Here is a 144179-nt window from a genome sequence, read left to right on the forward strand (position 1 = left end):
GGTTTAGAACTATCAATGCCATAATCTGCAACTTGCCTCTTCATCCAAATCACTTGAGTGTAACAAGCTGCCGCTACAATATACTTTGCCTCTGCCGTAGACAATGAAATAGACTCTTGCTTCTTAAACGGACCTAGGTTCCACCTGTGACAATAGAGAATATGTAATGGCCTTCATCTTTCTTGTCTGCATGCCCGCTTTAGGATCTTCGATGACTTGATTTAGGGGATGCATTTTTTGTCACTTTTCAAAACTAGGTCTTCCATCTCTCTCTGTCACTGTGTCAGTCTCATGGGCATTTATGTCTGCATCCTCATGCTTTTGAACTTCCACAACTTCATCATTTACAATCGCATCATCTTCAACCTCTTCAAAAGTTTGTTCTTCTAACACTACTGATTTAGAGTGGGGTAATGTTTCATCAATCTTCACATCTGAACTCTCTACAACTTTCCCCAACCTCTTATTGAAGCACTTGTAAGCCTTGCTCTTTGAGGAATACCCTAAGAAAATCTCTTCATTTGCTCTATCATCAAATTTTCTAAGGTTGTCTTCCTTTTTTTTGATGAAGCAACGACTACCAAACACCCTAAAGTGTTTCATTGTGGCTCTTCTATTAAACCATAATTCATATGAAGTCTTGGATTCTTGTGGTGTCAACAAGCACCTGTTGCCAATGCAGACAGCTGTATAGATGGCTTCTCTCCAAAAATATTTTGCAATATTATTATCTGTAAGCATTGCCGTAGCCATTCCTTGAACTGTCCCATTCTTCCTTTCAACTACCCCATTTTGTTGAGGGGTTCTTAGTGCCGAATGCTGAATTCGTATGCCATGTTCATTACAAAATTCTGTGAAAGCACTCCATGTGAACTCCTTTCCTTGGTCAAATCTGATGCACTTGATTGTTTTGTCAGTCTCATTCTCAACCCTTTTCTTGAATACCTTGAGGCAGTGTTAGGCTTCAGTTTTGTCCTTGAGAAAAAAGACCCATGTCATCCTTGAGTACTCAGCAATAAGTAACCTAAAATATCTCTCTCCTCCAATTGCTTGAGTCCTCATTGGTCCACATAAATCTGTATGAATTAAGTCTAAAGGCTTACTAAGATAGTGTTCCTTTGACTTGTATATAGCCCTTATTTTCTTATCCTTCTAACATGGTCCACAAACATGATTTGTGAGGTTCTTGATTTTTGGAAGATCCCTAACACCCTTGTTCTTACTCAACTTGGTTAAGTTCTTGAAATTTATATGCCCAAGTCTTCTGTGCCAAAGTGTAGTTTCATTCTCCTGACTAATCATGCAACTGTCATCATTGCTCTCTGTAAGAACATACAAATTCCCATCTGTCATGGAACCATGAGCTACTTTCTTTCCATTTTTCGTCTTCCTTATCTCAAAACCTTCTTTCGTAAATAAGACCTCATTTCCTTGGTCACATATCTGACTCACACTCAGAAGGTTATGTTTCAACCTGCACACATACAACACTCTGCCAGATTTTATTCTTCCGTGATCCAAGTTGACTGTCCCCTTGCCTTCAATCTTGGCCCCATCATTGTTCCCAAATCTAATTGAGCCACTTTCAACTTTATCAAGATTTAAAAATCTATCTCTTTCACTTGTCATATGAATAGAACACCCACTGTTAAGAATCCATGGAGATGATCTTCTTTGACCTTTAAAAGCCGTCTGAAAAATCAATGATTTGTTGTTTTCTCCTGTCTTCTTCTTCTCAACCCAAACTGCTTTTTCAGATACAGTGATGGATTTTCTGGCTTCCTTCTTTGTAAACACCTTCTTGTTCTTTGTATGATACTTCTTCTTTAAGCTTGGCACATTCATCAACTTTCAAAGATAAGTTAATGCTAATATCTTCAGTCATCTTCTGTTTTTCTTCAATGGTGAGCTTTAGTTGATTGATTTTCTCTCCTTCTTCTGCAAGCTGCTTCTCTAACATCTTGCTTCTCTTTCTTTCTATCTTGAGCTCATTTAAGGTAGTACAAAAAATAGTTTTCAGATCTTCAGTTTCTGATTCTTCATCCTCATCAGATTTTTCTTCCTCCTCTTGATGGTCATTACTTGCTAAGACCATGAACATTAGTTCATCATCAGAGTATTCAACTTCTGTTAATTCTTCTGAAGATGAGTCATTTTCTTTTGTTATCAAACTCTTTTTCTTGAAGGTGTCATTCTTCTTTGAAATGAACTTTTTCTTTTTAAAGCTGTTCTTGGAGGCTTGGGTGTCATTATCATCTGACTCAACTGTTTTGCCCTTCTTTGGACACTTAGAGGCAAAATGTCCTATACCTCCACAATTAAAGTACTTCAAGGGCAATTTTCCTTTGTATATACCTTTACCATTCTTGAACTTCCTGGCAAGGTAGGCAATAAGCTCATCATCAGAATTTTCATTATCATTTTCTTGCTTAATTTTCAACTTCTTCATGGCTTTAAATGCAGCCTCCTTCTCTGGATTTAGGCTTTACCATTCTCATTTCATATGCAGTCAATATACCATGCAATTCATCTAAACTCAACTCATTCAAGTTCTTTGACTCTTCTATAGCAGACACCTTTGGGTTATAGAGATCCGGCAAGGACCTGAGAATCTTCTTTACTACCACTGCATCCTTGATTTCCTCACCAAGACTTCTGATGGCATTTATAATTTCATTCACTTTACTCATGAAGCTTTCCACTGTATCTTCATCAGACATCTTCAAATTATCAAACAGTGGCCTATAGTATTGTAGTTTTGCCTCTTTGATCTTCTCATCACTTTCATGGACATTCTGTAACTTGTCCCACACTTCTTTAGCAGTCTCACATCCAACAACCCTGGCAAACTTAGTGTTGACCAATGCACTCAGAAGTGCATTCTTAGCCTTAGAGTCATTTTTATACTTCTTGAGTTCAACTGTATCAATTATATCACCTGTGAAAATTTTGTATCCATTCTTCACAGACATCCAAACACCGTAGCCCAATGATTTCAGATATGTCTCCATCCTGATGCGTAAAAAATCATAACTTGTTCCATCAAACTGTGGTACCTTGCTGTGACTGTAACTACTGTTGCTATCCATCCTTCTTTCTCTCAGCTCACTGTCCCAAGCTGTTAACCTTCAATTCACTAGGTAACTTAGCTCTGATGCCACTTGATAATCCCAGGTGCACTGAGAGGGGGGGTGAATCAATGCCTTAAAAAATTCTTCCAAACTCAATCTCGTAGCTATAGCAATCACACACAAAGATTGGCTGGGGTAGTCCCGTAATTACCAATCACACATGCACTTCCACCTCGCAACCATTGTGTGGCCAGGTCTACCAGGCAGTGCACCACCACTCTGCAGCAAACACACTCCAAGAATATGCAAAAAAAAATAACAAACACACAGTACAGAAAGTATACTTGGTTCGGCCAAGCTGCCTACATCCATGGAGGAATACCCGTAAGGGTTTCGTATTTCCTCAAATAGTCAACTCAAATTCGACTACTACAATAGCCCAGGTGCTACAACACCTGCTTCTGACTCCGCACCAACAAAATCTAGGGCTACAATCCCAATCCAATCAAGCCCCAACTTGAATGGAATTACAATATGAATGTAAAAATTCAATTACAAGTCCCTCCCAATAATATGAACAAAATTAGGATTCTTTCAACATGAATCAAACCCTAGATATCAAATAGGACTTGTGAAACTAACGATTACCTCTCCCTGAGTAATCCCGTGACTAACCCATTGCTTGAAGCCTTCCTGATGTTGTGCACGTTTTCCAACGTTCAAAACAGCATCTTCGATTGTTCAATCAAGGTTTTTCACAGTTTTTGATATTTCTGATATTTTTTACTGTTTCTCACATTTCCACTATGTTCTCCTTGAAAAAATATGCAATTTCAAAAAAAACGATGACTGATTTGGACTCCGAATGAGAGAGATATTGCCTTCCAAAGTTAGATGATCCGAAAATGGCAAGTGAAGAGTGAAATTATAATATTCAAAAAATATTTGTGACAATTGGCAAGGCACGATAAGATTGGCCGAGAGATCACATTCCAAAAGTGGTGACAGCTGTACAGTACTTACCCAATTTGAAATTTGAAATTTCAAAAGCCGTGTACAAAGCTCTCAAGGGACTATGTTATGGTGTATGGCGTAGCACCGTGCACCATCAAGGGCAAGCCAATCACAGAGCGACGTGATGAACAAAATCCAACAGCCACCATGATTATGTAACTTTATAAAACAATGGGAAACGTCTGTCGATAGTAGCACTTTAAAGAAAAAGCCAAAAATTTTGGCTAAGTATGAAAACTTTTGCCTATTTCAGATTTGCTTCGTTTTTGCGCATCGACACGGAAAAATATGTAATTTTCTCATCAAACACTAAAATGATACGAAATCAGTTGTGTTGGAACCGCGACTCGACAAAATTCATTTCTCATGAAGATCACTTTACCCAAAAATGCCATTAAACCTTTCAAAAATGACCTTAAAGTCACTGCCATTGCATGAACCTGTGAAATCACAACTTTAACAGTATGAAACCTTCACCTGCTGCTTCGCCCCTTTGCCAAATACTATATAAGGACTTAATATACTGTTAAATGGTGTTCTTCAAGTGCGGGTACCCTTGTAACCCTACCAAATGACCAAAATACCCTTAGAGCTGTGTAGGTGACTGTTTGACCATTTCAGCTCTTCCAACTCATCAAATACCACTGCCGCATCACCAATATTGATAATAAGGTTGCCAACAATGACAATACCACTCCAGAAAACCTCAATTGACCCAGTTGACCAACACACTCACCTAATCAAACCCTCTCCACTCCTTTTCTCTCCTTTCTCCCTTTCCTTTTTCACCATTCCAAAATCCCTTTTCACCATATCCGAGACCTTAGCTCATCCTCCATTACTCATCATACCATAACTGAACTTATTTTCCCTTCCCATTTTATTTTTCAAACTGTCACCACCATCGCCCAAATCTCAGTCCCCATTACCCATAACTGAAACTCAATTTTTGTTTTTATTTTGCCTATTTTCCCTATTAGTTTGATTTCAGTAATTTGCCTTTTTTTTTTTTTTTTTTTCATATATTGAAAGTTCCATGCGCTGAATAGTGCAGTTTGATTTCAGTATTTTCTATGTTATTCTTAATATTAGAGAATGATTTGTTTGCAGCTTCCCCATCTACGTGGAGGCATCTCTCTCTTCGTTGCTTTCTTCAACCGTACTGCTTTAGATATCGCCCCTATTGCAAACCCAGCAGGTAATTAAATCCTCCACTCAGTCGTTATCCTTCTCTTAGAATCTGTAACCAGTCCTTGTATTTTTACTTATCTTATTCTTCCTTCCCTGCAACCTGATCTCAAGTACGTAACTTGAGATCTAAATTTCTGTTGATTTCTGCTATTTCCTTTAGTAAAATATTGTAGTTACAATCTGATTCCATTTGGAGATATTTAGCTCTTAGATGCTAATTGATATTGTCCATTAAACCGATCAATTATTTTTCTGTTGCTACCTGAAATCAAAATTTGTTTCTATTGCTCTGTTTCTTAGATTTCCTACAGCAATAGGAAACTTCTTAATCTCACCAATTGACACAGTCAAATAAGAGAAAAAGGTTAGTAAGTCTGTCACTTTCTCTCCTTCTCTATTGGTTTAAATAAGTTGTGGCTCTATCTCACCTATCACGTGACAAAACTAAGACCATCTAAAGAACCCTCTTCAGGTTAGCGCGCATAAAAGTTTTCCTCCCATGCAATGTAATGTACATCTTTATATATCTTCTTGTTGGAATCAGCTAAGACCATTTGTTTGTAAAATCTGCTTTCTTTTTCACGTGTACTCACAGGCATGGTTTTGCCATTTTTATGAAGTATTAATCCTCCAATATGATATTCATATTGAATATTTATATTAAATAATTTTATGGGATCCCTAAAGCTAACCACAAACATTTTGCATTACTTTATATGTCCCCTTTCCCTGGTTCTAACATATTTGGATTCATAAAATGTTGCATGCATTTGGGGGATTATATATGTGATCCATCATATACGGTGAGTTTTATAGGTTTAGTTTATTAGCTTTCATTCCATATGAGTTCTGGGTTCCCATATTCTCACACCATTTGTATATATGTTTCTGTTGCCTAGGGAACTCAATTTGGGTTCATGCCATGGAATGCTCTGGTCAAAAAGAAATTGTCTCTGCTCCAACTCTCTTTCGTGGTTGATGGTGGAGAAGTAGGACTAATGAGAAACCATGTGCTTCTCACTTCCCTCAAGGTCACTCTCTTAGCTTGTTATCTCACATTGCTACTGAAATTTCCCTCCATAAATGGATTAGTTATATCAATTATTTTTCTTTACTGCTCAAGAGTCGGTCATTGATGACTATAACCTGTCCATGATGTTGATTACATGGTCCCAATGGACTAGTCCACGGCTGCCTTGGAGATGCTGAAGAGATGGATTCAAGGGCAGCTTGCAGAACAAGGTTAGGTGGCTGACATTTGATAGCTCAACTATGGTATCCATTTTCAGTGGTTACCATTTACAGTCCTCACACCCCCTCCTCCCCCGCTTTATTGCTTTCTAGAGGTGCTTGTGAATATTTTCCCAAACTCTGGGTCTCTTGCAAATGTACCTTGGGGTAGAGGACAAGATGAGCATCACAATTTGAATTTGCAACATTCTTTTCCCGAACACTGGGTCCATTTTCACGTGTGGACATTTGTCAGGTGGCAGAGAGAGAAACAGGTATAGCTACAGTTCTATGGTTATGATTCTTCCCCTCTCAAAGTTGGACTATAGGCTCTCTCTCTCTCTTCACATGAGGACTTCAGTGACCTCCTATGTACAAAACCATTCTGTCACATCTCATTGGTGTACTCCTCTATGCTGCTTGCTCAGAGAACCCTCTCCCTTATCATTTAGCCTTGTCAAGAAAATCATTTTTCAAGAACGGATGCGACAGTGGATAAGAATGTAGGACCGCACGTACATGGGATTTCAAGCCAAGGTCTTTCAAGCTAAGGTCTTTCAAGTTTGTCTTCTCTTTTATCTTCTTGTTTGTTTTTTTTACCCCTGTAATTTTCTTTCCCCCTTGGGGAAATTAATTTGGTTTGCATGCCCTGCAAAACCAACATAAACATTGATATGAGTAATCTATTTATTTTTCCAGGGAATAATCATTTGACGAGGCTGGTATGTTGGTGGATACCTGGAAGAGACATTGGTGCCATTTGCTAGCCCCGCATCTTTGGATATATTCTCCACTGACCCCGTGAGTTTACACATCCATTATTAAACTCAAACATGCGGCTTATGCTGGTAAGGATTCTTCATTGTGCATAATCTTATCTGGTTATTCTGGTAATAGACTGAGTATTTGAATGTCTACTAAGGAGATAATGAATCAAAGTGACCATTTAGGTGGGATTTATGGAATGGAGGGGCCCAAACCTTTTTGCATGTTAGCTGGAAACCTAAAAGAATGGCCAAACTTCAGCTAGCTCCTTTGAGAGGTTTTGATAGATTTATTTATAAAAGTGAAAGATGTCAAGAATTTTGAATTATCAAGTTTTTTTTTTCTTTGTTTAGTATTTATTATGTTCTTTGATGAAGTTAAACATTAGCGAAATGCATGGAAATATGAATTTTGTCAATTTCATGAGCGCTTATCTCCACAGAAACTCATTTAAGATAATACCAGACGCTCGTTAATGAGTATTGCATCTTCAAAATTGTAACCTTCCCATGACATATAGGCTACTAATACGTTTTTTTTCAAAGCGAGTTCGCCATCAACTGTAGCGGCACCGTCCGCTAAAATTTGTCCCTTTGTAATGCATTTACTCGGGTGAACCTAGGGGTTTTGGTGCATACAAGTATTTTTGTTGGAACGTTGGTACATAATCAATGGAATGCTTAGAATGCTTAGAGTGTTTTCATTGCCTAATAAAATGATCTTGTCAGTATTGGTATGAATGATCTTTCCTTCACGTTCTACTACAACAGAAACCCCCGAATCTAAAGCCGCTTGGCGTTCCAATCCAGTTCTAACAATGCACTTCTCGGATCGAGAAAGTGGAACTGCTTGACGTTGCATATTCGAACTCATTATAGCCCGATTCGCATCATTATGCTCGATAAAATGAATGAGGGAAGCCCCAATAAAAAAATATTGGAAGGGAATTCATTTCACTGTGACAATAGTGCAGTTTTAGTTCATGAGTGCTATAATTTACATTTTTGTACCCTTTTCCCTTCACAGGAGAGACTCCTCTTCTTCATGCTACTCAGAAAGGACACACTGACACTACCTAGTATCTTCTTGAATGTGGTGCAAATCCCTCTATTTCCAGTGACAGGAGCCACAACTTTGCATCACGCGGCTGGAACAGGTCTGTTGCCTTTTTTGTTTGGTTAAAGTTCTATTGCATAGCTTAACGATATTGAAACAGTCCATTTTCCATAAATGTTTATTAAATTTTCAATATATATCTCAGATTTTTTAACTTTAGTGAGGGAAGTGGATAGAAACTTTGTTTCTTGAAGTTTTAAGCCGATGATTCATCAAATAATTGGAGGGTGGGTTTAGGGCCCCTATGCGGTGGCATGTGCTTCTGGGTGTTGTAAGTTTTGTGGTTTCTCTGAGGGGTTTCTTGCTGCTGGATGAGTGTAGGTTGATGTTAAGGTTTATTACTTTTATTTTGTTTCCCCCCATCCCCACTCATTTTTGTTGTTCTTGCTCTGTTCCATGATTTAGGGTATAGGGATGTGATGTAAAGGATATCTTGTTGAAGCCTTTGCTTAGTAGGCCTATTGGCTTTTTGTTTTGGGGGGCAATTAAAATTTTGGGTTCTACTCTGTTTCAATCTAACCTTAAATTCTTTGACTTCTTTCATTTCATTGTTTTCTATCTGCTGTTTGATTGGCTCCATCCATGATTTTCAATGAAAAAATCTTGTAGGAAACATCGATCTGCTGAGGTTCCTACTGTCCAAATGGGTTGTTGTGGATTCACAAAGTGATGCTGGTACCCAATTGATTTGGGCTGCTGGTCAGGGTCAACAAGAGGCTGTGAAGGTTTTGTTGGAAAACTATGCGTAAGCTAACAATCATCTGTTTTTTGTTCGATACAGAATTTAGGTTCCTGAGAATTTTGTAATTCGTAGGACTCTATAGGTAGGAATTAGTTAACTCTGCACATTTTGTGTATTTGTCAAATGCGTGCGAAAAATGAGGTTCTTATTGCTTAACATATAGGTTTTGGATTGTGTGTTAGTCAGGCAGGTAGGTTCCATCATGGAAACATCAGAAATATTGAGGGTAATTTGGAAATTTTGATGGAAATCGTTAACTGCCTTTTGAAGTTTGTGGAACAAAGCTACTTCAAATGTGTGGTGTCTGAACATGGTTTTGTTATTTATGTTTTTTATAATTTCTTCATTATTATTTTAGAGTAGTGAGCATTGTCTATCCATAAATGCATAATAATAAATATTAATAATAAGTTAAATGCATATATTTTGTGCTGGGTTGAAGGCATAGAAAGGTTCTACAAAATATAGTTAAAAAAATCTTGTATTAGGAACGAAATATTTGAATCGAGTATTGATCATTAAAAATTGTGATTGTGGGTATTTAACAACCATATTAAATTCCTCATCCCATTCAGGGTTCAAATTTCTATGCTGCAGTCTGTTTTTTTTATTAAAGCTTGTCTTGAGTGAGTTTCTGTCTGAGATATGGATCTAATGCTCCAAGAAGATCAATCTTTTTCAGATTCATAGCCCGCAGAACCTTCATATGGAGAATTCCAACAGGCCTCTTCAAAGCTCTGTAAATTTCATTAGGACAATGAATGTCAAGGGCTACAGAATATTTGTCTAAATCGAGAGCAGTTTAATTATTTATAGATTATAGATAAGATCATATTTTCTAAGAACATAATAAACCAAATGTATGTTTTTTGATTTTTTCAAACTTCCAAAAACTTGGTTCTTCAGTTCTGCTTTCTTTTTGCTGTATGTTTATTTTTGATGACTTTATGTGGTTTAATATTGATTTTTGATGACTTTATGTGACATAATGTTGATTTTTGATGACTTAAATGAATGAGATTGAAAAGAGGGTGCTGTAATAGTCTCAAACATTGTTTCTCCACAACTGCCTTGCTTATATCTTCATTTACCTTTAAACTTTACCTCATTGTTGGTTGTAGAAGTGAATTTAATTTAGCGACCTGCAAGGGCCATCAATTGTATGAAAATAATTTTTTTATATTGTTTTCTCAACCTCACCCACACAAAATTGATTGTGTAGATATTGTTTTCTCTGCATGATCAGTGTGTTATCGTTGCCATTAACTGAACTATCATTTAGACAGTTATTGGTATCACACTTTTTTGCCTAATCTTTATTCAGTTCACTTATCCCATTTTTCCTTTGTACAATTCCTTAATGTAGTTGCTATTGTCGACTATCTAATTCTGCCTGTTGTAGGGATTTCCCACCTTTAACACTGCTAACTATAAACTGATTTTGAGAAGCCTGAGTCCATGATTTTGTATTCCTTACCTTACCAGCATCCATGGGACTGGATAATGCATCTAACATTCTAATCAGTTCCATTTCCAATTTGGTTGTAATTCTTTTGCTGAAATGAACGTTTCCCCTACTCATATTTGTATTCTAAAGATCATTTTTAGGACAATTTTGGGATTTTAGTAGATTTGATTATCAAAACCAAGTTGAACTCAAATAACAAAGATCACACTCAAGTTACTTTGCACTATTCAGGGAACTGTTCCTGGTGCTGTAGGTATTATCCATTAGTGAAGGGCTAATTGCTATTATTGTCTCTTGGCATGTAATACGGCAGGTATTACTGGTCTCACATTTTAGCTGCTAGTTCCTTCCATATACACACTATAGACTTTCAGCCATTGCCCATCAGGTCCTTAACAACTGTACTTAACACAGCCTTCTTTGATACAAAATTGGAGTGATTTTTATTTCGTAAATTGTTTGATTTGATTTTTGCACCTTATTTAAGTGAAATGGAAATTCTGAAATAATTGAGGAGTTGTTTCAGAATTTCTATTTTATTTGATTTGACTCTTGCTCTATAATGAGCACATGGTTAATTTGATGGGCAAAGTAATAATTTCATGTTAAAAATAAAAAAAACCATCCTTTTCTTAATGATCTCACCGCCACCACCCTACCGTTGCCACCACCACGTACTCTGCACTACCACCACCATTGTCGCCACCACCACCATCACCCTTCCCAAAGAAATAGAGAACCTATTCTTAGAAACTGAACTACCAAATGGATTTTTTAATTCTTGAAATATTTCATATTGATACAAACAAAACAATTTCAAATTTTTGATCAAAATCTATTTGTTGAATAATTCATGATATCAATCCGAAATTGAATAAAAATCATACCAAATCTCTCTCTCTCCACCCACGGTATTTCTCTCCCCAATCTCCTTTTTCTCTCAAACTCTACCTCTCTTTTAAATTGTGTCACTCAGGCCACACGTGCACATATATATATATATATATATATATATATATATATATATATATTCAAATAAGGATAACCACAAAGGGTGAAGATCGATTACATTAAATGAGGAGATAGAATAGATAGATATAATAATAGACAAAAACATAACACATAGTGTGTATCATATATTTAATAAGTGGCGAACAATTCTACCCCACCCCAATCACTCAATAATAACTTTTATTTAAATTTTTTTCTTAATTACAATTTAAAACCATGGACCTGGTTCAAGAGTCAAGACTATCAACTTATTTAATTTTTAATTCACTTTTCAATTTACACATGTAGTTATCACGTGGTTGTGTCCTTTTATTGACAATTGAATCTTCACTGGTTTTTTGTTTTTTTGTCCTTATGTAAGACTTCAACATTAATTCTACCAAGAGATAGTTTCTCCACCCCAATGGCCCAATCCTCTCCGCCGCGAGAACTTCTCCAACCTCTCTGCGTGATTTTCTCTACTCATAAGTTTCTTTTCTTCATAGAGATGTATTTATATATAAGTTTTAAAGGTAAGCCCTTTTCTTGAACCAATTCTAAGCAAACCAAACTCATTCAAAACTCAAGCACTCGTCTGCGTCAGTGTTGTGTGCAACGTAGGTGGTGGGTCAGCCAGCACTCGTGTCAATGTCGTCATAGCCGCCTCAAATGTGGGTGTCACACTGCACCCTTCTTTGATTTCCTATTTGAATTAATTCCACCATCGTCCAATGCACAGGACAAATGGGAGAGAGAGTGAGACACTGAGATTTGTCATCTCATTCTTCAAACGTTCGTTTTTTTCTATTAATGTTGCCGATAACATTAATAGTCGACATCACAAAATCCACTTTCGCAATTAAAGGGATTATTTTCTTCACGAGTGTTGTCTTGGTGTACATAAATGCGCAAGCCATGGTTGAGTTGGGCATGTTAAAATATGAAGGAGAGAAAAGGAGAAAAGATGTTAGGAGATATTTCGAGAGCAAAGTGAAGAGCTTCTAGGATCGGAGGTCTATAAAAGATAAAGCAAAGGAAGGAGAATGGCTTTACGCCATTAACTGAGATTAGCTTACCCTACTCGTACGCCATTCTCCTGCCATTCTCCGATCCATCTCTCAGACGATGATAGCTATAAATTGATTCACCCTACTCTTACGTTTCTTTTAAATCCTTACATATTAAACTATTCTTTGAAACCAGATATATTGATCTCTTCTGTGAAATCCATATACATTAATTTATTCGTTTGTATCCATATATATTATTAATCTATTATTTTCAATAAAAGGCATATCAAGGGCACGAGGCTCCCACCACTACAGGGTTTGAGGATGGTCATAATATATACAATCTTACCTATGTTTTCACATAGAGGCTGTTTCCAGACTCAAACCCATGACCTCTTGTCACAATGGAGTAACCTTTACCGTTGCACCAAAGAATCCATTATTTTCAATCAATATGTAATAATCTTTTCTTTTGAATCCATACCCTGCTACAGTCCCATGCAACCCTAAGAAATTATTCAAACCAACTCCAACATCCATGACCTCTTACCTTCATCATATTCATTTTTCTATGGATAACAGTTAAGATTTAAAAGGGTTGTTTTGACCGTAAAAAAAAAAAGGCTATTCGGGTAAATTACCCTCACAAGCACTACCGAGGAAATTTTAGAATTGACATATATATTGAAAGGAATTGTTGAAAGAATTTATTTCCGATAACTATGTACATGCATACTGACCCAGGAGAGACCATTTTCGACGAATCTGATAGTTATTATGATATTCCGGATTTTGGGATTAGTATACTAGATGAGTAGATTTCAACCTACATGTGAAAGTTATATATTATATGATGAGATTGTTTTGATATGCATGATAGATGTCTCACATGATGTTGATATGGAATCCTTAATTACATGAATCCAGTATTCATTTCTTTGATTATGTTTATGCCTTTGATTGAACATGTGGAAGTAAATGGTAACATTGCATAGTTTGAACAAATGATTTAGTATTTAGTGAGTGAGAAGTGAACCCGTATATGTATAACTAGTATGGGACGGCGTATGTGTATACGGTAACCCAAATATGATTGTGATCCTTTCTAGTACGGGTTTAGGTACTGGATGAGGACACGTCCTACACCTTACTCAAAGTTCATAATATGGGTTCCCTCGAAGTTCGGGAACACGAAGACCGGTGATGCAAACCAAAACCTCGCCCAAAGTTCACAAGGTAGTTCCCCAAAGTTTGGAATTGTCCCCCATGTTCGGGACCGCAACAGTTCGATCAACGGTGTGTTTTTGCCTCACTCTTTCACATGCTATAGTCACATGACCTTGACCTACTTAGGATCTAAAATACTCGAGATTTCCTTTTTTTTTTTTTTTTGTAATGAATCATTAGTATGTTCTATTGTATTATATCGCACTCCTAATGTTTGTATCATAATATTTTTAGGGAAAGGTTTTCATACACGGCTGTGTAAGCCGTGTATGTGAGAGGGTCTCTCACAAAGAGTTAGAAAAGTCATAAATCCCCATCCATTAATTAATGCCTTGAAACTCCCACCCTCTCACATACACGGTTTACACGATCATGTATGAAAACTTTCCCCATAATTTTATCATACTTGTTATATTTTCCTCGATATGTTGTTATCTATCTTTCTAGGCTCGAGTGAGCTCACCCCTTTATGTGGAACCATTTTTCAGAAGAAAAAGATGCAAGGACTGATGCTTATCTGTGCGATGATTGTGCTCATTTTTTCAAGGAGCTAGAGTTTGCCCTTGTTGCATAGTGACTTTTCATTTACTAGTCGAACACATGCTTGAGAACTAATTTTGAATAATTTTACTTTAATTATGGGTTGTAGTAATAATAGACATCTTCTATATTTTTAGATAGACTTTATCATAACACTAGATTAAAATAATCTAAATTTGGTTCAGACCTTATTTTTCGATGACTAATTATTTATGCCCGTTCATGCAATGATCAGAATATATGATTTTTGTGGAATAAAATAGTTAGATAATTCGATAAATGGTTTTACCACCATAAATTCCGGTCCAGCCACAGAGGACAGTGGCGAACTCTGATAATAAACCCTAAGACCACACCGTTATCACATGGTCGGCCCATGAGGGCTACCCCATACTTTTTATTTGGGTTTGGGGCGTGACAGGTAGTGTGCGGTAGTTTAGCTTATGATCTTGGAAGGGCATCTCCACCCTGAAGCTTGGGCTTTTGGGATGGACACCATTACTAAGCATACCAATAAATCCAAAATTCTAAAATCCACATCAACATCAAATATAGGATTATATGCAAGTTTTAAACGGGTCCTGGTGGTTCTGGTTCCAAAATGATCTTTAGTATCTGAAATCATTGGGAGACCCGTCCCGTTTACAAATCAGTTTCAAAATTCAGATCCAAAACTGGACCAATTAACTTAATGGGTTGATCAAATCCAGTTTTCAGTTCTAGTCCTAAATTGACACCCTTGCCCGACCTAGAGGTTTCCAAGGATAAGAGGAAAAAATTTCTCTGAGCCAACCATGGAGGATACACTAGCACACACACTCTCTCTCATGAAATGACATCTTTGTCCTTCATGGACAAACTGTTTCGGCATTCCTCACTGGTGCACTCCCCTATGCCACTTGCTTACAGAACTCCTCCCCCCCCCCCCCACACACCTTTTCTGGATTTGTGTTGTTGGGCCAACCCAATCTAAAATATACTGTTATGCATGACTTAAACATGTGAGAAAATTTCACCCAATTAATTATCCATATGTGTAATTGATTCCAAATCAGGGTTTGTAAACACATAGCTATACTAAGAGGATATAAAGGGCTAGGGTTGCTATACGCTCTTTTTTAATTTTAATTTTTTATTTTTGGGATGAAACTTCAGGCTCATTGTAGTAACCTTTGTCTGAATGCCTCTATTTATTGTCACATGAAAATATATGAATTATTTAGATTTTCACACAAATTAAAAGATGAATTATTTGTCATAATGTTTGAAAAAATGGACTGTTCAATAGATAAGAGAAAGCCCGGGTGAGATTAAATTAAATCATGGTGATTTTAAATTCAAATAAGCCTTATCCCAATTAAATGTAGTAGGATTCTGTTTTGCCATTCAACTCTAGAGAGAAGGTGGGTAATATATGGAATACCCAATTTACATTGACTAGTCCAAACTCATTTACTTGTTAATTGTTAGGCTTCTTTGACTGAAGACTACCCAAATGAGCCAATCCTAAAAGGGCTGCATCAACTATATCCAGGATAGCTTCTTTGATCCATAAGCAAGATGAGCCAAAATCTATATCTTCAGGCTTCTAATCCCTGTGAGGGAAATGCATTTTGGTGTTGGGACCCCACTGCATGAAGGCTTTCTGTATTTAAGTAGCAGTGGATCTTCTTGAAGGTGTTTCCACAAGAAGTGGAATGAGGACCTTAGTACAAGAAAAAGTTATATCATCCTCATGCCATTGCGATGGTACTCTCTGAATGACCAGTGTTTATTAATTTTACACAGCAATGCGCAAACAACCTGTGCAGCATGATTCTTCTTGGGTCAATGTGTGTAGACATACAAGTGCCTGACAGGCTTTGTGAACCTTAACTCAAACTTAGTTAAGGCTCTGACAATGATGATATATACATAGGTGACTTTCTACGTCTGTGTATGGGAGTGTAGGGAGTTCTATCTCAAGTGTAGAACGAGCAGCTCAGGTTTTTCAACTAAATGCTTCCACTCATTGCAAAATCTTGCAACAGTTGCTCCATCCACAACTCTGTGATCTGCTCCAATATTTACCTATTAAAGGGAAAACTCAAAGTTAGAGATGCTAAACATCAACACCAAAGATAACTCATCACAGTCTGGCACGAAGCTCCTCAATTTCATCAGACACGCTGAAACTCCTCCATTTATTATTAAAACTTGAAATTATTATCATCTCAATACTGCAGTTTCTCCCATATTTTTTTCCAACTCAATGCCAAACCGAAAAAAAAAAATTCTAAAATATATAAACTTCCAAATAAATAGATAAGTAGGCATAAGACTCAATCAAGATCAGCAGGGCAGTCCCCAATAACCTGCAACCATTCGCCTGGTCTTTCATTAAATAAAGACTAGACATGGATATTACCCCAAATTTCAGGAATCATTGCAAGCATACAAATGTGGATCCTGATGCATGTATGCATGGGGTTATGTAGGCGCTAAGCAATGCCATGGTTTTCAAAGGAGAAAAACATAGTTGAGGCGGTTGGGCATTGATAGTAAGGTACAAGCCTCGAGGAAGTATGAAACCTATGCTTTTAAACCTATGAATACGGGGACAGTTGGGGAAAAAAAAGGATTATGAAAATTTTCTTAACAAAGAATAGAGAAATAGATGATAGGAAACAGAAGCAGATGACATAGCAAGTACAGTTTCTGTGCAAGTATATGACCCAAAAAGAAAAGTATTTTATGAGGTAATTAAATAGCAAGACAACTAATCATAAATACCAATACCATATTCAAATACCAAGCAGAAAATATTTTGAAGACTCCACCAAAGATGGTGTCAAATCCTAAATGCAGACGGAAGCTGGTGCCTAAATATTGCAATCTGTCATCCTCCATCTACTACTACTCAAGGGAGAAGCCTCGGGATGAGAGGGGAGAGAGGGGAGAGAGGGTTTAAAGGGAACCATCTTCCAAGGGAAATAGCAGGTTTTCACGAAGACCAATTTACACTTTAAAGGGTCATGGAGGGTTAAAATTGACTTTTCCCCCTTGAAAGAAGAAGCAAAAGATCTTTCCATGACCTCTTGAGGATCTCCTGTGACATCAAAGTGAGTAAAGCATAACATGAAAATTTTCATTCCTCCCTTGCTAAACACACAAAGAAGTATGTACATTAGGCAATGTTAGAATTCACCACCATTAGTGTGTCAAGTATTCTTCAAATGATTGTTTCTACCTATTTTTTGAAAGAAATATATCTTCACATGCAGATGTGGTTTAGTCATTCCCATGTGTTCTAAGAAATATATCTTGGCATGAAGAGGCAGTTTAATCATTCAAAAATCGTTGGAGGGCATGGAGAGTATATGAGAAAATCTAGGTCCACTCCCTTGTTAGATGTTACATCCATTTTCTACACTTAAATGTGAAATGACAATGATTTCCTCTCGTGTGGGGGTGGAGAACTCCATTCCCACACATTATGAGAGAACACCCCACTACCCAACTTCCCCCCCCACCCCCCCCCCCCCCCACACACACACACAAAACGACACATCCTCCCAACCCACAGAGAGAGAGATAGTACTGCTTACATTGGCAATGGATGCAGGATACACATTTCCATCGTCAGCAAAACGTGGAAGTTTCTGGATTCGACCAATTGCAATGATAGCAACTTCAGGCAAGTTGAGGAGGGGAGAGCCAAACTTCCCACCGATTGCTCCAATGTTGCTTAAAGTTATTGTTCCACCAGAGATATCCTCGGAGCTAAGCTTGTTATTTAATGCCAAATGCTGTAACCGTGACAGCTCCTTTGTAATCTAATCAGAGACAAGCAAGCATTAATACAGTATTCAGCATTTTTTTAAACCTAAAAAAATAGAGGACAAGGAAAGAAAGGCTTCTATGTTTGAGATACATAAAGGGGACAAAATGCAGTCTCATCTTCCTCAGTGCCAAACAGCAACTAAACTCCTAAAAGGGCATAGCACATACACAAGGACAATTGTCATTTCTTTTTCCTTCACACGTTCTAAAATATTAAAAATACCAGTTTTAGTTTCAAGTTTTAGTTTGCCACGTCCAATTATGATAACAAGATATTCTTCTTCAATTTGATAATTCAACTTAAGTATAATTCAGGAAAACCAATAATATTATAAGCTAAGTTCTGAAATTTCAGCAACAAGACTTGGAATTTATGAGAATTATATTCCACAGATAAGGAAATGTTCCAATCAGTCAGGCCTTGCAGAAAGGTATTGATTTCTGAGTGAACCCCACCAGTGCACCAGTATGTGCAGTGAAAGCCCACCTTGTTTCGTAGACCACCCATATCTGAGAGTTTTCATAATCCCCAACTTGAGCCGTCCAGGAGAATCTTTATATTTTTCTGTTATCAGTATTGATGTTGCTGTTCTTGTTGTCATTATTAATATCAATACTTTGTCATCGTTATTATTATTGCTAACTTTCGGTCTGGTTTGATTTTAAATTCTTATTTGACATCAGTTTAAATTAGTTGGATTTGTTTTATCCAAGTTCCAAATTGCGTTTCATCCACCTTCTTAACCGAGTTAATTAATTCTTATTCTCTTCAGTACTCTTCAGGCCCTTTCTTTTTGTTGTTGTTGTTCTTGGTTTTTCCCTTGGCGGAGTGGGGGTGTTGTCTGAATTCTTGAGATCTTGGACTTATTGAATTGCTAACTGAAAAAACTTCATCTAGCCTCCTCTCCCCTCTTTCACACACATTTGGGGGGGGGGGGGGAATGGGTTAAAGCTAGCCAATTCCACTTGATTTTGATGAGAAGCTAATGAAGTGAATTTTAAAGCATGAAAAAACAATAAATTCAACCCATAACTTGGAAAAGAAGAAAAAGCTTGGTTGATTTACAGTTAAGAAACTGGATTGAGCTAACCTCCAGGATGGACAATGACTGAACCTTCTTTATGTTTGGTACCACTAAACCGTACGGAGTAGCCATAGCAATTCCAATATTGTGGGATCCTAACCATAAATAAATAAGATAAGGATAAGAGGCCAATTCCAGGAAAAGAATAACAAAATGTTAACATTAGTATTCAAACAGCAGCTGGAAGCAGCTTGATATAGATAAGCAAGAAACTTTCCAGTAGGAAACTTTAATGTTTCAAATTAAAGAATACAGTTACAAACTCTTCGGCAATTTGCATTAAGCTCTTGCTAGTCATATAATAATTATCCTAACAGAAAAATAGAACTCAAAAAAACTAAATAAAATGAATAATCTTCATGCATCCATGCATGGTGACAATGAGCTGTCACCAATGACCATCTTACGTGGCATAGAAAAGACAAAAGAATCCTGCATATAGGACAAAATATCATTATGAGCTTGAACTTTTCATTACCAAAAATACCCCATCCCCTTATTGTACGAATCGATGATGACTAGTTTGGTCTGTATATATGCAGGCAGAACCGTATCGTGACAGGCTTGGTGTAACCACTAGGGATTACTGTTAGAGTTATGTGTGTAAGAGTAGTTCTGTCATTGTCTTATTATAAGACATGACTTAGTTGTTATTTACCCTTTCTTTTTATTTCTTCTTTCCTCCCTAGGGAGGCTTATGCAATTTCCAGAAGTTTATTAATGAAGTTATTATGTGTGTTGAGAATCACTCAACACACATAATCGATTCTCTCCCAATCTCTCTTCTCTTCTTCTCTTCTCTCCTTCTTCCCTTTCTCTTAGCTGTTAACCCTTTGATATCTCATTAGATTCGATCCATTGAAGATTTAACTTGGTATCAGAGCTAGCATCTCTGGTTTGAGAGTCGGCTGAGCTCAGTGGTTGTCTTCTCCTCTCTTTGGAACCCTAGAAATGTAAAGGGTTCCATTAGAGGCTGTACTATGTGAGATAACTATACTTCTAACAGTCTTTGGAGTGCTATTCTTCAAACCAAGTCCATATGGAGAGAGTTTAGGAGCTGCTGAAGTGGTTTGAAGATTTAGAAGGTGTCTGCCTAGCTACCACCAGCTTGTGGAGTGATTGTCTCAATTCTCCTTCATCTCTCCATCTCTTTGAATGAGACCTAGTGCATTTGAATTGCCTAGAGGTGCTCTCTCAGACCCCTGACCTCTCGGTTGTTGAGAGGACTGTTGCTTGGCTGGAAGCTGCTGTGAAGCCTTTGAAGATAACCCAGAATTTCCGCCAGTCTTGGGATGTGTGAGTTTCGATTCTGCCTTTGGCAGACTGTTTTGCCTTGAAACTAGGCTTATTTGAGTCGTATAGGAGTGCTGTTTTGAAGCCCTAAGAGCCTGATTCTTAAAGGGGAAGATTTAGAGACTATTGCTCCCTTTTATGCTGCTGTACAGGAATCGGCAGCTCTGTTTCTGCTTCTTGTTTGACCTTTTTTTGAAGATTGCTGCATTGGATGGTTGTTTGTTGCTGAGAATGGAATGTTTGCACCTTGTTCCACTTGTTGGGTGTTATGAACTGAAGTTCTTTGGGTGTTAGAAGAATTTGGTTTGAGTTATGCAAGTTTTTTGCTCTCTGTATGCCTGCTGTTTTTTAGGCCTTGCCCTAGCCTAGTTGATTTGGTTGATTTAGAATCATTTGTGTATGGTTTACCTCCTTTATTTGGGTTGAGTGTACTCCCTAGTTGAGCAGCACACTAGTTTGACTATTGAAGTGTCTACTATGTTTGGGTAAGATTCTGAGGTCAGTGGACCAACTACAGCTAGCAGCCTGAGTAGTGGTTCCCAAATGATGGCTTCCTTTGATAACCCCAACACCCAATTCTCTGTTGTGAAATTGGACAATGCCAACTACTTGGATTGGTCCTGTTTTGTGAAGTTCCCTCTGCAAAGTAAGGGAAAGTTGGGGTATATTACTGGCTCTATTAAGGAGCCTGCCATTACTGATCCAGGCTATCTCAAGTGGGAGACTGAGAACTCCATTGTTATAACTTGGCTGATATTCTCCATGAAACCTGAGATAGGTAGGAGGTTTATGAGTAAGGAGACTGCGAAAGATATCTGGGACAATGTCTCCAAGGTTTTTGATTGGTGATGCAGCCAAAATGTATCAAATCCCTAAAAAATCTTCCATATGAAACAGGGTGATAGGAGTATATCTAACTACTACAACATTGTTATTAGCTCGTGGGAGGAATATGATCATTATAGCAAGCTCCAGCTGTCCAATTTTAATGATGAGGCAAAGGTCTACAGGAGCCACAAAATGGAAAGGATCCTTATTTTGCTTGGTGGTCTTAACCCAGAATATGAGCCTCTTCGCTTGCAAATCTTAGGGAGATCTCCCTTTCCATCTCTGGATGAAATGCGTAGCTACTTGTAAAGTGAGGAAATAAGGAGAAAAACTATGGATATGACACCATCAACAGAGAGATCTGCTCTTGTTTCTAGTTCCCACAGAGACTGGAAAAGTGGGGAGAAAAGCCAAGGGCCAACTTGTGGAGATCACCGTGAGAGATTTAAATGTGATCACTGTAGAAAGCTGGGACACACCAAGGACAGGTGTTGGGATCTTCATGGGCAGCCCCCTGGTATGCGTGGTGGTTCATCTAGTGCCCGTGGAGGCAAGCGAGGGGGAGCTAGGGCTCACTCTGTGACATCTGAGTCTGAGACATCTGGACCCCAGCCTGCTCCTAACTCCATTTCACAAGATGATATTGCAGCTCTCTGCCGGTTGATGTCTCACCTTGGAGGGTTAGCTACTGGTTCTACCTCTGGAGAGTCAGCTCCTTCTGCCACAACTTTGCAGGTCTCGTCTGCTCCTTCTACTGCACCCACCTGGATTATTGACTCTGGACCCTCTGATCACATGACTGGTATATCACATTATTATGATTCCTGCTCCATTTGCTCTGGCCGGGACAAGGTAAGGATTGCTGATGGTTCCCTTTCTTCTGTCTCTAGTAAGGGTAATGTGAGAGTTACTCCTTCTATTTCCTTTGAGTCTGTCCTTCATGTTCCTGATTTTGCTATTAATCTATTATTAGTGAGTCACCTAACCAATACCTTAAATTGTTGTGTCACTTTCTTTCCTTCCTATTGTCTTTTTCAGGAATTGGAGACAAAGAGGATTATTGGCAGTGGGACTGACAAAGGAGGACTCTACCTTCTTGAACCACAGTTACCTGATCAATCTACTGTTGCAGCTTATGTTTGTGGTCAGAGACCGTAGAACTTTGGAGTCTGTAATGCTTTGGCATCAACGTTTGGGTCATCCCTCTTTTGTTGTTATGAGGAGACAGTTACCCCACTTGTTTACTTCTTTTCCTTCTTCTTATGTTTTTCAATGTGAATCTTGTATTTTTGCTAAGCATTGTCGCACATCTTATCCTTATCATGGTAATAGATCTACTGCACCTTTTTCTTTTGCTCATACTGATGTTTGGGGGCCTTCTCCTACTACTTCCTTGTCTGGATTTCATTACTTTGTTTCATTTGTGGATGATTATTCTAGGTCTACTTGGACTGTTTTGTTGAAACAAAAGAGTGATGTTTGTGATGCTTTTAAGGATTTTTATCAACTTATCAGTACTCAGTTTGGTACTCGGATCAAAATTGTTAGGTCTGATAAGGGGGGTGAGTACATGTATGGGGGGCTCCAACAGTTCTTTACTAATAATGGCATCATCCATCAACTGGCATGTGTTGACATCCCTTAACAAAATGGGGTGGCTGAGAGAAAAAACCGCCACTTGTTGGAAATCACCAGCGGTCTTCTCTTTGGAATGCATGTGCCTAAGACTTTCTGGTCTGATGCACTTCTTACCGCTGCCTTTCTTCTTAACCGGAGGCCAACTCCACTCCTTAGCTCCAAATCTCCTCTGGCTCTTCTTTCTCCTCAATCCTCAGTCTTCTCCTTGCCTCCAAAAGTCTTTGGTTGTGTTTGCTATGTTCATGTCAACAAATCAGCCCACACCAAGCTTGATCCCAAAGCTCTCAAGTGCATCTTCTTGGACTACTCTGATTTAACCAAAGGGTATAAGTGCTACCATCCTCCTTCCCGAAGGCGACTTCTCTCCAAAGATGTCACCTTCTTTGAGTCTATTCCTTATTTTTCCTCTCCTCAGCATCCTCTTCAGGGGGAGAGTACTAGAAGTGAACAGGTTGCTGATGTCGTTCCTTTTCTATCTCCTTTGCCTCCACTTCCCCATTCCTATTTGATATTGGAAAATACAAAGATGCGGATGTTGTTGATGCTGATGGTGTTGTTGATATCGATGCTAGTAGTGGTGGTGATACTAGCAGAAAAAAAGAATACAAGGGAATAATATTCAAAGATGTTGTATTCACAAGAGGTGAATGCTTGTTGAAGGGAAAAGGAATGCAACCCCGGTATGCGTTGAAGGGAAAACAACCCTGCCAAAACCCCTCTTTGGATCCACATCCTTAGTCTCATCCTCCTCAGTCAGGTAATACTTCTTGCTATGAGAAAGGGGAAGAGAGCTTATATTAACCCCATAGCCCAGTTTGTTTCCTATGACTCTATTTCTCCTATAGGTATTGCCTCTTCCATTGCCCTTGAGTCTTCTTCCATTCCAAAAAATGTCACAGAGGCCTTATCCGATCCAAAATGGATGCAAGCAATGTCTGAGGAAATGGTTGCTCTGGAAAAGAATAATACTTGGACTCTAGTTGATCTTCCCAGGGGGAGAACTCTAGTTGGATGCAGATGGATTTATACCATCAAGTATAGATCCGATGATACAGTAGAAAGATACAAAGCTAGGCTGATTGCAAAAGGGTATAGTCAAATGTATGGCATTGACTACCAGGAGTCTTTTGCCCCTGTAGCCAAGCATAACTCAATCAGGGTTCTTCTTTCAGTGGCGGCCAATAAAGATTGGCCAATGTACCAATTAGATGTGAAGAATGCATTTCTTCATGGAGATTTAGCAGAAGAAGTGTACATGCAGCCTCCACCTGGTTATAAGTGTCCCTCAGCTGAAGGGAAAGTGTGTCTCTTGAAGAAAGCTCTCTATGGCCTCAAGCAGTCTCCTAAGGCCTGGTTTGAGAGATTTAGACAAGCCATCCTGAAGAATGGGTATTATTAGAGTCAAGCTGACCACACCTTGTTTATCAGAAGAGGTAATGGTACAGTTACAGCTCTCATTGTCTATGTTGATGACATTGTTGTAACTGGGAATGATGTTATTGAGATAAACAGATTGAAGTCTTATCTGGCTAAACAGTTTGAGATCAAAGACCTTGGACTCTTGAAATACTTCTTGGGTATTGAAGTATCTAGATCAAGGAAAGGAATCAACATCTGCTAAAGGAAATTTGTCTTGGATCTTCTAAAAGAGACAGGCATGATGGAGTGCAAACCAGTAACATCCCCCATTGGTTCGAATCATAAGCTTGGTGATGAATGTGGTTCTTCTCTTATAGACATGGTACTAAATCTCGTTTCGTTTCGGTGTTTCGGTTTGACCGAAATTTCCGAGATACCGAAATTTCGTCGAAATATGGTATTTTTCTGTGGGTGTAAAATGCCAAAATGACCGAGATTTCCGAAATTTTCGAAACGAGATTACCGAAATTACCGAGATTTCCGAAATTTCCGAAACGAGATGACCGAAATTTCCGAAATATTCGAAATATTGCACGTGACTTTTTCAATATCTCGCGATATATCGTGAGTCCACGATATTTCGTCGATATCTCACGAGATATCGTCGAAATATGGTATTTTTCCATTTCGGATTGGTATCGTATCTCGGACAGCTCGAGATATACGAAATTTGGCGAAATATCGCCCAAATTTCGCGAGATTTTGAACTATGCTTATAGATGCAAGCAAGTACCGAAGGTTGGTTGGAAAACTAATCTCTCTCTCCTTGACTCGACCAGACATCTCTTATGCAGTTGGTGTGGGAAGTCAGTTCATGCATGCTCCCAGGAGTAGACATCTGGATGCGGTATATCGCATCATTAGATATTTGAAATCTTGTCCAAGAAAAGGTCTTCTATTTGCCAGGCATGATCATTTGTAGATTGAAGGCTACACAGATGCTGATTGGGCTGGTTCAATCTTTGCTAGGAGATCTAATTCTGGGCACTGTACCTTTGTGGGTGGAAATCTAGTTACCTGGAGGAGCAAGAAACAACCAGTTGTAGCTAGATCCAGTGCAGAGGCTGAGTTTAGGGCCATGGCTCATGGAGTGTGTGAGCTTATATGGCTAAAGAGACTACTTCAAGACTTGAGTTCTGAAACTGAAGGGCCAATGAGACTTTATTGTGACAACAAAGTTGCTATAAGCATTGCCCATAATCTGGTTCAGCATGATCAAAACAAACATATTGAGGTTGATCAACACTTCATCAAAGAGAAGCTGGACTCTAGGTGCATTTGTACTCCCTTTGTGAAGACAGGTGATTAAGTAGCAGATATCTTCACCAAGGGTCTCAGTCCTAGTCTATTTAGTACCTTATTGTGCAAGCTGGGAATGTATGATATGTATTCTCCAGCTTGAGGGGGAGTGTTAGAGTTATGTGTGTAAGGGTAGTTCTGTCATCGTCTTATTATAAGACATGACTTAGTTGTTATTTATTCTTTCTTTTTATTTCTTCTTTCCTCCCTAGGGAGGCTTATGTAATTTCCAGAAGTTTATTAATGAAGTTATTATGTGTGTTGAGAATCACTCAAAACACACAATCGATTCTCTCCCAACCTCTCTTCTCTCCTTCGTCCCTTTCTCTTAGTTGTTAACCCTTTGATATCTCATTAGAATCGATCCATTGAAGATTTAACTATTACACCAAGCAAAACCCTATATAAAATGATGCTCCTATTTTTTCCTCGTGCTACAGTAAAACTTCAAGACAAGCCAAGGAGGGCTATTAAAAGAAGAAATAAAAGAAGAAAATGCAGTATGTTGATTGTTGATCATTAAGTAAAGTTTGTTCTTACTTAGAGTTTGAACTTTTCTAAGAGCCCTATTAACATAAAAAAAGAATGATCTTTCACTATGCAAGACATCATGTCTGGTCAAAAATCTTGTCATGGAGGAAGTTCCCTCCAGGTCTTCTATTTTGGCTGTGATACCTCTTATTTCCAAGTCGGTTCACCAATAACATGGAAAATTAGGACCTCAAGGATTTTAGCTTCTCACTTTTAAAGAATTTGGCAAGTCTATAGCCTTTTCAGATCATCATTTCATATGCCCTCCACCAACCTTATGTTCCATTTTAAAGATGAACATAGTTGCTCATTAACTGATGCAAAAAGTGATCATATTCAAGACTTATCATACAGAATAAGCTGTGTGTGTTAAATTAATGGTAATCCAGAACACCTGGACTCAATCAGCATGGGCCATAGTATAATGGAACAATAATTTCCTTGAAGGTGAAGCAAACATCTCTAATCATCTATTTACTGCCTGCAATACTTTCACTTATGTCTTATTTTAGAGCTCCAGTTGACAAAAATAAACAGTTATCTCAAAAAGGAAATTTTAATAGAAATGAAACCACCTATGGGAGATCAATGTGTCTACGTACCTTTATATATAACCTCATATGATTCCTCGCTGAAGGTACTATTTAAAATGGGATATTTAGTCAATGCCATCGAAAGTGACTTTATTAAGAGCGGCAGGTAAGTGTGTTTGATATTTGGATCAGAATTTGCATCTTGGAAAGATGCTTTAAGCTCCACAAGAGCATCACAATTCATCTCTTCTAGATAATGAAAATGAGGGACAGTGGCAACCATGGTCATAGATTTAACCATTGAACGCTGAAAACCCCTGAATAAGCATTATTGAATCAGTCATGAATCAAAATCTTTCTACAAATTCTAAAAATGTTTGGTTCAAATAGATATTGTAACATATCATCATAGTGTTGATTCACTTACTACACAGAGAAAAAGAACCACCTAAAGCAGAACAAAGACAAAGAGTATAAGAAATTGACCAGTTCAAAACACTCATTGCATAATTTCATTCCTGTTCAACACATAAAAGATAGAAAAGAGTTCTAGTTCCTTATATACAGCTTTTTTAATAACAAGTTAACAACAACAATTACAATGATAATGGGAACAATTTATGCAAAGAAAATAGCAATAAGAAATCTATCAAAAAACTCATTTCTTAATCTTTTACCGGTCTTGACACGTTTTATAATACAATTCTTAATCCCTTCTTTAGATCTTTAAATTATCGAAGTGGCAAAATGAGAAAATCAAATGCATATTTGAGGAGTATTTTTCTAATTTACATAATCTCACAGCTAGAGATCTGTAAGAAGGATCAAGGACAATACATTTATAAGGGTGCTTTGGCACTTGAAATATGAATGCTCAGAGATATTTTACCATTTGGCATATTCCAGCCAAGTAAACGCTGTAAAGTGGTAAGAGAAAGGGTGTTTTGGATATGATTATTTCGATGAGGTTGTTTAGAATTATCAATCAATTAAAAGGTCATCGAGAGTGGCCAGTCTAGAGATGTATATCTAGAACGGCCCCTTTAAGTTTTTTTTTCTGCCACATGACAGCTCAGTTAGCCGTCAAATTTTACAGCTCTACATCACTTTCAACTTTTACAGCTCCATATATCCCAAAAGCATTTTACCATGTGACACAACCAACAAGTCAATTTTGGTCAACATTTAGACAAATAGAGATAAGGTTCAATGTATGGTAGGCCATATGACTTAATTTGGCTTCAAAATTTGATAGACTACCAATCCACATATCCTTTCTCTATCTAGCAGTTAGAATTGACACATCATCTCTCCATCGTTTTGATGACTAAATATACTATAGAAAATCAAAATTAACAAGATGATGGGCCTATGTTTTTGATAGGCCATGGAACTTGACATATGGATAGTTCAAAGGGTACTCAACCTATCCTACAGTTGGATTGGCCACATCAGTCCACTACATACAGAACAAAGACAATAGCCTAGAGATACCTTTCTAGACCAGCCAGACTAGCTACCTTTTCACCTAATAATATACATTTTTATCATCACATAATGCATAGAATCTTTGACCAGTAGAAAATGATTTGTATCATCTCACTACTATGAATCACAGAACATGCACGTACATCTAAGGTTCATGGTTTGGAAGTCTTTCACAGTTTCATATGCACAAAGAGTATTACCTCTTTGTGCATATGAAACACAGAACATGCATCTACATCCAAGGTTCATGGTTTGGAAGTCTTTCACAGTTTCATATGCACAAAGAGTATTACCTCAGGGGAATTGTCTTATCTTCATACTGAGATCCATCTGCAGCTAACTGATATGACGATTTCTCCTCTTTTACCACCACATGTTCTAATGAACTTGCATGTAAAGTTGCAAATGATTCTGTATTCATAGTTCCTTTGCTGTCAACATATTTTTGGATATCTTCTTTTAAAACTCTCCCATCTTTACCAGTTCCATGAATGTCCTTTATATTTACACCATACTGCTTTGCCAGATTCCGAACAGCAGGAGTTGCAAGAACTCCTCCAATGTTTTCTTTACACAACTCAGAATTCAAATGTGTTGTATTTTCCAAACCATCAGAACTCACAGATGGGACCTGAGATTCTTCCACAGCCATCTTGAGAAGAGTTTCTCCAACCTGCAATTTTTGTTCAACCCATAATCATCTTTTCAAGATACCAAAATAATTATGCATAGAAAAAATTGATCCACCAAATCTAGTGGGTGCAAGTTCTCCGTGTCTAGGTTTGGAAATCGATATATTTTGAACCTAGGCTATGATTGGATGCCAAGAAAAGAAAAGAAAAAACATAATGAGACAAAATCATGATAGTTGGTTTTCCTTCATAGGATCTCAATCAATATTATCTTTTTCATTCTGCCCGACTGGAAAGACTTCTTTTACCAATTATTAGAAAGAGCCTTTCTCTGCGGCAAGCATATCAAACAGGATCGATTGGATAAAATAGGTGATGATGCAATGATTGGTTTATGTCTCTATCTCTCTTCTCAAATTCAGAATTTTTTGAATTTTTTCTTTTCTTTTTTTGACAACCAAACATAGACCTAGTTGAGCTTGAGCCGTCTCAGTAGCAGCCGTCTCATTTAGGTTCAACATTGAGCCCGGCCCAATTTGCACGTAACCAAATCTTTTTCTTTTTCTTAGAGGGTGACAATCTTCCAGCCCCTTTTATAAAAACATGAAAAGTCAAAAACAGCAAGATAAAATACCAACCCTTGCCAGTCATGAATATAATTTCTTAATTAGTTGTGAGTGATTAATGATTAATGCAAGTAATCTATCCAAAAAAAAAAAAAAGATTAATGTGAGTATACTTGTAAGAAGGATAAAAGTGTAAATCATCTTCAGTTTCATGTAGAAATTGTGGAGTGTCTGTTTTGTTCTTTCTGGAGTGCAACATTTAACATAATTTCCATGATCAATCCACTTAGCGGTTGGAGATTGAAATATTTGGTGAAAAAAAAAATCTTTTCTTGGGGATTCTACTTCTTACTATTTGTTGTTGTGGTCAGATGGAAAGGATCCCCAATGCTATCTCTTCATTATTTGGGGGTGATTAAGTACTAACTTTAGTTTTTTGTAAGGAGGATAAAGGAGCAAGTCATCTTACTTTCATGTGAATATTGTGTAGTGGAAATTTGCCTTTTTTCTGGATCCCAAGGTGGAACCCTAACTTTGATGATTGGTCTGCAGTGGATAAATAGGAATCCAAATCTGCCAAATCACTCATGTTATGATCTTCTACATCCTAGGTCTCCCCGTTCTGTCATCTGGTTTATGTTCTTCATGTAGCATTTAGACCGAATGACAAAGAAGTTGGAGGTTGAAACCTTTTGGAAAAAAGTGCAGTCTTTTTCCACAAAACTTGAAAGAAATGAGTTCTTGTAGACAAATGTAACACAGCCTAGGCAAACTGGAGGAGTTGTTTTCGATCGGTTTTATAAATTGATTTCTGAATCCCTATGGTTTACAACTCACATTGTAGTTCTTTATTTCTTTTTTCCTTGAGATAACCTAATTTTCTGTACATTGTTTTCTGAAAAATCAGGTCCCAAATGGCTGGATATACTGATGCAGATTCAACACCAAATAGGGCTTGTTTCATTGAGAATAAGTCTAGGGTTGGGTTACATGCATGTTGGGCATTTGATCCCATGGGTTTCTAATGTAATAGGCCACTTTTATGAGCCTAAAATATGGGTAAATAGGTTGCATACGGGATTAGCTCCCATACTTAGTTTTATTTCCATACTTAGCTTTTTATTTGGTGTTTTAAATTGAACCGGTTCAACCAATGGTTCAATTTAAGTGATTTTATTAGTTTTTCTTTTAGTTGTTTAGTTGGGCTGGATTAGAACTCTATTTTGAGTCTATTTCAGTTTCCTAGTCAATTTAAGCTAGCTAATTGGTTAGGGATAGGATTAGGACTTTCCTTTTTAGTGTCTAAGTCTATTTTTGAGTCTTCTATATGAGTTTGTAAGGGAGGCCAGCATTGAATACGAATTTTGATTAATAAAAACTCAGCTTTATGCTTGCTGTCATTGCTCCATCGTGAGTGTGCCTTGTGAGTAATATCAAGGTGAAGGAATCCTCCAAATTCCTCCACCCGATCAGCTGGAAATCCATCTACCGTCCCAAATTTGAAGGTGGTCTTGGCATTCGCCGCATCCGCGATTCCAACACTGCCGGAATCTTAAAGCTTATCTGGAAAATCTCCTCCAAGCATGACTCCATTTGGGTTCAGTGGGTCTACTCCCACCTTCTCAGAAACGATTCCATCTAGACAGTCTCCATCCCTAGAGATTGCTCCTGGATCTGGTGGAAAATCATCCTCCTCCGCCCTCTGGCTCTCTCAGCCATTTCCTCCTCCATTTTTTATGGGTCCTCCACCTCCTTATGGCTCGACCCTTGGCATCCTTTTGGAGTTCTCTATAACTTCTTTGGTCCTAGGGAAATTTACTCTTCCAGGATTCCAAAATCTGTCCCCCTCTCTTCCATCATCTCTAATGGCAATTGGTCCCCCCCCCTCTCCATGATCTGGGCCTCCCTCCCTCCCCTCCCCCCTTCCCCCCCCCCCCCCGGTCTTGCGGACAAGGTCTGTTGGCTTCCCTTCAACAATGGCCTTTTTAGCTTCAAATCTGCTTGGAACCTAGTTAGACCTCAAGCTCCCTCGGTCCATTGGCACAAGCTAGTCTGGTTTAAAGGTCACATCCCCCACCACAGCTTCCTTGTCTGAAGAACCCTAAGCCACTGCCTCCCAACCCAAGCCTTCCTCGCCCACCGAAGAGTCCCTGTCCCTACCCCTTGCATTCTCTGCAGGAATGGCTCCGAAGACATTGACCATCTTTTTTTCGCCTACCCTTTTTCTTCCACCATCTGGAAAAAAGCCCTGTCGTTCATCTGGCCTCGCAGCAGGAGCATTCTACCATTCGCTCGAGAGTGGCCTTGGATGACCTTGACCTTTCCTAGATGCACCACTTGTGACACCGTTGGTAAGCTAGTGCTCGGCGCTACTGTCTATCACATTTGGATGGAGAGGAACCTAAGGAGATGGACTTCCAAATCTCGTTCCTTTAGCTCGATTTGGAAAGCCATCTCCTGGGATGTTTCCTCTAAGCTTAGTCTTTTGCCTCACAAGGCCTTTAGGGATACCCCAAGGAACAGGCACATTGTTGTATCCTGGGGTCTAGATAGAGCTTTGTTACTCCCTAGCCCTTCCCCCTAGCGGGGCTCGGGGCTCCCCCCCTCTCTCTCCTTCTCCCCCTCTTTTGTATATTCCCCCCCCCCCTCTTTCTCCCCCTCGCCCTTCTCGGGCTTTGGTAATATATTTATTTAATCACCAAAAAAAAATATCAAGGTGAGGGATTGGTGGATCTCCAATCGACTCCTTGCATCATGAAGATCGGGAGGGCTGATACTTATCTCCTTGCATCTTGTAGATCGGGAGACCCCATTGTTCATCTTCAAAGCTGCTGCCATTGAAGATCTTTTCAAATCCAGTAAGTTTGAATCTGAACTTTGTTTAAACCACCTTCTTCTCACTCCTACCCTAAGTAGGATTCCTCCATAACTTCAAATCTGTCCATTAGTTTCAAACCAAACTTTCAGCATACATCCCTTACATCATTATTGACACTCGATCCAAGTTTCATCAAACCCCCACCACCCTAAACCCTAGAATCCCCTACTCCTACCTCCATTAGGAATTGTCTCCAATAACCTTATCTTGCTGTTCAACTCAGCTAACCTACTTCCATTCACTCAAACATCATAAAACCTATACCATTAGACTTCCCTACACTTGCCTATCATTACCATATAAGGCAACCCTAACCTAAACCTAACTTAACCCTAATTTTGACCTAAATTTCAATTCTACCCAAAATTGCAGAATTTCAAAACTCATCCAAACCCTAACCTTTTTATACCATAATAGCCCTCTAGACCTGCCCATTAATACCCTATAAATCCCTTTCCCAATATCCAACCCTAATCCTAGTTTTACCCTAAACAGCCCACATCTGTAAACAGTTACAGAATTCTGATCTTACCTGGCTCCTATTAGGGCCTATATAGGACTACATTATATAACCCCCCCCACTGTACACCATGTGTACAGGAACTCTTTTCTGCATTATAGATAAAAAATTTCTCGTGTATCAGAAGAGATGTTAAAGTACGGCAAAATCTTCCTACAAAAGGGTATGGTACCAGGCAATGTGAAAAGTTGATTTAGCCCTAAATTGGCATGGTTTGATAAACTAATGCACTTTGGTCTCATCTTTATGATCCTAAAGGGCAAAGATTATAGCTCACGACAAAACTATAGAGTCTACTAAAATTAAACAAGGGTGTAAGTCCCAGCTAGGCCTAGCATTCACCAAATTTTCAATAGGAACAGGTCAAATGGTACAAATTCAGGCCTAAACTACATCATACAACAGCCTATGTGCAACCCTAGTTTTGAAAATAAGGTTAGTTATATAAATAGGGTTGGAAAATAGGTGAGAATTAAAAAATAATTTGAATGGAGGCCAAAAGAGTAACTGGTTGGGTTGGAATGGATGTCTCTATGGCTCTCGATTGTATAGAGTTTCTTGGTCGTTCTCTTGATATTGTCTAAAGAGTAGGCATGTTCTCTGAGTGGATAAGGATGGAGAATAGTAGAGAATATGCTAGTATTTAGATGATTAGATTGAGGATTTGAGAGCCTTGTAAAATCTTTCACAATGGCACATCTTTCTCTACTCAACTGGCAGCAAATGCATCAGATATTGTTTTTTACATCCTTGATTACATATAGGTTATCTTATCAAAGCTAAATAAAACACGAATGGATAAATTAACATACATCGTCCATAATTTTGTTTGTAATTTTTTTTGTTTTACCAAATGAAATGAAAGAAACCTAAGATATGTGGATGGGTTCCTTCCAAATTTAGGTGGAATATATAATTTTTAACCACTGCTTCAAATTTCATTCAATAAGTTGGGTTCCACAAAAGATTAGCAGAAGAAGATTGCCCATTATCACCAAAATCATAAAAGAAAGAATAGTCCAATGCCCCCACACAAGGGGGACAAGGAGAATTGGATTCCTGATAGAAACTACATTTTCACCTTGCAGGCAGATGCTTCTATCATTTTACCTTCACTATGTCACCAGGACTATAAAGAATCTGTGAAACTTTTCCCTTGTAACGACTTGTTATTTCAATAGTTGCTTTATCACTCTGAACTTCACATAGGGGCTGAAATTCTTCAATTTGGTCTCCCTGCCATAAGAGAATTAACAATGTATCTAGTTTGCTGTAACTTAAAGAACAGGCCATAGAACATGCTAGCAAACAAATTATGAGAGTGAAACAGATCCTTAGTTGAACAAGATAATATCAATAGCAGAGCTGAAGTTTATCCTATATATTAGGATCATATAATGCTACCATTTTAGAGTTTCCTATTCTAACACCTCTTGTGATTGGAATTATGATATCAAAAAAATAATTTATCCAAGGAATGGCTTGCCATAGAAGATCAGTAGTATTTACCATCTGGCTTATTGAGGTTAGGAATTATTTACACATAGAGCTGTTGTTTATGCTACCAAACATTAAAAGAACTTTCAGGCCCTACAAAGGAGTAAAATCTTGAATAATTTCAGTAAAATGGTGAACATCAGGTAAATGTTACGTCCACAAGATGAGGGAACCAATGACGTACCTACAGTAAATACCAATTTTAAACCTGGTAAAGCACATCGAATTTTACACAGTCAATTACCCCACCACCACCAAAAAATTTTAATTACATCTCGGAGAGCACATGAACAGGTAAGAAGCATGACAGATACACCATAAACTCCCATTTACAACACACAGATGATATTGTTTTCATAAAGGTGTTCAAACAGCAAGTCAGGCATATTGGGTCTTCACATGAACTTGAAGAAAAATGATTGGTGTTCGGGGTTGTGATTCTGATAATTGAAGGGGTTTTTTTTTTTTTTTTTTTTTTGGGGGGGGGGGGGGGGGGGGCGTTGTTGAAGCTGTTGGAGTATGATGCTGATATTGCAGAAGATGGTCAAGGAGACTAGGTTGCTCAAATTGGCCAAATCCTGTTTTAACTAAAAAATTTCCAACTGATGCCATCTCTAGATTTATTATGAAACAAACATATAACATCAAGAAATGGCCACAACAATGGAAGCTTTTGCTGCGTGTATAAGATGTTGCAACAGCCGTTCTAGAAACAATTCTAAACTGTTATTTTCTTTTTAGTAATAAGTTAATAACATGAAAGAAGCCAAAAGAATAATATCCCTCTCCCCAACCCCAAGAAAAAGAGAGAAAAGAGCATCATGGGAAGAAAAAGGAAAAAGACCGAAGGATACCAATAAAATAAGTTTTGTTTACTCACCTCCCTTACGAACCATTTGAGAAGTTCGCATTCAGCAATACCTTCACCAGTTTGCGCTAAGGGCACCTCAACTATCCCACCAACTGGAAGATCAACCAAAGCTTGACTTGAAAAGAAACATTTCTTGCCGGCGTATGAATTCTTCAACCACAACAGAAATTAAAAGAATGAGAGAGAAAGATACCAATGAAATGTGATAAATGAAATACCAAAAAAAAATTAATTAAGCAATTCGAATTAGTAAAGTAAATAAAATAAAATTAGCTTCTCACTCTAAATAAGCATACGGGCATGGAATACACAGACTAGATTGTACGAGAGGATTACGTCATGTCAACTTGGGATACAAGCAATTAGATCATGGGGAAAAACGTGTTGCAGGGTGGGGTGAGAAAGTTGAACTCGATCAGGTTCAAGATTGAGAGGGACAAAGGAAGAATAGAAAAAGGACAACGAGAAATAATAGAAAATCCAAAATTGGTTGTTCACATAACGAATCAGTCTAACGTTTACAGAATAGCAAAGAAAAGGAACCAAAAGTATGCAACTGCATGTTCATCTCAGATACAAAAAGCCCTAAACTGCAAGCCAGAAACCATAGCAATTCAAAATAAAAATTAACGAACTACGATAAGTTATGGATTGAACGAAGAAGAGGACACTTACAATAACTTTCTCCACAGATGGAACAGATGCGGATGCATTGCGAAAGAGAATTCGAGAAGAGAAGAGAGGAGGTATGGTGAGCTGCTCCCAGTCACAAGCACAGGAGTGCACGCGTCTAACGCTGCACGATCGTCGCAGCCCTCGTACGCCGGAAATAGCAGCGGATCTCGGCCAAACGTGCCTCCACATCGTTGCTATGCTGATGATCCAATTACTCAGCAGTTAACCGAATGAGGATATGCAGATCAGTCCAGCTCTTATAAGGAATGCCAATCTAACGATCACAGTTGAAACCGAAAAAATAATATTTTCGAGTAGATAAGAGGTACAACGTAGGGATGAGTAGATGACAAGGTAAGCCGTAAGCGCGTGTTGGCATGCATGGATCATGATGGGGCTCAGTTATCCGTCTACTGCTGGTCAGTGTCAACAAGTCAAAGTCAAAGTAGGTCTATGAAAAATTATTGAGCGGGTGGTAGCGCGACGGTGATTTTCTTTAAACGCAACAATTTAATCTGAACCGTTTATATTTTATTTTTTGATCGTAGCCGTTGAATAAAAAAAAGCCATCAACCTGCTCACCGAGAGAGCAGGTTTCTGCTTTTTCCTGTTCTTCTCCGTTGCAGGGCACTGCTTCAGGTGATTTGGGGGAGAAACCACCGTCGTCATCTTTGGTTTGGTATCTCCGATTGAACCAGAAGCTTCAGTAGAGAAACCCGAAAAAGTTCTCTTAGATTTGATTCCAGGACAACCAACACAGGTGGAAGATATTTGTGAAACTCAGCCCTTTTGTTCGAGTTTTCCCCAACCGCCTCCCGTTTGTTCGATCTCACACTTCTTCGTCAGAGATCTCTTTGGGAGCGTCTCTTTTAGATTTTTTTTTTTATTTTTTTTTATTGTAAATTGGTTCTCTCTGGGTTTGCAGAGAATGGGTTTACTGGGGAGTGCTTTAGGTGGGGCTCATGGAGATGTGTTTTGGGTTGCAGGAGGTTTTCGTTAAAAGTAATAATATAGTTAAAAGAATCGTTCTGGATTTGGGCCGTACCTTACAATAGTTAAATGAATCGTTCACCCCCTACATGAATGAGAAGAAGAAGAAGAAGAGCAGGAATGAAGATTTGTTCAATAAGTTCTTCAGTGAAAGAAGAGCAATGGGTTTTAACAAAACTCAAAATGTTTTTGAAGAAAGCAAGAGAAAAGTTTCCAGTTGCCCAGATCCTCTCCATAACTAGCAGGACAGGTTCCTTAATTCCTCTATTTTAATTTTGTTTAGTTCTTCATTTTTGGGTTCATTTCACTCAAATTTTCTTTTGCATCTGGAATTCTGGATACATTAATTCCATCCAAAATGAAAAATGCATTTGGCTGAATAGGGTTGAGATTTTAAACTTCTATGCAAGTCGAAAATGCATTTGGCTGAATAGGGCTTCACTCAGTTTTTCATCCTTCTGGTATTAACGGGACCATTGGCACGAGACAAGTTCTCTAATAGAATTGAAAATTTGGGATTTGAGGTTGAACGTCTCTATTGTTGTTGTTGATTCTGCTATTGCTCGATAAAGGGGTTTTTAATTGCTTCACATGGAAGAACCCTGAGAGATTTGGAAGAATAATTGGAATTGGAGTTTCTGGGAGGATTTCGGCACTGGGTGTTGGAAGAGTGGAGATGGTAATTTTAGTAACAGTTGATGATAAACTCGGATTTGAGGAATTAAAGAAATGGGGCGTGTGGGAAGCAGAGAGAAAAATGGCAGTGGACATTGAAGCTTTGAAGATTTTGCAGAACAGAGAGAGAGCTGCTCAATCTATTGACACTTCTCTGTTCTTCTTGCTTAGGTTTTCTTTCAAAATCTAAACTTTCACAGTGTGGGGTATTGAGAGGAAGATGTGAGGTTGAACACAAACCAAACGAAGGGGTGGTTTCATATTTGTTTTCAAGTTCGCCGGAGATGGGACATGTTCAACGATCTTTTGCAGGTCGGAAGTTGAAGAAGAAGACATGGGAGAACCGGTTGCAGGTTAAAAAATGAACAGTTAAGATAGATCGATGAAATCTCAACGGCTGAGATTCATTCGTTGCGTTTAGTGGTGCGCTTAAGGTACTTTACCAGTCGCACCGCGGCTTTTTCCTCAAAGATATTACTTTATACGGATCGGAGTTCTCTGTCGCTCCTCTCCACGGAGTCCATCGCCTAGGGATGCATCCAACGGGGAATCGTTATCCCCTCCAATTCGGATTTTTATCTCCTCTAATTCTGACACAATTCTTTCAATTCCACTTCCGATGGTCGACACGTGGCCAAAATAAATCCAACGGCCCATTTCAAATTACAATTGCTTTTTCATCTTTCCTTCTCATTTACGTCTCTGCCTCTTTCCTGCTATTCTCTCTCCTCTCTGCAACCTGGGTGGCCGGAATTCTTCTCGGACTTGCGTGTCGGAGTTATTCTCTCTCTCCTTTCTACCTCTGGAACCGGTGCGGACGGAGTTCTTCTTGGACCTGCTCTGTCCGAGTTCTTCTCGGACCCCTCTCCTCTCTACCTCTGCAACCTGCACGGACGGAGTTTTTCTCGGGAGGTGAAGAAGGTCGGTTCTCTCGCACGTGAACCCTTACCCTCGCTCCTTATCGGTTTGTCAGAGCAACCTCGCCTTGCCGGAAGACCCAGCGGAAGTCAAATCTCCACCCCCTGTTCCTCCCACTCAGGTTCGAGCCACTCTCTCACTCCTGTTTCTCTCTGTCTGTTGGTTTATTTGAGGATTTTGTTTTATTTTTTTGGACAGATCTTTACTCTATATATTTCCGGTTCTTATAGCTGATAATGGAAAAGCTGGAACTCTTTAATATTTACTCAACTTATTGTGTCTTCTTCTGAAGTATGATTCCCGCAGTCAAATTTTAACATTTGGAGCTTTAATGGATGAAATTGTCTCTGTTTGGCTTTTTCTAGCATTAAAGTAAATGCTTTGATTTGATGAACTAACAGAAGAAGGGGAACCCAAGAATGATTAACTTTCAATTTCATCCATAGCTTCGAGACTGATTTAACAATTGAATCCAGTTTGAAATAAAACTAGTGCCTTCACTGTGCAACACCATAGCTCAATTTATATGTTGAAATCTGTAATTTGAATGATACAATCTGTAATTCTTTTCTTGTATTTTTGGCTCAACCGACTTGATCCCCACTTAAATATTTGTTTCTTCCTCCCTTCTTCAATATAGTTCAACATTATTGCAGTGATTGATCCTTGACAATGAAATCCCATCAATAGACAATACAACCCTTATCAACGACATAGTTTCCCTGCTCCCCTGGTGATCCATTGGTTGTTGTTCTATGGATTATATATAATCTTGATGACCTGTTACAGACCCCTGCTAATATAGTGACCTGACAACCTTTTTCACCCATAATATCATCAATTCACCATCATCAATCCATTATAGTATTAGGCTTCTCCTTTAATTCCCACTCAAACAACTGCCTGTAAACTATAATCTGTATCTGGTTGGCTCGGTAAAGTCAAGAAATTGACCACCCATAGCTACACCACTCCTAAGAAAGTGTAATTAAGAAAAAACCAGTCATTCTCCCACCCGTTAACCCAAATGCCCCAAAATCACACTTCTTCAATTTCTTTGAATTTTGACAATCATTGGGTTATTCTCTTGAAACAGTACTCAGAAATGTATCCAATAAAACTAGAACCAACAGTAAAGCTAGAAAGTGAAATGTTGGAATCAAGTAGCATATATCGAACTGTAGCTGAGATGAAATTCTGGCCATATAAGCCTTTTCCTCACTATTTGAGGATCTTTCTCAGGTTCTCCTAAACCAAATGATGGTTTTTGGGGCACTGGCTCTGAATAGTTCTTGAGGGCTTGATGGATTTACAGGTGGAAAAGGATAGGGACAGATTGATTGTTGTTATTTCTCCCTTCATTCATCTATTCTTGAAGTTGATCTGTTATTTTTGTGTAGCCCTTAGTCTGGTCTCTGTTGTGAAATCCATCATGTTTCCCTATAACTGCAGCTACTTTTGATCAACATCAAACACATTCATTATGCTCTTAACATTCTTGTTCACAAAGGGTGTGGTTTAATTGTATCTTGGTTAACTTTGCCCCTACCTACACTATTCTTGCCTTTTGACCTTTTCCAATGAGTTACTCCATAATATTGCAAAGAAAAACAGTAAAAAATTATATGCTTTCTGTGATTTATATTTCCCCATTTGCCAGCAATTGGAAACAGTTGGCCTGATCAACTTAGGTCAGACCTAAAAAAAGTTGATATGCTTTCTGTCCTTATTCCTAGGGCAGGTTCTCGAATGGCCCTGCTGTGATTCTTTTTTTTTTTTTTTTTTTTCCAGTTTTTCTGGGTTTTTTGCTCTGTATGATATATTGAAGTGATGTTTTGTTGTTGTAGTAGTGTTTCTGGGCAGATGTTTTGGTATATTTAGTGTTTAGGGTAAGATGAAACAATGCCTAATCCCTGTTGTGATTTCTTAACCCTGTGCTACTGGTTCCTTGCTGTTATATGTTTTTCTTTTGTTTCTGTTTTTGTTTTTTTTTTTTTCCAGTTTTTCTGGGTTTTTTGCTCTATATGATATATTGAAGTGATGTTCTGTTGTTGTACTAGTGTTTTTGGGTAGATGTTTAGGCTTATATGATACTCTAACAAGAGATTCAAACACATGATCGATTACACTACTATTTAAAATCATCGTCTTTTTTTATATTGGATTAAACTTACATGGTTTATGGAGGTAGGTGAGTCTTTAGCTCAAAAAAGAAGAGCACCTGGGTTTGTTCCCAGATGTTGACTAATTTAATGAATTTTCTTTCAAATTTTGCCTTTGGAATTGTTGTTTTTCTTGGTGGTGTCCATCTATTTGATGAAACATAATTCTACCCAAAACCAGGTACTTGTGATGTTAGAATATTTTATTTATATTCTTACCTATTAGGTGGGTTCTATTAATTGTGGCAGTTACTATTTCTTAGTGGTTGGTCTAATAAGGTAGATATGCAATATCTTGGGGATCTAATATGGACTGGCTAGTGTGGGCTCACAGATAATCGTTAGATCTGTAATGAGAAGATCTATAGAGATCTGTATAAAAGGGAAGCTAGGTCCCTCCTCGAACCCTAATGATCAATCACAATATTGAAACACCATTATGGAGAAACGGTGTCCCTAAGGTTCTACCATTGAGTCAGTGCTAAAGGGAGTTTAGAGGAGAAGATCTTTGCTTCAAGGGAGATTAAAGATCTATTCCGCTGTGTTCTTCATCGTCTCCATGGATCCTAAAGAAGGTACGCTCCCATGAACGATTCTGTCACATACTTTGTTGTGTTCTTGATCTGTCTATATGCGATCCTGTTTGGATTTAATCTTACATGTGGTATCAGAGCGGTTATAGACTTGATTAAGAACCTATATGGATTGATTTGTGACTTCTGTTCGCTGTGGTTTTGAATCGATCTACCAAAAAAAAAATTTTTATGGGTTTTCTGTTGAACCCGTACGATTTCCAACCTCTATCAAGTTTTTCAGCCAGTGAAAATCGAAACAAATTTTACAGGGTTAAAGGTCTCGGCGTCGCGAGCATTTTGATATGTGGATCGCTGCCGGAGGTCACCGGACGCGCCCTCACACGCCGGCTGACTCCGGCGGGTGATCTCACTAGCTCGCTGGGTTTTTTAAAAAAAAAAAAAAAAAAGAATTTTGACCTGACCCGCGGGTCAACCTGATAAGAGTGACTGTGACCCATTTGGGTCAACTCGTAGCCCGAACCCGCAATCCATTCGGGTCGAACCCGAGACCTTGACCCATGAACCCAGTTTGATGACCCATCGGGTCAACCCGTTGGTCCTGGTGTTGATGTTAACCAGTCCGGTTCACGTGGGTGGACCGTTCTAGGCCGAACCGAACCAAACCGATCTGCGGTTGGGCCGGACCTGAAACTGGTTTGATTCTGTTTTGATTCTTGGAATCTTTGATCGCACGTGGTTTGTACGTACAAACTTTGACCGACATGTGAGGGAGTGTGGGAGCTCCATTTGGGGCGTTTCAGGTATTGTTGGATTCGTCTCAGAATTCCCTACATTTTGATAGGTAATTTGGATATATTTGATGTCTCGGAATTTGTAAAAATTGCAAAATAGTGGTTTTTTTTTTACTTTTCCACCATTTTGCATGATTTCTGGAACTATTTTGATAATTCTGGAATTTTCTGCTATGATTCTACAATTTCTGCATATCCTATGTTGTTGGAATGTTTGTTTTATGTAATCTAGCAATTTTGGTTAATTAAGTTCGATTGCCTTTTGCAATCCCAAATCTTTTCAAACGATGTAATTGGCATGTGTTGTAATTTTTGGACAATTAAGCCCCTTATCATCCAATCTAGAATTACATACATTATGGTTTGTGAGTAACATAAAGTATATTCCTATATGAGAGAGTTTTGTGGATCTAATTAAGTGGTGACCGTCAAAGTGGCACTCTTGGTTGGGTTCATGGAATATTGGTCTTATATGGTAAAGGGATTTCTCTGGTTCTAATGCATAATTATACACCCAAAGGTAGTGATTGTGTAATAGTTCTTAAAGGGTCACACATGCAGCATATAGTTGAGGATTGACTGACCCAAGAAGTCTATACACCAAAGGTGGTAGATTATCGAGGATTAGAATATATTCGTATGGCCGCTGATGTGTGAGGGGGTATTACAACTACATATCATGAATTCTGTCCAAAGGTGTTTACATGGTGATGCTTGTGAACTCTCTAAAAGGTGTACTTATATGATTTCCAAAGTTACACATTACTCACATTGTGCTAATAATATACATTGTTTGATTTTTGTCACTTTTTTCTGTCAACAATAATATGGTTACCAGTGAGATTCTTACTGAGTTAAATTTTAAGAAATGGCAAGAGGACATTATGTTTGCCATGGAAATGGTAGATGTGCATATGTCCCTTGTAATGTATAGGCCAGTAAACCTAATAACTGATAGTACTGAAGATGAAAAAATCTGTGCATGCTGCATGGGAAAAGAGTAATCACTTAGCTATACTATCTATAAAGAATATCATAAAGTGGTCTGCCTGATAAATGTACTGCCATGGAATTGCTAGGTGCAATTTCCATCAGATACAAAGTTTCATCGAATGCTAAGAGTGGGAGCACAGTTGTCAAGGCCTCGCCTAGGCGACGCTTAGGCGTCCTGACGGTATTTTATGGGCTAGGCAGTGTTACGCTTTCCATGAATCAAGGATGGCGGTCGCTCTGACCATATAGGCGTCGCCAAGGTGGTCAAAGTGACGCCTTGGTGCACCATATGGGCTAAACAACCGCCATCCATGACTCTGGTTATTTTATTTTTATTTTTTCATGTTCTGTTTTTTTATTCTTTTTGCTTGCTTTTTATTGGTTTGTGTATAAAGAGTCTAATGTACGCTGCTACATGGGCTTATTTAGTTTTAAAATGTTAAATACTTAAAAGTTAAAAATCTATCTAAAAGTATAAACGAAAAAGTGAAAACCTAAATTTACTCTAAAACCTTCGTCTCCTGCAACTCTTTGAGTCTTCATCTCCAGTTCCGGCAAGCGGAAACTAAGACTCGACTCATCATCTCTTCTAGTTCCGATTAGTCTCTAGTCTCTACTCCCCTAATCTTCTTCTTCTTCTACTTCTCTAATCTCTGTAACTCTGTTTTCCCTTTTTTGTTTTTTTTTATTTTTATTTTAACGACCGCTGGCTGCTACTGCTTTCCCCAACACAACATCTCTACTCGTCCGGCTCCACTTCCGCCAACTGAAACGTGACTCTTCTGGCAAGGTAAGCCCCTAGTTCCCTACTCTTCTTCTCTGTTTGAGTGTTTTGCCTGCTGCTCTTTTTTTTTAAAACGCCCCTTCTTTTCTTTTTTTTTTTTTACTTTTTATGTTAACGCATGTTACAGCCCCGCTTCTCTGTTTTTTTTTATTTTATTTTGATGCTCGCTATGCACTACCGCTTTCTTCTCTCTCTTTTTTTTTTTTTTAATGTTAACTCCATTGTTATGACCTTCTTCTCTCGTTATTTTTTTCTTCTATTTTAACGCCCGCTAGTCTCTGATCTGCTTGCTTCTCTCTCTTTGATGCTTCAATTAATCAATTTCGCTTCTTAGTTCTTACCTTCTTCTTCTTCTCTGTACTCTGTAGTTTGCAGTGGCTTAAATTTTATTTTTATTGATATAAGATATGATATTTATTGAGTGTTTGGGGGGGTGTTTGGGGGGGGAGGGGGAAAACTAACACTAGATTGACTAGACCGCCTTTACCGCTTAAGCTCTGCTTAGACGGCTGCTTTATCGCCTAAGCACTTAGACAGGCTTCAACCGCCTTGGACCGCCATGCCGCTGTGACAACTATGAGTGGGAGACTTTTGCTAGGGCTATTTAATAAGGGATATGATGGTTCTGGGGGTGTTAGGGATTACATTACTAGAATGGTTGATTACCGAACTAAACTCAAGGCCTTGAACATTCCTCTTCCTGATACCTTACCTTCTGAATTTAACATCAATCAAACCTTCTATATTTCCCTAGATGGAGTCTGGAGTATTAATGACCTTATTTCTAGGGTTGGAGAAGAGAAACTAAAGAAAGATAAAGCCATCACTGCCCCTCTTACTTTCAAGTCCCATAAGAGTAAAAAGTCTAAAAACCATACTCAAAAGTCTGCCAATAAAAAATCTGATCGGATTAACAATTTGGGACCCAAGAAAGAGTGTGATCGCTGCTTCTTTTGCAAGAAGAAGGGTCACATAAAGAAGGACTGCAATAAATAGAAGATTTGGTTATCAAAATCCAAGCCATCAGGTAATGATTCTTTGGCTTTACCATACAAGGGGTTCATAAACCGAAGGAGGCCAAATCAGGATGAATCAAGGCTTGTCATAGGGAACGATGGATATGTTGACGTAGAGTTCTTAGGAGATATCATTTTATTACTAGTTTCTAGTTTTAATTTGACTTTAAAAAACACCTTTTATGTACCGTCCTTCAGGCGAAATTTAATTTCGGTTTCAGTGTTGGACATTGGTGGTTACCATTTTGAAATAAAGAACAGTATGGTTCTTGCATTATGTCCAATGGATTGTACAGATTGTGTTTGTCTCCCAATAAAATCTACGTCTCCTACAATGTTGAAAACGTTGTTTCCAAAAGACCTTTACCTAAATAACGGTCTTTCACAGTGTGGCACAAGAGGTTAGGTCATTTTTCTAAGACTATAGTGGAAAGGCTCATAAAGTCTGACATCCTATCTACTCTCGAAAGTGATCTATAAACTTGTGTAGACTGTTGTAAGGAAAAGATGACCAAAAATAAAGAAGAAAACTGCAGCCCGTAGTTTTGACCTGTTGGAGGTCAATCATACTGGCATCAGTGGTCCCTATTCAGCTACACTGTGTTAAAATTTTTATCACTTTTACAGATGACTATTCTCGATATGACTATCTGTTTTTAATTAAAGATAAGTCTGAATCACTTGACTATTTTAAGTTTTTTTTTTAGGACTTAGGTTGAGAAACAGCTGGGAAAGTTATTAAAATTGTTAGATCCGATCGTGGGAGTGAGTATTATGGCAGACATGGCGATGCTAGACAGCTTAAGGGTCCGCTTGCCAAATACCTAGAGGACTCTGGAAGAGTTAGTTAGTTTACTATGCCACGAAGTCCTGAGCAAAATGGTGTCACCGAAAGGCATAACCGCACCCTTATGAAACTGGTGAGGAGTATGGTTTGTAGGACAGATTTACCTAAGTTCTTATGGGAGAGGCTTTGAAAACTATCCTTTATTTCCTTAACCATGTAGCCACTAAACCCAGTTTAAACCATCTTAGAGTTTGGGGATGCCCTACAGAAGTAAAACTATATTATCCGACTTTGAACAAGTTAGATCACATGACTACTCGTTGCTATTATGTTAGCTACCCAGATCATTCGAAGGGATATAATTTTTTATAATCCCTGTGGAGGCACTAGGATTATAGAGCCACCAACAATGAAGTTTCTGAAATTTGATATGGCCGGAAAGAATGATTGTTCTCGGATTGTTCAAGATAGTGATATGATTAGTACATCAATACCTGTTCCTCTACCTATTCAGACGGATGTGGGGCATACTACGCCATTGGTTATACCTGTTGGAGTTCAGGAGTCTGATATTGATACGATCCCTGGCATTCATGTAGCACCTGATGAGATTTTTCTCCATCAAGATGCAGCTGAGGATCATATCATTGATGCAGTTCCAGCTGAGATTCCTCAGATTCAGGATGAGACAGTGGTAGCACCATTACGAAAATCCATCAGGGAGAGAAATTCAGCTATACAATCTATCTATGAGGTTTATCTGGGAGAACATGACTACGGCATAGGTTATGTGGTTGATCCAGTTACTTATTCAGGCGTTGTTTTTTAGTCCTCAATTAGATTTGTGGTTAGATGTGATGAGAGATGAGGTGCAATCGATGAAATATAATGGTGTTTGGGAGCTTGTTGATTTACTTAAAGGTTGTAAGCTCATTGGGTGTACAAGATCAAAAAGGATTCCGAAGGTAAGATTGAGAGGTTTAGAGCCAGACTAGTAGCTAAGGGATTTACTCAGAAGAGAGAGTTGACTATAATGAGACTTTCTCACCAGTTTCTTCAAAGGACTTTTTCTGGGTAATTATGGCATTAATAGCTCATTTCGACATGAAGTTACACCAGATAGACGTGAAGACTGTCTTTCTGAATGGAAACCTTGATGATGAGGTCTATATGGTTCAGCCTGAGGGCTTTTGTGGTGGATGGTTCAGACCATCTTGCGTAGACTCAAGAAGTCTATTTACGGTCTCAAACAAGTTTCTAGGTAGAGGTATTTGAAGTTCGACAGTGTCGTGACTTCATTTGGTTTGGTGAAAAACAAAGTGGATCAGTGTATATATTACAAGGTCAATTGGAGCAAATTCTGTTTTCTCATATTTTATGTGGATGACATCCTGCTTGCTAGCAGTGACCTAGGGATGTTGCATAATACAAAGCAACTATTATCTATGGAATTTGACATGAAGGACCTTGGTGAGGTTTCTCTTATCCTTGGCATTGAGATCCATAGGGATCATTCTCGCTGTTTACTAAGTTTTTCTCAGAGGGCTTATGTTGATCTTATTCATGAGAGGTTCAGTATGCTAGATTGCAAACCTGGGAATGTTCATGTTCTTGTGGGTGACAAACTGAGCTCGACACAGTGCCCGAAAAAAAAATGAAACTGAGAAGGATGAAATAATAAGGTGCCTTATGCTAGCGTACTAGGTAGTATCACGCATGCTCAGGTCTGTACCAGACCAGATATTACCTTGTGACGGGTCTTCTTGGCAGATATCAGTAAGATTTTGGTCTCAGCCACTGGGTTGCTGCCAAGGAAGTATTGAGGTACTTGAAGTGGATAAAAGATTATATATATATATATATATGCTAACTTATAGACACGTTCCTAAACTCAGGCTAGTGGGTCATACAGTTTTCAACCTTGCTGGCTGTGAGGATGATAGGAGGTCCACATTTGGTTATGTTTTCTTGATGGCAGAAGGGGCAGTATCATGGAATAGTACAAAATAAACATTAGTGACCACTTCGACTATATAGTTAAAGTTTGTAGCATGCTATGGGGCTGCTACTCAGGTTATTTGACTCAGGAATCTCATAAAGTAGTTGATCATTTTAGATTTTGTGATTAGACCCATTCAGATATACTGTAATGACAGCTCTACTGTGTTGTTTATAAAACAATAATAAAGGACTTAGAGGGTTTAAGCACATGAAAGTCAAGTATTTGACCATAAAGGAGACAGTAAAGGAAGGTGACAATGAAGTGGAGCATATTGGTACAGATGATATGGTTATAGATTCCCTAACCAAAGGTCTTTGCCCTTGTGTTTTGAAAGACATGTCATAAACATGGGCTCCGGTGCATCATGAGATGCGCTTGGTTAATGGGAGTTATTTCTTTGCTCCATTGTAAAATGAAATTTCTTTTCATCTGTGAATTTTTTACCATGTGATAAACTTTGGCTTATATATATCAGTTGTCATTGCATACAGTTTCTTTTGAACACATGGGTGTTTTAATTATTGACATGATATATATATTTAAGTTTTAAAGTCTTAAGGTATGTGATAACCTTAAGCAAAGGCCGGGACACTTAGTTATTGGCCTCAAGGTATGTCTTATATCACATAAAATAAAACTCAAGTTACTAAATGTAAGACATACAGGTTCGTTGGAGCCATAAAGATTTCTCTGATGTGTCCTTGCGTCACTTAAAGAAAGAAAATTGGACGGACAAAGAGATAACACATAAAGATTATCTACAAAGTGTTATTCAGTTGCTACACTACCATATTGCATCCATTTCGGTAGAGTTAAGGGCATTCGTGACTATGGATGATCCTGTGTCGCTTAAAAGATGCAGTTATCATCATGATTCGGTGTTTAAAACTCTATATGAAGGGATTGATCCTTGAGAATTATCTCTAGACTAACATAAAGGCGCGCACATGTTTTCAGAAATATTTTTGAACTGTTTTGAACAAAAACAAAAATTTTGATTTTCTAACTTTAGTTACAATTAATATAGCCCAAGTGGGAGAATGTTAGAGTATTTTATTTATATTCTTACCTATTAGGTGGGCTCTATTAATTGTGGCAGTTACAATTTCTTATTGGTTGGTCTAATAAGGTAGATATGCAATATCTTGGGGATCTAATATGGATTGGCTAGTGTGGGCTCACAGATCACCGTTAGATCTGTAATCGGAAGATCTATGGAGATCTGTATAAAAGGGAAGCTAGGTCCCTCCTCTAACCCTAATGATCAATCACAATATTGAAACACCATTATGGAGAAACGGTGGTTCTAAGGTTCTACCATTGAGCCAGTGCTAAAGGGGAGTTTAGAGGAGAAGATCCTTGCTTCAAGGGAGACTAAAGATCTATTCCGTTGTGTTCTTCATCGTCTCCATGAATCCTAAAGAAGGTACGCTCCCATGAACGATTTTGTCACATACTTTGTTGTGTTCTTGATCTGTCCATATGCGATCCTGTTTGGATTTAATCTTACATGTGATTGATGGAGTGGATGATGTAGTGGAACTTAGAGGCACCTTAAGACTTAAGGAGATAATATTTTCTCATGTAGTTGAGGTAACAAACTTGATGCTTTCATATTCCATTGCTCTACAAGCCTTGATCCATTTAAATGGTGAAAATAACATAATTTATCTAGAGACAAGAACCCTGATGCATATCATTGATGCTTATGAGTATCTACGGCATTTCTCTTCGCTGAAAAGCAACTTAACATCAGCTAACCACACACACAGACACACACACACACACACACATAGATCAGTGAACTCCTTGCCAGGATTGAGAATGAAAAGTATTCAATCTAGAACATAATGAGGTTGATCGAACATTGTACAGCCAAAGCTTCAAGCAACATACAAGACAAGAAGTAGAACAATGTATGAATATGAAAAAACATTTTTGTTGATAAAAAAATCTCTTGAAGTGAAGCTACTACAACATAGAACAATGTATGAATCCTGATGGAGTCGAACCATCATACCCTAGATCATTCCCAGGTGTTCTTCCATTTTGAGCTAAGGACTCACCTTTAGAACCACAAAATAACATGTACATATGTTGATAAACTGAAAGAGGATAAACATTAAAAGTAAAAATCTTGTTGCAACTAAGACTGGTGAAAAACAATATTCAATAAACAAACCAAGGACCAAAGTCCACAAAGAGTCTAAAATCATTGGATTCATAAATTACTGTGATAAAGTCGGTGTAAAGAAAGGGCCTTGGACTCTTGAAGAAGATATCATCTTGGTTTCTTATATCCAAGAACATGGCCCTGGGAATTGGAGGTCTGTTCCTTCCAATATAAGTACAAATTTCTATTTTGATGGCAAAAACAAAAATGGGTTTTCAAGTTTACAGCAAATCTCCAAAGGTTAGTGGGAGAGAAGACTTCAAACTGACATCCACATGGATAGTCAGGCTCTATGTGAGGCTTTGTCCTTGGAATAGAATCCAAGCAAATTTGTGACTTGAAGGCCTCCAATGGCTATTATTCTTGCATGAAACCTACCCAGACATCAACATATGCATCAAGCACAGAGAACATATCAAGATTGCTCAAGGATGGATGAAAAATTCACCAAAATTTTCTTCCCTTATGCTTTCCATATTTTATTTCTCTACTATAAAAGCATATTTTCCCAAATAACCAGATTTTTCACCATCATATTCCCATAAACCTCAAGCAGAAAGTTGGAATAGATGTTTTCAAACCAGGGCTCCAAAACAATAGCAGAAACTGGAAGTGCCAGCCAAAACCATAAATTAGACTACTAGGGCTAGGAATTGGAAATCATTTTCAACAAGTTAGTCACTTCTTAGTGAGAAACTGAGAATCATATGAAAAAATGAAAAAAAAAACACAGCCCAGTTCCACCCTAAGAAACTATGGCCAATCATCGATTTTTATGTGTATGGTTGATAGTAAGAAATGGAAAACTAATACAATCAGAAGATCTCTAACAAGAATAAATCAGCCAATCTCTAACAAGAATTTTGAAAGAGATAATGAAATGCAAAGTAAGAATAGGAAAAATAATCAAAATAGATAAAGCAAAAAAAAACTCACTGATTTCGCGAATCTCACCGTAGGGCGAGAGAGGTTTCCAGCAGGGTCTCGCTGGTAGACCGAGATAGGTTCGCAGCAAATGGTTCTGGTTCGCAAAATAGACCAGTATGGCGAGAGACGTTGGAGCAGGGTCTCACCGGCAGACCGAGAGAGGTTCACAACAGGGTCTCTTGGATGGGTACTCCAGCAAAGGAGTGGGTCGTCACGCTGCAGATCCTTGCGCTCACAGCTGTAATGTCTCCGACAGCAGACCGAGAGAGTTTCGCAGCAGGGTCTCTCTGATGGGTACTCCAGCAGAGGAGTGGGTCGTCGTGCTGCAAATCCTTGCACTTATGAGATCCTTCGGCGAAGAGCTCCACAATGAGGAAGAGAGAATAGCGGGAAAGAGGAGGAGACGTAAATGAAAAAGGAAAGATGAAAAAGCAATTGTAATTTGAAATGGGCCGTTGGATTTCAAAACAACACGTGTCGACCATTGAAAGGGGGAATTGGAGGAATTGGAGGTGATAAAATTCCCTCCAATTCACTTTCCTCTCCAATTCTTTCAATTCCTCACATGGGGCAGAAATAACCACCCTACCCCTTGCCTAAAAACACTGCCCAAGATGGGGTCTACTCCCCCTATTAGAAGAATTGGAGGTGTCCACGAATTGGAGGGGATAATTATTCGTCCAACGGCTGGTCTACCGCACACAAATCCCAATGTGCACCAAGTCAACATGCGAAGCATGCCGAGATATGTGCGCGGCAGGCCAACTGTTGGGAGTCTGGATCATCTCATGGACCTAGTTTGAGATAGGGTTGGTCTTGGGCTTTGCTTTCCAACACCTACGTTTGCAAGTGAGGGTTTTCTCAACTTAAAGCCCAGTGAGGAAGTCCAATTCCACTATATTGCATCCCATTCATCGGAACAAACATGTTTTCAATGTGAGTCAATAAGAAATTAATATCATTGACCATGGAATCTTCAAAAGCCCGCAGCCCATATAGGGGAATCACTTAGAAAGAATGTGTATCATCATAGTTGGTGGACCAAAAAGGCTCTACCAAACGTGTCTCTACATTGTTGCTATGCCAATCAGCCAATGGCCCAATTGCTTAGCAATTAACCAAATCTTTGATATGAAAACTTTATATGCAGATCAGTTAGCTCTTATAAGGAATGCCAATCCAACGTTCCGCGTTGAAAAAAAAATAGTAAAATAAAATTCAAAAGAATGAGTAGTTATCAAATAAATTTTTTTTTTTTTAAATTCTAACTCATAAAAATACTCCATGTATACTGATGAGCACATTAATGTGTAAAATCTTAGGGTTATAAGCATGCATTTTACTCACATTTTACGGAACTATTCGGGTATTTTTCTGTGTTTTCCAAGTTTTAGGTCCTTTTTGGTCATTTTCTGCTATTAAGAATTGTATCTCCAAATTTATACGTAAAATGGTCCAATTTCTTTTCATAAAGACGGAATTCTGTCCAAGGTGGACCACTTGCATATCAAGTACGTATTCGTTTAGGCCATCATGCAAGCGATTATTCTTTTTGGACTAGAAAATGAGTTGAAGTGCAAATCCAAGCCTGGAACCAAGGAAAGATTTGATGCAAACTGGATCGATTCACATGTGATCAAGGGCGAGATGGGAAGAAGTTTCATTGAAGATCCAAGGGCATAATCATAATTTTATAAAATTAGGAAATTTTCAGAAGATATCCGATATTCGATTCATATCGTCCAGAACATTAATAGGTGCAACTTTAATTCTCGAATTAGATCTATCCAGGGCCAGGATGGAAAGATATTTTCAAAAAAAAGATTTCATCCACTTTCCAAGTCATTTTTTTATTTTATTTTTCCCAAATCTTTCCACATCCCTCTCTCTCCATTCCTAAAATCTGATTTCCTTCTTTCTCACGTTTATCTCTCCCATTTCTCCCTATGTCTTCTCTCTCTCTCCCTTATTTTATCTCCCTCTCAACAGTCTCTCCGATCCACTTTCAATTTAACTTTTTCTTTTTGTTGTTTTATTTATTTTGTTTTTTCCAAACTTTTCCACGGTTCCCATCTCGCCTCTAACTCCCCACCATATTTTCTCTCTCCCATATTTCCTAAAACCCCTCCTCTCTCTTCTAAAATCTCTCCTCTCACACATGTTGCCCACATCTCTTTTCCATCTCTCCTAAAATCCCTCTCCCCTAATTTATCTCCTCTCTCCCCAAAAACCCTCCACCATCCAATCTCTCCCATCTCTTTCTCTCCAATCCGCACACCATTCTCCCTATCTCATCTCACTCCACAATCCCACAACTCCATCTCTCTCACGGACTCTCTTACTCTCTCTCAATTCTCTCGGTCTCTCTCCCTCCTACCTCTTATCTCACTTCTCTCTCGTTTTTATTTTTTTTATTACCCTCAATGTCCCACAGTTTCCACTCTCTAACCATGCTCTCCTTCTTACCCTAGATCTAATCCTAGCACTCCATCTCACCTACTTTGTGTAAACCCTAAATCCTCTTGCACACCTTTATATACCCTTTTGTAAAAATGTGGAAGGATGCTTAGCTTTCAATTTTTAATTTTTTAGTCTCTCTCTTACTCTCCCACGAATTCTCTTATGCCCTTTCTTTTCCCTACCCCCTTGCTCATGTGTTGAGCTCATATTTTAGTTTTTTAATTTTTGTTCTTTATTTTAATAGCTTTCAAGTTTAATGCAAGTTTTATTTCATCTTCTTTGCTTGTTCTTCTTAAGTTAGTTTTAATGGTGATATAATTAACTATAATAACTTATATGGATATGTAATTAATTAATTAATTAGCATCTTCATCACTCAAGCTTCTCTAACTTGCAAGATCAGGTGGGGAGTGCAACCTCTCCCCCAAAGTAATTGTATTCTTCTCTTCTTTTTATTTTATTCATTTTAACATTTTAAATTGTTTCTCATTCTCAACTTTGGGTTTTATCCTACGCAAATTAGGTCCTTAGTTTTTAGGTTCATTCTATTTATAATTCAATATCTGTATCTAGATGAATGTTTAGGACGTCAATTTCGGTAGATGCATGTGTTAGGACCGTAGTTTAGCGTAATCCATCACTTGTTACACTTTTGCCTTACGCGAGAAAGGTAAAATAGAGTGGCCACATCCCTGTGTTCGACCCGTACTCGTATGACCCCTACGCTTGCGGTATTTTTTTTTAACTCAAACAAGTTTTTGGCGCCATTGCCGGGGAGATAATTGTCCACTTTGTTTTTCTTATTTTTAAGTAAATCGAAGTATTTTATTTTTTTTCCTTTTCTTTAAAAAAAAAAAAAGAGTAAACTTCACCTTGTTTCTCTTTTGTTTCAAAGAATGTGCGTTCAATCCAAATTTTTTCATATGCCCAAACCCAGTCAATCTTGGTGTATCTCATGGGATTTCATCACCTATGACGCTACCTCTAGATTCATTTCGGTGGTTTGGATTGGCATGTGACCCATTTTTGGAGGGTTGACCAACTTTGATAACAGGAAAGCAACATAGTGAGTGTCTTTATTTGGAAACAAAAACGTATAGTATTCTTCCACTCTACATCAGAATCCACTTGGAGTCGCACGGGTGGCTACTAAAGACTATACGGATTCCCTTGCTGTCAACCTATATGGCAACCTTACAGCTTTGAAATCATTGTTTCAACCTTTGAGGGGCATATGCACCAACTGTCTTTAGTTCTCTCATATTTTTAGTCTTTATCTCTAAAAAAAAAAAATAATACATTGTTGTGGAGACCATCAATTTTTTATAGGTGGCTAGTTTATGTATGTTTGAAATCATGGGAGATACACCTCCACATATAACTTTTGGGGAAAGGTTTAAACAGGCTAAGGCGGCCAAAAGTAGTGAGTTAGAGAACAACTTTGCACCACCTCAGTACAATTTTGTTTCCCAACCCAACTATGTGGGCTTTCAGGAAATTTTGATTGGTTACATCCCCAGACTATCCATGTTATGGAAGGATGCCCTAATCTTTATGGGGGTAGCTATGGTAATGAGAATGTGAGTCCTCTATTGCAGTACAATTCTTTTCGCACTTACAATCAGGGGTGGAGTGATCATCCCAATTTCTCATGGGATCAATTGAATAACTAAGCTGGACCACCCAATTTTCAATTTCATGATCAGTTTGGTCCTCCAATACCCAGCCCTCTATTGAATCTCAATGAGCCACCTCTCCTTGCACCGTATCAACAACCCCCTGAGTTTCAAAAAATGGGTGAGGAGGCCGGAATGAGTGAGTTTGCGAAGAATGTTGCCCTTTCATAGAAAGTAGTAATAACATGGAGAAGAAACTCTCTCAACTGATCACCTTAGTGCAGGAGAAGGAAACGGGTAAATTACCTTGTCAGCCTGAACCTAATCACTGTTACCAGATTCCTATTCAGAATGAACCGCCCCATCCCTAGTTTAATGATGTTGAAAGTCCACCACCTTAGTTTGAAGTTAATGAGAGTCACTCCCAACAAGATGATTTTCAAGATGATTTATTTGTTGAGATTGAGTTTCCTGAAGATGTTAGTGAAACGAAGTTTGATGAGTCACCTGGAGAAGTCCAACTTTTGCCTAAAATTTCTGATCTTAGTGAATCTAGTGTTTCTACTGATTTAGAATCAGATTTTCATGATAGCATAAAAACCTTGGAAATTCAATCTCCCTCTCTCTCTTTGGAAAACCCAGATAATTGTCATTTTGAGGATTCAATTGTCTCATAAGTTAATTTGTCCAAACTTATTAAGTTGGATGCTTTTAGTAGATTGGATGTTTTTTGTGATCCTTATTTGGACAACCAAGTTAAGCCAAAAGTGGATAATTCTCTTGTTACGAATGATTTAAGTAAACCTCCCGCTGTTGAAGATTTACCTGATGAAGTTACTCTTCGTCATGCGCCTTTTGTTGATTATTGAGATCCATTTTTGATTGACTTTTCTAAGAATGACATGTGCTCTACATTGCAAACGGGAGGAAATGGAAGGATTTATGGCCTGAGTTTTAATGCCTTCATTTTCCATTGTCCGATGTGGATAGATTTTTCTGTTGGGTATTTATCATTTGTACTTAACTTTCATATTATTTCTCGCTTTACTAAAATTCATGGTCGAGTATTTTCTGGTTCTGAAGCTCTTTTTACATTTATCGGTCATGGATTGAGATTTCTATTGATGCTCCTAGTACTTTTTGTAGAGTTCATGACTCTTTATGATCCTCTTTGTTGATTATATCTGGTAAGCTCCCTCATCTTGGTCATTGATTTTATTTCTGCATGCATTTAGGACACTACATAATTTAAGTATGGGGGGATTTCATCGAATTGTAATCTTTACTTTGGTTCGAAAACGAGTGTGTATCATCTTTAGTTTACTTTTCTGAAGACTTTGAGAGCATCCAAATATCCGACACTTTGAAGTAATAAAAATTTCGCACTGAGGAGGGAATTGGAATATGCTGATCAAAGAAATTTTAAATTCTTTTAAAGTACACTGTCTACTGAGTGAGCCGATTTTGTTAATCATCCTGTTTACACGAGTTTTGGTTAAGTGCTAAGGTTGAACCATGATACACTTGCATGATATAGTTGATTGCCAAAAAAAATAAATTTATTTGCTCTTTAATCCAGTCTTGGCTTGTAGTCTATTTGGTTTGAGTAAGTAAGCCCGAGGGGTGTTTTACACCTAATTCCTTAAAGCCATCTGATTTGAGAGTAATTGGCCTAAAACTCGCTACAAGAGCCACCTAGAAAGCTTAAGAGGTCAAGACATTGCATGGATTTGAGTAGAATAAAATAAATAAATAAATTAAAAGTTTGAACTCATGCTGCATCAATGTCTAAAGCCACAATGTGGCAATCAAATGATATATGCACTGGGAATCTATTCCAACACTACTTAGTAACTTGGGTGTCTAGTGCAAGCCCTGCATGTCATTCAAGCCAATTGTAGTGGAGGGGCATTTGAGTTCAATACTTGAAAAAATATGACCAGTAAAATCAAAGTGAAATTGAAATTGTGCATGTGTTCAAAGGTTCTACCAAGGTTCCGAGTTGAAATCTTTTATAGCCTAGATGACCTACTCGATCTAATCTCAATGAAAAACAGTGTGACTCACCTTACCCCAAACCTCCTTAAATTAGATGTATGACAATTTTCCAACTCAAAGTGAGATAATAAAGTTCAAGTGTGGGGGAATATCTGAAAATCTCATATTAAATTGTTTTCAATTTTAAGTGGCTTCATTCTTTTTTTTGGCCATGGCTCGTCCACTAAGGGTAACCTAAGGGTTTAAAGGCTTGTTGCACGTGCTAAGTACAACCGTGATTCCTACAAAAGTGAGTTAGGGTTTTTTTTTTTTTTTTCTTTTGCATTCTAGGTTAGTTTTTCTTTTTGCTTTATTCAAGGACGAGCAAAGTCTAAGTGTGGGGGAATCTGATGAGCACAATAATGTGTGAAATCTTAGGGTTATAAGCATGCATTTTACTCACATTTTACGGAGCTACTTGGGTATTTTTCTTTGTTTTTCAGGTTTCAAGTCCTTTTTGGTCATTTTATGCTATCGAGAGTTGTATCTCCAAATTTATACGTAAAGTGGTACAATTTATTTTCATGGTTACGAAGAGGATGGAATTCTGAGTAAGGTGGACCACTTGCATGTCAAGTGCGCATTCGTTTAGGCCATCATGCAAGCGATTATTCTTTTTGGGCCAGAAAATGAGTTGAAGTGCAAGCCCAAGCCTATAACCAAGGAAGGATTTGATGCAATCTAGGCACCCGTCTACCCATGGATCGATTCACATGTGATCACGGGCGAGATGGGAAGAAGTTTCACTAAAGATTCAAGGGCATAATCGTAATTTTAAAAAATTGAAAAAATTTCAGAAGATATCCGATATTGGGTTCTTATCGTCCAGAACATTAATTGGAGCAACTTTAATTCTCAAATTGGATCCATCCGAGACCACGATGGAGAGATATTTTCAAAAAGAAGATTTCATCCACTTTCCAAGTCACTTTTCTATTTTTTTTTTATTTTTTTTATTATTTTGACTTTCCCAAATCTTTCCATGTGATCCCTCTCTCCCCATTCCTAATATCTGATTTCACTCTTTCTTATGTTTATCTCTCCCATTTCTCCCTATTTCTTCTCTCTCTCTCTCTCTCCCCTATTTTATCTCCCTCTCCACACTCTCTCCCATTCACTTTCCATTTCACTTTTTCTTTTTTTTTTTTTCTTTTATTTTGTTTTTCTCAAACTTTTCCACGGTTTCCATCTCTCCTCTAACTCCCTACCAAATTTTCTCTCCCATATTTCCTAAAACCCCTTCTCCCTCTCCTAAAATCTCGCCTCTCACACATGCTGCCCACATCTCTCTCCCATCTCTCCATGGCTCTCACATCTCTCCTTAAGATCTCTCTCCTCTACTTTATCTCCTCTCTCCCCAAAAGCCCTCCACGATTCAATCTCTCCCATCTCTGTCTCTCCAATCCCCACACCATTCTCCCTATCCCATCTCACTCCACGATCCCACAACTCCATCTCGCTCACGGACTCTCTCTCTCTCTCTCTCTCAATTCTCTCGGTCTCTCTCCCTCCTATCTCTTATATCACTTCTCTCTCGTTTTTATTTTTTTATTTTATTTTTATTTTTCTTATTACTCTCAATCTCCCACAATTTCCACTCTCTAACCGTGCTATCTCCTTCCTCCCCTTATCTAATCCTAGCCCTCCATCTCACCTACTTTGTGTAAACCCTAAATCCTCTTGCGCACCTTTATATACCCTTTTGTAAAAACGTGGAGGGATGCTTAATTTTCAATTTTTATATTTTTAGTCTCTCTTTCTCACTCTCCCACGAATTCTCTTAGGCTCTTTCTTTTCCCTACCCCCTTGCTCATGTGTTGAGCTCATCTTTTAGTCTTTTAATTTTTGTTCGTCATTGTAATAGCTTTCAAGTGTAATGCAAGTTTTATTTCATCTTCTTTACTTGTTCTTCTTAGGTTAGTTTTAATTGTGATGTAAGTAACTAAGATAGCCTATATAGATTTGTAATTAATTATTAATTAACATCTTCATCACTCAAGCTTCTCCAACTTGCAAGATCATGTGGGGAGTGCAACCTCTCCTTCAAGGTAATTGTCTTCTTCTCTTCTTTTTATTTTATTTTATTTTAACATTTTAAATTGTTTCTCATTCTCAACTTTGGGTTTTATCCTAGGCAAATTAGGTCCTTAGTTTTTAGGTTCATTCTATTTATAATTCAATATTTTCCGTATCTAGATGAATGTTTAGGACGTCAATTTCGATAGATACATGTGTTAGGATAGTAGTTTAGCTTAATCCATCACTTATTACACTTTCGCCTTAAGTGAGAAAGGTAAAATAGAGTGACTACATCTCCCTGTGTTCGACCCATACATTTGCGGTATTTTTTTTAACTCAAACATGCACACATCAAACCTATTCATATTAAAAGGAAGGGGAAAACATTATTTTTTCTATGATATAAAGAAAATAAAAGTAATTTTATGAGCCTACAATAAATGAATACTTACCAAATAAGTTCATATAATTGGTTTCCTCTAATGTTTTAGTCTTTCACATTTGAAGTTGTATCGCCATTATTAGTTTCTCCCATCGTAACAACAAGCATCTCCCTTGAGAGGAGAAAGTAGAAAAACGATGTCAAATGACCACCTCAAGACAATGAGTTCTTAGAGACAAATATTATGCAACAATGTGTAATGGTTTTTCGTATACATTTTTCACATCAAATGCATGCGTGTTAACTAACCGTTTGATGTCATGCATCTTATAAAGGTAATGAAATTTCCATGTTTTCTATTATCTATTATGAAATATGATACTAAGGCCTTGTTGGCTACTTGGATCAGATCCATCCATTGGGAATGTGGAAATTGGATCTAAGGAGGAGGGCCACACCAAAGAGTGGGCCCAAACTCGAAAAGTATTGGTTTTAATGTCCAAGCGTTGAAAGTTTCCGAATGATGGTATAATGGATGAAGAAAGTTTGGGTGCGATGGATCAACTAGGCCCCATGGGCCTATTTTTGTCAGCCCATTTTCTTTCAGATTTTATATTTGGGGGATTGCCAAGATCTACTAAATAACAAAAAGATTTACAAAATTGGTTTCTATTAATTATGTTTTACATTCACAAGTTATTAAGTAAAAAAGATTTACCAAAACTCCATGTGAGTAAAATAAACTAATAAAAAGCCAAAAATACCCTTAACATCTCTCTCTCTCTCTCTCTCTCTCTCTCTTGCTTCTTCTCCGGGAACGAACATCGCCCCAACCATTCCCTCCTCCCTCCTAACTACCTACTCCCCTATAACCCTGCCCCCAACCCGTCCCTATAAACCCACCGCGCACCATCAATGATACCATTTTTGAAATGTACAATCCTTTCACTCACCTCTCTTAAACCCCTTCGAAGCCAAGACCAGAAACTAGTAAACATGACACCTCAAATCTAGCAAATCCACTCCCATTCCAATATAGACTTTTTTGAGAAACTTTGTTGCCTGAACCTTGTCAATGAACTAAAAAATCACGAAGAGAAACAATCTTGACTAGTTCGATTAGAGAATGCATTTGGCTTATATTAATAACAACTAATTCTGTGAACTATAGAATCCTGTATAATAGGAAGGTATAAATTATCCTCTCTAATTAAATCAAAGGTTCTTACCATAGTTGAAGATGAAAACTGTAACAAATAAAAATGCAATTGCCTAGAAAAGTGAGTGGTTTGAAACTGAATAGTAGCTTCTGAATTTAATCTTTTCTTTATCACAACGATTTGATCTATTGTTAAAATTAAAAAAAAATCCGCCCCTTTGTTTTTTGTTGTGTAGCTTCCATATGATTTTTCAGTACTTCCACAGCTTCAGCAACAGTATTCAAAAGATTAAAACTAACCAATTGAAGAAAAGAAAAATCAAGAACAAAGAGAGGAATTATTTGGTGGGAAACAAGGCAGCGGCAATTTAAAGAGAAGAGAGAAAGAAACCCCATGGTGGGACAGGTTTGCAGGGGAGGGAAGGGTAGTGGGGAGAGAGAGGGAGAAGGAGGGAGCAGGTGGCTGGCGGTGGAGATGGTGGTGCGAGGCAGGTTTGTAAGGAGAAGGGTGGGGCGGGCAGGGCAGTGGAGGGGGAATCAAGGGAGTGGTTGCACGAGAGAGTGGTTGGTTCCGTCGAAGACGAAGAAGAAGGAGAGAGAAGGATGTTGGGGCATTATGGGTAAATCATTTAGTTTTTTTTACTCAAATGGGAATTTGATAAATCTTTTTAAATTAACTAACTTATGAATGTAAAACATAATTTATAGCTATCGATTTTGTAAATCTTTTTTTAATCTGATAGATCTAGGAAATTCCTCCTTATTCCTTAAATAGTATCGTAATGGTGCATGGCCTTATCCACATGAAAGTTTACATGGTCAACATTATTCTTTTTTATTGACTTACCCTGAAAAGGGAAATCATTCCTACATAACAAAGAGAGTAACCTCGTTAAGGGGGTTTCCTTTTAGTAAACCCTTTATTTGGACGTAAAATTGATAGGAAATGGGCTGACAAAAATAGGCACATGGTCCTAGTTCTCCCACCCACCCCACACCCCACACCCCACCCTAAAAAACAAATAAAAATTGCTTCATCCATTTCCATAATCCATTTGGAGTCTTGGACCACTTTCAGTTTCCAACGCTTGGACATTAAAACCAATCCTTTTAAAGTTTGGGCGCATTCTTTAGTGTCCTCCTCATTAGTCCCAACGTCCATACTCCCAATGGATAGACCTCCAACCCAAATAGCCAACAAGGCCTTAATATCATTTTTTTCATGATAGATAATAGAAAACATGGAAACTTCATTACTTTTATAAGATGTATGACATCAAACAGTTAGTGAAATGCATGCATTTGATGTGAGCAATGTATACGAAAACTCATCATAATATTTGTCTATAAGAACTCATTGCCTTGATGTGGTCATTTAACATCATTTTTCTACTTTCCTCTCCTAAGGGAGATGCATGTTGTTATGAGAGAAACTAGTTATAACGATGCAACTTCAAATGTCAAAAGACTAAAACATTAGAGGAAACCAATTATATGAACTTATTTGGTAAATGTTCATTTACTATATAGGCCCAAGAAATTACTTTTTCTTTTCATAAATCATGAATAAAAATAATTTTTTTTCCTTCCTTTTAATCTGATTAGGTTTGATGTGTGCACATAAAATATTTTTATCAGTTAGACTCCAAAAAAAAAAAAAAAACAAGAGGGGGGGGGGGGGGTTGATAACTGATCATTCTACTCTTTTTTTTTTACTCCGGAGTACCTCCGTCACTCTATGAGAAAGAGACAATATGTGGCTCCATCTAAATGGAACCCTGACTTTATTTTCCTTTGTGAAACTAAGATTACCTCACTTGATTTTCAATTCCTTCCCAAACCTTGTAAACATTTTTCTTCCATGGCTACTTACCAAAAACCCTGCTCTAATACCTAAAACTGAATTTGGGAACCGATTATTGCTGTCCATGTCTTCGATCCAAACTCTTTCATTACTTGGTGTATAATTTGTATCTATTCCCCCCCCCCCCTCTCCCCCATTTGCCTTTTGGTCTGATGTAAGCTCCTTTGTATCTTCCTATTGCCATAAATAGGGGACTTCAATGAGCTACCCGATGCCCAGGACAAATACGGAGGCAAAGTTTTCAACCCCTTCAGTTCTTCATCTTTATTGTGTAAAGATTTCATCAATAAATTTCAATTTGAAGAAATCTCACCCATAGGGTCCTGGTTTGTACTCCTTCTTGGTTCATAACCTGGCCCAATACTAATATCCGAATTCTACCCTCTTTCAGCTCTGATCATAACTCTCTCCTTCTCTACTCCATCTAAATCATTTAAAAAAAAAAAAAAATTCACTATTCAAGCTGCTTGGTCCAAACACCCATCCTTCAAATCCTTCCTTTTGCGACAATGGAACTTCCTTCTGAATGATAACATTCCTACAAAGCTTTCTGCCCTCTCCAATTTCTTCAAAACCTGGAACTGAGAAGTGATCCGAACACTTCCTAATCTGAAGCAATCCCTCTTTAACAAGCTCCTTCTTTTGGAATCCCTTGATCCTAATGATGAGATCTTATCCAAAATCTCTGAAGCCGAACATTATCCTGAAAGCTGAAGAACTATTTTGGATGCAAAAACCCAGACACATGTACATCAAAGATGGAGACAAGAATACTAAATTCTATCACTTTGTGGTCAAAAGCAATATACAATTCCACTCCATCACATGCTTAATTGATAATCAAGGGGAATCACATCTCTAAACCACCTATCATTGCTTCTAAATTCTCTTCCTATTTTCAGGATATTTTCACATCCACCAACCCACTTGATCCCGCCTTTATGGAATGTCTCTTTGAACCGGTAATCTCACATTTAGATCTCATCTCCCTCAATAGCTTATCCACTGAAGATGAATCATGGACTCAGTCTTTAGTATTGGAGCTTTTAAAGCTCCAGACATTGATGGTTTCCTAGCTTTTTTCTACCAACATAACTAGGATATCATTATAACTGACATTAACTAGCTCATGATTTCTTCTCTAATCACACCTTACCCCCGCTAATTAATCACTCTCATAACCCTCATTCCCAAAAAGGAGCAAATAGAGTGGAAGATTTTTGTCCCATTAGTCCATGCAATGTCTCTTACAAGATTATTTCAAAAATCATTGCTAATAGACTTAAAAACCATACATCAACACCTTCATTTCACCCTGTCAAGCTGCTTTTGTCAAAGGAAGACAAATTTCTGACAACATAATCATTGCCCAGGAAATCTTCCATTATCTAAGGAAAAAGAAAAAAGGAAAAATGAGTTATTTAGCCTTGAAAATTGACATGTCCAATACCTATGATAGAATTGAATGAGGTTTTATTCGTGCCATCTTTGAATTCTTAGGTTTTGATGACCATTGGTGCGACATGATATGTATCCTCTTTGCCTACTCTTTTTCAATAAAATTAAAGGGAAGCAATTTCAATTTCTTTGAACCCTCTAGAGGAATTTGACAAGGTTGCTCACTAAGCCCCTACCTTTTCATCACTGCTATGGAATGTCTTTCAAGACTTCTTCAAACCTATAGAGATCTCAATCTCTTCCAAGGCATCAAAGTCGCACAAAATGCAACTGAAATTACTCACATCCTTTTTGCTGATGACACCCTTCTTTTCTGTAGAGCTACATTAGAAGATGTATCCACCATTAAATCAATTCATGGCCTTTTTGAAGACTTGTCTGGTCAGCAGATCAATTTCGCCAAGAGTAATATCTTCTTCAGTAGCAACTCCCCCGATCATCTCAGATGTTCTATCAAAAGAATTTTCAGAATTAATGAGATGAACACTGACTCTTTCTATTTGGGAACCCCTCTATCCCCTTCTCATCCAAAAAAATCTTGCCTAAACAAAATTCTTCAGAGAGTAAAGAACAAATTATATGATTGGAAGACCAACCTCCTTACTCAAGCAGGTTGAACTATTCTCATCAAATCTGTTCTTAACTCTGTTCTTTCTTATCTCATGTCTTGCTTCCCCTTTCCTAAAACCTTTTGTCTCAAACTTGATTCCATTAATGCATCTTTCTAGAGAGGCAAAAACAAGGAGAAAAAGGAGTCAATCTTATCTCCTGGAAAACCATTTGCACCCCAAAAACTAATGGAGATCTAGGCATTCGATCCACTGCTATCCACAACAAAGAATTACTCATGAAACTAGATTGGCGGATCCTCATCCAACCCAACAAATTATGTGTTAAAAACCTCAAAGCCAGATACTTTCCACGCAATAATCTCTTGGATAGAGATTATAAATGCAAGAATGGTACTTGGGTCTAGAATGGTATCAAACTAGTTATCTCATGCTTGTCAAAAATGCTTTGCTAGAAAATTGGGAATGGAAACAACATAAATATCTGGAAATACCGTTGGATTCCATATCTGGAAACTTTTTTTTACCTCCCATCTTCTCTTCAACCTCACCCTCTTTATGATGTTGTCAAAAATCTCATGATAGGAAGAACTTGGAATCAAGTCCTCATTCATTAAATCTTCCCATCAAACATTGCTCAACATATCTTAAAAATCCCAATCTCAACCCATCAACATGAGGATTTCATATTCACACCTCACACAAAGTCTGGAATATATCCACCAAAATGGCAGCTTCCTTTTTAACCAAACCAATTAAATCCCAATCATTCCTCAAGTATCTGGAAAACTCTTTGGAAATCGAATATCCACCCCAAGTTTAAATGCTTTGCTTGGAAACTCTTAAAAAGGGGGCTTCTGACCCTATCAAGCTTAGAAAATTTCTACCAGCTAAGAACTTATGCCATTATTGTAACTTTGAACCAGAAACAGACTGGCACCGGTTCATATCTTATCATTTCACAAAAAGAATCTGGGCGGGAGGAACACTTGGATTAAGAACCGAATTTCTAATGGCTGATCACATCTCAGATCTAATTGAAAACTTCTTGAATAACTGAAGTCTTGATGGATCCCAGAAAAATCGTATTCTGAGCATTTCGTGTATAACGTCATATTTCATTTGGATAACCAGAAATCAACTTCTTTTCCAGAATCTAAAACCAAACCCACTCAAGATCCTAAATCAAATAAGAAGATGGGAAAGTGATCTACAGCTATCATTTATCAAAAATGATACAACTCCCACACTGGTCTTAAAACCGCCATTGAACTTTTATTTCACATTACCATCAACCAAGGAAAAAAACTCGAGTTTCGATTTGGCCAAAACCGAGTTTGGTGGGTTTCAATCGAAATTAGGGATTTTTTTTCCATTGATGGGGAAACCATGTTTTCGATCCCCAAAAAAGTTTTTTTGGGTCTGATTTTTTTGTAGGTTGCCTATCTTTTGATATTTTATACATAATCCATGAATTAATTTCACCAAAAAATCAATGAAAATGATACGTGGTTATTAACCCAAATTTACTAACATACGCGTTGATATAACACTGTGAAAATTTATTTCCTTTTTTTTTTTAATAACATCAGAAGATAACCTAATATATTGTTTTTTACAACTTGGGCTGCCATGTCTTGTGGGCTCAACACACCAAAGCCCACCTCATAAAATATTAAGTCCAATGACAAATACTGAAATACCCGCACGGCATTGGGATTAAAAGTGTCTCCTCTGTTTATAATCTATTTAAATCACAGCCCTTAGATTATGAAAATATCTTCTTTTTTTTTTGGTAAAATTTTATGAAAATATCTTGACCAACTATAAAAACCAAACAGGAATGGGTAGCAAGTGAATGAGTCAATCCTCTGCAACTTTTCGTCCACCAATTCTTCTTTTGAGCGGGAAAGAAACCAACCAAGAACATATATTTCCAGTTCTTTTCTCTCTCTTCGTTTTCTTTCAGGATTTGCGATGGAAAACAAGTATTTCTTCGTCTTCGTCATCATTTATGCTATTTTGGCTTTCGTCACCCGACGCTCACGTCGTCTCCAGTTGCATACAAGATGCTAGAACAACAGCGGCATAATATACTCGAGGCTCTAAGTGGAGCCACTGATTTTAGAAGCTGGGTCGATGTCTTTACCGTGCCCTATCCATCCATATTGGTAGATACTTTTATCGTGTTTTTGAAGCAAATGAAGTTTTTAGTCGAGTTGGTAATTTTCATAACTAAAGAAGTTATGGTTTGACTTTTCATAACTAAAGAAGTTATGGTTTGACTCGAAACCTGGCCGAAACCAGCGAAACCTGGTTGAATTAGAAGATTTTTAAAACCCCAACATGATTTCATCCCGAAAATTATTAAAATCGAGACAACTCGATGATTTCGACAGGTTTCGGTTGAGTTTTCGATCCATGCCATCAACATAGAAACTCATAATTATCTGTGACAGAAGTCTTGACCTTGTATTCAAACAAGGAGCTTAGGTATTCATAATTCTTGTTGACAACAAAATTATCTTTGCACATATGGATTTTGGTAATGCAGGATCCGCAAAAGAATCAGAAGCACGAGGTATCTTCCAAGGAATCACCAGACTCGCAGAACTTGATGGACTATATACAACAAGAAGCTTGGTCGTGGGAAATTTTCGGAATCATTTTTAATATCACCTCTTTCTTCAACAACTTTAATTTAGTAAGTAGATAGAAGAACTATTTACCTCCCCATATTTTGGCTAACTATTCTCGAAGAAGTTTTATCTCAGGAGATGTACTAGACCAACTTCTACCTTTTAATCTTTTAAATTAATTTTTATTCCATAAAAAACATGTGTCTCCAACTTGAATAATTACACTATGAAGTATGAACTGGTGTAAAATCAGGGTTTTAGTGCACAGAATCAGTATTGGTATCTGTTGCAGCCGATACTGATTGGATCGGACCGCATCAAGTCTAAATCAGCCAAAAAAAAAGCAAAGGAAAAAAAATCTTTTTTATCGATACCATTCCCATCCGCTATCAATATGAATCAGCCGATCCAATACTGATAACTAAATCCATGTGTGAAAGTTAAACAGCTGCGGAGCTACCCCATCCTACACATGCTGTGACATGGATCCCCTTTAGCTCTCGCTGACGATATTTGGACCAAGTTTTAAGAGCCAGGGAAATGGCACAAGACATTTCCATTATTGAGTTCGGTTGATCCAATATTTGGGTTATTGCTTGGTTCATGAGGGTTTCCATTGCTTCCTTGCATGTAATGCCATAAGGTATCAAATACCCACCAGGCTGGTCCCCTTGAGGCCCTTTACTCTGATTGGGTTTTCCTGTATGCCAAGTTTCAGCAATGAAGAAAAACGACCATTGAGTGCTGTTTCCCAATTAAGCTAGCTTTGAAACATGATATTTTGGTACTAGAGAGGACAATAATCCAGTTGCAAGCATGGAATTATAGTTATGGGACCATTAAGACAGGTAGGTGGTTGGATAATAAACCTAATAAAATCTTAGGTGCCAGGCACTAGTACTCAATTAAACGTAGCATCTTTTTCATCAAAAAAAAAAATAAAAAATAAAAAATTAAATGAAGCATCTACCCTATCCAATATCCAATAGGACCACTGAACACTTTGAGTTAGATTTTGGAAGATATGTAATTAGACTGTGCTTAGAATGCATTCTTGGAATAGATTCTGAGCCAAGAATGCATTCCAGACACCGCAAAAGATTTTTTTTTTTTTTTTTTTTTTTGTGTCCTAAGTTCCTAACCACTCATCAAATATGAAGTGGATAGCTACTTTTTGTGCTAACCGCTCCAAGAATAAAGAATTGTGGTGTATAGCATCAGTAACCATTAGAGGGGAATCAAGCATGATATATGGCTAAAGTTTGAAGTAGGATCAACGCATAAAGGAATGAATTTTTTTAAATACAATTGTATTGTTTTAAATGATAAATAGGGGATTTCTCATCCCTAGATTGTCTGGTGTTGTTCTTTCTTGTCTTTATATAGTCTTTAAAGAAATCATTTCTTTTCCTTACAAAATTCTTGAATACTTATTAGGCCAGGTACAGACATACTGCGAGTATGTTACGGATATGGGATAAGAACAGATTAGGATTAGATTAGTTAGGTTTGGGGTTTGTTAGTTAGTTGGGTTAACCAATGCGTTGGGTTGTATCCACCCTATAAAAGGGGATTTAGTGTATTCAATGGGTATGAATGAAGAAACTAGTTAATAGCTCTCCTCTATCAATCCCCCATTCTAGGAGGCAGCCCCCTCGAAGTGGCATTTATCCCTTCCATTTCAGCTATTTCCATAGCAGGCCAATACGTGTCTCGTTAAGAGAATCGGCAACCACCATGGCCGACGGACTCCGCCTCACCCCATCCTCCATCTCTGCCTCACCATCTCCATCCATCGTGCAAGAGGCGATGACCAGCCTTCTTCTTCGTTTCACACCCATTTCTTCACCATCACCGGAAAAAGCACTACACAACCAGCCCGAGTATTTTCAAAAACCAGGGGATAATTTGAGTTTCGTTTGAAAACCAGGGAGTGATGCATAATTTACTCTTAAATATTTATCATGGATTCAAGAAGTACTTTATTTGGGAAATAATGGAGGTAAGTCAGTGCTAGCAAAAGCATGTGAATGAGATTATTTACTTAATTCCCTTCCCTAATGCTACCCTTCTGAAACTAGAGAAGCCTAAGACTGACTATGATGGTTGAGAAGCAAGAAAGGAACTTACAAGCCTAAAGGGAAAAGAAACCCCTCGAAGTTGGTGGACTCAGAATTAGCTCTTCTAACATTGAGTCCTCCAGGCAACATGGCTAGAGATTAATAGTTTGTGGCGCAAGCCAGATGATAGCTTTGACGGGAAGAGAGAACAAATAACTACTTGAACTTCAGGATTCTGATTTCCAGGTCAGAGATAGCACCACCATGGACTCTGGGAGGAACCTTAGTTAGGTGACACCCCACCAGGTCAGAGATAGCACCACCATGGACTCTGGGAGGAACCTTAGTTAGGTGACACCCCACCACATTCCCAATTTGACAAAGTTCTATTTTGCATGGTTGGTCCGTAGGTGGGTTCTCATATATCATGGCAAACATCAGGTCAGGTCAATTACTACTTCAAAATGATATGTATCTAGTTCTCTAGATCAAAGTTTCGGAAGACAGTAGAACAGCCAGCCCAAAATCATGAAGATGGCCCAATACTCACTGCAAAGATTGTGGCTCTGTTCCTGACTCAATCCTCCTTCGTACAACTTATGCGCAAAAAATAGCCCATCATTTGTTACAAAGATTATGCCAAAACTTTTGTTTTCCCAAGTATACTTTGTATAATTCTCTTACCAGATTTTGAGCTACAGTTTGACAGCATTTTCAGCCCTTGTGATCCAATAGAGAAGACCAGATAATTGTGACGGACCTGAATCCACTTATGATCTGCTGGGCTGATTCATCTGGAAAGGAACCAACAGCATTTCGAGGATCAATATGATACCACAAAGTCTGTAGTAGAACAGTTAAGTTTATCATACAATTGGTCTTCCAACCTCAAGGGGCTTGTGGAAGGATGACCTACAGCTTCAGCAATAGTTGGTTCACCATAGCGAGATGACCAACCTATCAGGCAGTTAACTAGATGGGACTGATATAAACAAAAAAAGGCAGGCTCCTTGAGCTGCATTTGAAAGCCTTAATGCATTTGGAATCATAGAAGCTCCAAGAAAAAAGAAAATGTCAGGTAGGCAGGTGAGTGCTAATCATGGGGAGGGATGGTAGTCACAAAGCAGTGCTCTCAATTTTATTCCACTATATAAGAACTGCACCTAGTGAATGGGTTTTGACTCTTCTTGAATTGATAAGAAAAAAAATATACATCTTCTGACAAAGAACCAAGTACAATATGCAATCCACAAAGGAGAGGAAAGCAATGGCGAGCTTTGGGGTCTTAGGAAAGAAAGGACAAACCATGTCTGCACAGCGACAACAGTTTTGACTAGATGTTAAGTTCTCCAGCCTGGAGTGGACAGCCAAAGGCAAAGCCTGACATGAATCCAGATGGATGCCTTAGAGAAATGGAAGTCATGGTGACCAGGGGCTCAGGCAGCAAAATACCATGACAAGAAACTGAAGCAGCAGTGTTGCAACAAATTACGGACAAGCATAATCAGAGAGGTTCTATTCCTCTGCCTAGAAAACAATTTGGCATTACAATCTTGCTGCTCGTATCTATTGGACATCCATCGCCTGTGGTAGACAAAGAGGCAGCAGGGAGTGCATGTGATATGAATGAAGATTCATCTCAGGATCCCAGTAAACTATATACAGAAGCAGAGAAGTTCACAGCAAACTTCTATAGCTGTATCACCAACATCATAGCAGCAAGAAAATCACTCAGGGGCAAGACCCTCCCATGCATATCTTCTTTAACCATTATCAAAGAGAATGAAAATTAAAATTTTACACCCCCATTCAATGTAACCAAATGCTTTCATTACTTGAAGAGTAAACACATACTCCTACGCCAACCTCCACCAGAAAGTAGGACCAGAAAACACTACACAAGTATTTAAACTTAGAAGTTCATGCCATCAAAACATGGCAATCTTACATTGATGAAGTTGCTTGACCCATCCTCAATCCAATCGCTCCATCTGCAACATCAGACAAAATGCGTTACTTAGGGTCCATTTGTTTAGAACTAAAGTGAGTGCAATAAGCAGTTTAAGTAAAATAAATTTTTTCACTTTACTACCAACAAAACACCATTAAAAGTTTTTGTTTTCTGCTTTTCATTTCTCTTTATGTTGACAGAAAAGTTTTTAACTTCATTCCTAACCAAAAGGGCCTTAACATATAATATTCTTAAGGGAAAAGGCTCATAATGCCCGCAATCGCAACCTAGCGCTCACTGTGTCTATCTCTCTCTTCCCCCCCCCCTCTCCTGAAATGACTGTCCTGCCCCTTCGGTATGATGCACTGTCCCGCGCCCCCATTGGTGCCACCCGCTAACTTACCACGCGGGCAGTGTGCCTATCCCTCTCCCAATTCTTAAATTTCTTAACATAGTTCCCCGTACTTTCTTTGCATTCTTGCCTTACCTTACTAATTGACCAAAACTGGTACGGTGGTGGAGGGTAGGTAGGATGAACCCTAGGTTCAGGCTAAACACCCCTTGGACAGGGTCCAAAGTAGTCCAAACTAGAAAAGTCAAAAGTCAACCTTCTCAGATGAAGGTCAAATTCTGACAAACAAATAAATAGGATAGATGATCTTCAAAAGATAGAAATGATCCAATAAACGGATTAAGAGTAATTAGAAGAGAATCAAATCTGAAACAAAAATTCAAGAACAAGAGAAAATAACTCAAGATCAGAAAACCAGATCAGCTTATAAAGCTGGTCGAGTGCCTCTGTTATGGGGTAGAATCAATGCTGAAAATTTCAGCCAGACAATGGCAGATCTGCTGATGTGGACAACTCCTAGTGGAACTAGGATAAGTCAAAACCAGTCAAACTAGGCGTCGAATGACAGATCTGATTACAGATTTAATATGCCCAACAGAAACTCAGTATATGTTAATAATATCAGAATAAACAGAGCAGTAAATATCAGACATAGAACAGCCTTCAAAATAGCAAGAATCGAATCCCACTAGTTTTTACTCCCAAAAAAAAATCCCACTTGTAGTAGGATTGTATCATTCGCGCAGAAGATTTATAAATTGATAACAGAATGGTATGTAGAATATTAACCATGAAGATTTTTTGAAATCAGAACGCAAATCAGACTTGTAGAAGTCTAGATTCCAGCAATCCTAGTATGAGTAGGATAGCCTTATTCATGGGGGGGGAAGAAAAGAAAGAAGAAAAATAACTATGGCTTCCCACCAAGAACAAGGACCAAAATCTCACTGCCCTCCAAGGATCTTCCACCCTCTACTGAATCGCACAGCACTCCATTGCAGAGAAACAAACTTTTATTCATCAAATCGTCTGTGAGCCAATGGCTCTTACAAGCTATACATAGAAAGCTAAATTAAGATCCTAATCTGACTAGGAAATCAAATCCTATTGCCGATAACATAAAGAAGCATAATAAGAAAAGGAATCCTTCTCGTGCAATGTGAGGGAATTCAAAGCCCATTAAACAACATAAAATTATAAAGAACTAACTAACTAAGCCTAATCCTGTATGTCTACTTTTTACCCATATTTTAGGCCATTAAGTGGCCCATTACAATGAAAATGCATGGGGACATAACCCAACCCAATGCTTATTTCCAATAAAATAAGACCATTTATGTGAGTTATCTGCATCAATTCTCCCTGGCTTGAAGAAACTCAACCTCAAGAGTTGTAAAAATCGAGGAATCAACTTATGTAGTGAACATCCGTCTTCAAAGCATAACAGAATTCTGGCAGCTCATGGATGTTAGGAATGTAGTCTTCAAGGCGTGGAGCTTTCTCTTCAAAGAACTTTGGTGGAATGATCTATGAGCTCAATCTCTGAATCAACGTCAACCTTGAATGTCATATCCATAGAGTCCTCAACTTTGGGAGCCTTCTCATTGAAGAATTGAGCCACGAACTTTACTTTTTCAATAACATCATCATGTATATTGACGATTTCTTGTGTGGAGTATCCTTGACCACTACCTCATCTTCCACTGTTTCAGTTTTGCCTGCTTTGATTTCTTCAATGTAAACCTCTTTAGTAGAATCTTCTATTTGTTGATCTTTTGTATTTGAAGCTCCATGCAATGTTTCTTCTGTGTCATCACCAGTTGCTAGAATATCTTCAACGCTAACCTCGACTTCAGGTTCTTATTCTGGAGGTCTCTTCACTTCCCATAGAGGTGCTAAAGATGATTCTAGAACGCCAAAAAGTCGCTGCACTCAAGCCATTTGTTTATCCATAGATACGCTGCTTCACTCTATTGATACCACTTGATCAGACTCTTCTTGCTCATATCAATCAATTGTTGCATTGAACCATGGTCTCTTATAGGGTTAGTACTTGGAGTAGCAATAGCTCTGATACCAATTTGGTGGGGGAGGGGAGGAGGTAGGATGAACCCTAAGTTCGGGCTAAACACCCCCTCAGACAAGATCCCAGGTAACCCAAACTAGAAGAGTCAACAAAAGTCAACCTTCTCAAATGAAGGTTAAACTCTGACAAACACACAAATAAGGACAAGAGATCGTTATCTGGTCTTGTAGCGCCTGCACCAGCAAGGGGCCAATGAGAGAGTGTGTAGGACATTTGATTGAATGGGATTTTTTAATTTTTTTTTTGAATGAATAAAAAATTTAATTACTAAAGGGAAAAAAAAGGGGGGGGGGAGAGAGGATACAAGCAAAAGCCGTTACTAAGCCCTGCCAAAAAACAAGGATTAACAGGTACAAAACAAAGGGCCAAAGCCCAACCCAAAACACACAAAGAAAAACAAGAAGCCAGGCAAATCAAAAAACTAACCCGGCGTGGAGGGGGCAAACTAACCCAGGTCAATCGGCTCACCACTTAGAGCAAAAGTCCTAATATCCAAGTTGAACGGCGGATGCAACTCCGGAGCGGCCAGGGAGTAAGAGAGGTAGGGATGGTTCTTAGGCAAAGGAGGGGAGCTGGTGTTACGACGATGGAAAACGAGAAGAGAAGAGGAGGCAGCAGGGAGAGGCTGGGTAGAATTAATGGTTGTGTGAGAAGAGGCAACTAGCCTAGGCCCTTTAGGACTAGATGAGTCAGAGAAATTGGAACAAGGAGTGGGCTAGGTCGGAGAGGATGAGGATAAAGTAGAGGTAGTTGGCCCACTCGAACCAGATGGGCCAGCCGAAGGTAGACCAGAATTGTGCTGGGCTACAGAGGGTAATGATAGAGGGGGGGACCGTATTAGAGGAAGGGGGAGTCGAGGAGAGAGAAGGCAAAAGGGGGGAAGAAAATCGATTAGAAGTCGATTTGAGGAAGGCGGTAATACCGAGATGAAGGAGAAGCGATTTTGGGGAAAGGAGCAGAGGGGAGACAAGGTCAAGGTCAAGAGTCTTCGCATGCTCGACAGGGGTAAGGGCGACAGGGTGGAGGGGAAGCAATTTTGGGGAAGAATGTAGAGGGGCGACAGGGTCAAGGACAACAGTCTTCGCATGCGCGACAGGAACAGGGACCAAGTAGATAGGCTCAGGGAGAAGACCAGATGCCAGCACATCGGAGGTTGAGAAGGTTGCATCATCGCAAAGGAGAGAGAAACGGTTTGAATCTACGATGTGAGCAGGGCGACGACGACGGGGAGAGGTAGAAGCCAGGGGGTCTTTCTAGCCAAGATCTCGATGGCGGCTTCTTCTCGGGCCACGACTTTGGAATCTGCTCAAGGGCTGTCGGAAGTGAGACAAAGGATTCAACTGGGAGGCGCTGCTCATAAGCACCGGAAGAGGGGCAGAGGCTACAATAGGGTTGCGTTGTTCAAAGGCCATCGGAAGAGAGCCAGAGGCATTGACAGGGTTGTGATTCACAGAATCAGCCGGAAGAGAATCAGCATCTTTAGCTGGGGGGTTTCTTTGCTCTAAGATAGGGTTGGGGCCTTCGAAAGAGGAAGGCAGAGCAGGAGAAGCTACAGTGGTGGTGTCATCACTTCCAGCAACAGGGCATTTTCCCGTAGAATGACCAAAAACCTTACAAAATGAGCACTGAGGGGGGTCCAGTCATAATGGACAGCCTGATTGAAGGAGAACCCTTCGTCATCAACAACAAGGATGGAGGTTGGCAGGGGAGAGTCCGCCGGAACTTCCACACAGATTCTGGCGAAGGCGAGGCGATCCTGGAGTTTAATTCTGCCATCAGAGTAGAGAGGTTTTCCAAGGACCGAGCCTATCACACTAAGTCCCTCCTCACACCAGAAGTGCAAAGGGAGCCCAGGGAGAGAGACCCAGAGAGGAAGAGAAATGAGATCGAGATGATGCAGCTGAAGATAGTGGTTCCATTGTTGCAGAAAGAGAGGTATTCTTCCAACGTTCCAGGGACCTCCAGCCATAGCTCTGTTTAAGTCTTCTGCTTCAGCAAACTTAAAGATGAAGAAGCCATTGTCGAGCAGGAATGTATCAAAACGACCCTTTGATTTCCATTGCTTAGAAAGAGAAGCTTTAGCAAGGGGGAAGGGGGTCGTGATCCCATAAAGTGCCCCAAAAGGTAATTTTCCCATTTTTTAGCTTCAAGGAGGAGGAGATCAGCTTCGTAATGAGCTGCCTTGGAGCCACTGATGAAGGTGGGAGGAACAAAGTGGAGAGGGAAACCATCACTGGAGGGGGTGTTAAGGGGAGAGAAGAGGGAGGACCAAGGCCTAGTTTCAGGGGAGGGGAGGAGGGGGGGGCCTGGGAGGTAACGGCACCACCCTAGGGTGGACGGACATGGAGGGAGGAGATCAGGTCAATGCCATAGGACCAAGCAGACCGTTTCCGGATTTTTTAATTCACTGGGGGCTGAGCGGTAATTTTGCGTGGTCATGTGTCTAGGCTCAAGAACCATGCGACTGGATAGATGATCTTCAGAAGATAGAAATAATCCAATGGTCAGATTAAGAGTAATTACAAGAGAATCAAATCTGAAACAGAAATTCAAAAACAGGAGAAACTTTAATTACTCAAGATCAGAAAATCATATAAGCTGATCAAGTGCCTCTGCTATCGGGTAGAATCAATGCTGAAAATTTCAGCCAGATCCAATGTCGGATCTGCTGATGTGGACAACTCCTAGTGGAACTAGGATAAGTCCAAACCAGTCAAACTAGGCGCCGTATGACTGATCTGATTACAGATTTAATATGCCCAACAGAAACTCAGTATATATCATAATATCAAAATAAACAAAAGTAAATATCAGACATAGAACAGCCTTCAAAATAGCAAGAATTGAATCTCACTTGTAGTAGGATTGTATCTTTCACGCAGCAGATTCAGAAACTGATAGCAGAATGGTATTTAGAATATCAACAATGAAGATTTTCTGAAATCAAAATTGTAGAAGTCTAGATTCCAGCAATCCTAGTATAAGTAGGATAGCCTTATTGCTAGGGAAAAAAAAACAAGAATAGAAAAAAGAACGATAACCATGGCTTCCCACTAAAAACAAGGATCAGAATCTTACTGTCCTCCAAGGATCTCCTACCCTCTACTGAATTGCACAACACTCCATTGCAGAAAAACAAAATAAGACAAGGAAGCCTTCTCACACAAGGTGAGGGAATTCAAAGCCTATTAAACAACCTAGAAATAAAAAGAACTAACTAAGCCTAATCTTGTATGCATACCTTCTACCCAGATTCAAAGTCCTTTCTTCTCCATAGGCAGATTCAGGTCTCTCCTCAATGCTGTCTTCGCTGGAACGCTGTTGAAGACATGGATCACCTTTATTTTGACTGCCCCCTCTCCCTTTCCATTTGGCAAGGTATCCTCAACATATGCTGGCCCCATAGGCGAAGAATTCAACCTTTTGCAAGATAGTGGATTTGGTTGATATGACTTTTGCTGGCTCTTCAATCTGTGACACGGTGGGAAAACTTGCCTTTTGTGTTGTCATCAATCACATTTGGATGGAACGAAATATCAGGAAATGAACCTCCAACTCTCGGCCTCTTTGTCAGATTTGGGACGTCATTTCTTTTTATATTAAAGCAAAACTCTCAACTGTCCAATTTTTTTTATTCTGACACCCCTAGGAACAGACATATTGTTGTCCTGGGGCCTTCCTATTTCCTCTCTCCAGCCCCCTACCTCCTCTTCTTGAGGGTCGGACTGTTTGTGTATTTGTTTTTGTTTCCCCTTCGGGGGTCTTTTGTAGTCTTTTTTCTTCTCGGTAATGAATTATTTATTCACCAAAAAAAAGTGACTCATTACAATGAAAACACACGGGATCAAAGGCCCAACATATACATAACCCAACTCAAGGCTTATTTCCAATAAAATAAACCCATTTATGAGATTTATATGCATCATACGGTTATGTTGAAGCTGATCAAATGTAATCAGTTCCTTGGTACTGATTTCAGGAAGTCTTCCCCCACAATTGTGCCTTTATAGGACTTGCCTTGCCCAGTATACTTGACACTTTGACAGATGAAACAACTGCTCTTCCACTTAGGATGTTACGATGTAAGGTATGAAAATTATACATCAAACTTGAACTAAAAAAATATGATGTTTGCACATTAAATTATATGTTATGATACATCAGTTTAAAACTGCCCATCCCAAAACCTGCTGCATAGTCCACTACAGATGGCATCAGATTATTCAGCCGCTTTAAGAGATGTAACGAGGCCAACACTTAGGCTTGCCTCCAGGTGAGGATCAAGAAAAATACCTGTAGGCTAATCAAATAATCTTCAAGCCTAATGCCTAGTGTGTGTGATGCAGATAAGTCACATAATGAGCATATTTTATTGGAAATAAGCCTTGGGTGGGGTTATGTATGCATTGGACCTTTGATTCCATGTATTTTCTTTGTAATGGGCCACTTTAATGGGCCTAAAATGTGGGTACAAGGGAGGCATACGGGATTAGGCTTAATAGTAGCTTATTTTCATTCCTAGGTTGATTAATGTAGTGGGTTATTTTCTTAGGTAGTCTTTATTACTTTTTTCAGTCTTCTAAGTAGTAGTCCAAGAGTCTAGTGCTGAGTTTTAATTTAGCTCCGGTCTTTTCACTTTGACTTTCTTGAGAACAGTTTTCTATGTCTTGGGGCAGATTTCTATGTTTAGGATTTGTTATATATGTATGGGGAATTCCAAAGGGGCTTTGGAATTCTAAGAGTCTACTTTAATGCTACTTGATGTACTCAAGGCTTTTAAAGCCTCCCCCCCCCCCCCTTCCTATATAATGCAAACCATGGGCTGCTCTTAAAGGCACCCAATCAATTTTTACAGCAAACAATCTGAATATTTTCTTGTATGGCTCAAGAGGGCTTAGGTGAGATTCCTATAGCGGGCCTAGGTGGGACTCCTAAGGCTGGGCAACTAGTGAGACTCTAGCTTGCCAAAGTTATCCTACTATCTTCAATATTCATCATTCATCATCCATCACCATTTGTATCATTTCTACCTTCATCATTCAAACACCAACACACCAGGATCAGAACTAACCAAATCTGACCCAAGCAGTCCAGCAGCTAGCCCTATTCTCTTCCAGATTTGATCTTGGCTTGCTTACGCTCTCGGGTTTGCATAATTTTGGTATCAGAGCATGGCTGGACAAGAGAATAACCTTGATTCAAATCCCTTCGTATTCAAGGCAGGAGTTCGACTGCCTAATGGAAGAAGAGCCTTGTTGGTTGTTGGTGAACGATGGCGTGACAACACCATTTCACAATCCATTGTGGATATGTTGTTTCAGACAAGCCAGATAGTCATCGAGCCTACCAATCAAGTGATCGTTGAATTTGAAATGACCTCATACTATGACAGTGCTCAATGTCGAATCTTTCCAAGTTCAAAGAAAATTATCAGAGTTGATCGTGATTGGCTAAAACAACGAAAGGGTGACATTGATAATATTTGTATCCTAAGACCCTCGCATCTACGTAAGACTCAAGTTTTGAGAGGATTAAAGCCAGTAATGACCACACCAACCATGCAACCATAGGAAGAACCAACTGGATCAACACAAGAGGAAGAAAAAGAGATTAAAAAGCATCGTCAATGACAGTTGAACAGATCGAAGATTCTACTGAGACAGCCTATGTTGAAGAAATTCAAGTACACAAAACAGAAGAAATTCAAGAAGAAGACCAAGCTCAAACAGTAGATGAGAACGTGATCGATAAATTCAGTCCTTCCATTCAAGCAAAGATTGCTGATGCAAATCTGAAGATTTCCACGAATAATTTTTCCACTACTGAAATAAAGAATATGTGGTTTACTCCCTTTGTAATTGAGATTGAACCAGAGGTGGAGACTGAGAATATTGATTTTATTTTTTCTCCCAACTGTTCTGAAGAACGTGAACCACACTTGCAAGATTATATTTCAAGCTTCAGAGAACTACAAGAACATAGTTATGGGCTGAAGTCTGATCTCCATCATACCAAGCTGATTCCTTCCTTGACCAAAACTCGAGGTCGAGTTTTTTCAAGTAGGGGAGAATTGATGTAGATAAGTCACATAATGAGCATATTTTATTGGAAATAAGCCTTGGGTGGAGTTATGTATGCAGTGGGACTTTGATTCCAGGTGTTTTCTTTGTAATGAGCCACTTTAATGGGCCTAAAATGTGGGTACAAGGGAGGCATACGGGATTAGGCTTAATAGTAGCTTATTTTCATTCCTAGGTTGATTAATGTAATGGGTTATTTTCCTCGGTAGTATTAGTTAGTTTTTTCAGTCTTTTAAGTAGTAGTCAAAGAGTCTAGTGCTGAGTTTTAATTTAGCTCTGGTCTTTTCCCTTTGACTTTCTTGAGAACAGTTTTCTATGTCTTGGGGCAGATTTCTATGTCTAGGATTTGTTATATATGCATGGGGAATTCCAAAGGGGCTTTGGAATTCTAAGAGTCTACTTTAATGCTACTTGATGTACTCAAGGCTTTTAAAGCCTCCCCCTCCCCCTCCTATATAATGCAAACCATGGGCTGCTCTCAAAGGCACCCAATGAATTTTTCCAGCAAACAATCTGAATATTTTCTTGTGTGACCCAATAGGGGTTAGGTGAGATTCCTACAGCGGACCTAGGTGGGACTCCTAAGGCTGGGCAACTAGTGGGACTCTAGCTTGCCAAAGTTATCCTACTATCTTCAACATTCATCATTCATCAACATTTGCACTATTTCTACCTTCATCATTCGAACACCAACACAGCAGGATCAGAACTAACCAAATCTAACCCAAGCTGTCCAGCACCTACCCCTATTCTCTTCCAGATTCAATCTTGGTTTGCTTACCCTCTCGGGTTTGCATCAGTGTGACTGTGAGGCACTTAGACAAAGTCAAACCTTCAAATATGAGGCCAAATGTACTTCCACCAATCCAGAACTATCACAGCGCTATCACGTAAAAACAATCTTTTTTATTTGTAGGCTGAAGCTATCGAAATGCACATACTCGGTTTTCCACTTTCAATACAGGACAGATCTAATATCGTGATAAATCTTCTTCCAATAACAAGTCATCAGGTCTTTGCTCACTTGCAATCCACTCACTTTTTGGCTCCACCCTTGTCATTTCAGGCCTCAACTTGCACCATTTAACTGCTGGTGCAGCCATTGTTCTTTGTTGTGAAGAATGAAACTGCTGACAATCCATAATCGTGTCACCCACTGTTGCAACTCCTAAGTTCCCTGATGCCGGAGTACTTCCTTGGACCAGCCCAAACCAGTTTGGGAGCCCAATTGGAGATGAACCAGGTCAAAATTTAGTTTTGGTCCAATAGTATATTATAGTTTATTTATTTAGATTTATTTGGATTTGTCTTGTAATCTTTTGTTTCACTGTGAATAGGCTACATAGTGGTAGAGTCCATTCCAATTTTAGTTTTAGAGTTTGATTCCATTATAGATTTAGATTGGGTTAGATAATTAGGAGATAGAGTTAGATTTTACTTTTATTTCAGCATTAGACTACAATTAGGAAACTACAATTAGTTAACAGATTGAATATAATGACATTGTGAGTTGTTTGGTTGGAGCCTGTGTGGCTTGTGCGATCCCTTTCCCTCTCTGTCTCAATTCTCCTTTTCTCTCCTTCCCCTGCGATACCTGCTTCTTCCTCCTTTCTCTTCTTCCACTCTCTCCCTTTTCATTCTTCTTTTTCTTTATACGGTTATTCTGTTTTGTCCATGTTGGCATGCCCTGCTATGGGCATTATCTAACAGCCCACTCAATTTGATCGAACTCCTTAGAAAGTCAACTATTAGCTCTGAAACTTTGGGCAAAGACCACACTGCCATAATCGATCTGATCCCTAGAACCTCCTTTTCATTCGTGTTTCATACTGTGAGATATTGTTTGGAGATCAGAGCTGATCTTACCCCATTGCCAGGTTCTTTTCCAGCAGGTTCCTTTTGAGTATAGGAGATAGAATCCGTCGATTGGTTGCTGGAATTAACAGGTTTTAGACACGGTAACATATTCCCAAAGTCCGACAGCCAACCAAGATTCCATGGAGGAGTTCTCTCCTTTGATGCATGCTGATTTCTTCCGCCTCACTGTTTTGGCTGGAGGTTGAAGCCAACCAAACCCCTACGATATCTTCTATTCCTTATTTTATTCAACCACTTCCCAATATTATCCTCCCCTTTGGTCTTTATTCCTATTGCCGTCTTAGCATATTTCATTCCAAGTTTAACCTCAGTTTTTATCACCTTTGTATCTCTTCCCTATTTATCACTTAGAGTCTTTAAGATTCTCATTATTTTCTGTTTCGCCACTCCTTACATAAACTTGGAGTTAATTACAGAATTGCCATTATTTATCAACTTTTGCCTTGTATACTCGGGTAGGTCCATAAGCGAACCTGAAGAGGGTTTTGGTGACTCAGGTTCCGAATCATTCCCTGAACAAATTTATTTCTAATTCAATTACTTTCTAGTTTTGCTACTCATCCATATCAACATCCTCACCCAACCATACTCTGTTTAATGTTTTCATGATTGACAACATCCAGTGCATGATGCATGGCTGGTAATGATCTGGTGTTGGTGTAGCTTAGGAGGCTATCACGCCAGGATTAATTCTGGTAGAGAATATTATCCAGATTTAAATAAAATACCTGCGATGGTGATGAAAAATGAATGATGGGGATGATGAGGATGATGGTAGTTGAAGATGAAGATAGATAGGTGGCAGCCTAGAGTCCCACTAGTTGCCCAGTCATAGGAGTCCCACCTAGTCACACTTGATTCTCTAAAGTTCCCAAAGAGAACATTTTTTCACCAAGTTAAGGATGCTGTAAAATTTGATGGGTGCCTTTGAGAGCAGCCAGGATTTGCATTATATAGAGGTGGAAGTCATGTGTACAACAAAATAACATTAAAGAAACTCTTACAATTCCAAAACCACTTTGGAATTCCCCAAACATAGATAACAATTCCTAGACATGGAAAATTGTTCCCAAGACATTGAAAACTACAATCAAGATATTGAAAACCAATAATGGGAAGGCACTTCATGCTGCCTTGAAATATGAAAAGGCACAAATAGAATCCGCTAGAAGATGGAATCTGCTGGCCAGAATTTTGACTGCTCCAGGAGTCAGGCAATTTGGCTGGGAAGGGCTGGATCTGAAGTCTGAACCAGGTCAGCCAAGGCAGTGGGTCTGGTCTTGGACTTGGGCTGGCCTCCCTTTCTAGAGTAGTTCTTGGAGAAGTACTGATCAGGCCTTTTTGAGGGGTTGGCTGCTGGAACAGATGAATGCTCTGCATCAACTCTCCCTTGCTTGAAAAAAACTCGACCACGAGTTTTGCAAAATGGAGAAATCAATTTTGTATGGTGAACATCAATCTTTAAACTATAACAGTACTCGAGCAGCTCGTGGATGTTAGGAATGTAATCTTCAAGGCGTGGAGCTTTTTCTTCAAAAAATTCAGGTGCGATCACAAACTCTATGTGATCAACTTCAATATCATCAGTCATGTCCATGAGGTCGTCCACGAATGTGTCTTCGACCTTCTCTGCTTTAAATTCTAACTCTTTAAGTTCTTCTATGTCGTTAACAGTCTCCTCAATGGTTTCTTCAACCACCTCGTCAACTATAGTGTCAAGTTCCACATCGTCCATTGCCTCAACTTTGTTTGCTTCAAATTCTTCAATGTAAGTCTCGACATTCGAAACATCAAGGACTGGCTATTCCTTGACAACAGAGATTGCTAGAACTTCTTCAACATTGACCTCAATTTCAAGTTCTGGTTCTCTTATTGGAGGTTTCTTCTCTTGTTGCTCTTCCATCTTCAAAACTTCAACGGCCGCCATGGTAGCATCCCTTGCAGGTGGAAGGTAGAGGGGACCAAATGGCTTCAAACTTATGCTCAATTCGAGTCAACCAAGTATTCAGCTGGTTCATCGACTCATGTATCTGATTCATTTGTTTTTGTTTGTGTCATTGCTCCATTGCCGTCACTCAATCAGTCAACGACTTCAATGAATCCGCAATCTGTTGTAAAGAAACAAATTTACTTCTTTGTGGTACACGACTATTAACATTTCCAGCCATTCTCTGATACCAATTTGGTGTAGCTTAGGAGGCTATCACGCAAGGACCAATTCTGGTAGAGAATATTATCTAGATTTAAAATAAAATCCATGCGATGGTGATGAAAATGAATGATGGAGATGATAATACTTGAAGATGTAGATAGATTGGCGGCAGCCTAGAGTCCCACTAGTTACCCAGCCATAGGAGTCCCACCTAGGCATACCAGATTCTCACAAGTAAGTTCAAACAGAGAGGATTGTTCACAAAGTTCTAGATGCTGTAAAATTCAATGGGTGCTTTTGAAAGCAGTCAAGATTTGCATTATATAGAGGTGGAAGTCTTGAGTACAGCAAAATAACATTAGAAAAACCTCTTAGAATTCCAAAACCCCTTTGGAATTCCCCAAACGTAGAAAACAATTCCTAGACAAAGAAAACTGTTCCCAAGACATTGAAAACTACAATCAAGATATTAAAGGGCGTACCTAGTGCACAAGGCTCCCGCCAGTCGGCCACTATGGAGTCTGGGGAAGGTCATAATGTACGCAGCCTTACCCCTGCTTTCGCAGAGAGGCTGTTTCCAGACTCGAACCCGTGACTACTTGGTCACAATGGAGCAATCTTTACCGTTGCACCAAGGCCCACAATCAAGATATTGAAAATGGATAATGCGAAGGCATTTAATGCCGCCTTGGAATATGAAAAGACACAGAATCTGCTAGAAGATGGAATCTACTGGCCAGAATTTTGACTGCTCCAGGAGTCCACAATTTGGCTGGGAAGGGCTGGATCTGAACTAGGCCAGGCTAGACACTTAGACAGTAGGTCTGGTCTTGGACTTGGGCTGGCCTCCCTTTCTAGAGTATTTCTTGGAGAAGTACTGATCAGGTCTTTTTGAGGGGCCGGCTGCTAGATCAGATGAATGCTCTGCATCAGGTGTTGCTATGCAATGAACAACAGTAGAATCTTAATCTAGGAGTCTCTTATGGTCTCCCAATTTTTTGTCTTTACCATTCAAGTGTCCGTCCCACAATTTAAGTATCTTCATTTAATATTATATTCAAATCACTTCTCTGAAAATTAAATACCGTTTCTCATTGAATGGAAAAGAAAAAAGACGAAAAAGTTGGGAATGTGAAACTGAAGCCTCATGCCTAAAGAGGTACCTCATTCCTCCAGCTTTAAAGCAAACCATGTTCAACTGCTCAAGATAGAATAAGGACTTTCATGCTCTAAATTATTAAACAGATGAAAGCTAGTCCAATCATTCCCACCAACAATAGCATGTATAGTTCATGCTAAACAATAAACTCAAAAACGATGGCAAAAATTTCTGAGGAATGCTCATGGATTAAGAAACAGTAAAGAGTTTGAAGTACCTTCCACAGACCATCATTCAGATAATGCATGTTATCCACACCAATTCCTTTGTTGATGGCTCTTCTGCAATAAACGATAATGACAATGGTGCTAAGGATTAAAAGAAGAAGTGTAATATCTTCCAAACATGGTAATTAATTTCGGTATCGGGATCCGTACCAATCGATACCAATGCTGATACATATCAGCTGTATCAGGCTGTATTGGGCGGTTTTGCCATCAATTTCAATAAATAAATAAAAATTCATCTTTTGGACAGATTTGCCCTAAATAAGAACCATTCCACCGATATACGGTCAACCAGGTATACCGATATGGCCAATCCGATATCAATATTTAGTTCCATGCTTCCAAAACCAAATAAGAAAGATGTAGAAGGAAGCTATCTGGAGCGCATAAAGAAAATTCACCTACCTGAAAATATGACAAATTTTAACCTCTACTCTTTTCTTCCTTATATTGGCAGCCAATAGGGGGTATCATTCAAGATAAAAGAAGTAACAGATAGAAGCAACAGAAAGGCTTACTCACATTTAGTAAAATCAAACCATCCGACTAGTGGGAAGGTGAGTAGAAAATCACAATTTCCTGAAGATAATGGCAAATTGCACATGAACCACAATACTAAATTCGGAAGCATGGTTCATAATTGGAGAGAACTCCCAAATTTGACCTACCTATGTGCATGCAATTCAAGGGGGGGGGGGGGGAGGGTTAAGGGTGTTGATTCAAATAGAGTGGGATAGATAGTGTTCAATTCTTAAGTGGGCCAAATCCACATGTTGCACCTCCAACCACAACAAATGAACCAATGATGTCACTACAACATACATCTTGCTCCTCTTCCATCTCCCTCTCAATCCTTAGAATTACTTATTTAATTGAATTTCGACTTTTTGAACTCCCTCTCCCTCTCTATGCCCCCACCCTTGCTTCTATCTCTTTCCCATCCCTTATCCCCCTTTCCAGTCTTTTCACCCTCTACCTATTCCAAACCCCCTCATCCCCCCCCCCCCAAAAAAAAAAACTATATATATATACACACACACACACACAAGCTCTTCCAATATTATTTTCATTATTGAGCTTATCATATTCGACAATCCAATACAATTTATTCAATCCATGTCCATGCTTCTTAGAACTCTTTTTGTCCAAATGTTTATATCCCTCTGCACCTTAAAATTACAGTTTGTGTCTCATAAGTCACCAAATAAAATTAAAATCTGAGGCTCATATTAGTGTAACTCTTTTTTTGTTGGGGGGAGCTCTAAGCAGTTACCATGACTGTCCCTTGTACCTTTCAAGTGTTTATATCCCTCTACACCTTAAAATTAAAGGTTGTGTCTCATTACAGTCACCAAATAAAATTAAAATATGAGGCTCATATTCTACCTGTCTAATCTAAATCAGTCAACCCCATGGCTCTGTTCCTCCAGTGACGAACCAAAGGCCCTTTGGTGGATCAAGAACTAAAAATCATGGACTAAGAAAGACAAGGGATGGTTCAAAGTTTTGAAAAATCTATTTCTTTTCCTTCCATAGAGCATCCTTATGCTCTTAGTGTATTGCTTTGGCTCTTGCTCTCGCTCTCTCTCGCTTTAAAGGTCAGAACTGTACGAAGAGTCTTCCGGTGAGACCAGAGAGATCGGTGAGCCCTTCGCTCTCCTTTCTCTCGCTCTCATCCCAGGTGGATAACCCGCCACTTTCACCTTCCCATTTCTGGTGTTGAACGGCTTCCACCACTGCAACGGCCCTAAGCCCCACCACTGCTACGGCTCTCCAGCTTCCCTGAAGATCCTCTATCGCTAAGGCTACCCTCCATTTCTAGGCCTACGAATCCTGTCTCCGCAGTGGAGCTGAAGATCTTTGCCGAAATTTCCAGACCAGGTGTGTAACACCTCCAATCACCGATTCCCCTCTCCAAGACCCACGACCTCCACCTACCAGACCAACGATTTCCCGCCTGCTGCTGATAATGCCCCCATTGCCATTCACCCTTGCACCTCCCCTTTCCCCCGATGTTCTCAGAGCCCTATGATTCTCCCACAAACCCCATCCCAACAACCTCACACACGAGTCTATCCGATTTCCCCTCTCACAGCCCTCTTCCTCTCTCACAGACCTCCCCTCTCACAGACCTTCCCAATTTTTTTTTTCACAGCCACTCGCATCCTAGTCTCTCAACCTGCCACTGGCATCCCACTCACCTACCCCGATTATCTCTCCCCTATTCCCTGTGATTTCCCCCCTCACAGATTTCACTCTCTCCTCTTCCCCTACATCCCCAATCCCCGACCCTCTCTCTCACAGCCACTCACACAGTCACACCCACGATTCCCTCTCACCTCCTCCCTCACCCAACCGACTATCCCTTCTCCATCCTCTTTTGTGACTCCTGCAGACAACGTCCCACTCATCCCATCACCCATCCTGACTATTCCCATCACACCCCTGATTCTCTCTCACTTAACCTCTCATCCCTGAGCATCCCACAGCCCAAACACAATACCCACCCACCCTTGACCCCCCCTCACCAACCCCCGAGTCTCTCTCACAACAGCCCCAACCCCGACCACCCACTGTACACCTTGAAGTAGCCTGAGATCAACCTAGATCCTTGGTGGAGCTGTCTTGTGAAGCTCACAAGTCATTTGGTTACGCGGTATTACATCACTATGGTAAGAACAATTGGTTCCTTCAAGCAAAGGGCCACTTAGGTACTCTAGCTTCTACTGTGGTAATAGCCTTTTGTATTTCGTGCTTTGTATTGCACAGAGTTAAGCATTCCTGCCTGTTGTTGCTGCTTGTATTTAGTTTGTTACTTTATCTGTGGCCTGTTTTGTTACTATTACTACTTTTCATTGCCGCTTTTACATTCTTGAATTGTTTATTTGTCGGCCGCTGTTATTTATCTGTGAACTATTTATTTACAGCTCCTTTATATGTGTGCATCTCTACAATGAGTTTTGGCACTGTTTGCTTGTATCTCTCTTAGCAAATATTTCTATTTGTGATACTTTCCTTTGTTATTTGATGCTGAATTATTAGGGTGCCTTTTCTTGTGTTCCTTTATTATTTTGCACATTCTCTTATACATATATATTTTTCTATTGTATCGGTGCATCAGGTAGGCAGCCGGCACCAATATTATATATTCAGCCAATCTTTTCTTGCATGGATCCCATCTTTTGAGTTTTTCCTTTTTGTTATTTAAGCTGAATATCTTTTCGTCCATCTAGGGCGTCCCCCGTAAGTGACGCACCGTGCCGCCGCCCGAATGCGGTGATAAGTAGACAAGGGCAAGTAAGAGGAAATATTTCAGCCTAGGAACGTAAGATTCGATTAGCTTCCAGGAGCATTGGATCCTTAACAGGTAAGAGCCTGGAGTTGGTAGATGTTATGAGGAGATGAAGGATAAATATCGCTAGTATCCAAGAGACAAGATGGAAGGGTAACTAATGCAAAGTCGACCTCGAACCAGGGAAACCAGCGGGAGATCGAATGCAGCAGGATCAATAAAATAAGAGAACAAGCTAAATAACTGAAACTGAATTTTTTTTATTGCTATTTTCTGTTAGATATAGGGAAGAACATAAAGGGATAAATAAGGGTGGAATAGGATCAGCTATCTCAGCCCTCATCCTCTCACCCAGGGCTTCTCACCACGGTATCTCACCGTTGCCACATCTCACAGCTTCATCAATAGCTCTTTCTCTTCAATCTCTGTCTCTTTTTTTGTTCAGCCGCATACTTATTTATAATAACCCAATTACAAAGCAACCCAATCCTAATCAAGTAAGAAACTAATTAATAAAACCTATAAAATAGAAACTAGACTCTAATTAGGATTCCTAACAGAACTAGGATTCCCAATTAGGATTACAACTCAAACAGGAAACTAATAAGTGTCTAATAATAAAAATAACACCAAAAATCAACTCCCTAAGGCTCTCTTTGGTATCATTTATATTTTTTATTTTCACCTATTTAACAAAAATCACTAATGAAAACCATTTTTTGTCAAAACATAAAAATCGTTTGATAACCACTACACAGAATAGGTTGTAGACAGAAATATGTTTGGCATACCTATGTGCATAATAGTTTTTTGAAGAGGGTGGGTGGAGAGATGCCACCTTTACCCATCTTCCTTCCCAAAGCATAAACCCAGAACCGAGTTGTTGAGTATCAATCTCTTTGGATTTTCCATATTTTATTTTGGGATTTTGGGTTTAGATCATCCATCCATATGCACTTTAATCCCCTAAGATCCAGATCCGAAAATCTTTTCTTGGAATGACTCTCTCACAGTTTCTTCTTCTTAGTTTTCAAATCAGACGCATCTTGCAAGGAAAACGGATAGGAGCACTTGAACGCAGGGTCATTAACTAATAAGCCGAAAACTACCTCTCTATCTCTCCTTCCATGGCTGCCACCCCAACCTTCTTTCCCCTTCTTCCTTCGTTGAAACAGAGCATTCCCTCCCTCAAGCAATGGCTTTCCTGCAAACCAATTTAGAGTACAATCACTTCTCTTCCATCTTCACAGTTGGGTCGACGGCAGGAACTTGTGGTCTCTGTTGCTTTCAACCCATCGGGGAATTTTGACCTCTCTCTCCATGATGAAGATGATGGTAAAAAATATTATTTGCCTTTCAGTTTCTGATTGAATGCTTTTGTTTTGAATGATGTATGCAGTTTTACATTTTCCTCAGTTTTAACAGAGTTTTGGTTTTATTTCTGAAATTTCAGTCAGTAAGAAATGAACAAGAAAAGATGTAGAACTGCATACATTCTTCAAATCATAATAATCAAACCAGGAAAACCTGAACTAGATTCTTTCTGTTCCAACATCTGATATAATTCGAAAACTACTGTTCTACATTAGAATCTTGGCACTATACCAGGTTTAACTAAATGAACTCTGATTGACAGATACTCCTAAAGTTCCACCTCCAATGCCTCCAGCAGAAGGATGATTGGAGATAGTTATCGATGATGATATCATTCGACACCTTGACCTGTCACCTATTTGCAGAGCTGATGGATTTGCAGGAAGAAGAAGATGAGGGGGCAGGTGGAGTTGCAGGAAAAATAAGAAGAATGGGAAGTGACGAATGGGGTCGTAGGAAGAAGAAGACGTTGGAGGAGGAGGGTCGATATTTCTAATTAAACAAGGAAATGACACTCTTACCCTTCGACTCTGAGATCTATGAGCTCGTGCTCATTAACGTCCCCGCATAAAAGGTCAAAAGTGATTTTTGGCCAAAAGCCATAAACGGCTTTCGATCTATTTTTGGTTTTTGGTTTTTTTCAATCTTTTTTAAATAGAAACATGCTCCATAAACGATACCAAACGCAACCAAAAACGTTTTTTAAAGCAAAAATCAAAATAAAAACTATACCAAAGACGCCCTAAGCCAGCAGTCCATATCAGCCCCCAAATCACTGTTCATGTGAACAGTGTCACGTGAAGGTGACAAATGAACAGTGTCGTGAGGTACTGTTCACATGAACAATAACTTTTTTTCTTTCCTTTGGTCTTCTTCATGCTTCGATCTACATCAGCAACAAAGCTAAGGTGTTGGATGACTTCAAACTTTGCTATTCGGAAGATCATAGTAATAGAAGCGAAGTGAGTATAATTATGGACAAAGATCTAAAGAATGATGTAATAGAGGTCAAAAGATTGGGAGACAGGATTATATCCATCAAACTGGTATTGGAGAAAGAGCCCATAGTTGTCAAGGCGTCGCCTAGGCATCCAGGTGCCTTGGGTCACCTAGATGCAGTGACAACCATAGTTATCAAAGCGGCAAGGCAACCACAGCGTTTGAGGGTCTTCCTAAGCACCTTGGCGATAGGGCGTCCACAAGGTGCCGCCTTGGCAAACAAGGCGTTCTAGTGTTCTTTTTTTATATAACCATTTTATTTGGCAAAAATAGCATATTAAAAATTATATAACTCTACTTCTTTGCTAAATACATATTAAAGAGTCAAACCAATGCAAGATATTCATCAAAAAAACAAATTAACAAACTAAGTTAATCATATTATCATAGCAATATAGTATATAAATATGAATCAACATTATAAATTATTAAATATAAAGAATAAAGGATAGTAAATTATTATACTTACCTCTATGATGCCAAAATGTGAAAAAAAAAAGGAGGAAAAGAAAGAAAGACAAGATTGAATGAAGTCAAAGGAACTGTTTGTTACTCCACAGTCCACAGTCCACAGTCCACAGTCCACAGTCCTCTTTAGAAACAAACAAAAGAACATACAAGGCTGGAGATGTCGATGGAGAAGCTGGACTTTTGAAGGGAAGAAAAAAAAACGCACAATACTTACCATGGAAGCTGGACTGCTAAAGATGTCGCCGGTGGGGGTGGAAACTAGAGATGTCACCGGTGGGGGTAGAGGCTAGAGGAGCAGCAGCAACAGCATAAGAAAGAAAAAACGTAAAATAGAAGAGAAGAAGAAGAACAATAGAAAGTTACTTACCTTATTGGAGACGTGGTAGCTGGAGGAAGCTTCGTCGGAGTCAACGCCGGCCGGCAAGAGAAGAAGAAAAGTCGAGGGTTCACTGTAGGTGTTCACCACTTCAGTTCACCATAGTTTTTTCTCCCAAACCCAAATAACAAAGAAGAAAAGTCGAGGGTTTTAGTTTTGGGCATTCAGTTTTGGACTTTAGTTGAAAAAGAACAAAAAGTCTTTTATACCCTTGATAACATGTATCTCAGTGTATATAATACACATACACCAACCAATGAAAAGTTAATAAATAGAATAAAACAATAAAATCAAATAAATGGGGTTTTTATAGGCTTTATCCAATGTATCTCAGAGTAGATACTCCATATACACTTTCCAACAATAAGTTACGAAATAGAATAAAAAAGTAAGTACATAAATAAATTAAGCAACAAAAAGCGACTGCCTTGGTCACAAGGCATCCTAAGGCGTCACCTTGGTCGCCTAGGAGACGCCTTGGTAACCAAGGCGGTCGCCTTTCATACACACCATAAGGCGCCCCACCGCCATGTGCCCATAATTCCGCCTGGACGACATGGCGTCGCCTTGATAACTATGGTGACAACTATGGAAAGAGATTGTTAATATTGTTTTCGCTTATGCACCCCAAGTAGAATTGGATAAAAGTAGCAAGTGTCAATTTTGGGAACACATGGATGACTTAGGCAAGGATTTGATCAGAATGAATCGATTATTATTGGAGGTGACCTGAACGGACATGTTGGGAGTGATTGTAGAGGATATGAAGATGTCCATGGCGGTTATGGAGTTGGGGAGAAGAACAAGGAGGGGACCTCAATCCTAGACTTTGCGGTAGCTTATAATCTTCCCATTGTGAACACTTTCTTTGAAAAAAGAGAGGAGCACTGAGTTACATATAAAAGTGGGAATCATACCCATGGTTTAAAGTATCGGTCTGTATCATATCGTATTTGCCGATACGTATTGGTATCGGTCGGTATCAATACGATACATACCGATACGTCTCTTTCTTTTTTAAAAATGCATTGTATCGAGTGTATCGATATGTATCGACCGATACGTGTCGATATGATAAGGTTGATACGTATCGATACACTCGATACGTATATCGATACGTACTAATATTACCGTTTGTTTGGGTTTTTAAATGTATCGGTACATATCGGTATGTATCGGTCGATACATGCTTTGTATGCATTTGCAAAGATTCGAACTCAAATCCACCATTTTTCACCCAAAACCGAAAATGACTTCCTTAAGGGTCAGTATTGTGCTTATGTTCGGTCAGTACACAACATCATCCTAGTTGCTCTTATTCTTGAAGACCCTTACAAACATGAGTTTGATCCACCCCGACATTCTTAATGGCAATAGAGTGACTCTACGTGTAAGAAATCTCATTTTTTATAACAATTTAAAAGTACCGCACTAGTCTGGTTATACATTATTCACAATTCTTAGTGCATATGCATGATATATGATATATATTGCTTGTTTAGATTGTTTTTTGTGTCCAAAAGTGTATTTCCATGTGTATTTTGATCATTTTCATGCGTTTCTGCACCAATCGATATGTATCTCCAATACGATACGATACGATACGTCTCTTAAAATCGCCCGACCGATACGATACCTGATATCGATACTTTAAACTTTGATCATACCAACCAAATAGACTTCTTCCTAACAAGAAGGGCAGATCAAATGGTGTGCAAAGGCTGTAAGGTTATCCCTGGGGAGAGCCTAACCACCCAACATAGACTGGTGGTCCTCAGTGTACAAAAGCATAGGAGGAAACCTATGTACCCTAACATAAGGTAGTGGAGATTAAAAGGGGAGTCCCTAAGGACATTTACGGATAATGTAGTCAAACAAGGAAAGTGGGACTTTAAGGGAGACACCAATTCGATGTGGATCAAGATGATGAATTGTATTAAGAGGGTTGCCAAAGATGTGCTAGGGGAAGCGAAGGGTAGTCGTTAGGCCCATAGGGAGACTTGGTGGTGGATGATGAGGTCCAAGCAACCATAAAGATTGTTTTAAGACTTGGCAAAGGACCAAAAACACAGAAGATGAAAAGAGGTATATTGATGCCAGAAACGAAGCTAGGAAAATTGTGAGGATGGGTAAAACGAAGAAATGTAAGGCTCTATATCAACCTAAAGACAAAAGAAAGGGAAAAGGCTATATATAAGATAGCTAAGATGACAGAAAGGAAGAGTAGAGATTTCGATCAGGTGAGGTGTATCAAGGTTGATGATGGAAGAGTATTGGTAAGGGATGAGTATATTTGTAACCTACTAAATGGAGATAGGTTGAATAGAAATGACCCGAACGACTACAATATTCAACAAGACACCACACGTCATACATATGTACGAAAGGTTAGTGTGGCAGAAGTTAAAGAAGCCTAAAGAAAGATGGAAGCATGCAAGATACCAGGCCCAGATGAGATTCCAATAGAAGTGTGGAAAATCCTAGGAGGTTATGGGGTATATTGGTTAACCAACCTGTTTAACATGATTATGACCACAAGGACGATGCCAGATGAATGGAGGAGAAGCATGGTAGTCCCGATCTACAAAAATAAAGGTGTTATTTGAAGCTGCAATAACTATAGAAGCATAAAGCTAATGAGTCACATTATGAAACTTTGGGAGAAGGTCCTTGAAGCCCGTTTGAGAAGAGAGACTCATATCTTGGTGAACCAATTCGACTTTATGTCAGATAGATCCACGACAAAAGCTATCTACCTATTGAGGAGGCTCTTGGAGAGATATAGAGATAGCAAGAAGGATCTTCATATGGTCTTTATTAACCTGGAAAAAGCTAACGACCGAGTCCCTAGGGATTTAATCTGGCATGTTCTAGGGAAGCAAGGGGTGTCGAGTAAATATGTGGATGTAATTAAAGATATGTATGAGGGCATGGTGACTAGTGTGAGATCTGGGGGAAGGCGAGGCAAGGAATTCCCAATTACGATAAGGTTACATCAAGGAACAACTTTAAGTCCTTATCTTTTTGCGCTTATCATGGAACACCTAACCAAGAGCATCCAAGACGAGGTCCCGTGGTGTATGCTCTTCCCCGATAATATCATTTTGGTGAATAAGACAAAAGCAGGGATTAGTGCTAAGCTAGAGCTACGGAGATCAACCATGGAAACAAGAGGCTTAAGATTATTAGAACGAAGACGGAGTATATGATGTGTACATGGTGCAAATTGAGGAAAGAGAGATACCGCAGAGAGACTATTTTTAGACATATGGGGTCAATCATAAATAAAGAAGATTATACAAAGGATGATGTTTCACAGAGAATTATAGTGGGATGGATGAAGTGGAGAGGTGCGTCTGGAGTGTTGTGTGACCGATATATTCCTTTAAAACTTAAAGGGAAGTTCTATAGGACTGTTGTACGACCAGCTATGATGTATGGGTAGAATGTTGGGTAGTTAAGAATTGTCATGTTGAGAATCTATGTGTAGCAGAGATAAGGATGTTAAGATGGATGTGTGGAGAAAAGTAGGTAAGGAATGAACATATTAGAGTTAACTTGGGAGTTGCCCCGATCAATGACAAGCTCCAAGAGAGTCGTTCGAGGAGGTATGCTCATGTTCAGCGGAGGCCTAGGGACGCCCCAGTAAGGAGGAGTGATATGCTTCTAATTGAAAGAGCTAAAAGAGCTAGGGGCAGGCCTAAAATGACCATAGAAGAAGTTGTGAGGAAGGGCATGCATAGTTTAGGTCTTGTACCAAGTATGACCTCAGATAGAGCCTATTGGAGGCAAGGATCCATCTAGCAGATCCCATTTAGCTGAGATTCTCCTGACTTGCTGGGCTGTGCCTCTTTCCTATTGCGTTCATCTTTCTTTTTTCTTTTATTGTCAGTCTTCCATTTGTCATTTTCCATTTTTCATTTCTCATCTCATCTCCCATCCCTCTTTTACCGTCTCTTCATTCCTTTTTTTTTCCATCTAGACCTCAGTTTTCCTTACTTTGTTTTGTTTGGGTCCATGTAGCCGATCCCATTAAGTTGGGACAAGGCTGAGTTTGTTGTTGTTGTTGTTGTAGATCATCCTTAATTATCTTCTCTAACTCCCAAGCTTCTGCATGATTACCAAAATACCCTATTGGTATACCTAAACTATGTAGAAATGACTTATCTCCAATTGTCACCCACGGCTATTCTCCCCAAACCTCCACAATCACTTGCTGAGGAGAGAGAGAGAGAGACTTTAAATCTACACTACTTAACCTTCCTGACTAACAAACTTCATCCAAGCAACCAAAGGAAATTCATGAGCAGTATCAGAGTCTAAACACAACTAAGGTGATACAAATACTTAACTAGACCGGTTTGACTCCTTGGGATTCCCAGAATACAAGGAATCGATTCCAAACAAGTTTGTTGGTTTACTAGGATATTTAAATAGATTTATTTTACTTGGGAGAATATCATGTAATCTTTCATTTTGGGTAGGGGTTAGATATGTAGGATATTCCATTTTTAGTTTCCTTGTTTAAGTTGCTTCCTTTATATCAGATTCGATCATTGGGCCCCGCTTGCATCTGAGATCCATAATCTGGATTTTCAGATTGCATTATAAGGTCTAAGCTTGCTTTCACCCAAGGTGTCCCATTTTTTCTGTCAACAAGGAATCATTGTCATCTATATGATTCATTCACTCATTTGCAAGTTGAATTTTTCCATTTTTGAAAATAGAACAGGACAGGAAACTTCTAAAACAAATTTGGTATACAAATAATGAAAGAAAATCCAAAAAAAAATAACCAAGGGGAAATTACAAAATTGAAAGAAAAAAAAAGAATACTCATCAAAGTGACCAATATAATGCCAAAACACTCATACAAGAATATAAACAATGACAAATTACATAAAACATGTTACTCACATGTCTTTTGCAGACATTTTTGTGAAACCAATAGCAAGAGCATGTTGCTTTCCCTCAGCCATTATGGCCTGCAGAGCATTAAATATCAAAAATTAGATAATGGAACAATCTTTTTTTTTTTTGGTTAAGATAATGGAACAATCTAAGTTTCAAATAATGATGCCATAACCTCCTAAGGAAAAAGGCATAGCTACAATAGTTGTCACTATAAATGCAAATAAATGGCTAGGGCATCTTCAAGTGGGAGTAACAGTATCAACAGATGGCAACAGGAGTAATATTACCCAGAACAGACCCTATTGTTTGTGCTGAGGTCTGGGAACAACTATGAAGTGGATGGTTTTGGAATCAGCCTACCAATATCAGTTACTCTTGGCATTGTAAACTCATATTAGGAACATCCGACAACAGCGCAAACATCAGCCAGTAGGTTATCTGGCAGGAAGCAACCTTCTACTGCCTGAGTGATCCAATAGCAGAGTTGCGTTCACTAATCACACTCTGATCACATGGCCATAATCCATTCACCAGTTACTGTCTCCTTAGAACTTAAAGTTACAGATATACAAGCCTATAAGGCAGGTCTGTTCATGATTTGTGATGTACAGAAAAAGATTTCCTGGTTTTCATATATTCATACATTTGTCAAGCATCCAATATTGGATTGAATTCATGATCAGGTACAAATTAGGGGTGACCATTTGATTACCAGGGCTGGACTTGTTTAACTTACCAGCAACTTTAGCCAGGCTTGGACAACATAAGTATAGATATGGAATAAGCTATAAGCATATAAACTTCAAGCTATACCATCACCACATATATTATTATATAAGGCATAACTTATTATAGCTAAAAATTTATATTGCCGAAGAAAACAGTATGTAATGGCAAAGAGGCTTTTGCACGGCCCACGTAGGAAGGGCTTTTGGCGGCCCTCTCCCATTTTGCCATGCGGACAGATGGAGTAGCTGTTCAAACTGTTAGAGAGGAAATAGTCTCAATTAGTGACATAATCTGTTAGAAATAGTGCACCCGCCCTCCGTGGAAGTCCATTCTATCACAGGCTACAACACAGATGTGATAACTGACAGACCAGACAGAAAAGACAGGTAACTGACAGTAAGCACCTGAGCTTGAAGTCGGATCTTGTCTTGTCTTAGTGTCATCGTAGAATGATGGCCAAACATAAGATGTGTCTTGATGGATTAGCTTGGTTTGGGTTCAGGTGAATGTGAATCCCTTTATCCTAAACAAGATTCAATCAAATACCCCCTGGTATTGGTATGCAGCCATGCACCCCTGTGTATGTCTTTGAATGCCTACTGGTACTCTAGCCATTACTTTGCACTCTCCCAACTGCTGGATTTCCCAAAGCTCTTTTTTGCCACTTGGCAAAACCATTTTGGGCTGAAATTTTATATGAGAGCAAGGGTGCTTGAGGTTACCTGTCCACAAAATTTGGGCCTCATCCAAACTGTCACATGGCAGATATTGGGGACATGTAGGAAGCTCTTCATAAATGGGCCATGCAGGAACCAAGAGATCATATGTAATATACCAGATGTGGTGTATTGTTTGATGAATTTCTGATAGTTGGTTAGGTCTGGACAGAATTATGGTTGTTAGGAAATTGAAAGCAAAAAGGGAGAAAGTTAGGGTAGGGGCTGTAGAAGATTAGGAGAAGAAAGATGGGGATGGGGGATGCTTCCAACTCACTTGTAATTGCAGAAAGCTATTGGCAGCAGCTTGTTGTTGAAGTAGCTTGAATAAAAATTGAATCTTTGACTGAAACTAGAAAGTAGAACTTGAGCGGAACCACTCAGGCTTCGCACCGCAGAATGTCGATTGGGTCAGACACCAATCCCACCAACGAACCACCCGGGCTTCACACCGCAAGGTGTCGATTGGATCAAACACCAATCCCACCAGCCTTGATCAAACACAAGATAATCTCCAATGGAGAGAACAAAGTTGCAGAGCAGCTTGAGCAGAATTTTCTAAAACAGTGAGGTAATCAGCTCCCCACGATTTTCCTTTATTTATATTGGCCAAAGGCCTTAATCCTTTTCAGACTAGGAGACTAAGAGGCCCATAGCCGACCTTATTACAATTCACAGCCTCTCTCAAATTCGTGGAGGTGTGTAGACCCAAACTTATAATTTAAACAAATAATAGAAAGCGACTCAAGTCACTTAAATTGAACCACTTGGTCAAACCAATTTTGGACCGGTTAAATTTAAAACACTAAAACATGAAAATAAACTAAGTATAGGGGCTAATCCTATATGCAACCTATTTACCCCTACTTTAGGTCCATAAAGTGACCTATTACATTGAAAACCCATGGGACCAAAGGCCCAACATGTATATAACCTAGCCCTGGACTTGTTCTCATCAATATAAGCCTCTTTTGGTGATGTATCTGCATCAAGATTAACTGATATATGCGCAGCAGTTTAATCTATATGAGTTTTATATGGGAGAAGCTGCACATGGAGTCCCAACCTAGAAAATTGGTCTCAAATCTCTGGCAAATGTGTAATAACACACGTAATGGTAAGTCCTGTGGGATGTTATCAAATCAAAGAATGAAGATCATTCAGAGCGCATCACAGTTCAATAACATCAAATTTGAAAAAGGTGAACAGCATACCACAGGTGTTTCTTCCAGAACATCATCATCCAAAACCCCACCAGGAGATGTAAGGCCAGGACACATTATGTTTGCACCAGCAAGAACAAATTTAATTGCACCCCTATCCACTTGCAGCTTTTTCATTATAGTTGGATCTGTAAAACAGAGCATAAGAACAAACAGGCAGATACTAACCCTATTCCATTAGACAATTGTTTCATGCATATGGGATGATCATTTCATTTCCGGACATCTGCCTAAATTATAAAGGGAAAAGATGGAGTTTATTCATTACCAGAAACATAAGATCAACTTATCACTGCCTAAATATGGAAGATATCTGTCAGAGTAAAAAGACCACAGTTTCATTAAGTTAATAGCATAAAAGTACTTTACATTGATGAAGCAGCCGTAGTGTAGGCATGTATGGACCATCACGAACATTGAAAAACAAAGGCACATTGTTCACCACAACCAGATTCAGATGGTTTTGACTAGACAGAAAAATTAAAAATTAAAATAAGCAGGATTGTCAGAAACAACTAACAGGTAGAACGGAAAGCCAATAATGAATCAAATTCAAAGGGGATTAGCTCACAAGTCACAAATAGCAAAGGATGCCTTGCTTATGCAAAATATGGGTGACTGGGAAACATAAATAACACTTGAACAAAACTGAAACAAACCAACTCTCACGCACTTAAAGTTCCAAACTTCATAGTAGTCACCTGGCTGAAACTCCGTACAATAATATAGATCAAACCAACCACCATAAGCTTAATAATACTAATGCAGATCAACAAAAAAAAAGATCCATTTGAAAGAACATAATTTAAGAAATTTAATTGCAATCTGAATGCTTTCATTTCCATTTGATGCTAAATTATTTTTTATAACTCCAGATGATCATGTTCAATAAGGGGCAAACCCATTAAGAAATTTTACTTACGCAAAATATGGGTGACTAGGAAACATTTACACTTGAACAAAACAGAAACAAACCAACTCTCATGCACTTAAAGGTCCAAACTTCATAGTAGTCACCTGGCTGAAATTCCGTACAATAGTATAGATCAAACCAAGCACCATAAGCTTAATAATACTAATGCAGATCAAGAAAAAAGCATCCATTTGAAAGAACATAATTTAAGAAATTTAATTGCAATCTGAATGATTTCATTTCCATTTGGTACTAAATTATTTTTTATAACTCCGGATGATCATGTTCAATAAGGGGCAAACCCATTATGAATTTATTGCTATTTTTATTAACAGAAGTAATGACCATTCGTTATTTATTAAAAAAAGAGTGGTGGTGATCCATTTGAGATGATAACATTATGCAGTTATGTCTTCAGATGCTATGGAAAACAAAGACAAAATGACCACATTCCGTGTGCTTTCCAAATGCCACCTAATGGATTAGCAACTAAGATAATATCACACAACAAAATCGTAATTCAGTGCTTATGACTAGTAAAAAAAGGTAAGAATAAAGAAGAGTGTGAACAAACCATTTGACAACAATGAGGGGTGCTTTCTTAGGTAGCAAGTCATCTAACACTGGTTCCAGGCCTGGATACTGCCATGCAAGTGGGAGATAACTCAGATGCAATTGAAGTGAATTCATTAATGCTTCTACTGTTAGATGCAATAAAACTAAAGCAAGGGGAAAATTAAGAGGCAGTTTCAAACCACACCTCATCTGCAATACTTTGCCTGATCTTGCGCTGCACAGATGCTTTCACTTGATTTTGAGAGGATACATCCTCAGAGGAGAACCTGAAGACGTTGCAAAAGGTGTAATAATTAGACAGAGAAGATTGTTAGGAGCAAAATTAAAATTGGAAGGCGGAACCTCATTAAGTAAAGATTCTTAAAATGTTCAACAGTTGTGCTTTGTTACTGAATCAACAGGGTTATAACTATCATAACCCAAACTAAAATATGATTGAGCACCAAAAAAAGAATCAAAATATAATAAATTAATTGACAAACACTCACAATATATGAATTAAAATAAAGAATAACCAAATGGTATTGAGTCAAAACAATATTTTTAAGTGATTGCTTTATGATGATTTGGTCTTTTAGAGTTATTACCAGTTCTACACTTCTACTACAATATGTTTTAATTTTTTTAAGACAAAAACTCTTACGTTTTAGAAAATTTTGATAGGTGTCCTAGATATTTCCCTTTTTGTCCATTGCACCACTGAGCCCAAATTTGAATGCTATCAAAGTTCCAGGTGCCTATACCTGTTTGTTGTTTCCTCATAGCTACAGATCCTAAGAATAGATGCTTAGAGGACATAAACACACATATATGCGCACAAAGACAATAGGTGAACACACAAACTCTTTTCCTTCTTTTTTTTTGGGGGGGGGGGGTCAATCTTTTTCATTAATTTTATTGCCGCTGTTTGATTTTTGGGATCCTTGCCAACAGCAAGACCAAATAACAACCATAATTTATCCACTCCTCTACCATCCTTTATCTACCCCTATCCCTTACCCTCCCATCAATAGACCCTATTCTTCAGTTGCTAGAACCAAATCCATGACAACCGTATTCCACTACCTTAAGCCGTTTCAAACAATGAATCAACATTAACTTATCCTTATTTCTGAAAATTTAAATCCTTTACATTTGCAAACCCCTTTTCAATCAGCCTATCATCACTTTCCATTCCCCCCCCCCCCGGGAATGGGTTGGAAGAAACAATATTAATTGACAATTTAACAACCAAAAATTAAGAAATAAACGAAGTGATACCAGTACAATACCATCATTTGGCGCCTAGGTCAACAAACGAATATATGGGATTTCCCAATAACAATTTTAAGGTTATTAGCACTAAATACTTGTTCGGAAGTACAAAAAACAGAATCAATAAAACTAGCATGTCAACCATCTGCAGTTGAAATCTAATAAATATAGGGACCGATTCAACTGATTTCTTTTCACGGGTATATACATCAACCCTAGATCTGTGGGGAAGAGACGAAAAAGGATAACATACTAAATGCTAACTCAATAGGTCAATCTTTCCATTCGAGCTTAAAACCATTAGCATTGAGAGCCATTCAAACATACTGAATCACAAAAAGAAAAGAAAACGAAGATGGAGATAGAGACTCACTTCTTGAACATATTTCCAGGTACGGAGATAAAAAGAGCGATAAACGCCAAGTCCAACGTCCACGGGAACTGACGAACTTGGAAGGAAAGTGAAGCAAAATGCTAAATGAACGCAGTTACGCAGGATTGATTCCCCTTGCGTTTTGTTCCTGGTAGTTGTTGTTTCTCAGAGGTTCAGGGGGCACAGATTCTAAAGGCGTGCAAGAGAGAACCGAACGCAGTTACGTAGCGCCGAGTGGCGCAGTGGGCAGTGGGGAATCAGCGAATTGATAACTCAGAAAATGTTCGTTGCCTATTACGAGATACGAGTCTACGAACACTCCGGAGCGGAAACAGCGCGAAACGCCTTAGCCCGAATGAGCTATCCGTACGTGAAGCGTATGGGATGATACGTATCGTCACGAAACCGTCACTCTTCATGTATGAGGAGGTGATCCGCGCTCTTGATCGCCGATTCCTTTCAGTGCTGACTCTGGATCTACTTGGAGGAGCTAAATCGCGCTCACTGTAGGAAGAGGAGGATAATCGACTTTTAGGACCGTGGAATGGCAGATATACACAACACACGCCACATTCACACATCCGATGTAGGACTAAACCCATGCACCATTTCTTGTTTTGATGAAAGTATAATCACACAAATCACACACCAATCCCAAAAGGTTAACCGACTTTTAGGACCGTGGAATGGCGGATATATACAACACACACCACACTCACACACCTGATGTAGGACTAAACCCACATACCCCTTCTTTTTTTGATGAATCCACTTACTTGAAAGATTCAATTGCAAACCGCTTACTTGAACCTTGTTTGCAATGATAGTTAATCATCAAATTATTTGACAAACATTTCAAACGTTTGGCAAAAAGATTCTTTTTACAGCCCTTTCTAGGTTAGGTGATCCATTTAATTTTGCTATGTTGCACGGTGATAAGATAATATTAACATTGGTAATATGTTAAATCCCAAATCAAATTTAATTTTTATATGTTCTCTACCAATTTTCTATATATCGTCATTTTATTTTTTTAATTGTTTTTCAATTATTTTGTTATTTATTATATTTTTAAAGCTTTATTTCATCACATGATAAAATTCATTTTTTGACAAACTTATGAGTAAAGAACCTTTAATGCTATTTGTTTACCAAATTTAGATCTCATTTGATCTAACATATATAACGCCTTCCTAATTAGGTTATGTAAGAAACCATTTCATATAAATTATTATACATGAATATAGATTAATCTTCATTTTAATTATTGGTTCATCTAAGAAAGACTTGGTGTCAATAGAACAATAATACTATAAGGGATAGATTTATCTTGACTTAATGGCTAACAACTTAATTCACTATGTAGTTGTTAAAAGAAACTGCGGGGTTGAGTCATGTAACCTGTCACTCAATACTACAGATAACCCCCTTACAATGCAATCCAGGTTGTGTGAATAAGCATCTAAGATGAAACAGCCTTGCATTAGTTGTCGCACTCACTCACTGGACAATGTTGAGACATACTCGGGTTGTGCTTAACCAATAAAGATAGGAGGCTGAAAATACTTTCCAATTACGGTAAAAAACCAAGAAGCAAAGACAGAGAGAATTGATGAGCACATTTATGTGTGAAATCTTAGGGCATAAAGCATACATTTTACCACATTGGACAGAGTTACTTCGGTGTTTTCTTGTGTTTTTTAGGTTTTAGGTGAATTTTTATGAAAACGGAGCAAAAGATGCTAAGAATAGCTGGAAGCGCCCAGGAATCGAGAAAATCAAGTTTGGATTGAGCACTGAAAGAATCACGCCAATCAATCAAATTTGAATGTGATTACAATGGGCCCCTTAGTATAATTTTGAGGTGTTAATAGTATGGATACGTAGCCCGTCGAGTCAGCTTCGTAACTGTTCAAACGGCACTTGATTCCGAGTTGAAACGAAGAAGTTACGGCTGTTTCCGTGGATAGGGGTTTATTTGTAATTATTAATAATCGGCTGGGGATAAAGTAAAGCAAAAGTTTGGATTCTAAGGGCCTTAGCATAATTATCAGAAGTTATCTTTCTGTCAGCCGAAAGGTTCTATTTGAAAGGTTCTGGAGCAATCCAACTTCAACTTGAGATATCTTGGGCTCCAGAACTCCAAATTGGACGAAATTTGGGTCTATTTGGGTGATTTTTCGTAAGAAATACAACAGTGAGGCCCATATAACCATCCCATGGTCCATGTTTTTTGAAGGACAGATTTGACATTTCATTAATGGTGAGTGAAATCCTAGTCATCACCCTTGCTCTCTCTCTCTCCTCCAACTCTCCAATGACACTTTTGGGATTTGACTATGGATAGATTTAATTTGAAAAATATTCTCTCATCTATGGAAGGTTGAAAAGTCAAAGATGTCTTGATCTCATTGCTTGGAGAAGACACCTACAAAGAAAAAGAAGCACAAGTTAGAATTAGAAAGTTACTTTTTAATAAATAAAAGATTTATGTATCTAGGATTCTTTTCTCTCCCTCTTTCTATTTTTTTTTCTTTGTTTTTGGGATTCAAGGCAATGTAAAGGAAGAAAGAGAAGAGAATATTCTCTTTTCTTAGGGAATATTTCTCCTACCACTTCCCTTTTCTCTCCTCCCTTCCCCCTATAAATACCCCTTGCTCTTTGGGTTGTTATAACAAGTTAGTTCTAGTTCAGTTTTTAAGTTAGTTTTAGTTTATTTTTAATTCAGTTTTTAGTTCAATTAATTAGTGAAATTTTTTTTTTATCTTTTTTTAGTTTTTGGCTTTCTAAGTTCTAGTTTGATTTCATGCTTTCAATTCCATGGTTGTAATGCTTTTGATTCATGATTTAATTTTATGTCTTCAATATGGTTGTAATAATTCTAGTTTAGTTTCAAACTTTTTAGTTTAAGTTCCTAAGTTGATGACAAAACTTGAAGATTTAGAAGAGGAAGTTATGCAAGATTTGTTAAAGTATCCAGGTTTTTACTCTCTAAACTCTTAAACTCATTCTCCGTCTCTTCTGTTTCATTCTCTCTTCTTCCATCTCAATCTTCTTCTTCTTCTCCCTCTATTTCTTTTATTTTTTTATGTGGTTGTGGTTAAATGGCTATATGTTAGGATGCCAATTTAATTCATATCAATTTAATTCGTTAGATGTTTGTGAGTTAAGATGTGTTAATTTGTTAGTTTAATTAGTTTAATTTAACACTTTAATTTGATTCACTTTACATTACTTTAAAGTGAGTAAAATAGGGTGGCGTATATCTCCTCGTGTTCGACCCGTAGCTACGATTGACCCGTACGCTTGTGGTATTATTTTAACTCAAACAAGTTTTTGGCACCGTTGCCGGGGAGATTATTGACCACTTTATTTTTCTGATTCTTAAGTAGTTCGAAGTGTTTTAGTTTCTTCTCCTCTCTTCTTTTTCTAAAAAAAAAAATAATAAGTTTTTGAAAACCTCATCTTGTCTCTTTTCTGTTTCAAAGACTTGTGTGTCCAATCTAAAGTCCTTCTTATGCTCAAACCCAACCTCTTTTGGTGTCCCTTATAGGATTAAGTTACCTATGATGCTGCATCTTGATTTGGTTGGGTGGAATGGCATATGACTTATCTTTGGAGGTGACCAACTTTGATAACAGGAAAGCGACATAGTGAGTGCCTTGGAAACAGAAACGTATAGTAGTCCTCCACTCTACATTAGAATCCAATTGGAGTCATCCGTAGGTAGCTCTTGAAGACTATGCGGGTTCCCTTGTTGTCAACCTATATGGCAACCTTACAGCTTTGGAATCATTGTTTCGATTTTTTTAGGGCAATGCACCACCTGTCTATTTATTCTCTCATGTTTTTAGTGAATTTTTTCTGGTCTTTTATTTTTCTTTAATTTTTCTAAGGGAGACCTCAATTTGGGATAGGTGGTTAGTTTAGATTAATGGGAGATACATTTCCACCTATGACTTTGGGGGAAAGATGAAACTATGCTAAGGCAACCATGACTTTGAGGGAAATGTTTAAACAGGCTAGAGCTGCCAAAAGTAGTGAGTTACAGAACCACTTTGCACCACCCCAGTACAATTTTGTTCTCCAACCCAACTATGGGCTTTCAAAAAATTTTGATTGGTCAAATCCCCAAGCTATCCATGTTATGGAAGGATGCCCTAATCTTTATGGGGGTAGCTTTGGTGATGAGAATATGAGTCCTCTATTTCAGTACAATTCTTTTGGCACTTACAACCACGAGTGGAGTGATCATCCCGATTTCTCGTGGGATCAATGAAATAACCAAGCTTGATCACCCCATTTCCAATGTCGTGGTCAGTTTGATCCTCCAATGCCCAACCCTCCAATGCATTCCACAAGAATGAATGAGCTAGAAAGGACTATGGATAGAATGGAGAAGCAACTCTCTCAACTGATCACCATGTTACAGGAGGAGGAAATGGATACATTACCTAGTCAGCCTGAACCTAGTCTATGTTACCAGATTCTTGTTCCGAAAGAACCACCCCATCCCCAGTTTAATGATGTTGAAAGTCCACCACCCGAGTTTGAGTTTTAGAGTCAACCCCAACATGATGATTTTCATGATGATTTATTTATTGAGATTGAGTCTCCTAAATATGTTAGTGAAGCGGAGTTTGATGAGCTACCTAGGGACGTCCAACTTTTGCCTAAAATTTTTGATCTTAGTGAGCCTAGTGTTTTCATTGATTTAGAATCAGATTTTTATAATAGCATAGAAACCCTGAAAATTCGATCTTCCCCTCTCTCTTTGGACAACCCAAATGATTATCATTTTAAGGATTCAATTGTCCCACATGTTGATTTGTGCAAACCTCCTAGGTTTAATGATTTTATTGAGGAGGACAATGTTAGTCATGATGCTTTTGAAGCATTTTATCGCGATCCTTATTTGGAAAACCAAGTTATGCAAAGGGCGGATAGTTGTATTGATAGGATTGATTTGAGTAAACCTCCCATTTTTTATTATTATTTTGATGAGGTTACTGACATTCATGATCTTTTTTATGCTTATTGCGATCTGTTTTTGATTGGTTTTTCTAAACATGACATGTGTTCTATATTGCAAACGGGAGAGAAGGGGAGGATTTATGGCATAAGTTTTAATGCCTTCATTTTCCACTGTCCCATGAGGACAGGTTTTACTATTGAATATTTCTCAGTTGTGCTTAACTTCTATATTGTTTATCGCTTTACTAAAATTCATGGTCGAGTGTTTTCTGGTTCTGAAGCTCTTTCTACATTTGTCGGCCATGGATTGAGATTTTTTTTTATGCCCCAAGTACTTGTTGTAGAGCTCATGACTCTTCATGATCCTCTTTTTGATTATATTTGGTGAGCCCCATCATCTCCTCCCTTGTCCTTATTATTTCTTTTATGTATGCATTGAGGACACTGCATAACTTAAGTGTGGGGGGTGTATAAGCTTGCTTATTTGGTAAATTTTGATTGTGGCGGTAGTTTGGTGTTGTGCATACGTATCTTTAATTGCAAAGCGAGAGAAAGAGGGAATTATGTACCCTAGCATGCAAAATAATAAAGAAATCCCTTTTCAAAGACGGTAATTGGTTTGTATTCGGTGAGAGGAATTGAATTGGAAAATATGAGCTTTATTTCATTTGATGGCTAGATTCCTTTAAGTGTTTTATGGACCCCTTGATCTTTTGGCTAGTAGTTGAGACCAATTTGTTTGTTGCAAGGCAAGACATGAAAGTAAAAAAAAAAGGTGAAAAAAAAAGAAAAAAAAAAAAGAAACAAAAAAGAAAAGTGAAATTCCTTGGGACTAGACAGGGCACTGTGTTTCAGGAAGCAGAGTGACTTATTTGAAATTCCTTGGAAGGAAACTCAAAAAAACTCTTACATCAATGCCTCAATGTCTTTATGGATATATGCAAAAAGCGAAGCTACCAAGTATTTGGGTGTTTGGTGTATGTTCCACCATGTCATTCAGAGAACAGTAGTGGAGTAGAAATAGAGTTTGCTGTTCTGAAAGAAAAGCTTTTGCCTTAATGCCTGAAAAGAAAGTGTGTTAAAAAATACTCAAAGCCTAAGTCTTTGGTCCCATTGATATTTTGAGTGGTTTACCTGAAGGTGAGTAGTGTTCAGAAAATATAAGGAGATCCCTTGACCTTGATGCTGCTTGTTACTTGAATTGATGTGGGGTAATAAAATTCAAGTGAGGGGGAACCTTTGGCTCCTCGATCTTTTTTTTTTTTTTTGTGAATGGCTCCTTGATCTTTAGTTTAGCACTTTTTGGGATTATGTGCACTGTCCTACTTATACCATGATTAAAATTTGCAGCATTCATTTACGATTGAATGTTGGGTGTATATTCACTGCAAACACCCATGAGACTAAACTCGTCCACTAGGGGTAACCTAGGGGTTTAAAGGCTTGTTGCACATGCTAAGTGCAATCGTGATTCCTACGAAAGTGAGTTAGGATTTTTTGCATTCTAGATTAGTTTTCCTTTTGCTTTACTTGAGGACAAGTAACGTTCAAGTGTGGGGGAATCTGATGAGCACATTTATGTGTGAATTCTTAGGGAATAAAGCATACATTTTACCACATTGGACAGAGTTACTTCGGTGCTTTCTTGTGTTTTTCAGGTTTTAGGTGAATTCTTGTGACAATGGAGCAAAAGATGTTAAGAATAGTCGGAAACGCCCAGGAGTCGAAAAAATCAAGTTTGGATTGAGCACTGAAAGAATCATGCCAATCAATCAAATTTGAATGTGATTACAGTGGGCCCCTTAGCATAATTTTAGGTGTTAATAGTATGGATGCGTAGCCCATCGAATCAGCTTTGCAACGGTTTAAACGGCACTTGATTCCGAGTTGAAACGAAGAAGTTACGGCCGTTTCCGTGGACATGGGTTTATTTATAATTATTGACAGCGGTTGGGGATAAAGTAAAGTGGAAGTTCAGATTCCAGGGGCCTTAGCACAATTATCAGAAGTAATCTTTCTATGGACCGAAAGATTCCATTTCGAAGGCTCTGGAGCAGTCCAACTTCAACTTGAGATATCTTGGGCTCCCGAACTCCAAATTGGACGAAATTTAGATCTATTTGGGGTGATTTTTCGTAAGGAAAACAACAGTGAGGCCCATATAAGCATCCCATGCTCCACGTTTTTTGAAAGACAGATTTGACATTTCATTAATTGTGAGTGGAATCCTAGTCATCACCCTTGCTCTCTCTCTCTCCTCCAACTTTCCAAGGGCATTTTTGGGATTTGACTATGTATAGATTTAATTTGAAAAATATTCTCTCATCTATGGAAGGTTGAAAAGTTAAAGATGCCTTGATCTCATTGCTTGGAGAAGACATCTACAAAGAAAAGGAAGCACAAGTTAGAATTAGAAAGTTACTTTTCAATAAATAGAAGGTTTATGTATCTAGGATTCTTTTCTCTCCCTCTTTCTATTTTTTTTTCCTTTTTTTCTTGGGATTCAAGGCAATGTAAAGGAGGAAGGAGAAGAGAATATTCTCTTTTCTTATGGAATATTTCTCCTACCACTTCCCTCTTCTCTCTTCTCCCTTCCCCCTATAAATACCCCTTGCCCTTTGGGTTGTAACAAGTTAGTTCTTGTTCAGTTTTTAAGTTAGTTTTAGTTTAGTTTTAATTCAGTTTTTAGTTCAATTAATTAGTGAAATTTCTTTTTCTCTTTTTCTAGTTTTTGCCTTTCTAAGTTATAGTTTGATTTCATGCTTTCAATTCCATGGTTGTAATGCTTTTGATTTATGCTTTAATTTTATGTCTTCAATATGGTTGTAATAATTCTAGTTTAGTTTCAAGCTTTCTAGTCTAAGTTCCTAAGTTGATGACAAGACTTGGAGATTTAGAAGAGGAAGCCATACAAGGTTTGTTAAAGTATCCAGGTTTTTACTCTCTAAACTCTTAAACTCATTCTCCGTCTGTTCTATCTCATTATCTCTTCTTCCATCTTATTCTTCTTCTTCTTCTCCCTCTATTTCTTTTATTTTTTTTTATGTGGTTGTGGTTAGATGGATATGTGTTAGGACACCAATTTAATTCATACCATTTTAATTCGTTAGATGCTTGTGAGTTAGGATGTGTTAATTTGTTAGTTTAATTAGTTTAATTTAACACTTTAATTTGGTTCACTTTGCATTACTTTAAAGTGAATAAAATAGGGTGGCATATATCTCCTCGTGTTCGACCCGTAGCTACGATTGACCCGTACGCTTGCAATATTATTTTAACTCAAACAAGAATATGACAGAGTATGTGAGTGAGAGAGGGGTGTAGGATCCATAGAAATTATTCAAGTGTCCAAAACAACTTCTATTTATATAGGAGAGACACCCCTTGGAGACATCTATCCAAAAGGCTCAAGTGATGTGTCTCTCGAACTGAGAATTCAAAAAAAATAAAATAAAAAAATTGCCCATGTTCAGTACATTATGGATGACGTGAAACACAAAATTGCAGACGTTAAAGACGCATCAAACGATTATCTATCTGACTTTTAGACAATACAGCTAACATCGAAAAAAGCTTATCAAACATCGGCAAAAGCTTTTTAGATCTAAGTTCGAGCAACAGCATAATGGAAGACACAGACATCAGTGCCTCATCTCGGCTTGGCTCGGTTCAACCCCTGCATATTGAAAATAAACTCTAAAACCCTAGAGATAAGAAAGCATAGTGAGCCCTTTTTTTATGGAACCTTACCCTCTTGTAGTTCTCAATTTTAATAAATAAATCTTATTACTCTTTTCCAAAACAAATGTGAGACTAAGATTTTCCACTTCTTTACTTTGCTAGAAGTAACATCAAAAAAATCTAAAGTTCAACACCTGTAAAAGATAAAGCAAAGTAAAGGCTTTTAAAATAAATTTTCTAATACTATTTTCTTTTAAATTTAACACAACAAGGTTTCTTGGGGCAAACTAGACATATGGAACCCAAGACCCTATATCTCAAGTTGTATGAACATGTGACAACTTTTTTAAGGCAATGTTTTCAACACCCATGCGAAAAAAAAAATTATTGCATTTTTTTTCGTTGATACATGTCAAATCCCTTTTTTTTGGCTAAACGTTCTCTGTGTCGGGGGCGTAAGCTGCACCCAGACACATGGGGTGGGCAAAATGACCACTCTACCCCCCTTAATGGCAGCCCATGTGTTTGGGCGTAGGCTACATTTTCAATAATTAATGTTACTCAAATAGATTGATTTTTCAAACAAAATCTGAAGCATTATATTGATATGCTTATAAAAGTTAAATTGAACTAAAGGTTAACTTATCAATAGGTGAGCATACTAACAACATTTTGATTGAATTTGATTACTAGCCAAACTACAATTATTGGTTTCTACCACCTAATGTGTTGATGATCAATGAGTGTTCTCCCTGTATGGTTGTCAGTGAACTGGATATTAACAATAGCATATTCAACCCAATTATATTCTAACTTAACTATAGGTGTGGGTACCATGGTCCTCTGAAGCGGGGGTCTTCGCCTTGCGGACAGGTCCAAAGGGATTCAGAGGTCCCTTGGCGACAAGGGGTAGGTTGATTTATGGTTGAGATTCATTATTAAAACAGAGGTTTGGGATCATGCTTCATATGTCAAAATTACTGAAGTCACCACATAGGATTCGGGCCTAGAACCCAATGGTGGTAGCCCCTTCCAGAGTGAGTGGAAAGGGCTACCTGATTCCATATGGTTTGGTCAGAGAATCTGAGTAAGTGGTTAGATTACAAGAGTGGAAGGTATTAGTACCCTGTCTCCCCAAGTTAAACCGATCTGATAAACCCAAATTCACACCAACCAATCAGAGGCCGCCATGTCCTGACCCAAGGAGGTGGACCATGACAGGACCAACGAATGACCACACTCCGCGAGCGCCTATCCACATGACCACACTTCACGGCCAGTCACGTAGTCCTGACGGACTCAAACACCAGGGACCTTATCTACCACGTAGAAGGGTCTATCCACTAAGGACATCAACCCTACCGGGACACTACCTCCCAGAGGAAGACAGCCAACCAAAGAAGAACCCTGCTACCCAGGGACTCTATCAACTATGAAGGCTACTCTACATCAACTGGGACTCTCTACACCGCCACACTCCATTATAAAAGGAAAGGTACTCAACCCCATCAAGGGACATCTTAACTCATCTTGAATACTATTATTCATCTATTTGCTCAGGAGATCTGACTTTGGCAACGGAGAGTCCTAGGCCGGAACCACACCGGTTCTCCTTTGTCATCCCCTGGTCCTTTTGTAGGTTATGGCACTCGAAGGACCGCCTGACAATTTCTTAACGCAATAGATTAGCGCTATCTGTGGGAACGACACTAGCCATCATACCTACTAGCTCAGTTTCACACTCATCCAATGGCACCACGGGGTAAGAAGACTGCTCTCTCCACCAATAATGTCCCAAGGAACGGATCACCCCCTCTAGAGAGCTCTCGTCGCAGAGCCAATGACTATGACCATGTCTCTTTGGAGAGGGAGATCCCAGACGATGATCAAGTTGTGGTAGTCTAACACAACAATGAAGTAGTGGTGGAGGTAATACCTGACCCCAATGCACCAGCACCAAGGACAGAGCCTGTACTTCGATAGGAGCCAAACCCTAGGAGATCATCCCCCAGGGGTGAAAGGTCGGAGAGACTTGCAAGGCGAGCAACCCCCACTCCCCAACAGGGGGAGCCTTCTCAGCATCCCCGGAGGACAAGGGACCTTCCAGTATGGTCAGATCGTGGAAGGACACCAACACCCAGAATGAGGGTACCTAGCCCAGAAAGATCCATCAGGAGGTCCGTGTTCCAAGGTCGACTGGGAGGAAGTCACACACCAAGGTGGAGCCAGACCGACAGAGAAGAAAGCCCCTTATGATCACGCCAGGGTTCATCACGACGTGACCATTCACCATCTCGCCAATACTTAAGGTGGGAGGGGACTTCGAGGAGAGGAAATGAATGAGGTCGCAGTGAACGTCTTGTCAGGCGTGAGGGACAGACATGGGATGAAGAGCTTGACAAAAGACTTCGAGATCTGGATGAGAATCTGAAAGGGTTGAAGAAATACACCAAGGGCGAGACGCACTCAGTACCCAGGCAACACCCATTCTTGACAGAGATCATGTCAGCCACACTCCCCTCCAAGTTCAGGTTACCCACCTTCGAATTCTACAGTGGTACCACGGACCCTAATAACCACATCAACTATTTCAATGGTATGGTGACACTATATGGTGGATCGGACGTGGTCTCCTGCCGAGCATTCCTTGCATCCCTCAAGGGTGCAGCTACTTCCTGGTTCTCCAGACTACGACCGAGGTCGATAGGTTCGTTCGTAGAACTGTGCGAGCAATTTGTTACCCGCTTCTAGAGTAGCATCAAGCAGAAGAAGACCATGATAAATCTACTGAATGTGGTACAGAACCCTGGGGAGTCCCTGAGGGAGTATGTTAGCAGGTTCACCAAGGAATCCTTAGAGGTTCGAGACTTGGACGACTAGACCCAGCATGCAGCCTTGGCAGGAGACATCAAAGACCTGGACCTGATCAAGGACTTGGCATGTAATGAGACCAGGACCATGAAGGAGCTCTTGGAGTGATGCAATGAGTTTGCCAATATGGCCGAAGTACTGCAGGCTAGGAAGAGGGTGATCGAGGCCAAGCCATAAGACAACAAGATGTTAGCGTCAGATGACCGTAAAGAAAGTAAGAGGTCGAGGACTAAGCGTCGACAAGAAAAGAGCGACCACCCATCTAGAAGGACTGACCATCATCCAAAGAGGAGTGAGAGAGCAAGCAGTCCTGAGTTCACACCATTGAATACTACCAGGTCTCAGATCCTTATGCAGATTCAAGACCGTGACCTACACCGTTGGCCATGACCCATGCTAGCAGGACTCAAGAAGCGTAACCCCAACAAGTACAGTCTCTTCCACAAGGAGAATGGACATGATACAGAAGACTGCTACCAACTAAAGAGGGAGATAGAGCAACTTGTAAGAGCAGGGAGCTTGAACAAGTACGTGAAGGGGAGACGTGGTGGCCGTTTGGGTCAAGGAGACAGAGGTCGCGACCGAGAAAGAGAAGAACCTAGAAGGGAAGAAAGAAGGACAGATCGAGAGAGAGACCGCCCAGAGGAGCGGAGAGATGCAGCTGAGCCTAGTAGCACCAAGGGAGCCCCCATCCTCACCATACTAGGAGGATCGGGGCAGGAGTCTACTAAAAAGGCCAAAGCCCATGCCAGGTTCGTGGGGGTAGCAGAGAAGCCAAGCAAAGTAGCCAAGACCGAGACGATAATTTCCTTCTCGGATGAAGACTTGGAAGGGCTGAGCTTCCCACACGAGGATGCCCTGGTAGTATAGGTGGAGGTAGCCAACAGTACATAGGGTGTTGATAGATACAGGAGCATCAGTAGATGTACTCTCCCTGAAAGCTTACCGACAGTTCGGGTTTGGGGACGATCAACTCAAGCCAGAGCTCACCTACCTCCATAGATTCTCGGGCACTACCGCCTCCATCAGAGGCACCATAGAGCTACCCGTCACCTTTGGAGTACGCCCTCACCAAGTGATGATCATGGTAAACTTCATGGTCGTCAAGTCTGTGGTGTCATTCAATGGCCTCTTAGGGCGACCATCTCTGATAGCCCTTAGAGGAGTCGTATCACCACTCCACCTAAAGATGAAGTTCCCCACTGAGAATGGGGTAGGCGAGGTCTGGGGAGATCAGAAGAAAGTAAGGGAGTGCTATGCGACCTTCATCAAGAAAAATAATGGTAACACCCGCGGGATGACACTCTGCATAGAGAACTTGGTTAGCGACCAGAGGGATGAACAGACAGAGAAGAGAGGTAGACCAGTAGAAGACCTCATCCCATGGCCACCTAGCAAGGATGACCCTTCCAAGGTCATACAGGTTGGCTCACTATTGAGCAAGGAGCAGAAGGATGAGCTTGGGCGTCTCCTCTAAGCAAACATGGATGTCTTTGCATGGTCAACCTCTGACATACCAGGCATACCATGGTCCATAGCAGAACACCGGTTACATGTAGACCTAACCAGAAATCCCATCCAATAGAAGCGGTGTAACTTTACCCTCGACCGATAAGCAGCTATCAAGGAAGAGGTTGAGAAGTTAAGCCAATCTGAGTTCATTAGAGAAAAGTTCCCAACCTGGCTCGTGAACGTGGTCATGGTGCCGAAGCCCAACGGGAAGTGGAGAATGTGCGTCGATTATACAGACCTAAATAAGGCATGGCCAAAGGATGAGTACCCATTTCCCAGGACAGACCTGTTGATCGATGCTACTGCTGGCCATGAGATGCTGAGTTTCATGGATGCCTACTCAGGATACAATCAGATCCTCATGCATGAGGAAGATGAGTCCTACACCGTGTTCCGGACGGACAAGGAGAACTACTGCTACCGCATCATGCCATTCGGACTAAAGAACGCAGGAGCCACCTACCAAAGGATGGTCAATAAGATGTTCGAGGAACAGATTGGATGCAACATGGAGGTATACGTAGATGACATGCTCATAAAAGCGTCCAAACCCATCAACACCTGACTGACCTAGAGGAAGCATTCACAGTACTGAGAAGGAACCAGATGAGGCTAAACCCCGCAAAGTGCTTTCAGTGTAACGTCAGGGAAATTCTTAGGGTTCATGGTCTCAGCACGTGGAATAAAAGCCAACCCATCCATGATCAAAGCCATCCAAGAGATGGCACACCCTCGGACGGTCAGAGAAGTGTAAAGGCTGAATGGAAGGGTCGTAGCCCTTTCGAGGTTCATGTCATGATTAGGAGACAAGTGCCTACCGTTCTTCAAGACGTTGAAGAACCTCCGAAGTCCAAAGGACTTTGCATGGACAAAGGAGTGCCAGAAGACCTTCGAAGAACTGAAGGAGTACCTGGAGAGCCCCCTACTGCTTAGGCGACTAAAGCCCAATGAAGAGCTATAGGTCTACCTAGCTGCCACCCTAGTTGCTGTAAGCGCTATACTATTGAAGGAAGAGGGTAAGGTCTAGAGACCCATTTACTATGTCAGCCATATTCTGATCGATGCAGAGACTAAGTACGTAAGGATTGAGAAGGTGGCCTATGCACTGGTGATCGTAGCTAGGAAGCTAAGACCATATTTTCAGGCCCACACTATCATAGTACTCACCGACCTACCACTTAAGAAGGTACTCCACAAGCTAGACATCTTCAGACGACTGATAGCCTAGGTGGTAGAGTTGAGTGAGTATGACATCAGATTCCAACCACGGACGGCCATTAAAGGCTAAGCTTTGGCAGACTTCGTCGCCTAATGCACCCTATTTGAGGTCGAACCAGAAGCAGAAGAACCAGAGGAGCATGATCGAGGATCATGGGAGATGTTCGTGGATGGCTTAAGCAATGCAGCAGGAAGTGGGGCTGGCTTCATACTCACCAGCCCTGAGGGATTTTGAATCCAGTGTGCTCTCCGATTCACTTTCCAAGCATCCAATAATGAAGCAGAGTACGAAGCACTACTAGCTGGACTCCGAGTAGCCAAGGCCATCCATGTAACACACCTATCCATCTGGAGTGACTCCCAGCTTGTAGTGAACCAGGTGAATGGAGAGTATGAGGCGAAGGACGACCGAATGGCATCATACCTAGCACGCACCCGAGCGCTGATTGAGGGGTTCGTGAAGTTTGAGATGGTTCGAGTCCCCAGGATCGAGAATGCCACAGTCGATCAAGGCTAGCCAATGACGAGCTCTGGAACTTGGCCAGTGCAGTCTACATTGAGATCTTACATGAGCCAACGTATTAGGAGAAACAGGTTAATAAAATTGAGGAAGGGCTTAGCTGGATGGACCCTATACTCAACTACCTATAGAACGACGTCTTACCAGAAGACAAGATCGAGGCAAGGAAGATAAGGATGAGAGCTACAAAGTACACCGCCCTAAATAGAGTACTATACAAGAGGGGGGTCATAGCACCACTACTCCAGTGCCTAGGATCCAAGGGAGCCAAATATGCCCTGGCAGAGGTCCATGAGGGGATATGCGGAAGCCACATGGGAAGACGAGCCCTAGCCTATAAAATCCTCCGCCAGGGGCTCTACTGGCCACGGATGCAAGAAGAAGCAATACAGTATGCCAAGACCTGCAAGCAATGTCAGTTGTTCGCCCCAGTACCCCATCTACCCGCCACCAAACTGACATCAATCCTCAACCCCATCCCCTTTGGTATATGGGGGATGGACATCCTAGGCGATTTCACTACAGCATCAGGGAATAGGAAGTACCTTGTCGTCGCTATAGACTACTTCACCAAATGGGTCGAGGCTAAGCCACTGGCCAAAATAATAGAGAATGAAATGGAGAAGTTTATCCACGACAACGTCATCTACAGTTTTGGGGTACCATAGATCCTAGTCTCAGACAACGATAAATAACTCAACAGCCCCAAATTCAGAGCATTCTATCAGAGCTACAACATTGACTATCGGCCTGTCTCGGTAGCATACCCACAGGCCAATGGTCAGGTGGAGGTGACCAACAGAACTCTGCTAGAAGGGGTCAAGAAAAGGCTAGAAGGAGCCAAGGGGAAGTGGGTCGAGGAACTACCAAGCGTTCTGTGGGCGTATCGAACCATAGTAAGGATACCCACAGGAGAAAGCCCATTCCGCCTAGCATACGATACGAAGGCACTGGCACCAGTAGAGGTCCTCACCATGTCCCACAAAGTACTATACTTTAACGAGCGCATCTATGTTGACGGACTACGGGCGAACCTAGACTTCATAGATGAGGTCTGGGAGAAGGCACTCCTAAGGAATGTAGCATACCAGCAACGCACAGCCAAGTACTACAATGCCAGAGTGAGAGAGAGGCTATTCCACTAGGGAGACCTAGTCCTAAAAAGGGCCAGCGCATCACAGCCACGAAAGGAAGGGAAACTATCAGCCAACTGGGAAGGACCCTACATAGTTTCCAAGCGGATACGTCCAGGGACCTACCACTTGAAAACACCGGGGGGCAAGAACATAGATCGTACCAGTAAGAGTAGCAGTGGCAGTAGCAGTAGCATAGTCGACTGTCAGCTATGGTACATGGTAAGTTACATTTTTCAAGGATGATTTAAAATTTTATTTGATATTTGATGTTGGGATACATTCGTCTACTCCTACCTATCGGTCGAACACCTCTAAAGCACCATGGTCCACGGATCACCTCCAAAGCACCATGGTCTACAGATCACCTCCAAAACACTATGGTCTTCGGACCACCAAGGCGTAATGCCACCAAGGTCCGATGACCACCAAGGCGTAATGCCACCAAGGTCTCCGGACCACCAAGGCACAATGCCACCAAGGCGTAATGCCACTAAGGTTCGATGACCACCAAGGCGTAATGCCACCGAGGTCTGCTGACCACCAAGGCGTAACGCCACCAAAGTCCGATGACCACCAAGGCGTAATGCCACCAAGGTCCGCTGACCACCAAGGCGTAATGCCACCAAGGTCCACTGACCACTGAGGCATAATGCCACCAGTGTCCGATGACCACCAAGGCGTAATGCCACCAAGGTCCGCTGACCACCAAGGCGTAAGGCCACCCAGGTCTCCGGACCATCGAGGCATAAGGCCACCAAGGTCTCCGGACCACCAAGGCGTAAGGCCACCCAGGTCCACGGACCACTAAGGTGTAAGGCCACTATGGTCCATGGACCACCAAGGCATAAGGCCACCAAGGTTCACAAACCACCAAAGTCCGAGAACTATCAAGGCCCAAGGCACAAGGCTAGCGAAGTTGGATGACTACCAAGGCCTATCGGCCGTATATGAGTGACGAAGAGCAATACACAAAGGAGCTAGGATCCAACCACAGAAATAAAAAAAGAAGGCTGTGGGAGAAGGAAATCTCATAAAGGCAAACATCATCTCTAGGAGGACTACCATCTTGGCCAAGACTATCACTGGCACCCTCCCCGTCACTAGAAGTAGGTCTGGGAGGAGGCAATGGGGGAGAGTGTCTACAAAAGAAGACGACCTTGAAGAGGGTCCATCCGTGGACTCAACCACAACAGTGGTGGAGTCAGATTTACTAGACATCATGGATAATGGCAAGGAAGGCTACTTACTTGAGTAGTAGTCCCCCAACATCAAGCCACCGACCCAAGAGAGTGGAAAGCAAGCTGCAACGACCAACAAGCAAACTCATGAGGAAAGGTACCAAAAAAATAAAACATAAAATTTTTTACCACGGCCAAGGGCCGTAGGCGACAGGCCATGGACATGGGCGAGGTTCGAGGTCAGAGGACGAGGTTCGAGGTCGAAGTCCGAGGTCCGAGGTCGAAGTTCATGAGGGATCTAGGTCAAGGTTCAAGTAAAGATGTGTTTACGGCCAAAGACCAATTTGACTCAATACAACAAAAAAAAAAAAAAAGAGGGCCAAGAGGCCACGTCCAAGAGACCATGGCTAAGAGACCACGGTCAAGAGGTCACGGCCAAAGGGCCATAGGTGCCATCAATGGGCGTCGACTCTTAAGAGAGGAGAGAAGAGAGAGAAGGAAGAGAGTGAAAAAAAAAAAAGCCAAGAGGCCACGGACAAGAGACCACGGTCAAGAGGCTACGACCAAAGGGCCATGGGCGCCATCAATGGGGGTCGACTCTTAAGATAGAGAAGAAGAGAGGAGAGAGGAAAGAGAGTGAAAAAAAATAAAAGCTAAGAGGCCACGACCAAAGGGCCGTGGGCGCCATCAATGGGCGTCGACTCTTAAGACAGAGAAGAAGAGAGGAGAGAAGAGAGAGAAGAAAGAGAGTGATGAAAAAAAAGAAAAAAAGAAGGGCCAAGAGACCACGGCCAAGAGGCCACGACCAAAGGGCCATGGCCCATGGGTGAGGAGCAAAGGAGAGAAGAAGAAGAAGAAGAAAAAAAAAAAAAAAAAAGCAGCCAAGGGTCCACGCCTAAAAGGCCATGGGCGCAGACTCTTGAGTGAGAGCAAAGGTAGGAGAGAGAAGAGAGAGAAGAGAGAGAAGAGAGAGAAGAGAGAGAAGACAGAGTGAAAAAAAAACATCCATCAAGGGCCACGGCCTATGGGCATCAACCCCTTAGGCAAGGAGAGCAAAGGAGAGTGAAAAAAAAAAAAACACATTAATGGGCGCCATTAATGGGCATCATGGGTGAGAAGATAAGGAGAGAGAAGAGGGAAAAGAAAAAGTAGGAGAGAGAAGGAAGAAAAGTAGGAGAGAGAAAAGAAGAGAAAAGAAGAAAAAGCAAGAGAGAAGAAAGAAAAGAAAAAAAAAGAAAAAGAAAAGGGTTTTTGGCCATGCCCAAGGGCAGCGGTCGAGCTGCGCCAATGGGCATGAACTAGCACGACGACCAACAGGCTCAGATTGATGGGCGCGATAGACGCCCAACCCAGCTCGATGGGCACGGATCGAACAGGCACTAATCGAGACGGGTGTGGATCGAGACAGGTGCAGATCGAATAGGCACAGATTAAGACGAGCGTGGATTGAGATAGGAGCAGATTAAACAAGCGCACATCGAGATGGGCACAGATCGAAACAGGCGCGGATCGAGACGGGTGTGGATCAAACAGGAGCGGATCAAGACGAGCGTGGATCAAAATAGGCACGGATCGAGATGAGCGTGGATCGAGACAGGAACGGATCAAACAGGCGCGGATCAAGACGGGCGTGGATCGAAACAGGCGTGGATCGAACAAGCATGGATAGAGACGGGTGTGGATCAAGACAGGCATGGATCGAACAAGCACGGATCGAGATGGGTGTGGATTGAACAGGAGCGGATCGGACAGGCGCAGATAGTCGAGCTGGGCCAACGGGCGCGGACGAGCACAAACAAGCCGAGGTATGAGCAAAGAACTTGGGACAGAGGTATGGGCGACACAGGCACAAGGAGGCGACAACTCATGACCGAGACCGCGGACGTGATCAAGATCAAGAGTAAGCAAGCCTCCAGGAAGGCCAAGGGCTAATAACTAAGAAAGGAAGAAACTAGAAGAGAGCAAGGGAGACAAAGCTTCAAAACAAAAATGAAAAAGATACTCTCTTGAGGCCGCCACGTGTCCTGACCCAAGGAGGTGGACCATGACAGGACCAGCGAATGACCACACTCCGCGGGCGCCGATCCACATGACCACACTGCACGGCCAGTCACGTAGTCCTGACAGACTCAAACACCAGGAACCTTATCTACCACGTAGAAGGGTCTATCTACTAAGGACATCAACCTTACTGGGATACTGTCTCCCAGAGGAAGACAACCAACCAAAGAAGAACCCTGCTACCCAGGGACTCTATCAACTACGAATGCCACTCTACATCGACTGAGACTCTCTACACCGTCACACTCCATTATAAAAGGAAAGGTACCCAACCCCATCAAGGAACATCTTAACTCATCTTGAATACTATTATTCATCTGTTTGCTTAGGAGATCTGACTTTCGCATCGGAGAGTCCTAGGCCGAAACCACATCGGTTCTCCTTTGTCATCCCCTGGTCCTTTTATAGGTTACGACACTCAAAGGACCGCCTGGCGATTTCTTGACGCAACACGATCTTTCTATGAGATGCTCGATTTTGAATGTTCTCCCTTAGTGACATGTCATATACCAACATATAATGCTAATTTGATATGCATCAAGTATGTGAAAAGAAATTAAACATGCTATTTGTAAGTGAAACCTTTAACGGGGTGTATCATGAAGAAACCCTTAACAGAGTGTATTTGTTGAGACTTTTAAATTCAGGGATGGATCATCCAAAATTCTCACAACTATTTCATATTAGGCTAAAGATTGCCAAAACATCTCAGCATGTTTTATTGTATCCATGAGTTATGTTTTTAAATGAAATGAAATGAATTGTATTATATGTTTTAATATGACCTTGCTAAACGCGGGAGCCTTGTGCACTGGGTACGACTGGTATAGTACGAACATGATCCTAATATGATAGATTCTAAAGGACCTCATAAGTGAGAGAATAAAAGAGACTAAAATTGAAGGCCCATCAATGTCACACTCAAGAAATGATCCAAATCTGTTGAGCTCCGAAGGTTGGGCAAGAAGAATTGAGACTTGAAAGGAGGGAGCAAATGTTCTTGATCCATTGAGCCCCTAAGATTGGACAAGAAATGGGATTGGCATAACGGCTGAAGAGTAAGAAAAGTAAAGAAATGTAAAGATGAAAAAAGATTTCACTTAGCATGTTTTCCTCGGTAGATTTAAATGTCATGCATGACTTCTTATCTATGATCAGATATGTTATACTTCTGATTGACTTCTTCATAAAAGCATCATGTGTTTATTGTGATTTCTTCATGTATGCATGTTCTTAATTTAGTAATGTGACCTTATTCTTCTCAGAAATCCTTGGTTTTATCCTGTTTAGTGTGAAAAATCTTGTGATTAAGCCGTGTGAAGTTCAATTCTTTATCGTTGGAATGCATCCAATGTCCTCTTTTGCTTCTCACACTCTCTTGGGAGAGGGTTCTGGTTCGAATTTATTTATAAAACATGTAATACCCCAATCCTAGAACGGTCAATGTAACAATTGTTTACTATTGGCTTTACAGAATGACTAGACTGGACGGAATGGGACCGATTCTATTGTAAGATGTTGCTAGACTGTGGTAAGATTTGTATGTATTTATGATTTTACATGTTTTGTGCTGATTTTTGGGCATATGTATGATTGATGGTCGTATATGGACATTTATGTTATTTTATAGTCCATAATTCTATTTTCTAGACTATGATATGATTTTATACACTATGGTTGTATTTTTATACACTATGGTTAAGGATGAAAAATATGTAATTGGGTGACCTATGTATATGTTATATATTTATGGGTTCACTTATGATTATGGTTCAATGATTGGTTCATGTGTTGGTTCATTTTAAGTGATTTTGGTCTAGTCCATTACTACGCTAGAGAACCAAGGGCATAATGGAAAAGACCCTAGCTAGATACCTCAAAGTGATTCACTATTGGTCGGAAAGATTAGGGTAAGGATTATTGGATTGGTTTATTGGGTATTCACTTAAGAAGCCTAAGTATTTACAAGTTTGCCATTGACTATAAATATTCTTTATGGAGAGCTATAGCCTCATAACAAGGTTTCTTCTCCACCCTACCAAATTAGGGTTAGAGAGTGAGAAGAGAGGAAAATGGCTCGAGAGTGATGGAATGAAGCAGAAAATGGTAGATTGAAGTCAAATGAAGGAAGATTGGATAGATTAATGAAGGTTTAGAGCTATGGATTGAAGAAGTGCTTCCCTATAAGGGTTTTAGAGGTAAGAGAGCATCGATTTTCGTTTGTCTTCTCCCTAGGTGTTTGAAGTATGTTTTAACTCTTGGATTGATGGATAGAATAACTTCTTATTATGGGTTTTGATGGTTTTTTATAGGAAGAATCTGTTTTGAAGAGGTTTAGCTTGAGTTGGACGATTTATGGGGGTGATTTGGGGACAAAACCCCCATGTTATGGGTTTTGATTAAAAATTGGAAGATTGGAAAGCATTTGAAAGGTCAGTAACAATATTCAATTATGTTAGGACATGTAGCTATTTGAGCTATACGTGAATGAAAGATAAATGGAATGATTTATGTTAATTGAACTATGCATGCATGATAGATATAAAGAATGCATGGTAGAATGTAAGTATGATAGCTAGTTATGAAATGAAATGCTAGTTAGATGTTATGCACATGGTAAATGTTTAGAATGACAAGAATGTATGAATGATGATTAAAATGAATGAATGCTATGAATTATGCTAACTATGAACAATGCACACATGATAGGTATACAAGATGTATTTAGAAAGCAAGTATGAAGACTCAATGTGATACAGGATGTACATGTAAGGGGAATGATTGGAATGATAATGTATGAATGGTGATTGTAACAAATGAATGCTATGATGCATGTCAACTATGAACTATGCATGCATGATAGATATAAAGGATGTATGTTAGAATGTAGGTATGATGGTTCAACGTAATAAAAGACTAATTCAGTATTATATGTATGGTGAATGGCTAGAATGATAAGAATGCATGATAAATGGACTATGAGTGAGAAGCTAAATGCAAAGTTATGATAATGGTTATATATTATTTATCTCACACATATATTATAATGCAAATGATAAAATGGACACATGATTACATAGGACTATGGATAAATTATAATTGGAATGAATGTATGTGCTTTTATTGTACATACAATTATGATATGCTCCTTATGCATTATGTGCATGTTCATGGTAATGATAAGGTTGATTATGAAATGGTACATTTAGTACACAAGGAATGGTTAAGGATAAAGAAATGAAGTCAATTGAGGTCCTAAGTCAATAGACGATCTGGAATGGTACAAAATGGTGTCATAAGAGGTGTTGAGGCTAAAGCCAAGACATAACTCGATGAAAATGATAAAGGAGGCATTGAGGCTAAGGCCAACACATGACTCAACATAAAGGCAAGGAAAGGCATTAAGGCTTCTGCCAAGACACAGCCCCGACACAAGGGAATACCATATCCAAAGTAAGTTAAGACTAAGGCTAAGATTGAAACTGGGTAACTTATGAATGGTTTAACGAATGATGAACATGTTGTATAATGCATGGATGCCCTGGAAGTGATGATGGATTATGAGTGTATATAGATATGCATGATTGTTTATCTTACTTATTGGACTGTAAAGCTTATCCCATTATTCTTAAATATTTTCACAAATCAAGAAGTAAAAGGCAAGGGTAAAGGAGTAGTGTTTGAGCAGGACCATTCGAATTAAAGAGGAGGACCTTTCTATTCCTAGAGGTTTAGTTAAAGTCAATATTATGGAAGTTTAGACTATTATCTGGTTGGATGTTTAATGAATGTTTTATTGGATGACTATAATTATTAAGGTTAAATACCAATAGTGTTACTACCCGTTGGATGGGTATTGGGGTGTATGTAAGGTCGAATGTTTTGATGGTTTTATTGATGTCCCTAATCCATGAATGTTTCCGCTATGACTCTGATGGATAGTGTGTAATGGAAAAATTGAAAGATTACCTATGAGAGTAGCGAAGCTTTAGACTTCATATATGTTCATGATCTATGCATAGTATATGTTTTATGTGAAAGTTTAAGTTTAACTTGCACGGACCCCAGCTAGAGCCGGTGTCATTGGCCCCACTAGGTCTAGGCGTTCCGGGGGCGTGACAAGACTTGGTATCAAAGCGGAGTTTAAGGGTTCTATAGACTTGTAACATGTTGGCATAGGACTTTAGAGTTGATTATGTGAGTATTGATATTTAGGATCTTGAAATAGATTCTAAATGAGGGTTATTTTAATGGTCAAGATTTTTGGCACTGAGAGAAATGATAGAAAGTCAATTTGCGGCCACTTCTCAATTGAAAGTGTACGATGAGGATGTGCAAAAGTCCAAAAATAAGATCTATATAAGAATTACATCTGAGGGTCATAGGAAAGGGTTTAAGGGCCAGCAACCCCGAGGTGGGTGTCCCAAATGTAAAAAGAATCACCAAGGAGAGTGTTTACTAAGGACTTTTATTTGTTCTAAGTGTTTGGGATCATGCCATTATGCAAGAGACTGTCCAAATAGGAAAGCCCAGCAGAAACGGAAATTGAAAGATGCCCAAGGGAAACAGTTAAACTAGGGCAAGAAAGGAAATGAGGATGATCTGAAGGAAAGTTCTATTGATTTAGTGATTTTGATGGTAATTTGAGATGTTGTTACAGTAGAGAGGGTAGATACCCAATCTGGGGGTGCAGTACCAAAGAAGAAGTTCAACCCCCACAACTTTAAGGGAAAGTGGGCTAAGAACCAAAAGAAGAAATTTCAAGAAAAAGTATCTAAGGTAGACTGTCCCAAGTGTGGTAAGAGCCACAAGGGAGAATGCTTGATGGGAACCACTACTTGTTTCAAGTGTGGAAAGAATGGACACTTCGCTAGAGAGTGTAAGGCTAGAGGTGGTTACCAAAGGCCTGAGAAGAATGATGAGACTGGCAAGAAGACTATGAAGGATCAGGAACAATAGACTTCTGGTAGAGGTTATGCCATGACTACCAATGATGCTGAGGTTTTATCTTTAGTGGTGGCAGATATATATATATATATATATATATATATATATATATACACGCACGTTCATTTACTTTTTGAAAAAAACAGCAAAACATAGTTGGTTTTTCTCATTGCTTCACAAAGTTATTTAGATGTATTTCTTATATCGTTCAAATAAAATAGTAGTCACTTGGCTATTGTACATTTGCTTAATTAGGCAATATTTTAAAATTCAGTAAATCTAGATACTTATACCTAAGGCCCATATATTAATGCATGTGCGGCCTTTGTGTGTGTGTGTGTGTGTGAGAGAGAGAGAGAGAGAGAGAGAGAGATTATTGTAAAGAAAATTATTTTTAAGTATATATTTCCAACAACTGACAAATAAATCCCTGAATATACTCTAATATACAAAATACTTCATAAGATAGAATATATTAGAACTTCAGATTTGCATATCTGCTTGTTTGCTTAGAAGAATTATATATTGATACATTTTTTAAACAAAAGGGGGGGGGGGGGGGGGGAGTGTTCTCTGTCCAAGAGTGTAGCTGCTGAATAAATACATCATGCTTCATAGAATTTGCACTCCTCAGTAGCTAGCTTAATACTCTCTGTCAACTGCTTGGTTCTTAGGCACAATAGTTATTTCAATCAAGAGGCACTCTTCTAACCTCAATGAACTATTGTTTAACATAGATGGTCCTTGGAAGAGCCCAGAGATTTTAGATTTGTGGAAACTGTGCAAATGTCAAACTCATCAGTATTCATGGGTCCAATTTAAGTATCTAAACACAAAACAATTACAAGAAGGAGATTCTTAGTTCTTCCTGGATTTCAATTATAACCAAGAATCTTAATTAGACAACTACTCAAACAAATGGATCAAAAAGCTTTTAGCTCCTTTTTTAGGCCTGATGGGCTGCATTTCCTCTTCAAAACATGAATTTTTCAAGCTGACAAAATCACTCTTTTTCTCTAGTCAGTTTCTTTAGATGTTGGGCAACAACCAATGTGGTTAAAATAACTTAGTCAAGACAACAAATACCATACTTTAGACAATGTCTATTCTATGTGATCAAGTGGATAACCATCTCAGGATGTGGATCTTCAGTTTTGCTAGGAATGAATATGTTCAGTTGTTCTTACCAAAAAAAAAAGAATATGTTCAATTGTAATTCATTTTTTATGAACTATCAGTGTATGGGCTATAATAAAAAGGATAACAGAATTAAATTAAAAATACTGATTGCTTATGCATGTTAACAAACAATGTCAATAAAAAGGAGAAACTAGCTATTCCACAAAAAAAGTTTAAATTATAATTTTTCTGTCATCAGATTCTTTATGAGGTTGGTTCATTGACCATCAAATGAAACATTCATTATATTAAATCTGTAAATCACTTTGAAAGAAGCAAAAGAAAAGAAACAAAAATATAGATCGATGACAAATAATATTGGTGGCAGACCTCCAATCTATAAGTTGAAAATATGTACTGCCAGGTATAAAAAAGGAAAAATAACATTGCTAGTAAAGATAACTTCATTAAAAAAGGACTATTTTACTCATTCTTTTCATATCGGTATCGGTATTGGTAATGGTATCGTATCGGTATTGGTACCGGTATCATCAGAATCTTCATGAGTTCTCTATTGCTCAGGACTCCACCGAGTAGATGATTGATATATTTTTCATTGCACTATTCCCAAGCTTCATTCTCAATATTAATCAAAACCCGCTACAAATGTTTCTTCTTCTTATTTAAAGGACTATTTTACTCATTCTCATGAAAGGTAAAAAGTCTAAAAAATAAAAAATTATTGAGTTGGTCGCAAATCTATGAATTTTTGAGAATTTTTTTTTAAATTTTTTGTCACCAAAAGTATGTACTATCACACGATAAAAACGGTGAGTGGTTTCTCAAGGAATTTTGGCAAAGGACAATGTTAGAGGATTGGTTTGAAAGCCTCCCAAAAAAAATAGTGGAAGAACCTCCTAAATCAATTACAATAGAATGTAGAGGGTCATAAGCAATTAAGAATATCTTCAAATAAACAAGTAAAACAAGCACACACCATTATAGAGAATGAGAAAAAAATTCAGAGATCAAAGCCAACAAAAGAAACCATGGAGTATATATTATTTACATGAAATCTAAGTAGTAGATTCAACTCAACTCAACTCAACTCAACTCAACTCAACTCTGCCTTATCCCAACTAAATAGGGCCGGCTACTAAATCAATAGTAGATTGGTTGACAAAAACACAACTTTCAAGCGGTAATGGCCATAAATCCTAAATAAGACCTGCTAATCAGTTTTCGAATTATCAAGAATGTGTCTGAGGAACAATTCAAGAATCAAGTAAGCAAAATCGAATAATAAGTGATGCGAGCTACACATGAGAAATTCCAGAACCATAACTACCCATTTCAGCTCTTCACAACAAAATCCCAGATAACTACACCACTTTTTACAAGATTCTTCAAAACAAAACAAAACATCAATCAAAGAAAAAGAAGAATAACTTATTTGTGGTGGATAATCCGCTAAATAACGAATATATGAGAAGCAATAGCAGGAGGAGAAGAAGGACGGAGAAGGATCCTTTCTCTCGGTATCGATTCGCATCTCAAATGGCACCACTACACACTGCTTTTCTCCCATCTTTCACATGAAGCTTTCATTCCACTATGAAAATATTTAAAAAAAAAAATAGATAGCCCCAATTGAATAGCTGATAATAAAATAAATAACTAAGAAATTGAAATATGGCTTTAGAGAGTAGAAAAAAAAGATTATGAAACAGTAAAGAAATGCAAGCGAACATTTGAAGAAAGTGGCCCTAAGTATAAATAGAGGAGATAATGAGATCAGAACCTAGAAACAGAACAGTAACATAGACCAGAGAATCCCTAGAACAAATTTAAAAGGCAATCAAATATAATATCTTCCATTTCCCTCAAATTGGACAAAATACTCAAAGCAAAAAAGGGGTTCTGGAAGGTGTGGATTCTAAAAGCCTCATCAGAAATCATAAAACATATAACCAAAGAGATAACTATATATAATAACCAGATAAAGATACCAGTATTTAATAACCAGACAAAGATACCAAAGCCATAGAACCAAAAGAGAACAACGTCTAAAATCCAGGAAGAGAATCACAAAGGGTAACTAAAACCTAGCCCAGGAAAAGTACATCAAGAACAAAAGAGGGGAGTGGGAGGTGTGAAGATATATCTTAAACCCAAATTCAAACAAACAAATTTGTTTCTACTTTAAAAAATATTAAAATGAAGAGGAAAGAAAGCTAATAGAAACAATAGTTGTTTGATGAGTGGCTTCTTGTTAGAATTGCAGGTTCTCTATTGTGGCTTCAATATTTGTTATTTTTCAATTGGAGTTTGGAAAAAGCACCATTAAAATGCAGGAGTATAAGTATCCAACAGGTGATCAAATCAATAGCCATATTCTAACTGAATTCACATTTGGCTTTAACCTCTCTCCCCTCAATCTGGATGATGCTAAAAGGGAAAGGATGCAAACCAAAAGGGTAAAGTATGGCAAAAGATACAAAATAAATTAGACATCGTTTTGGAAGTTGAATTGCTAAAAAGTATAAGAGGCAATCAAAGAAATGGTCCAAGAAATAAAAATATCGATTTTACTGAGTACTCATAAAATCTTCCCTGGTCCTACCACAAAAAAAAAAAAAAAAATAGCATCTTCCCCAGTTGCAGGCCAACCTTGTATGGAGGATAAACCATGCCTCAGCCTGTCATTCTCACCATCGTTAGAGAGCTTCTCAATTTTAGGGTTGCTGAGATATATACCCATTTCTAACTATTAATGGTGAATCAATTTAAAGAAATCAATTATCAATTATCATCTGAAGGCACAATGTGAAATTTAATCAAAGGATTCTCCCCATAACAAAATCATCCTCTCAGATCACAGGTATAGTGACAACGCAAGCATCTCACCAAATTAAATCAAGTATAAACACACTTATAATTATGGAGTGAAAATGAAGTGATTCAGCATCATCCTTTAAAACTCCAATTCCAATTAGGGATTAAATCCATTAGCGCACGTCATGGAAAGCCTCCCAACACCAATCTAAAATTCAGAATTCCCAAAAGGAAACTACCCCTTGATGTAATAACTAAATACAAACAAATTCAATTCCATTGAAGAAGAAGAAGAAGCACAAGTTTCTAGGGTTAGTGATATACTCACATGCCAGGTTGGGTGTCCAAGCACTGCTCCAACTAGTCCCTACTAAGAAATAGCGATGTGAGTCGAATCCAAAATGTGTTTGTTCCTCAATTCTATCAAACTCAGAAAGGACTTCTTCTTCTTTGATAAGAGAACATGAGAAAGTGACAAATAGAGGAACCCATAACCAAATTCAGAACTGAAGGGATAGAGAAAGAAGAGCAATAAGAGATGAAATCAAAGACGATGTGTTTTTCTCCACTGGAGGAGGTAAACAAGACCCCAAAGGCGAGTGCTAGTTTGTGTTTTTCTTCAAGAGATCCACTGGCCATGTATTCTGCTCTTGTAAGCAGGGTCCAAGAAGTTCCTCGGCATGTCTCTACTATAGGCCAAGAGACTCCAAGACGTGTGTAGGGGAGGAAGGTGTTGTTTTGGGAAATAGGGACTCTTGAGGAGAGGGCGACGGTTCCAGAGATAACACAAGAGTATTTTTTTAGATGTGTTAGGGTCATTTTTGTCATTTAAAAAAATTTGACAAAAAAATGTGGAGTACATACTTTTGTAGGATATATATATATATTATAATGCATGTTTAAATGATGGAATTAATGAATGACAAACTATTAGTGGGATTCTTAGTGTGATACTTTATGATCATGTTAACGACTTATAATTTTTTCACATGTCTACAAAGATGTGAATGATTGAATTGATGTATATTACATAGGAACATGAAATGGATGAATAATAGGTGTATTCATGTTGTGTGTGCAACTATGAATATACTTCCTATGTATTATGAATATGTTAATGAATTTACAAATGTAAGATGATATTATACAAATCGTACATAATGAATGACTTAAGACATAGGTGAGAATGGCATGAAGAGTCTAATGTCAATACACAACTCGGTAAGATAGATGATAAGTTGTCTTGAGAGGCATTGAGGCCAAGGCCAAGACATGACCTGACAATAATTGCTTTGAGAGGCATTGAGGCCAAGGCCAAGATATGACCCGACAATAACTGTTTTGAGAGGCGTTGAGGCTTGAGGCCAAGACACTGCTCGATAAAAAACAAAGGGGAATACCGAACCATATGAGGAGTTGAGACTAAGACTAACAATGGAATGGGTAACATATGGCATGATTGAAAGACAAAGGGACTATGTCCACCATGAATAAGATCTTTAAATGCAAAATATATGTTACCATGTATGAATAAAAGACATGTATGTTGTGATACATGATTCTTGCAATGTTTTATGCTTAATGTAAATGTTTGTGAGGTATGTTAGGTTTATCCCAAACTTCTGCATATGATTCGGTGTCTACGTACTCCTTTGTTCCATATGAATTTATTAGTAGAATGAATATGAAACCTAAGTGCATGGATTGTCGGTTGTGTACCTACACCTTCCGGACATTGTTTGAGTTTAAAAATTACTGTAAGCATACGGGTCAATTGTAACTACGGGTCAAACTCAAGGAGATATACGCCACTCTATTTAACTAACTTAAAAGTAATGCAAAGTGAACCAAATTAAAGTGTTAAATTAAACTAATTAAACTAATGAAAATTAACGCATCCTAACTCACAAGCATCTAGTGAATTGAATTGGCGGCCTATCATATAAGCATCTAACCTATTAATACTAACGCGGAGTCGAAAGGATAAATTGCAACCACACTTCACAACCACATAAAAAAATAAAAGAAATAGAGGGAGAAGAAGAAGAAGAGAGAGAGAATGAGATAGAGGAGAGGGAGAATGAGATTAAGGGTTTAGAGAATAAAAACCTAGATGTGCTTGAACCGGATTGAACTTGTTTGCATGAATTAATTAAGTCTTGCATGAACACTTGAATAAACTTACCATGGCTTCCTCTTCTAAATCTCCAAGTCTTGTCATCAATATAGGAACTTAGACTAGAAAGCTTTAAACCTAAACTAGAATTAAATTATTACAACCAAATTGAAGACATGAATTGAAAGCATGAATCAAAAGCATTACAACCATGAAATAAAAATCATAAAAGCAAACTAGAACTTAGAAAGCCAAAAATCACAAATTAGAAGGAAAAGAAGAAAAGAAATTTCACTAAGTGAATGAACAATCTTTACAAAAGTAGTAGGGGATATTTATAGGGAGAAGGGGAGAAGAAGAGAGGAGAGGGAGAGCCCTCCCTCTAAAAAACGTGGAGGAGAGAGAGTGTAAGGGAGAGTGGTCCATAGAGAAGGGAATATTCCCTTCTCCTTCCTCCTTTACAATGTCTTGACTCTTAAGAAAAAAGCAAAAAAATAGAAAGAGGGAGAGAGAAGAATCCTAGTTACATAAACCTTCTATTTCTAGAAAAGTAAATTTCTAATTCTAACTTGAGCTTCCTTTTCTTTGTAGATATCTTTCCAAGCAATGAGATCAAAACATCTTTGACTTTTCAATCTTCCATGGATGAGAGAATATTTTTCAAAAGAAATCTATCCAAAGTAGAATTCCAAAAGTGCCCTTGGAAAGTTGGAGGAGAGAGAAAGTGATGATGATGACTAGGATTTCCACTCAATCAAATAACACAATGCCCATCATGTCCTCAAGCAAAATTGTGGAGCACTGGGTGCAGCCTAATAAAAATCGTGGACAGTAGTGGGCCTTCAAAAATAATGGAATCTAGTGGCAGTGTGGGTCCCTCCATATGGGTAGTAGTCCTTCTCTCTCTTCAAGAATGAAAAATTATCGTAACGGTCCTGTACTTGCAGTAGATCGCCACCATTGCTTAGAAATATCTTCTATAATGTCAAAAATGTCATTGGGAAGTGGTAGAATGACTATGGGCTTGCACTACAGCTCCTTTCTGACCCATTATCCTTTCTTGGCCTGAAAAGAATAATCGACTACATTGGCTTAAACGAATGCGTACTTGCGTTTCGTCACGTCCATCTTGTTCCACATTTAGTCCTCTTTATAGCCATGGAAAGAAAAATGATAACTTTACGTGTAAATTGGGACATGTAGCTCCCGATAGTCCAAAATAGCCCAAAATAGCCCAAAATAGCCCAAAACCTGAAAAGCACAAGAAGCCACCAAAGTAACTCTGTCCAATGCGGTAAAATGTATGCTTTATGCCCTAAGATGTCACATATAAATGTGCTCATCAGACATGTTATAGAGACTGTAGTGATCTATAAGTCATGTACCATAGACAATGATGGAAAGAGATTTGAGGTCAACCTAGTATTAATAGATATGAAGAATCTCGATGTAATGCTAGGGATGGATGGGCTGGTAGCTTACCATGAAAGTGTGTTATGTTATGAAAAATTGGTGGTACTTAGATAGATTGGAGAATCGAAATTTAGATTTTTCTGGATCAGATAGAAGCACCACCATCAAGAATGATTTTAGCTTTACAACTAAGAAGTGCTCATGCAAGGATGTCAAGAATGCTTGGCGGCAGTTTTGCCACCACAACTAAAGATATAATGATAATTGATACACCATGAAGAAGTGATATAGTAAAAAAAAATTGAAATGATGAAAGATTATGAAAGAAATATTAAATGCCAATATGCAAACCTTTGGGGTATACCAGGCCTTGTGCCAAATGACTGAAAAACTACTTTGGTGGTAATGATTGGAAATCCACTTTGGTAGTAATGACTGGAACCACTTCGATGGTATGAACTGGAATTATACCAATCATATGGAATGCTGAGGCTAAATGCTGAATAAATCGAAGAATGAAAAAAGAGAGTGGATAGATGAATGAGATGGCAAAAAACAATAAAGAACAAACAAGGACTGAAACTGAAAGTTCCGACAATGCTTCAGTCAACAATATGAATGAGTGGAGTATTGGATCCCCGAATGTTTCCTTCACTACTTGGAAGTGGGAAATAGGGATCCCATCAATATTCTAATTTGTCCTAAAGCTGAATTAAGTATTGGTGGACTGGAAGTGAATGTTAGAATGAAAGATGTTCCAAAGTCGACATTCTGGATACGATATGCCCATTTTGAGTTTCTTATCATGCCTTTTGGGTTGACAAATGCTCCAACAGCATTTATGGACCTGATGAATAGAATGATCCATGATGTGCTAGACCAATATGTGATTGTGTTCATTGATGATATCTTAGTTTATTCTAAAAACGAAGAGGAACATGAAGAATATGTGAAAGTAGTTTTGTAAACTTTGAGGAAAGAGAAGTTGTTTGCAAAAATTCAAGAAAAATGTGAGTTTCGATTCGACAGAGTTGTCTTCTTAGATCATGTCAATGAAAGGATTAAGGTATACAGTTCAAGAATCCATTCCTTGAAAAGGGTAAAGAAAGAGATTGGTGAAGGTAAGCGGGTAGATTTTCATTGGTGATGATGGATCCTTAAGATTGAAGAACCGACTGTGTTTGCCTATTGACAGTGAACTAAAGCGAATTTTGTTGAAAGATAGCACACTATAGCTTGCATATTGTTCACTTAGTTGGTACAAAGACGTATCATGAGCATAAGGAAGTCTTTTGAGCGGAATTAATTCAGAAAAGAATGAAAGCTGCCCAAAGTAGGCAGAGGAGTTATGCATATTTGAGAAGGAAGCCCCTAGATTTTGAGATATTCTTGAAGGTAGCTCAAATGAAAGGAATCATGAGATTCGGAAGGAAGGATAAAGTTTTGTGGAACTGAGTTGTCCCATCGGTGAAAGTCTTATGGAGACACCATAGGGGCTTGAGTCCGACTTGCGAGCAAAGTATTCCTAATTGTTTAATAATCAAGGTATGTCAATTTCGAGGACAAAACTTTTATAAGGATGGGAGGATGTAATACCTTGATCCTAGAACGGTCAATGTAATAATTGTTTATTATTGACTTTATAGAATGACTAGACTGGACGGAATGAGACCGATTCTAATGTATGATGTTGCTAGACTATGGTTTTCATGTATTTATGGTTTTACATGTTTTATGATGATTTTTGGGCATATGTATGATTGATGGTTCTATGTGGACATTTATGTTATTTTATAGCCCATGATTCTATTTTAAAGACTATGATGTGATTTTATATACTATGGTTGTATTTTTATACACTATGGTTAATGATGGAAAATATATAATTGGGTGACCTGAGTATATGTTATATATTTTTGGGTTCACTTATGATTATGGTTCAATGATTGGTTCATGTGTTGATTCATTTTAAGTGATTTTGGTCTAGTCCATTACTCGGCTAGAGAACTAAGGGCATAATAGAAAAGACTCTAGCTAGATACCTTAAAGTGATTCACTATTGGTTGGAAGGATTAGAATAAGGATTATTGGATTGATTTATTGGGTATTCTCCTAAGAAGCCTAAGTATTTACAAGTTTGCCATTGATTATAAATATTATTTATGGAGAGTTATAGCCTCATATCAAAGTTTCTTCTCCACACTACCAAATGAGGGTTAGAGAGTGAGAAGAAAGAAAAATGGCTTAAGAGTGATGGAAAGAAACTGAAAATGGTAGATTGAAGGCAAATGAAGGAAGATTGGAGAGATTAATAAAGGTTTAGAGCTATCGATTGAAGAAGTGCTTCCCTATAAAGGTTTTGGAGGTAAGAGAGCATGGATTTTCGTTTGTCTTTTTTCTTGGTGTTTGAAATATGTCTTAACTCTTGAATTGATGGATAGAATAGCTTCTTATTATGGGTTTTGATGGTTTTTTATAGATGGAATCTGTTTTAAAGAGGTTTAGCTTGAGTTGGAAGATTTATGGGAAGGTTTCCATGGTAAGAGAGCTTGTCCTTGTTTTGGTTTAACATTCAAGAGAGGGTTTAGCTAATTAATGGTTTGAATGTCTTATTTAGGTTGTAATGAAACTAGAACTATGCTGGATTGAAGAGATTCTAAGTGTTGAGTGAGGATCCAATTGAAGAACCCTAAGATTTGAGAGTTTTCATAGAAGAAGAAGGCATAATCAATTTGGATTCTTTGATTGATCATGCATGAGTTAATTGAGCATTCTAGGATGTTTAGGATGTATGTCTTAATCAGTTTAAGCTTTGAAATTCATGTATGGCGATTTGGGGACAAAATTCCCAAGTTTGAGATGAGTTTCCATGACCATTCGGACTTCTCGAACATAGTTATTCGCGATCTAGTCGATCAAAACCAATGATCTGGTCAATCGGATGCCAATGGACTATCTACAAATATCGACCAGTTGCTTGCTGGAAGCGTCTGGTCGACCAGATGGACTGAACCGGTCGATCGGATGGTTTAAAAGTTAGTTTTTCATGAATGATTTTGCTTGTCCTTGTTCCTTTGTTTAGTCAATCCTTGGACACCAAAGACCACACATTGATTTGATATTTTGGTGACCTTTAGGGCCACTCGAAGTTGATTAAAAGTTGAAAGATTAGAAAGTGTTTGAAAGGTGAGTAACGATACTCAATTATGTTAGGACATGTAGTTATTTAAGAAATGCATGAATGAAAGATAAATGGAATAAAGAAAAACTATGATTTATATTAATTGAACTATGCATGCATGATAGATATAAAGAATGCATGGTAGAACATAAGTATGATAGCTAGTTATGAAATGAAATGCTAGTTAGATGTTATGCATATGGTAAATGTTTAGAATGATAAGAACGTATGAATGATGATTGAAATAAATGAATGCTATGAATTATGCTAACTATGAACGATACACACATGATAGTTATACAAGATGTATTTAGAAAGCAAGTATGAAGACTCAATGTGATACGAGATGTTATTTATGCATTATATGTATGGGGAATGATTGGAATGATAATGTATGAATCGTTATTGTAACGAATGAATGCTATGATGCATGTCAACTATGAACTATGCATGCACGATAGATATAAAAGATGCATATTAGAATGTAGGTATGATGGCTCAACGTGATAAAAGACTAATTAAATATTATATGTATGATACTAGAATGATAAGAATGCGTGATTGAGCTATGAGTGAAAAACTAAATGCAAAGTTATGATATGGTGATATAATGTTTATCCCACACATACATTATAATGCGAATGATAGAATGGATACATGATTACACAGGGCTATAAATAAATTATGAATGGAATGAATGTATGTGCTTTTATTGTACATACAATTATGATATGCTCCTTATGTATTATGTATATGTTCATGGTAATGATAAGGTTGATTATGAAATGGTACATTTAGTATACAATGAATGCTTGAGGATAAAGAAAGGAAGTCAATTGAGGTCCTAAGTCAATAGACGATCTGGAATGGTACGAAATGGTGTCATAAGAAGCATTGAGGCTAAAGCCAAGACATAACTCGATGAAAATGATAAAGTAGGCATTGAGACTAGGCCAACACATGACTCAACATAAAGGCAAGGAAAGGCATCGTGGCTTCTGCCAAGACACGGTCCGACACAAGGGAATACCATATCCAAAAGTAAATTAAGACTAAGTTTAAGGACGAAATTGGATAACTTATGAATGGTTTAAAGAATAATGAAAATGTTGTATAATGCATGGATGCCCTAGAAGTGATGATGGATTGTGAATGTATATAGATATGCATGATTGTTTATCTTGCTCACTGGGCTGTAAAGCTCATTCCATTATTGTTAAATGTTTTCACAGATCAAGAAGCAAAAGGCAAGGGTAAAGGAGTAGTGTTTGAGCAAGACCATTCGGATTAAAGGAGTATTGTTTATCTTGTTCACTAGGCTGTTATCTGATTGGATGTTTAACGAATGTTTTATTAGATGACTGTAATTATTAAGGTTAAATGCCAACAGTGTTACTACCCATTGGATGGGTATTGGGGTGTATGTAAGGTCGAATGTTTTAATGGTTTTGATAATCCCAGGTGCACTGAGAGGGAGGGGATGAATCAATGTCTTCGAGAATTCTTCCAAACTTGATCCTGTGGCTATGACAATCACACACAAAGATTGGCCGGGGCAGTCCCATAATTACCAATCACACATGCACGTCCACTTTGCAACCACTATGTGGCCAGGTCTACCAAACAGTGCCCCACGACTCTGCAACAAACATACTCCAAGAATACGAAAATAACATAATAAGTACACAATACACCAAGTATGCATAGTTCGGCCAAGCTGCCTATATCTACGGAGGAATACCCGTAAGGATTTTGTATTTCCTCAAATACTCAACTTGAATTCGACTGCTATAATAACCCAGGTGCTACAACACCTGCTTCTGACTCCGCAACAACAAAATCTAGGACTACCACCCCAAATAAATCAAGCTCCAACTTGATTGGTATTACAATATTATTCATAAAAACTCAATTACAAGTCCCTCCCAATAACATGAATAAATTAGGATTCTTTCAACAAGAATCAAATCCTAGATATAAAATAGGACTTGTGAAACAAAAGATTACCTCTCCCTGAGTAATCCCGTGACCAACCCACTGCTTGAAGCCTTCCTGATGTCGTGCACATTCTCCAATGTTTAAAGCAGCATCTTCGATTGTTCAACCAAGGTTTTTCATAGTTTTTGACATTTCTGATATTCTTCTGTATTTTCTCACGCTTCCATTGTGTTCTCCTTGAAAAATTATGCAGTTAAAAAAAAAAAACAGCAACTGATTTGGACTTCGAATGAGAGAGATATTGCCTTCCAAAGTTAGATGATCCAAAAATGGCAAGTGGAGGGTGAAACTGTAATATTCAAATATATTTTGTGACAATCGACAAGGCACAACCTGCGGCAGCAATGTTGGCCGAGAGATCACTTTCCAAAACATAGTGACAGCTGTACAACATTTACCCAAATTGAATTTCAAATTCCAAAACCGTGTACAACTCTCTCATGGAACTATACTATGACGCATGACGTAGCACCGTGCGCCATTAGGGGCAAGCCAATCAGAGAGCTCACGCGGGAATTTGACGGAAGAAACAAATATTTCTCTCTTTACCTTGTTTCATTGAGATCTTGATTCGATGTACCGCAGCTGTACCAAATACCATAGAACTAGCCAATGGAGAAGTGCCCGCCCGGATCAATAAAAATCAACGTGATGAACAAAATTCAACGGAAACCAAGATTCTGGAACTTTATAAAACAAAGGGGAATGTCTGTCTACTGTATAGAACTTAAAAATAAGCCAAAAAATTGGCTAAGTATATAAGTTTTTGTCTATTCCAGATTTGCTCCGTTTTCGTGTGTCGACATGAAAACATCTGTAACTTTTTCATCCGACACTGAAATGATGCGAAACCAGTTGCGTTGGAACCGTGACACAACGAACTTCATTTATTGTGAATAGAGATTCACCAAAAACTTCCATTAAACCTTCCAAAAATGGCCTTAAATCGCTATCATTACTTGAACCTATGAAATCTCAACTTTTAATACACAGAGCCTTCACCTGCTGCTTCGCCCCTTTGCCAAACACTGTATAAGGACTTAATATACTGTTAAATGGTATTCTTCAAGTGTTGGTACTCATGTAACCCTGCCAAATGATCGAAATACCTTTATTGCTATGTAGGTGACTGTTTGACCAATTCAGTTCTTCCAACTCATCAAATAGCATTGCCGCATCACCAATATGGCTAATAAGATTGCCAAAAATGACAACACCACTCCAAAAAACCTCAGTTGATCAACAGGTTTTAATTTTGATGCCCCTAACCCATGAATGTTTCTGCTATGACTTTGATGGATAGTGTGTTGTGGCTAAATTGATAGATTACCTATGACAGTAGTGGAGCTTTAGGTTTCATATATGTTCATGATCCATGCATAGTATATGTTTTATATGAAAGTTTAAGTTTAACTTGCACGACCCCCTGTTAGAACTGGTGGCATGGACCTCACTAGGTCTAGGCGTTCTGGGGGCGTGATAGAACACCTGCCAGCTGAGTTCGCTTCCAAGCTGGATCTCCCTGATTATTAAACTCCTTCAGTGAATGTTTCTGAGGCCATCTTGCTAAATGCTAAGAATAATCTGCAGTTCTCTTTGGTGGGATGGGTGCTTGACAAAGTCCATGTATCCTTACTTGAACTCAAATCTATGTTCAACAAAGCTGGAAGTGCAAAAGCTATAAAAGTGAAAGAAATCCACCTTATGGAGAATGCTCTGGATTGTTTTATTGTCAAGCTCCGTAATGCTCGTGACATGAGTGTTATTCTGTTCTCTCAACCGTGGGTATACACGGGGCACCTTGTGGCCCTTCAGAAGTGGCACCTTGACATCCTGGCTGAAAACTTGGTGTTTACCATGGCGGTTGCTTGGATTCAACTGGAGAAACTTCATTGGATGTATCACGAGAATGAGTTTTTGGGGTCAATTTTCAACAAGGCAGGTCACTGGTTAAAGATCGAGAGCCCTTCTGGAATCACGTGTTCTAACTATAACCCTACTGCGAGGGTAATTCTACCTCTTTCTCACCCTCTAGCTAGGGAGGTGATCGTGAATTTAGGTCATGAATCTGCAATTGCTGTGAAATTTGCTTTCGAGAAACGTCCAAATACCATTTTTGCAAACTGTTTGAACTTTGGTCATCTGGGACAAGCTTGTCCTTTTAAACCCAGAATTGAATATCTCGGTGCACTTGCTAATCCTGATCCGAAAGTAGAAGAAAATCTCATTCCAAGGGCAGCGATTCCTCCACGCAGAGTGAGTTTGGTCTCGGAGATTGGAAAAGTGTATGATGAATTCTTCTCATCAAATTTGGAGAGTGGTGGCAACCCTTCCGTTGAATAAGGGGACACCAGTATTGGAGGAGCCACCTCTCCTTATTCTCAGAGGAGAAGAGTGGAGATTCTTCAATCCATTATTCAAATGGCTCATGTTTTTGGTATTGAGTTATCATTAACTTCTACAAATACCAGAAAAATAATGATTGACATGGTTAAGAACAACCCTGCTCTGCATAATATGTTCCCCCAATACACTAGTTCGGGAATGAATCTGATGCCGATCAATGCTCGTGGTCCCAAAGTTGACAACCAAAAAATAAAAGCTCCTGCGGTGTCTTTGGATTCTACTCATTTTGAACCTGGTTCTTTGGCACATATTCAGGCGCAAGCATTCCCTTACTACACCAACATGTGGTCTTCGAAAGCTCCAGTGATAACTTTATCTAGCCTTCCGGTCTTCCATGGGGCTCACATTGGAGGACTTTGTCCAATCCTGCCTTTGAAGAGACCTATTCAAATTGAGGAGCATGATCCACTCACCCTCCAGTTGTTTCCGAGTGGAGATGGGGAAGCATTTAAAAAGGCAAAGACTATGAAGAATTCTACAATGATCCTTGAATCTGAGGCTTCAGTGACTGGACGCAAAAAGTCACCTGGGGAGAAATGAATTTTCTTGCTCTCAATTGTCGGGGGATTGGTCAACCGTCGATGAAGCCGAAAATCCGCTCTTTGATTCAGAAATATTGACCTTTTGTGTGTTTTCTCTCTGAAACCAAGAAGTCCAACTCTCGTCTTCACTCGTTCTGTCGGTCCCCCTCTTATTCTAATTTTGTGTGTTCTCCTATTGTTAATGGGGCAGGGGGGATCCTTTTGATATGGTGCAATTCTGTTCGTGTGGATGTTGTATGGCAATCTAATTGGTGTCTTCATGTCAATCTCTTCTTTTCTCAAATTAATGAAACTTGGACTATGACTTTTGTTTATTTAAGCTGTGTGGAGAATGTGAGGCGTCTTTAGTTTGACTCTATCACACAACTTGCTTCATTTGTCCAACACCCTTGGCTCCTTGTAGGGGATTGGAATTCTTATTTGAATAAGCAAGACAAGCAGGGAGGAAGACCTATTATTGATTCTCAGATTTCTGCCTTTAACCAGTTCATTAATTTGGTTTGCATCTCAGGCCACAATTTGGTTTCCCTTTTACTTGGACTAATAGACAGTTTGGGGACAACAGGATTGAGGCCAAACTGGATTGTTATTTGTCTGATGCTGAATGGTTTGCTGGGCACCCGAGAGCTTTGGTTAAAACTGAAATCCTGGTGTCTTCGGACCATAGAGCTCTTATTCTTCAAACAGATATCCACCGGCCTTCCTCTAAAAGGCCGTTCAGATTTGAAGCCCTGTGGTCGGTTGAACCTGAATTCTCCAGTGTCGTTGCTGCCAATTGGAATTCCCTCATCGTTCGGGTCTCTCCTTCTTTCAAATGCTGTTCTAAACTCTAGCATTTACAACAGGCCCTTCAAGTTTGGAATAGGCACAGCGTGGGGAACATTTCCAAAAGAATGGAAGAAACTAAAAAGATCATCTCCTCTCTCTATCTGGTTCCTCCTCTTCTCGGAAATGCTGAGTGATTCCTTAATGAAAAGTCTCACATTGCAATTTTGAAGAAGTTAAACCATCAAGAGGAACTTTTGTGGCAACAAAAGTCGAGAGCCGACTGGTTTGCTCTCGGGGATCGCAATACCAGATTTTTCCATCTCAATACGGTAAAAAGAAGAGCTAGAAATGTTATCAAGTCAATTAACGCTGGTGGTCTTACATTTATTGAGGAGGTGGACATTGGTTGGGAAATCTTAAAGGTTTATAAGGAGATCTTCTTATCCCTTCACCCTCCTGATGAGGCAGGATATTTGGAGCCTATTAGAAACTGTGTCTCTCCTATTGACTACATTTCTCTCACCAAACCAGTTACTGATGAATAAATTTTCAGGACTATGGTGTCTATGCCAGCAAATAAGTCTCTGAGGCCAGATGGTTTTTCTGGCATGTTTTTTCATAAATCATGGGATGTGGTTGGACCTGATATCATCGCTTGCATCAAGGGTTTCTTTCACATGGGCTCTTTCTCTCTTCAATTGAATCATACTTATATCTCTCTCATCCCCAAAGTGGAGTACCCTTCTTCGGTGAATGATTATATGCCGATCAGTCTTTGCAACTTCATATATAAGATCATCTCCAAAATTATGGTTAGCATTTTGAGACCGATCTTAAACAAGATTATCTCCTTTAATCAGAATGGGTTCATAAAGGGACGCCACATTCAAGATAATGTGCTGATTTGTCATGAGCTCCTCCATAAGATAAAGAAGACTAGAAGGGGGCAGAAGGGCATTTTCTCTATCAAGATTGATATGCAGAAGGCGTATGATAGATTCGAATGGTGCTTTCTAAGAAAAACTCTCTTGGAATATGGCTTTGATTGCAACTGGGTTCAGAAGGTGATGTTTTATGTTGAGAACACTCAGTTGGGAATACTGTTAAATGGCTCTCCTCTTACCTTCTTCAGCTCCACTAGAGGTATCAGGCAGGGGGATCCCTTATCTTCTTATCTCTTCATTCTCTGTGCGGAAGTGCTTTCTATAAAACTTGCTCTTGCCCTTCAAGAAAGGAAAATTAAGGGTATTCAAATCAGCAGGAGAGGGGAGAGGATTTCTCATATGGCCTTTGTGGACGATCTTATCCTCTTCAGAGAAGCCTCTAGGTTGAAGCAAGACCTCTCAATGATGTTCTTAAGGACTATTGCAAATTTTCGGGTCAATCCATTAATCTCAATAAGACTAGAGCCCATTTTAGTCCGAACATGGATTCGGCTGTCAAGAGGCAGTTAAGAGAATTTTTCCAGATTAGTCTTTCTTCATCCATTGATGCTTATCTTGGAATTCCGTATATTGGAGGGAAGCTGGCTAAAAATCACTGCTCGGATTTGATCTTGAGAGTCAACAAGAAACTCCAACATTGGAAATCATAATTTTTGAGCCCTGCAGGGAAGGTGGTGTTGGTTCAGTCTTCTCTTTTGGCAGTGCCGC

The 144179-nt window shown here is 39.0% G+C and overlaps 2 protein-coding genes and 2 long non-coding RNA genes across 4 annotated transcripts; 1 reads left to right on the forward strand and 3 right to left on the reverse strand.

Moving 5' to 3' along the window:
• Positions 1-16311: 16311 nt before the first annotated feature.
• Positions 16312-36219, reverse strand: LOC122670066 (lipoamide acyltransferase component of branched-chain alpha-keto acid dehydrogenase complex, mitochondrial-like). The gene is made up of 8 exons (XM_043867020.1): positions 35940-36219; positions 35274-35414; positions 34007-34132; positions 28594-28973; positions 26882-27129; positions 19278-19366; positions 17952-18179; positions 16312-16434 (listed from the first exon to the last, which is right to left on the reverse strand). The coding sequence occupies exons 1-8, from the start codon at positions 36126-36128 to the stop codon at positions 16321-16323; spliced, it is 1515 nt and encodes a 504-aa protein (XP_043722955.1). The 5' UTR covers positions 36129-36219; the 3' UTR covers positions 16312-16320.
• Positions 36220-43736: 7517 nt separating this feature from the next.
• LOC122669590 lies at positions 43737-69421 on the forward strand. Its single transcript, XR_006334048.1, has 3 exons — positions 43737-43749; positions 50818-50821; positions 69304-69421. It is a non-coding gene; the product is annotated as an uncharacterized LOC122669590 (long non-coding RNA).
• Positions 69414-102127, reverse strand: LOC122669588 (malignant T-cell-amplified sequence 1 homolog). The gene is made up of 9 exons (XM_043866382.1): positions 102052-102127; positions 100609-100690; positions 100423-100490; positions 99305-99402; positions 98927-99063; positions 96271-96338; positions 84832-84895; positions 70905-70947; positions 69414-69750 (listed from the first exon to the last, which is right to left on the reverse strand). Exons 1-8 carry the CDS (start codon positions 102060-102062, stop codon positions 70930-70932), a joined length of 546 nt encoding a protein of 181 aa, XP_043722317.1. The 5' UTR covers positions 102063-102127; the 3' UTR covers positions 69414-69750; positions 70905-70929.
• Positions 82209-83929, reverse strand: LOC122669589. Its single transcript, XR_006334047.1, has 2 exons — positions 83891-83929; positions 82209-82387 (listed from the first exon to the last, which is right to left on the reverse strand). It is a non-coding gene; the product is annotated as an uncharacterized LOC122669589 (long non-coding RNA).
• Positions 102128-144179: the final 42052 nt, after the last annotated feature.

This window comes from Telopea speciosissima, chromosome 7, assembly GCF_018873765.1.
Source record: "Telopea speciosissima isolate NSW1024214 ecotype Mountain lineage chromosome 7, Tspe_v1, whole genome shotgun sequence".
NCBI classification, from domain to species: Eukaryota; Viridiplantae; Streptophyta; class Magnoliopsida; order Proteales; family Proteaceae; genus Telopea; species Telopea speciosissima.

Bases quoted from the DNA above. Each gene is read 5' to 3' on its own strand.
- LOC122669588 (XM_043866382.1), bottom strand. The intron at 99,064-99,304 runs GTAAAGTACTTT...TCTGTTTTACAG, and splicing joins ACTACGGCTGCTTCATCAAT to ATCCAACTATAATGAAAAAG. The intron at 96,339-98,926 runs GTATGCTGTTCA...AATGCTCTGCAG, and splicing joins TTCTGGAAGAAACACCTGTG to GCCATAATGGCTGAGGGAAA.
- LOC122670066 (XM_043867020.1), bottom strand. From the start codon at position 36,128: ATGTGGAGGCACGTTTGGCCGAGATCCGCTGCTATTTCCGGCGTACGA. The intron at 34,133-35,273 runs GTGAGTAAACAA...CTCTTATGGCAG, and splicing joins TCAAATGGTTCGTAAGGGAG to GGAGACCAAATTGAAGAATT. The intron at 19,367-26,881 runs GTACGTAGACAC...ATTTATGGTTAG, and splicing joins ATATGAGGTTATATATAAAG to GATCCCACAATATTGGAATT.